Source organism: Thalassophryne amazonica, chromosome 21, assembly GCF_902500255.1.
Source record: "Thalassophryne amazonica chromosome 21, fThaAma1.1, whole genome shotgun sequence".
NCBI classification, from domain to species: Eukaryota; Metazoa; Chordata; class Actinopteri; order Batrachoidiformes; family Batrachoididae; genus Thalassophryne; species Thalassophryne amazonica.
Window position 1 is genome coordinate 39,834,971 of NC_047123.1, and position 144,179 is coordinate 39,979,149.

General features: G+C 43.1%; 4 protein-coding genes and 1 pseudogene across 10 annotated transcripts in view; 2 read left to right on the plus strand and 3 right to left on the minus strand.

The window, feature by feature from the left end:
- The window catches only part of zbtb25 (zinc finger and BTB domain containing 25), a 9,540-nt gene extending 9,534 nt beyond the window's left edge, over nt 1–6 (plus strand). Inside the window, exon 3 of the mRNA XM_034162709.1 lies at nt 1–6. This exon is cut by the window's left edge and continues 1,570 nt beyond it. The gene's annotated coding sequence lies outside the window, so the exon portion shown is untranslated.
- Nucleotides 7–12,891: 12,885 nt separating this feature from the next.
- On the minus strand, nt 12,892–42,328 carry mthfd1a (methylenetetrahydrofolate dehydrogenase (NADP+ dependent) 1a, methenyltetrahydrofolate cyclohydrolase, formyltetrahydrofolate synthetase). 2 transcript variants are annotated; one of them, XM_034162256.1, is made up of 12 exons: nt 42,176–42,328; nt 37,589–37,691; nt 37,404–37,488; nt 36,641–36,700; nt 36,516–36,569; nt 36,306–36,442; nt 30,280–30,380; nt 29,972–30,108; nt 29,136–29,247; nt 20,395–20,522; nt 20,209–20,294; nt 12,892–12,979 (listed from the first exon to the last, which is right to left on the minus strand). In XM_034162256.1, the coding sequence occupies exons 2-11, from the start codon at nt 37,687–37,689 to the stop codon at nt 20,241–20,243; spliced, it is 969 nt and encodes a 322-aa protein (XP_034018147.1). In that variant the 5' UTR covers nt 37,690–37,691; nt 42,176–42,328; the 3' UTR covers nt 12,892–12,979; nt 20,209–20,240. The 2 variants fall into 2 exon arrangements, with proteins under 2 accessions (XP_034018147.1, XP_034018148.1); XM_034162257.1 differs by having other exon boundaries at nt 12,892–12,990.
- A 2,827-nt stretch (nt 42,329–45,155) lies between these two features.
- LOC117503318 lies at nt 45,156–50,357 on the plus strand (annotated as a pseudogene).
- Nucleotides 50,358–56,230: 5,873 nt separating this feature from the next.
- LOC117502816 lies at nt 56,231–114,746 on the minus strand. Its single transcript, XM_034161923.1, is given in 41 exon segments — nt 56,231–56,427; nt 57,397–57,448; nt 57,527–57,620; nt 59,076–59,164; nt 60,033–60,170; nt 62,469–62,619; nt 62,856–63,081; nt 67,590–67,935; nt 67,938–69,316; nt 70,197–70,305; nt 71,294–71,452; nt 71,561–72,629; nt 72,746–72,806; nt 76,352–76,853; nt 79,049–79,219; nt 80,104–80,180; nt 80,236–80,302; nt 80,920–80,988; nt 81,477–81,727; nt 82,695–82,746; nt 82,825–82,918; nt 84,370–84,458; nt 85,318–85,455; nt 87,748–87,895; nt 88,132–88,303; nt 88,306–88,356; nt 92,863–93,751; nt 93,753–94,550; nt 94,553–94,587; nt 95,467–95,575; nt 96,566–96,724; nt 96,833–97,104; nt 97,107–97,916; nt 101,622–102,122; nt 102,428–102,505; nt 102,586–102,703; nt 102,827–102,885; nt 102,963–103,041; nt 112,889–112,978; nt 113,092–113,205; nt 114,567–114,746. Coding segments are annotated over 40 exon segments (10,053 nt in total). The 5' UTR covers nt 113,197–113,205; nt 114,567–114,746.
- Nucleotides 114,747–119,397: 4,651 nt separating this feature from the next.
- kidins220b (kinase D-interacting substrate 220b) overlaps nt 119,398–144,179 on the minus strand; it is a 72,207-nt gene continuing 47,425 nt past the window's right edge. For 2 of the 6 annotated variants that reach the window (XM_034161728.1, XM_034161731.1), the window contains 12 exons: nt 136,375–136,612; nt 136,209–136,297; nt 135,963–136,107; nt 135,645–135,807; nt 133,706–133,884; nt 128,058–128,293; nt 127,445–127,567; nt 125,525–125,554; nt 124,482–124,619; nt 124,309–124,407; nt 121,327–121,557; nt 119,398–121,039 (listed from right to left, as the gene is read on the minus strand). In XM_034161728.1, the coding sequence (XP_034017619.1) occupies nt 119,888–121,039; nt 121,327–121,557; nt 124,309–124,407; nt 124,482–124,619; nt 125,525–125,554; nt 127,445–127,567; nt 128,058–128,293; nt 133,706–133,884; nt 135,645–135,807; nt 135,963–136,107; nt 136,209–136,297; nt 136,375–136,612 (2,823 nt within the window). In that variant the 3' untranslated portion in view covers nt 119,398–119,887. The remainder of the gene's footprint in view (nt 121,040–121,326; nt 121,558–124,308; nt 124,408–124,481; nt 124,620–125,524; nt 125,555–127,444; nt 127,568–128,057; nt 128,294–133,705; nt 133,885–135,644; nt 135,808–135,962; nt 136,108–136,208; nt 136,298–136,374; nt 136,613–144,179) is intronic. The other 4 variants (XR_004558377.1, XM_034161730.1, XM_034161729.1 and 1 more) reach the window with 4 other exon arrangements.

Sequence of the window (144,179 nt, forward strand, 5' to 3'; positions counted from 1 at the left end):
GTTCTGTGATCACATGCTGTGACATCACTGCGTCATGTTTCAGTGGGTCTGGGCCAATCAGAACCAGAGCTGCTGTCTTCTGAGGACGGTGACGCTTTAACGTTGAACTCTAGCCCACGTCCTGCACACTTTCTAACGTCACAGAGTCTCTCGTCCAGGAAGGTTTTCCCGTGAGAGTTTGAAATCCTGACACACAGACGCTCGAACCCGCCTCCTCGACAGACAGACATCCTGCTATGATGTCATTACTCTCTGTGAATTTTTGCCTTCTTCATTTGTGAAACACGTTTTATTTTCATGTCTATTTTCGATGGCTGAGCAGTGCGATTTCAGAAAATCAACTTGTCTTGTATGTTGATCTTTATTATTTGTCTTCATTTAATTGTGACAGTGAAAATGGTGAGAGCTTTAGCAGTTTGGTTCAAATGCATCATGTTAAACTGTGACGTGAATTTTTCATGAGTAAATATGAAATCACGCTGACAAAAAGATCTATTAGTTTTGTCCAGGAGGTGGCAGTAGCGAGCTGTCACTCAGTCACTATTGCGTCTCAAACGTTCTGGGGGGGCGGGGGCACATAGACCCACAAAAACTGTTATCACAACTAAGCAGGCAAACCAGAATGATGACATCACAGTTCATCAACAACAACCAATAATATTAATTAATAATCTGTGTTGATTGATAGTATTGACTTTGGAAGAAACAGAAATAAAGTTTTAAATGTATTTTCTGACACTTTCAGATCAACAAACTAAAATATTTTGTTACTTGTTTGGTGTTGTCATGTAGCATTTGACATCACTAAGTTCAAAGGTCACATTAATCAGGACTTCATTAATTGTTCATCAGCAGATGTGGTGAATGATTTTTCCCATCATTTGTATGTTTTGTGCTGCACTGGAACAAAATGAGATGTTAATGAGATGATAACTGACTTTTTCATGTTTTGTAAATAAATGTTTTTGTAGAACCACTCTGCACATTTTTGTCCAAAGAAATGGAACAAATCTGACCAATCTAAAGAAGGAGGAATAATGGCAACAACAACAATAATAATAATAATAATAATGCTGCATTGACAGAGTTTCACAGGTCGATTATCCATGAAGTTGTGAGAACTGTTATACGTCACTTCTTCCTTTGAACTCCATTTCCCAGAAAGTTCAGGTCTGAGGAGATCAAACTCACTTTAGATTCTATATTTTTCAAAAATATTATTTAATAGTTATTACTACAGAATGACAGAAAGAGGACATTAACCCTCTCAGGCTCAAAGTATGTTTTAGTAACAGGAAAAATCTGATATTTAGCTGTTGCAAATCTGAGAGGGTTAATGATGTCCAACAAAACACTCACAGCGACCACAGTTCTCTAAAATGCCCCAAACAACCAAATATTTTGTTCAATATGCATCTTAGGTTTAAATAAGCTTGAATTAGACCTCCTCCACGGGACTCTGACCTGCCCCCGGACCGTAAGACCTCCTCCGCAGGAGTTGGACAACATGTCTACTGGCTGTGAATAAAATATTTTTGCAAAGTAATTTAGCTTTAATCAAAAACAGGTTTTCCTGAACAGGTTACTTTGCAATTTTTTCTTTTCTTTGTTGAAAAATAAAATGTAAAACTGGGGGGAGACCACCATGTCCGTCTCCTTTGAGAAGATGATCTGATTTGATGTAACCGCTGTTTCCTTGTGCTGTTGCTTAGCGACACATCTATGTATTTTTATAGACAAGATGCTCCATCGCTATAGAAACAAATGCTTCTTCTTCACAGTGTTAAAAATAGACACTGTGTCCACACACAGCTGACAGCAGCTCCTCCAGTCTTCTTAAACCTGGACAACACTCACCCTGGCTCTGCGGTGCATTCTGGGTACTCTGACAGGTGATTTTCCAAAGTGTTTAAGGAACTCAGTTCCAGTGCCGCATGTCCACAGCTTCTGAGCCCACGGCATTCCAGCTCTCCAACACCAAACACAAACCAAAGCCCTGATTGAGTCTCCGGCAACTAGTCCCCAGAGGAACGAGCGTCCAGAGACAGACTCCGGCGACTGACTCTACAGAGTCACCAGAGAGCAAGTATCATGAGTGTGGGCGTCCAGAGAGACAGTGTCCAGAGCTGGAGTCTACGGAGACCAAATCTGTGGAGTCTGAATCTCCAGAGACCAAGTCTCCAGAGTGTCTATACAACAAACAGCAATACATATATATATACACTCAACAAAAATATAAACGCAACACTTTTGGTTTTGCTCCCATTTTGTATGAGATGAACTCAAAGATCTAAAATGTTTTCCACATACACAATATCACCATTTCCTCAAATATTGTTCACAAACCAGTCTAAATCTGTGATAGTGAGCACTTCTCCTTTGCTGAGATAATCCATCCCACCTCTCAGGTGTGCCATATCAAGATGCTGATTAGACACCATGATTAGTGCACAGGTGTGCCTTAGACTGCCCACAATAAAAGGCCACTCTGAAAGGTGCAGTTTTATCACACAGCACAATGCCACAGATGTCGCAAGATTTGAGGGAGCGTGCAGTTGACATGCTGACAGCAGGAATGTCAACCAGAGCTGTTGCTCGTGTATTGAATGTTCATTTCTCTACCATAAGCCGTCTCCAAAGGCGTTTCAGAGAATTTGGCAGTACATCCAACCAGCCTCACAACCGCAGACCACGTGTAACCACACCAGCCCAGGACCTCCACATCCAGCATGTTCACCTCCAAGATCGTCTGAGACCAGCCACTCGGACAGCTGCTGGAACAATCGGTTTGCATAACCAAAGAATTTCTGCACAAACTGTCAGAAACCGTCTCAGGGAAGCTCATCTGCATGCTCGTCGTCCTCATCGGGGTCTCGACCTGACTCCAGTTCGTCGTTGTAACCGACTTGAGTGGGCAAATGCTCACATTCACTGGCGTTTGGCACGTTGGAGAGGTGTTCTCTTCACGGATGAATCCCGGTTCACACTGTTCAGGGCAGATGGCAGACAGCGTGTGTGGCGTCGTGTGGGTGAGCGGTTTTCTGATGTCAATGTTGTGGATCGAGTGGCCCATGGTGGCGGTGGGGTTATGGTATGGGCAGGCGTCTGTTATGGACGAAGAACACAGGTGCATTTTATTGATGGCATTTTGAATGCACAGAGATACCGTGACGAGATCCTGAGGCCCATTGTTGTGCCATCCAAGAACATCACCTCATGTTGCAGCAGGATAATGCACGGCCCCATGTTGCAAGGATCTGTACACAATTCTTGGAAGCTGAAAATGTCCCAGTTCTTGCATGGCCGGCATACTCACCGGACATGTCACCCATTGAGCATGTTTGGGATGCTCTGGACCGGCGTATACAACAGCATGTACCAGTTCCTGCCAATATCCAGCAACTTCGCACAGCCATTGAAGAGGAGTGGACCAACATTCCACAGGCCACAATTGACAACCTGATTAACTCTATGCGAAGGAGATGTGTTGCACTGCATGAGGCAAATGGTGGTCACACCAGATACTGACTGGTATCCCCCCCCCAATAAAACAAAACTGCACCTTTCAGAGTGGCCTTTTATTGTGGGCAGTCTAAGGCACACCTGTGCACTAATCATGGTGTCTAATCAGCATCTTGATATGGCACACCTGTGAGGTGGGATGGATTATCTCAGCAAAGGAGAAGTGCTCACTATCACAGATTTAGACTGGTTTGTGAACAATATTTGAGGGAAATGGTGATATTGTGTATGTGGAAAAAGTTTTAGATCTTTGAGTTCATCTCATACAAAATGGGAGCAAAACCAAAAGTGTTGTGTTTATATTTTTGTTGAGTGTAAATACATCTATACATCTTCAACAGCTTATCCGGGATCGGGTCACAGGGCAGCAGCTCCAGCAGGGGATCCCAGGCTTCACTTTCCTGGACCTCATTAACCTCCTCTGACTGGGGGGTCCCGAGGCGTTCCCAGGCCAGTGTGCAGATATAATCTTCTCCCAGAAATGTGTGTGACATCATTTCGGTTCCCACACAAAATGGCTGTATAATGCTGCAGTCAAAACAAGAGGAAAGTCGGAGAAATGAAGCAGGGAACTTTGAGTTCCGAACAGTGATCACTTGAACATGCTAACAACATTTCAAGAAAATCAAGAAATCTGAAGTCCTTTCATTATTAATCAAAACCTACTTTCAAAGTATTGTTTGCATCAAAGAAATCCTCTTATTTTTATATCAAGATCCGAAACATTTTTGAAACCATTTTGTTAGTCACATTTAACATGCTATCATGATGTTAACATGTAGCAGCATGCCCCCCCCCCCCCCCCCCCAAAAAAAAATATATTGAATGAACAGTTTCTGCAAAGCTGAACGCCAATCAGGGTGGTTGCTATGGAAACTGTGCTGGAGAGCATGAGCATCCTCCACCGCCTCGTCTCTCTCGCTTCACTTCAGCTTGAAGACCAAACGAGGACGAGGTTTACAATCAGGTGAGATTTATATTTTATAATGCTGCTGTTTGATGATGTCACTCATCAATACTGAATGAGGAAGACTGATCAGTTCATAGGATTTTTTTTCTCTTCAGCAGATTTTACTTGAACTTTCAGAGGGTTTTTTGCAGTGATGTAAACATCTTGACAGATTTGTGAAATTTCAGATTATATATATAAATAAATATTATTTTGTCTCTGCAGACTTAAAGAAGGCAGATAAATGAGATAAAAATATAGGGAAATGATAGAAGAAGCTATTATTAATAATCCAATATAAATAATATGTATAAGATAAATGATACAATGAATAAATGGCTAAAGAAAGAAGTTAAACATCTTTTTCAAATACAACATAATGAAAGGTAAATAGAAATATGTATTATGCATGTCTATAATGTTATTGGGCTTAAATGTTTAAGACAATTTAATTTAATCTAATTTGATTAAATAATATGATTAATGTACTTCATTTTTTAAACTTAAAGATATTTTAATTTTGTAGATTAAATGCCTTTTTCACATCTTCATAGCTGCTGTTTCTGTTGATCTGACGGTTATTATTTATAGAAATTGTATTTCAGAGTTTTATTCTGTAACTTTAAGGGAGACAAATTGCCAGAGTCTTAATTAAAAACCCACAGGATCAGATCACTTTATTCAGTTTAATGAAATTTAAATCAATGCAAGTCCATTTCATTAAATAATAAAATAATTAATTTGTTGATTAAAAATAATTAACTGTGAAATGTAAAAGAAAAAAAAAAACAAGGAAATGAAGATTCAGGAAGCTAAGTGGAAAACAAAGCTGCCAGAAAACATTAGGTGACATCATCAGTGAACTTCAAGGTCACGTTTTTTAACAATGATGCAAACACACTACATGGACACTTAAGTGCTGCTCTGCTGCCGTCCTGCAGGTCCTTAAAGGAATCAACATCTGGCAGTAGCAGAAACAGAGACAGTAGAATTAAGAGGAAAGTGGACCAAACTGCCAAGGCTGGTGCTGGAAAAATCAAACACAAGGATCATTTTGGACAACAGCTCTCACACTCTACCAGACAGTGAGAGCACTAAAACAACTGTCAGATCCAGAGTGAAAACTAGACCAGCAGGCGGGAAAAAACCCAACGACCAGACCAGCAGAAGAGGAAAAAAAAAAAACAACCAGACCAACAGGAGAGGAAAAAAACCCCAACGACCAGACCAACAGGAGAGGAAAAAAACCCCAACGACCAGACCAGCAGAAGAGGAAAAAAAAAAAAAACAACGACCAGACCAACAGGAGAGGAAGAAAACCCCAACGGCAAGACCAGCAGAAGAGGAAAAAAAACCCCAACGACCAGACCAACAGGAGAGAAAAAAAAACCCCAACGACCAGACCAACAGGAGAGAAAAAAAACCCCCAACGACCAGACCAACAGGAGAGAAAAAAAACCCAAAGACCAGACCAACAGGAGAGGAAAAAAACCCAACGACCAGACCAGCAGAAGAGGCAAAAAAAAAAAAAACGACCAGACCAGCAGAAGAGGCAAAAAAAAACCCAACGACCAGACCAGCAGAAGAGGCAAAAAAACCCAACGACCAGACCAGCAGAAGAGGAAAAAAAAACCAACGACCAGACCAGCAGAAGAGGAAAAAAAACCCAACGACCAGACCAATAGGAGAGGAAAAAAACCCAACAACCAGACCAGCAGAAGAGGAAAAAAACCCAACGACCAGACCAACAGGAGAGGAATAAACCCAACGACCAGACCAACAGGAGAGGAAAAAAAACCCAACGACCAGACCAACAGGAGAGGAAAAAAACCCAACGACCAGACCAACAGGAGAGGAAAAAACCCAACGACCAGACCAACAGGAGAGGAAAAAACCCAACAACCAGACCAACAGGAGAGGAAAAAACCCCAACGACCAGACCAGCAGAAGAGGAAAAAACCCAACGACCAGACCAACAGGAGAGGAAAAAACCCAACGACCAGACCAGAAGGAGAGAAAAAAAACCCAACGACCAGACCAGCAGAAGAGGAAAAAAAACCCAACGACCAGACCAGCAGGAGAGAAAAAAAAAACCCAACAACCAGACCAACAGGAGAGGAAAAAACCCAACGACCAGACCAACAGGAGAGGAAAAAACCCAACGACCAGACCAGCAGAAGAGGAAAAAAAAAAACCCAACGACCAGACCAGCAGGAGAGAAAAAAAACCCAACGACCAGACCAGCAGAAGAGGAAAAAAACCCAACGACCAGACCAACAGGAGAGAAAAAAAAACCCAACGACCAGACCAGCAGAAAAGGAAAAAAAAACCAACGACCAGACCAACAGGAGAGAAAAAAAAAACCCAACGACCAGACCAACAGGAGAGAAAAAAAAAAACCCAACGACCAGACCAACAGGAGAGGAAAAAAAAACCCAACGACCAGACCAACAGGAGAGGAAAAAAAAACCCAACGACCAGACCAACAGGAGAGGAAAAAAAACCCAACGACCAGACCAACAGGAGAGGAAAAAATCCAACGACCAGACCAGCAGGAGAGAAAAAAAACCCAACGACCAGACCAACAGGAGAGAAAAAATCCCAACGACCAGACCAGCAGGAGAGAAAAAAACCCAACGACCAGACCAACAGGAGAGAAAAAATCCCAACGACCAGACCAACAGGACAGAAAAAACTCAACGACCAGACCAACAGGAGAGAAAAAAAAAACCCCAACGACCAGACCAACAGGAGAGAAAAAAACCCCACAACGACCAGACCAACAGGACAGAAAAAACCCAACGACCAGACCAACAGGACAGAAAAAAACCCAACGACCAGACCAGCAGGTGGGAAAAACAGACCAGCAGGTTGCACCACCGACAAGCTGCCAGACAGCCTCCGATATGAATGAAGGCGTGTCACCTGAAACACAAACGCAACTCTGCAGGGGCCGCTGTGATACTGCAGAAAGTGATGATAACTGCAACAGGAAAAAGTGCAGGTTTTGGAAAAAATTTTCACCTGTTTGTCTCAGAAAGCAACAGCAGACCAGAAGTGATGATGCTCCACCAGAGAGGGTGCTGCAGGCGACTGGCTCTAAAGCCCACAGAGTGAGAAGGTTTAGCTTCCAAACATGGCCAATGTTTGGTAAGATCTTGACGCGGAGACGTTTTAAAGTAAGAGATGGAGAAGACTCACAAAGTTTCACAAAGAAGCTGCAGCGATTTCTGAGTGGAGGGGGGAGGGGCCAGTCATCTGGAGTCACCGAGGAAAAGCCAGAGGACAAAAAAGACGATTTGTTGTCAAAAAGCGATGAAGGGTGGAGCTTGTCTGTTGGCCAAACAGAGGACTTTCCCAAATGTGTGAGCGATGATGATGAGGAGCGGCACACAGACATCCTGACCGTCATGGCTGAAATGAGTGGCACAGTGGACACGTGTCAGGAGACGCTCCCGAACACGACGGCAGAACGGCACCTGTGCAGAGTACCAGAGGAGAACTTGATGGAAGCCATCGATGGCCTCGACTCGACCCAAACCTATGATGACTTTGTTGATGTCACAGCCAACAAATCAAATGATGACATCATTCAGATGGAGAAGCGTTACTCTGCCGGCATCATGTTGGACTCTGATGACTTCCTGTCCACCTCAACCGGTTCTTCAGAAGATGTCTTTGAAGTTCCTGTTGTGGTGAAGACCTCCCACACACACGAGCCTTTGACTAATGATATCACTGATGGGCGCGCCATCTTCCAATACAACATGATCCGGATTGAACTGGTTCCCCCGGACTCAGACAACAACATGCAGGAAGATGATGGTTGGGAAAACCAAAACCACTGCCAGCGCCACCTGCTGCCAGTCTTCAGCTACAGTGAGAGTCAGCTGGTCCAAACAGCTCGGAGTCTGGTTCAGACGGTCATGAGAGCTGCCGTGGATCAGCTGACCAGAGAGCAGCATAGCGCCTCCGCCTGTGTCCACCGGGAACCACAGGGTTGCTGACATCATGCCTGATGTGGTGGCGAGAACAACCGTATGAGGTCACGCTGGACAAGAAGCAGAAACAGTCTGAGTCTGAGAAAATTTTTATTGTTGTAGGGGCCAACAAACATTGAAAACCTGAACATGTCTATTTTTTTTGCTTTTTAAATCAATCCTAATACAGAAAAGTTAAGTGTGAAGAGAAATGTAGGTTTGTTGTTAAAAATAGATTTAAATGATAAAGTTGCAGTCAAGCCCCAAACTCTGGTGCTGAAAAATGAAGCCTACACAAATGTGTCGAAAATCGGCAGTTCCTTTTATGGCCACTTGAGGCTGGTTCCAAAGTGAGTCACTTTCCATAGACTTCATAGCAGAAATGGAGTGAGCGTGTGCACTAGTTCAGCAAGTCCCGCTGCTTTGCTGCACACTCAGACGTCCCTCGTGCGCTGATTGATTACGCACGCTCTCCATGTCCTGCTGCAGTTTGTCCTTTGTGACCATTTTACTCCAAATATTCCAGATGATGTGGCTTTCTGTGCAGTTCATCGATCTAATGGACCATTAAAGAAGTCAGTGCTCCAGTATTTCTGCTGAGTGACATTCTGGTATGTTAGCGCTGTGAGCATGGTTTAGCAGCTACCGACAGTTTGTTGATGCAGGACGCCGATCATAGTTGCTGAGCCCAATCAAACACCAACACTATTTGTTTCTTAGCTAGTTTTAGTTTGTTACTCAGAGGTGAGAGGCGAGCTTGTGACCAGAGGTGTGTATGTGTGTGTGTGAGACGTCATAGAGAGAGCGTCAAGCGTCTCATCAGAAGGACACCCTGTAAGCCATTTACCACTGAGACAGGTGGGCATGTTCAGGCTTTATTCGTCCCGCCCCACTAAATGCTGCTTTTGCTCATTTGCCATCATCTGGCTGGAGTTGCGTGGAGTCAGGTTTTGCCAAGATGGCGATGTTTAGAGCGTCCCATTTGAGTTTCAAATATGCTGATCAGAAACCTGTAGGTGGCATCGGGGAGGGTTAGTCCACATTCTATCCAGCCTGTGGTCACACAGCCGTCAGTCACATGCTTCCATCTGGTGCTGGGAATGGTGCTTGTTGGGATTATTAAGGGTTTGGTTCTGCTCAGTGACTCCAACAGTCTGGTTTCACATCCAAGAACTGCAGCTGAGCTCTGCGAGGCGTGTACATCAGCAGAGCTTCTTTGCAGCCTGTTTGGAAAGTCTTTGAATGAGCTACTCTCTGGGACATCCTGAAAATTTGCAATATCCTCAAGATGTTTCTGGACATAAGAGGCACTTTAAACATGGACCGTGAGAGCTGCACGGAGCCGAGCCCCTCAAGGTTTCCCAGTGAATCCTGGTGTTGCTCAGGGATGTGTTCTGGCTCTTACACTGTTCAATGCTCACATGGGCTGGATGTTGACTGGAGTTGTGGAAGTGGTTTAGGTCCAGAACATTTATTGGTGAGGAAAGGTTTATTGACCTCACCTTCATGGACGAAGCTGTGATCTTTGTGGAATCAGTGAATAGCCAGACTGCAGCGTCTGAGAAGCTGAGCAGGGAATCGGAGTGTCTGGGATTGTCCTGGTTCAAAACTAAGATCCAGGCTTTCCATGTATATTTGGCACCAATACCTTTGCAGAAAAATGAGGTCCAAGTCTTTAGGGTCCTGGTGCTTCCTGTCTCCTCAGACTTGGACTCTAACCAGTGTCCTCAGGTGAACACTGGACTTCTTTGGTCCCAGGTCTCTGTGGAGGATCTTTGGGTCCTGCTGGAATGACTTTGTGTCCAGTGAACGGTTACTTAGTGAGACTCAGATGAGGAGGATCGCTGACACTGTGAGGGAACATCAGACACCACATTTAGTCCATGTGGGGAGTTTCTCTGGATGTGATCCAGGACACAGGTGTCTCAGTGTTGAGAACCCTAGAGATTGGAGAAAGTCAAGGACACGCCCACATTTCCACCTGCTGCAGCAGATAGATTTCTATGGAGAGAACCATGGGGATGAACCAGTTGTCTGTCTGGGTGGTTGCCGTCCTGAACCCAAGGCAGTTTTACGGTGCAGTTCATATTCAATAAATTACTGACATACATAAAAAAAGATACTCATTACTTTGTTGAACTTCTTTGACGAATAATTTATGCGACTTTACTGCTACTACATTCTGCTTAATAGTGATCATTTTACATCATTTCGTATTGTGAAAAACTGCTGTTTTCAGTGATATAAAATAAATAATTTTAAAAACAGCATGTCAGAGTTCATTCTGGATAATGTTCCATGATCAGATGACGTCATCATGGTGATGTTCAGTGACAGAATGCTACGATACATCGCGCAAAGTTAACACAAAGCAACATGGGAAATTATACGAAAGCATGTGCTGTTTTAACTGCCGCTATGTTAGAACACTTACATAAAAATGCTAACGTCACTACACCGGCCAGCTGGGCTAGTTAGCATGTAGCGTAAACCAGACAGACATTAAGAAACAGACCATTGCTAACACATTCAGGCCGCTAGCTGTGATTTCACGAAGTAACTTTACAGACGTGATGTTTAATCTTTTGAGTGATATCTGCAGCTTTTAACATAACAAAATAAATGCTGCGTGACCCAACAGCTCATTCTGGAACATTCTGTCATAAAGTGAGGCAGAAAATTAAAATGTCAACACCAAATCTAACGTGAGGGTGCTAACAAGCTAATGGTAGTGTCCAAGCCATTCATTCCTTCATTTTCTGCCGCTTACCCAGGCCTGGGTTGCGGAGGCAGCAGCCCAAGCAGCTCATCCCACACTTCCCAGTCCTCAGCCAAGTTCTGTAGCTCTTCCCAGGATCCCGGGGTGTTCCCAATCCAGCTGGGAAATATAATCTCTCCAGTGTGTCCTGGATCTTCTCCGGAGCCTCCTCCCAGCTGTATGTGCCTGGAAGACGTCCTTAGGAAGACCACCAGGGGGCATCCTCACCAGATGCCCCCTCAGCTGGCCCCTTTCGATGCAAAGAAGCAGCAGCTCTACTCAGAGTCCCTCCTGGAGGCTCGAGCTTCTCACCCTGTCCAGGAGTGCAAGACCCGACACCCAACAGAGGAATCTCAGGTATTTGGACTTAAATTAATTTTTCTACAAAAATCCACCTCCTTCCTTAAATAACTAGGTCAAAGTAAAGGTGCCTTGACACTTCCACAAATTTGATTCCTGCACTGGCACCAATCTGACGTGCCAGTGAGTAAACTCACCGTAAACTGTTGTGAACTGTGCGTGAGCTGTGTGCAGCTGAGTGCCAGTGCACAAAGAAATGAAATGTTCAAAACATCTGGCACACATTCATTTTGTGAACGTTGCCCATCCTATTCGAAAACATTGTGTGTCACTGAGTGTCACTGCGTTTCATTGACACGCAGCGCATCTTTACGATTATGAAGAGATGTTACATCTATAATAAACATAAATTTACAGATACATTGTCAAAGCCATAAGAAGGAATGAAAATGAGACCATTTTACTAATCCATTACAATATATAAATGATAAATAATTACCTTTGAGACGATTCCAAATGAGTTCACTGCACAACGCGCACGAGACAACCTGCAGGTGCAGATCATTTGTCTGTGATTCTGGGAGCGATGAGAGATGCTTTCATCAGTCAAGTTCTGAGAGCAAATACGTCATCGGCTACAAAATGATTATTTTATATAGCGTGTCATCAAGCGGGACAAAATGGGACGCATTAGCACGATGAATTGCGCGGCAGTGCTGGGATCAAATTCCTACAAAGTTTCAAGGTGACTTAACTTTCTCCAGTTTTTGGGATTAACAAGTAAAATAATGTTATCTTAAAATATTCAAATGTTTTACTACTAAATAACCAGTTTTTCGTGTTTTTCTAAAACAAAATATCTAATAAATGGTGTTAATGACAGAAAGTATTACTTTTTTGTATTTAAATCTCAGAAACTGTGGAAGTTGCTTTGACATAATTTTTACAGGCTGAAGTTTTGCAAGTCTGTAGAATAAAAGGTCTATGTTAACCGCAACAACATTAGCTAACATGCTAATGCTACGTTAGCACGGTGACATTTTAATAACAGCGATTTACTGAAACTCAAAATTCTACATTTAAAACATTTGTGTTTTCTGCAAACAGATGCGTTCACCCTAAGTTAAATTCACATTAAATCACAAACACGCACTTAATACGTTATACAGTACCGTTTTAGCAGATTTTAACATGATCTGTCAGATCTTTGAAGACTTACGGAGTAAAGTTTGACCTGCTTGTGATTCAAATTCTGACAAGTTGGAGAATCGTTAATGAGGATTTTCCGATGCCTAGAGAAATTCATACAGGAAATAAAAACAAAACACAAGGTAGGAGGCAGCAGTGAGCAGCTAATGAAGTGAATCAAAAACAGTGTTTTTCTGTGGAAGAGTTTTATTAAAACCAGGCAGTCTGAAGGGGTGGAGCCAGTAAGGACGTGTCAGGTGACTCACAGTGATCCTCTAATCTCTAAACACAAACAAGTACAGTGAGTACAACTTAAAGTACAGTGCGTATAACTTAAATGGTAAATGGACTGCATTTATATATATATATCAGACGCTCAAACGCTTTACAAGCGCTTACAATAATGCCTCACATTCAAGGTGCTCACTACACACCAGGAGCAACTAGGGGATTAAGGACCTTGCCCAAGGGCCCTTAGTGATTTTCCAGTCAGGCTGGGATTTGAACCGAGGATCCTCTGGTCTCAAGCCCAACACCTTAACCACTGGACCATCACCTCCTTACAGTGACTACAAGTTAAGGTACAGTGTGTTTAACTTAAAATATTGTGTGTACAACATAAAGTACGGTGTGCACAACTTAAAGTACAGTGTTTACAACTTAAAATATGATGTGTACAACTTAAAGTATGGTGCATATAACTTAAATTACTGTGTCTACAACTTAAAATAGGATGTGTACAACTTAAAGTATGGTGCGTATAACTTAAATTACTGTGTCTACAACTTAAAATATGATGTGTACAACTTAAAGTATGGTGCATATAACTTAAATTACTGTGTCTACAACTTAAAATATGATGTGTACAACTTAAAGTATGGTGCGTATAACTTAAATTACTGTGTCTACAACTTAAAATATGATGTGTACAACTTAAAGTATGGTGCATATAACTTAAATTACTGTGTCTACAACTTAAAATATGATGTGTACAACTTAAAGTATGGTGCATATAACTTAAATTACTGTGTCTACAACTTAAAATAGGATGTGTACAACTTAAAGTATGGTGCGTATAACTTAAATTACTGTGTCTACAACTTAAAATAGGATGTGTACAACTTAAAGTATGGTGCGTATAACTTAAATTACTGTGTCTACAACTTAAAATATGATGTGTACAACTTAAAGTATGGTGCGTATAACTTAAATTACTGTGTCTACAACTTAAAATAGGATGTGTACAACTTAAAGTATGGTGCATATAACTTAAATTACTGTGTCTACAACTTAAAATATGATGTGTACAACTTAAAGTATGGTGCATATAACTTAAATTACTGTGTCTACAACTTAAAATATGATGTGTACAACTTAAAGTATGGTGCATATAACTTAAATTACTGTGTCTACAACTTAAAATATGATGTGTACAACTTAAAGTATGGTGCATATAACTTAAATTACTGTGTCTACAACTTAAAATAGGATGTGTACAACTTAAAGTATGATGCGTATAACTTAAATTACTGTGTCTACAACTTAAAATAGGATGTGTACAACTTAAAGTATGGTGCGTATAACTTAAATTACTGTGTCTACAACTTAAAATAGGATGTGTACAACTTAAAGTATGGTGCGTATAACTTAAATTACTGTGTCTACAACTTAAAATATGATGTGTACAACTTAAAGTATGGTGCGTATAACTTAAATTACTGTGTCTACAACTTAAAATATGATGTGTACAACTTAAAGTATGGTGCATATAACTTAAATTACTGTGTCTACAACTTAAAATAGGATGTGTACAACTTAAAGTATGATGCGTATAACTTAAATTACTGTGTCTACAACTTAAAATAGGATGTGTACAACTTAAAGTATGGTGCGTATAACTTAAATTACTGTGTCTACAACTTAAAATAGGATGTGTACAACTTAAAGTATGGTGCGTATAACTTAAATTACTGTGTCTACAACTTAAAATATGATGTGTACAACTTAAAGTATGGTGCGTATAACTTAAATTACTGTGTCTACAACTTAAAATAGGATGTGTACAACTTAAAGTATGGTGCATATAACTTAAATTACTGTGTCTACAACTTAAAATATGATGTGTACAACTTAAAGTATGGTGCATATAACTTAAATTACTGTGTCTACAACTTAAAATATGATGTGTACAACTTAAAGTATGGTGCATATAACTTAAATTACTGTGTCTACAACTTAAAATAGGATGTGTACAACTTAAAGTATGATGCGTATAACTTAAATTACTGTGTCTACAACTTAAAATAGGATGTGTACAACTTAAAGTATGGTGCGTATAACTTAAATTACTGTGTCTACAACTTAAAATAGGATGTGTACAACTTAAAGTATGGTGCGTATAACTTAAATTACTGTGTCTACAACTTAAAATATGATGTGTACAACTTAAAGTATGGTGCGTATAACTTAAATTACTGTGTCTACAACTTAAAATATGATGTGTACAACTTAAAGTATGGTGCATATAACTTAAATTACTGTGTCTACAACTTAAAATAGGATGTGTACAACTTAAAGTATGGTGCATATAACTTAAATTACTGTGTCTACAACTTAAAATAGGATGTGTACAACTTAAAGTATGGTGCGTATAACTTAAATTACTGTGTCTACAACTTAAAATAGGATGTGTACAACTTAAAGTATGGTGCGTATAACTTAAATTACTGTGTCTACAACTTAAAATATGATGTGTACAACTTAAAGTATGGTGCGTATAACTTAAATTACTGTGTCTACAACTTAAAATAGGATGTGTACAACTTAAAGTATGGTGCATATAACTTAAATTACTGTGTCTACAACTTAAAATATGATGTGTACAACTTAAAGTATGGTGCATATAACTTAAATTACTGTGTCTACAACTTAAAATATGATGTGTACAACTTAAAGTATGGTGCATATAACTTAAATTACTGTGTCTACAACTTAAAATAGGATGTGTACAACTTAAAGTATGATGCGTATAACTTAAATTACTGTGTCTACAACTTAAAATAGGATGTGTACAACTTAAAGTATGGTGCGTATAACTTAAATTACTGTCTACAACTTAAAATAGGATGTGTACAACTTAAAGTATGGTGCGTATAACTTAAATTACTGTGTCTACAACTTAAAATATGATGTGTACAACTTAAAGTATGGTGCGTATAACTTAAATTACTGTGTCTACAACTTAAAATATGATGTGTACAACTTAAAGTATGGTGCATATAACTTAAATTACTGTGTCTACAACTTAAAATAGGATGTGTACAACTTAAAGTATGGTGCGTATAACTTAAATTACTGTGTCTACAACTTAAAATAGGATGTGTACAACTTAAAGTATGGTGCGTATAACTTAAATTACTGTGTCTACAACTTAAAATATGATGTGTACAACTTAAAGTATGGTGCGTATAACTTAAATTACTGTGTCTACAACTTAAAATAGGATGTGTACAACTTAAAGTATGGTGCGTATAACTTAAATTACTGTGTCTACAACTTAAAATATGATGTGTACAACTTAAAGTATGGTGCGTATAACTTAAATTACTGTGTCTACAACTTAAAATATGATGTGTACAACTTAAAGTATGGTGCATATAACTTAAATTACTGTGTCTACAACTTAAAATATGATGTGTACAACTTAAAGTATGGTGCGTATAACTTAAATTACTGTGTCTACAACTTAAAATATGATGTGTACAACTTAAAGTATGGTGCGTATAACTTAAATTACTGTGTCTACAACTTAAAATATGATGTGTACAACTTAAAGTATGGTGCATATAACTTAAATTACTGTGTCTACAACTTTAAATAGGATGTGTACAACTTAAAGTATAGTGCATATAACTTAAATTACTGTGTCTACAACTTAAAATATGATGTGTACAACTTAAAGTATGGTGCGTATAACTTAAATTACTGTGTCTACAACTTTAAATACGATGTGTACAACTTAATGTATAGTGCGTATAACTTAAATTACTGTATCTACAACTTAAAATATGATGTGTACAACTTAAAGTATAGTGCATATAACTTAAATTACTGTCTACAACTTTAAATACGATGTGTTCAACTTAATGTATAGTGCATATAACTTAAATTACTGTGTCTACAACTTATAGTATGATGTGTACAACTTAAAGTATGGTGCATATACAGTAGTGTTCAGAATAATAGTAGTGCTATGTGACTAAAAAGATTAATCCAGGTTTTGAGTATATTTCTTATTGTTACATGGGAAACAAGGTACCAGTAGATTCAGTAGAGTCTCACAAATCCAACAAGACCAAGCATTCATGATATGCACACTCTTAAGGCTATGAAATTGGGCTATTAGTAAAAAAAAAAGTAGAAAAGGGGGTGTTCACAATAATAGTAGTGTGGCATTCAGTCAGTGAGTTTGTCAATTTTATGGAACAAACAGGTGTGAATCAGGTGTCCCCTATTTAAGGATGAAGCCAGCACCTGTTGAACATGCTTTTCTCTTTGAAAGCCTGAGGAAAATGGGACGTTCAAGACATTGTTCAGAAGAACAGCGTAGTTTGATTAAAAAGTTGATTGGAGAGGGGAAAACGTATACACAGGTGCAAAAAATTATAGGCTGTTCATCTACAATGATCTCCAATGCTTTAAAATGGACAGAAAAACCAGAGACGCGTTGAAGAAAACGGAAAACAACTATCAAAATGGATAGAAGAATAACCAGAATGGCAAAGGCTCACCCATTGATCAGCTCCAGGATGATCAAAGACAGTCTGGAGTTACCTGTAAGTGCTGTGACAGTTAGAAGACGCCTGTGTGAAGCTAATTTATTTGCAAGAATCCCCCACAAAGTCTCTCTGTTAAATAAAAGACATGTGCAGAAGAGGTTACAATTTGCCAAAGAACACATCAACTGGCCTAAAGAGAAATGGAGGAATATTTTGTGGACTGATCAAATCAAATCAAAATCAAATCAATTTTATTTATATAGCGCCAAATCACAACAACAGTTGCCCCAAGGAGCTTTATATTGTAAGGCAAAAGCCATACAGTAATTACAGAAAAACCCCAACGGTCAAAACGACCCCCTATGAGCAAGCACTTGGCGACAGTGGGAAGGAAAAACTCCCTTTTAACAGGAAGAAACCTCCAGCAGAACCAGGCTCAGGGAGGGGCAGTCTTCTGCTGGGACTGGTTGGGGCTGAGGGAGAGAACCAGGAAAAAGACATGCTGTGGAGGGGAGCAGAGATCAATCACTAATGATTAAATGCAGAGTGGTGCATACAGAGCAAAAAGAGAAAGAAACACTCAGTGCATCATGGGAACCCCTCAGCAGTCTAAGTCTATAGCAGCATAACTAAGGGATGGTTCAAGGTCACCTGATCCAGCCCTAACTATAAGCTTTAGCAAAAAGGAAAGTTTTAAGCCTAATCTTAAAAGTAGAGAGGGTGTCTGTCTCCCTGATCCGAATTGGGAGCTGGTTCCACAGGAGAGGAGCCTGAAAGCTGAAGGTTCTGCCTCCCATTCTACTCTTACAAACCCTAGGAACTACAAGTAAGCCTGCAGTCTGAGAGCGAAGCGCTCTATTGGGGTGATATGGTACTATGAGGTCCCTAAGATAAGATGGGACCTGATTATTCAAAACCTTATAAGTAAGAAGAAGAATTTTAAATTCTATTCTAGAATTAACAGGAAGCCAATGAAGAGAGGCCAATATGGGTGAAATATGCCTAATGACTGATGAGAGTAAAATTGTTCTTTTTGGGTCCAAGGGCCGCAGACAGTTTGTGAGACGACCCCCAAACTCTGAATTCAAGCCACAGTTCACAGTGAAGACAGTGAAGCATGGTGGTGCAAGCATCATGATATGGGCATGTTTCTCCTACTATGGTGTTGGGCCTATATATCGCATACCAGGTATCATGGATCAGTTTGGATATGTCAAAATACTTGAAGAGGTCATGTTGCCTTATGCTGAAGAGGACATGCCCTTGAAATGTGTGTTTCAACAAGACAATGACCCCAAGCACACTAGTAAACCAGCAAAATCTTGGTTCCAAACCAACAAAATTAATGTTTTGGAGTGGCCTGCCCAATCCCCAGACCTAAATCCAATTGAGAACTTGTGGGGTGACATCAAAAAAGCTGTTTCTGAAGCAAAACCAAGAAATGTGAATGAATTGTGGAATGTTGTTAAAGAATCTTAGAGTGGAATAACAGCTGAAAGGTGCCACAAGTTGGTTGACTCCATGCCTCGCAGATGTGAAGAAATTGTGAAAAACTGTGGTTATACAACTAAATACTAGTTTAGTGATTCACAGGATTGCTAAAAAAGCAGTTTGAACATAATAGTTTTGAGTTTGTAGCATCAACACCAGATGCTACTATTATTGTGAACACCCCCTTTTCTACTTTTTTTTTTTACTAATAGCCCAATTTCATAGCCTTAAGAGTGTGCATATCATGAATGCTTGGTCTTGTTGGATTTGTGAGAATCTACTGAATCTACTGGTACCTTGTTTCCGATGTAACAATAAGAAATATACTCAAAACCTGGATTAATCTTTTTAGTCACATAGCGCTACTATTATTCTGAACACTACTGTAACTTAATTTACTGTGTCTACAACTTAAAGTATGGTGTGTATAACTTAAAATACAGTGTTTGCAATGTAATGTACAGTGTGTAAGTTAAAATATGGTGTGTAAAATGCAAAGTACGGTGTGTACAGTGTAAATTACAGTGTGTACAACGTCAACTACCATGTACCATGTGTAAAGTACTGTGTATAAAACATTGAAGCACAGTATATAAATCAGTGAAGTGCAGTAAGTACACCTAAAATCGATTAAAATCCCATGGTGCCGGTGTCGCTGACCAAAATGCCCCCCCCCCCCCCCACACACACTAAAAATCCCCCTGGCACCTTCAATGCATTATTTCGGCGTGTCGGCAGTGATTCTCTGATTATCACCTCGTTTCTGCTTCAGACTGACTTCAGAATGATTTAAGAGGTGTTACTTTGTCATCTAATGGTTAATAATCACATTAATCGATTTGATCGCTTTGGGTGAAGAGACTCAGACTCAGATGTGCTGTGGCGCTCTGATCGCTTCCTCCGTCTTTTATTAAAGCTTCAGATATCTGTGGCTGAGACAGATGATGACTGGAGGCAGTTAGAAGCAGAAACCAGGTGATAATCACTGAACCGCGGCTAATGATGCATGTGCAGTGAAGGAAGGGGGGCCGTTTTTTGGGGCCGTTGGGTCGGTGACACCGGTAGAAACACCACTGGCTTTATTATAGATTTAAGTTCGACAGAAGCAAATAACTTTAATGGAGAAAACCACTTGACTGCAGAAATAAAATCTCTTTCAAAAATTATAAATACAATCAACATTTTGCATAAATAAAAGACTTCAATGTCGATCAAACCTCAGTAAAAGAAACATCTTTGTACCTTTGAAATGTTTGTCCTCTTGGAAGATATTTTCACCCTCCAGGTTGACTGTTGTCAAGGAAACGGCGTGCGCTCTGAACCGTGTTCTGCAACACACAAAGAAACATCAAAGTGTTTTCAAGACAAACTCACAATTAAAGCTTCAAACTCAAACCTTGTTTTGAAAGGCTGTGTGACATCACCGACCTGCATCAGCATGGCCACCGTCATCGGTCCAACCCCTCCCGGGACGGGCGTGATGTATCCTGCTCGCTCCCGAGCCGTGGCGTAGTGGACGTCTCCAACCACCCTCTTCCCACTGGGCCTCGTCTCATCTACAAGAGGTCAAAGGTCACACAGACACTATCAGTTATAGTGATTTACATATAATCCTGTATTAACATTAACTTGATATTAAAACCTTTATTTTATTCAGAGGTTACATTCAAGCAAGAAATAACCAGGTGACATAAACATACAGGTGCAGCAAAAAAGGTGAAGATACAGAGCGCAGAACAGAGCGAAGCACAGGGTGACTTTCAACAGACGCCGCCAGAGACGTCACACTCTGTCTGTCCGTGATCCAACACGCAGGCGCCTCAGTGCTGAGGGGACAAGACCGTGGACACGCCCACGTCCCACCTGGCTGCAGTGCATGCATGGCTACTTTTGAGACGTGGGAACAGACTGGTGGTCTACCTGAATCATTGCCATCCAGCACCGTGCTGGGGGGGTGTGCTGATGTTCCCTGACCTGACCTCGCCTGACATTTAACTCAGACCAACCTAAACTTGATCCGAGGCTCAACTTGTGACTGGCTGAAAATATCTCATACCAGGTACCTAAAAGGAATAAACGATGAGTTCAGGGACCATAGGAGAACGGAGCACAATGTGTATTCATCCTCCTGTGTATAATCATTTGTTTAAGCATTAATAATATATTTAATCTTTTGAGTTGATGACGTTGATATTGCAGTCATAATATACAATACATGAATACTGCATATATACTTTAATTAATAAATGGCTATTGACACATTGATTTACTAATATCCATATTTATTGATCTAATCCCAGATTAGCATGGATACTGATCGATAGAGTGACACATCCATATGGTGATACTGACAAATGGATTTATAAACAGGATACATATTTTACATTCATATACAGACATTGTGTGTCTAATGCATCAAGTGTGATGTGCTGATGGTCGTGTGCTTATCACTTTCCGCTCTCAGCCTCCGCCGCTGGCTAACCATGTGCAAAAAGGGAGCAGAGCATGTATGTCTTCCCTCCCAGTACACAGCCTCTCTGTAGACGAGCCCCATCCACTGCCTCCTTGTGGCAACACACGTCAACTGAGCAACTCGCAGTCTCAGTCCGAAATGCAGGGGACTCCCCACAGGTGTGTGCCACTCTGATGCCCATGATGGCCCCACTGCCTTGTGGGTACTTCAGAAACAGCTAGTGGCACCAAATATGCTCAGACACTGAGAAGGCCCCCGCAGCAAGCAACATCAAACAAATGTATAAGGGCATTCTACAAGATACTGGACCCTCCATCAGAAAGTCAGCTCCCCTGAAAGCCAAGGACAGCATGCCCATAACAGACCCCAAGAAGCAAATGGAAAGGTGGACAGAACACTGCTGTACCTGGATCTCTACTCTACAGGGAAGGCAGCAACCGACAAAGCCATCAACTCCATCCCTGATCTGCCTGTCTTTGTCCATGCAAACTGTTGAGGAACTCAGCAAAGCAGTAGATGCCTTGACCAATGGAAAAGCCCCAGGAAATGGCATTATGCCATCTGAAGTCATCAAGAAGGGAAAGCCAGTCCTACTGGAGGACCTTTAATGCCCGTGTCTCTGTTGGAGGGAAGGTGAAGTGCCCCAAGACATGGGCAATGCCAGGATAGTCCCTCTCTTCAAGAACAATGGAGACAGAAGTGACTGCAACAATTATAGGGGATCTTCCTTGCTAGCATAGTTGGAAAGGCATTTGCCCGAGTTGTCCTCAACCATTTGCAAAGTGCTTGCTAACAGGGTTTACCCAGAGTCCCAGTGCAGCTTTCAGTCCAAGCGTTCAGTCCAAGTGTTCTCAGTCAATCAATTCAATCAATCAATCAATTTTTTTATATAGCGCCAAATCACAACAAACAGTTACCCCAAGGCGCTTTATATTGCAAGGCAAGGCCATACAATAATTATGTAAAACCCCAACGGTCAAAACGACCCCCTGTGAGCAAGCACTTGGCTACAGTGGGAAGGAAAAACTCCCTTTTAACAGGAAGAAACCTCCAGCAGAACCAGGCTCAGGGAGGGGCAGTCTTCTGCTGGGACTGGTTGGGGCTGAGGGAGAGAACCAGGAAAAAGACATGCTGTGGAGGGGAGCAGAGATCAATCACTAATGATTAAATGCAGAGTGGTGCATACAGAGCAAAAAGAGAAAGAAACAATGCATCATGGGAACCCCCCAGCAGTCTACGTCTATAGCAGCATAACTAAGGGATGGTTCAGGGTCACCTGATCCAGCCCTAACTATAAGCTTTAGCAAAAAGGAAAGTTTTAAGCCTAATCTTAATAGTAGAGAGGGTGTCTGTCTCCCTGATCTGAATTGGGAGCTGGTTCCACAGGAGAGGAGCCTGAAAGCTGAAGGCTCTGCCTCCCATTCTACTCTTACAAACCCTAGGAACTACAAGTAAGCCTGCAGTCTGAGAGCGAAGCGCTCTATTGGGGTGATATGGTACTATGAGGTCCCTAAGATAAGATGGGACCTGATTATTCAAAACCTTATAAGTAAGAAGAAGAATTTTAAATTCTATTCTAGAATTAACAGGAAGCCAATGAAGAGAGGCCAATATGGGTGAGATATGCTCTCTCCTTCTAGTCCCCGTCAGTACTCTAGCTGCAGCATTTTGAATTAACTGAAGGCTTTTTAGGGAGCTTTTAGAACAACCTGATAATAATGAATTACAATAGTCCAGCCTAGAGGAAATAAATGCATGAATTAGTTTTTCAGCATCACTCTGAGACAAGACCTTTCTGATTTTAGAGATATTGCGTAAATGCAAAAAAGCAGTCCTACATATTTGTTTAATATGCGCTTTGAATGACATATCCTGATCAAAAATGACTCCAAGATTTCTCACAGTATTACTAGAGGTCAGGGTAATGCCATCCAGAGTAAGGATCTGGTTAGACACCATGTTTCTAAGATTTGTGGGGCCAAGTACAATAACTTCAGTTTTATCTGAGTTTAAAAGCAGGAAATTAGAGGTCATCCATGTCTTTATGTCTGTAAGACAATCCTGCAGTTTAGCTAATTGGTGTGTGTCCTCTGGCTTCATGGATAGATAAAGCTGGGTATCATCTGCGTAACAATAAAAATTTAAGCAATACCGTCTAATAATACTGCCTAAGGGAAGCATGTATAAAGTGAATAAAATTGGTCCTAGCACAGAACCTTGTGGAACTCCATAATTAACTTTAGTCTGTGAAGAAGATTCCCCATTTACATGAACAAATTGTAATCTATTAGACAAATATGATTCAAACCACCGCAGCGCAGTGCCTTTAATACCTATGACATGCTCTAATCTCTGTAATAAAATTTTATGGTCAACAGTATCAAAAGCAGCACTGAGGTCTAACAGAACAAGCACAGAGATGAGTCCACTGTCCGAGGCCATAAGAAGATCATTTGTAACCTTCACTAATGCTGTTTCTGTACTATGATGAATTCTAAAACCTGACTGAAACTCTTCAAATAGACCATTCCTCTGCAGATGATCAGTTAGCTGTTTTACAACTACCCTTTCAAGAATTTTTGAGAGAAAAGGAAGGTTGGAGATTGGCCTATAATTAGCTAAGATAGCTGGGTCAAGTGATGGCTTTTTAAGTAATGGTTTAATTACTGCCACCTTAAAAGCCTGTGGTACATAGCCAACTAACAAAGATAGATTGATCATATTTAAGATCGAAGCATTAAATAATGGTAGGGCTTCCTTGAGCAGCCTGGTAGGAATGGGGTCTAATAAACATGTTGATGGTTTGGATGAAGTAACTAATGAAAATAACTCAGACAGAACAATCGGAGAGAAAGAGTCTAACCAAATACCGGCATCACTGAAAGCAGCCAAAGATAACGATACGTCTTTGGGATGGTTATGAGTAATTTTTTCTCTAATAGTTAAAATTTTGTTAGCAAAGAAAGTCATGAAGTCATTACTAGTTAAAGTTAATGGAATACTCAGCTCAATAGAGCTCTGACTCTTTGTCAGCCTGGCTACAGTGCTGAAAAGAAACCTGGGGTTGTTCTTATTTTCTTCAATTAGTGATGAGTAGAAAGATGTCCTAGCTTTACGGAGGGCTTTTTTATAGAGCAACAGACTCTTTTTCCAGGCTAAGTGAAGATCTTCTAAATTAGTGAGATGCCATTTCCTCTCCAACTTACGGGTTATCTGCTTTAAGCTACGAGTTTGTGAGTTATACCACGGAGTCAGGCACTTCTGATTTAAAGCTCTCTTTTTCAGAGGAGCTACAGCATCCAAAGTTGTCTTCAATGAGGATGTAAAACTATTGACGAGATACTCTATCTCACTTACAGAGTTTAGGTAGCTACTCTGCACTGTGTTGGTATATGGCATTAGAGAACATAAAGAAGGAATCATATCCTTAAACCTAGTTACAGCGCTTTCTGAAAGACTTCTAGTGTAATGAAACTTATTCCCCACTGCTGGGTAGTCCATCAGGGTAAATGTTATTAAGAAATGATCAGACAGAAGGGAGTTTTCAGGGAATACTGTTAAGTCTTCTATTTCCATACCATAAGTCAGAACAAGATCTAAGATATTATTAAAGTGGTGGGTGGACTCATTTACATTTTGAGCAAAGCCAGTAGAGTCTAATAATAGATTAAATGCAGTGTTGAGGCTGTCATTCTCAGCATCTGTGTGGATGTTAAAATCGCCCACTATAATTATCTTATCTGAGCTAAGCACTAAGTCAGACAAAAGGTCTGAAAATTCACAGAGAAACTCACAGTAACGACCAGGTGGACGATAGATAATAACAAATAAAACTGGTTTTTGGGACTTCCAATTTGGATGGACAAGACTAAGAGTCAAGCTTTCAAATGAATTAAAGCTCTGTCTGGGTTTTTGATTAATTAATAAGCTGGAATGGAAGATTGCTGCTAATCCTCCGCCCCGGCCCGTGCTACGAGCATTCTGACAGTTAGTGTGACTCGGGGGTGTTGACTCATTTAAACTAACATATTCATCCTGCTGTAACCAGGTTTCTGTAAGGCAGAATAAATCAATATGTTGATCAATTATTATATCATTTACTAACAGGGACTTAGAAGAGAGAGACCTAATGTTTAATAGACCACATTTAACTGTTTTAGTCTGTGGTGCAGTTGAAGGTGCTATATTATTTTTCCTTTTTGAATTTTTGTGCTTAAATAGATTTTTGCTGGTTATTTGTAGTCTGGGAGCAGGCACCGTCTCTACGGGGATGGGGTAATGAGGGGATGGCAGGGGGAGAGAAGCTGCAGAGAGGTGTGTAAGACTACAACTCTGCTTCCTGGTCCCAACCCTGGATAGTCACGGTTTGGAGGATTTAAGAAAATTGGCCAGATTTCTAGAAATGAGAGCTGCTCCATCCAAAGTGGGATGGATGCCGTCTCTCCTAACAAGACCAGGTTTTCCCCAGAAGCTTTGCCAATTATCTATGAAGCCCACCTCATTTTTTGGACACCACTCAGACAGGGTTAGGGTTAGACAAGGAGAACATGCGGCTAAACATGTCACTCCCGGTCCGATTGGGGAGGGGCCCAGAGAAAACTACAGAGTCCGACATTGTTTTTGCAAAGTTACACACCGATTTAATGTTAATTTTAGTGACCTCCGATTGGCGTAACCGGGTGTCATTACTGCCGACGTGAATTACAATCTTACCAAATTTACGCTTAGCCTTAGCCAGCAGTTTCAAATTTCCTTCAGTGTCGCCTGCTCTGGCCCCCGGAAGACAATTGACTATGGTTGCTGGTGTCGCTAACTTCACATTTCTCAAAACAGAGTCGCCAATAACCAGAGTTTGATCCTCGGCGGGTGTGTCGTCGAGTGGGGAAAAACGGTTAGAGATGTGAACGGGTTGGCTGTGTACACGGGGCTTCTGTTTAGGGCTACGCTTCCTCCTCACAGTCACCCAGTCGGCCTGCTTTCCCGGCTGCTCGGGATCTGCCAGGGAGTAACTAACGGCGGCTAAGCTACCTTGGTCTGCACCAACTACAGGGGCCTGGCTAGCTGTAGAATTTTCCACGGTGCGGAGCCGAGTCTCCAATTCGCCCAGCCTGGCCTCCAAAGCTACGAATAAGCTACACTTATTACAAGTACCATTACTGCTAAAGGAGGCCGAGGAATAACTAAACATTTCACACCCAGAGCAGAAAAGTGCGGGAGAGACAGGAGAAGCCGCCATGCTAAATCGGCTAAGAGCTAGTAGCTACGCTAAGCTAGCGGCTTCCTAAAAACACGCAAAGTGAATAATGTGTAAATAATTTAGAGGTGATTCAGCAGAAGGAGTGTTTTAGTTAAGGCACGTAAAGATTACACTGGGAAACAAATCGTAATCTAGATAACTAGATCAATCTAACTGCGCAGATTAAACAGCTAACAGATACAGAAAAACACCGCTGTGCTCCGGAACAGGAAGTGATACAATACCGCAGTGAGAGCCAACCACCAGTGACACAACTCCAAGAGAAATGCAATGACCAACACTAGCCACAATACATTGTCTTTGTAGACCTGACCAAGGCCTTCTACCAAGTTAGACACAGCAGTTTATTCAAGATACTTAAGAGTATTGACTGCTCACCCTCACTCCTTTTTTACTTTTTTTATTATTTTTCTAACATGGTGTGCGTGTGTGACCCCCATCCGCCCTTCCCGATCAGCCTACAACATCCTACTCAAAGCCAACTGACAGCTTCTATCAGGAAGGACCGACCACCAAAACAACACAAAGACAGACAAGAACGAAAGACAAGTGGTGAAGGCAATAACTGTGAAGTGATGAGAAGTGAGACACCGAGGAGTTGGGGCCCCAACCATACAACATACCAGGACAAACAACCACACATGAACAAACAGTGACAGCAAGTAGTGTTGTCTAATTAGTGAGCATCCATACCCTAATCTAGTACACCAGAGTCTTGATCCCCTTGAGAGCACCCAAAACCGAATTGTGGTGACGGCCACAAACACGCAACCATCCACACACAAAGACCCAGATCACAGCTAAATATCTGATCACTACTGTGGTTGCTGTGTTGGGCCAAGACTAAAGTACAGAACCTTATCATATGACGTGGACCACTCTGGCACATCAGAAGCCATACAGCCGGGCGCACACAACAATGGAAATGGGTCCAGGATGCAGGGCCCCAGGAGAAAAAGGGCAGTGGAAGGGCACAGAGGCCAGGAAGGGCAGCCACCAGAGCCACCGGGGCAGCACAACGAACCACCATGGGAACGGCCCGGTGGTGCCGGAACGCACCCCCCATACTGCCCCCCCCCCACACACACACAGAGGCACAGGAAGCAACCCTATACCCAAGGGAAGCACACAGGGCACCGGCATGGGCCCACAAAAGGGGGGGCCCCAGAACCACCCACACTCCTGAGTATCATAATGTCTTTTCACCAAGGCATGAAAGGTATCGTCAGCTTTGAAAGAGAGACATCTAGGTCCTTCAACATTCTGAATGGTATCAAACAGGGATGTGTCCTTGCAGCAACCTTGTTCGGCATCTTCATCTTGTTTGCATTCCAAGGATCCACAGACGGCATCTACATCCACAGGTGACAAGTCGGGAAGCTCTTCAACCAGGCACGACTTGGCACTAAGGCAAAAACCACTTGTGTCCTAAGGAGAGAGATGCTGTACACAGATAATGGCTTTGGCTAGCCATACTGAAGAAGGCCTCCAAAGACTCATGGACAGGTTTCCTATGCATGTAGCCAGTTCTCAATGACAATCAGTATCAAGAAGACCAAAGTTATGGCTCAGGGATGTACAACACCTCCATCCATCTCTATAAACAGTTCACAAGTAGAGGTCCAACATCTTGGTTCAAACATGACCGACAACCAATCTTTGGACAGTGAAATCAACACCAGGATTGGCAAAGCATCATGACAATGTCCAAGTGAGTCACCAGAGTCTGGACCAACAAGAACCGGCACCTCAAGACAAAACTGAGGTCATACCAAGCCTGTGTCCTTAGCACACTTCTCTACGGCAGTGAGACTTGGACGACCTATGCACACCAGGAGTCGCAATTGAACATGTTCCACATGAGGTGTCTCAGGACAATGTTGGGCACCAAGTGGGAGGACAAGGTGACTGACACTGAGGTCCTCAAGCAGTTGAACTGCACAACCAGCTTACAGAGAGAAGACTACACTGGCTGGGCTATGTCAGAAGAATGGGCAATGGCTGCATTCCCAAAGACCTTCTCAATGGAGAGCTTGGTGTTGGCAAGACATCAAGAGGTCACCCACTCCTCCACTTCAATGACCTATACAAGAGGGACCTAGATCAGCCCACATTGACAAAGAGAGACAAAGAGACGTGGGAAGAGGCAGCTTTGGACCAACCAAAGTGGAGGCACTGCTGTGAGCACAGAGCCATAGCATGACAGAAAAGGAAAGCATCAGACTCCACCAGCAGAAATTCAGACTTCATCTGCAGCGACTACAGACTGCCACACAGTCATCACAGATGATGTTCTACCACCACCACTGGGAGCAATCCATCGACAACCACGAACAGACGGAGGCTGATGATGATGACATGGACATACTGATATATAATCTATAATATCTACCGTGGTAAAGGTGAGTTTTGGGTTGGGACAGGTGGCGCTATGGATACCTGGGATGTAATTGATACCACAGTCGATGACGAGTGCTCCATCTTTCACCCATTCTCCTCTCACCATCTCCGCCCTGCCTGCTCCCACCACCAGGATGTCCGCTCTGCCCACCTGCAACAATCGTCATTATTCATTCGTTCATTTTCGAGACTCATGGGGGGTGGATCCTATCCTAGCAGTCACTGGGTGAGAGGCGGGGTTCATGATCATCGACATTATGTCGACAATAATGATGATCATCATTATCGAACCTACTGCTTAAAAAAACGAAAATACACCAAGTATTTCATTCCATGTGATTACATGTAGTGTAAAGTACCACATTTGTAGTTTTACTATTTTACTCTCAAACTTGTATGATTTCATTCCTTTAACATTATTCAGGGGCAAATCCAGTATTCTGTAAAGGGGGGAGGGGGGTCTGGGGGGAAATGCCCCCAGAAATTGTTGAATTTTTAGGTGCCTTTTCCAGCATTTTGGTGCATTTTTCCCCCACGTAAAACACCACAGAGAAAAGAAACTTGAGAATGTGTTTTTTATTCAGTTGAACTTGTACAATCTTGAATTTGATGCTGAGACGTCATGATGACAAGTAACAGAGAACGTTTGAAATGTTGACTGGTTTAAAAGTATCAAGCTGAGTCACATGATTCTGAACTCAGGGTTCAGAATCTGCCCCTGTTATTTATCCCAGACAGCTGAAACTTTGAAATTCCCTCTTTTGGTGTTTCAGGACATCATGAAGATAAATTCAGGAAATACACGTAGTCACAGCAGCAGTAGTATTAGTAGTAACAGTACTTGTGATATTATTAGTAGTTCTGTGTGATGTCACCTGCTCAGGTAGGTCCCGTGTTTTGGAGTGACAGGTCGTCACAGTTGCGTGGTTCCACAGCAATAGGTCATGCATTGGTGCGCCAACGATTTTACTCCGACCAATCACCACCGCATGCTTTCCTGCCACTGCCACGCCTACACAGGAAGCCAGAGGTTGTGATGAATCATGTTTTGATTGTCGCAGCTGTTCACAGTGAAACAATAATGAAGTTGAGCTAATCCAAAAATCTGAAGAACACTGGAAACAGCAACCATGGTGCATTTGGGTAAAATGGGAAATCTGAGTATTAATTGTGAGCATTTCACCTGTTTGTCTGATGAGCTCCATGCAGCCATTTGGAGTACACGGGATGAAACAATCCCCGAGGTCACCGCGAGACAGCTTCCCCGCGTTAACACAACTCAGACTGAACACACAACACACAGAGCAAATACACACCACGTGCACACACACAGGACAAATACACAACACGCACACACAACAAATACACAGCACACACACAGAGTACGAGAGGTGTGACTGACATCAAAATAAAAGCCAGAGTGTAAAATCTTTCCTTTAAAAATGTTCAGACATAAATCAGACAGTAAAATAAAAACAAAAGAACTACAAATATATAGAAAGGAAAGAATACAAAGAGGAAGCAAGACAGGAAGGGAATAAGAAGGATGAAAGGAAAAGTGAGGATTGAAAGAGAAAGCTGAATGAAAAAGGAAATGAACAAACATTTTCTTGTAAAATTAAACAGCAAAATCAACATATGATAGAAGTCCTGATAGCAAGGAAGGAGAAAAGGACTAGTACCAATTGGCCAGACAAAGGGACAGAGCTGGAAAAGATGTGGAGGTGGTTAGAGTGGTAAAAGATACAAATGATAAAGTGTTGACAAGTGAGGAGAGTGTGTTGAGAAAGTAGAGGGAATATTTTGAGGAGCTGATAAATGAAGGAAACGAGGGAAAGAAAAGGCTGGATGATGTGGAGAGAGTAAATCAGGAAGTGGAAGAGAATAGGAAGGATGAAGTGAGGGCAGCTATGAAGTGGATGTAGAATGGAAAGGCAGTTGGTCCAGATGACATTCCAGTGGAGGAATGGAAATGACAAGGAGAGATGGCAGTGGAGTTTCTAACCACATTGTTTAATAAAAAATTGGAGAGTGCGAGGATGCCTGAGGGGTGGAGACGAAGTGTGCTGGTTAGTTACTGGTACCTAAAATTTCCTGTATATTCGTTTTGTAAATTGTGTTGGTAGCATGGCCCAAGCTGAGCATCACCCCCTTGAGTCTGGTGTGCTTGAGGTTCCTCAAATCATAAGAGGGAGTTTTTCCTTACCACTGTTGCCTGTGTTCTTGCTCTGGGGGTTGGTAAGGTTAGGCCTTACTTGTGTGAAGCGCCTTGAGGCAAGTTTGTTGTGATCTGGTGCTCTGTAAATTAAATAAATGGAATTGGTTCCTATTTTTACAAATAAGGGTGATGTGTAGAGCTGCAGTAACTACAGAGGCATAAAGCTGATCAACCACAGTGTGAAGTTATGGGAAAGAGTAGTAGAAGCTAGGCTTAGAAAATTGGTGAAGATCTGTGAGCAGCAATATGGTTTCATGTCAAGAAAGAGCACTACAGATGCAATGTTTACTCTGAAAGTACTGCTGGAGAAGTATAAAGAAGAAAAGAAGGAGTTACACTGTGTGTTTGTGGATTTAGAGAAAGCTTATGATAGGGTGCCAAGAGAAGAGTGATGGTATTGTATGAGGAAGTCTGGAGTGGCTGAGAAGTATGTGAGGGCAGTACAGGACATGTACTAGGACAGTGTGACAGCGGTGAGATGCGCAGTAGGAATGACAGACCAATTCAAGGTGGAGGTGGGATTACACCAAGGATCAGCTCTGAGACCTTTCTTGTTTGCAGTGGTGATCGTAACATCTTTCACGGGCATCTCTCCCAGTCACTAGTTCAGATATGTTGATGACACATGGGTTAAAATCAAGCAACAGGAAGTTGAGGACTTTACAGAACACATCAACTCGTTGGACTCCAATATCAAGTTCACACGTGAGGATGCCAGAAACAACCATTTAGCTTCTTGGACTGTGATGTTACGATTGGAGAGAACAGGCAGCTCCAGACAGGGGTTTACAGAAAACCAACTCACACTGACCAATATCTGCTCTTTGGCTCAAACCACCCCCTTGAACACAAGCTCGGGGTGATCAGGACGCTTCAACACAGAGCCCTACAGGTGCCCACAACTGCAGAGGGAAGGGCTAAAGAACAACAACTTGTCCAGAAAGCCCTCACAGTATGTGGGTACCCACGATGGTCCCTGGACAAAGTGCAGAAGTCCCAGAGAACAAAGAGACCAGATAGACAGGAGACGGAGACAAGAAGAAGAGGAGTGTCTCTCCCTTATTTAGCAGAAGTAGGGGGAAACTACAGAGGATCTTCAGACAGCACAAAATCCCAGTTTACTTTAAACCGGTTAACACCTTGAGACAGAAATTAGTTCACCCTAAGGACATGATCCCTAGTTACAAACAGAGCAATGTAGTGTATTCTATCAGATGTCAGGAAAACTGTAACGAACACTACATAGGTGAAACGAAGCAACCTTTACACAAAAGGCTATACCAGCACCACAGAGAGGGCGCCAGTGGACCTCAGTCTGCAGTTCATCTCCACCTTAAAGACACTAACCACACGTTTGAGGACAAGGAAGTTAAAATATTAGCCAGAGAGAAGAAATGGTTTGAGAGAGGGGTCAAGGAGGCATTCTTTGTGAAACGTTTGAAACCAAGCCTTAACGGGGGAGGGGGTCTGAGACACGCTTTATCCCCTGTTTACAATGGGGTACTCAGGTCAAAGCAGTTTCAGTCTTTCGTTCATGGTAATGAGTCATTCACGTCATCAGCAGAGTCGTCAAGGAAGCCATTAAGAGAGGGTCTGTTCCATCATTAGGAGGGACAGCTGCCCTGTCATTAGGAGGGTGCTAACTAGAGCACAATAGGTGCTAATTAGAGCTATTGTTTAGTCACTGGCCTATAGCAGTCTGCCTCTCGGTAGGAGGGGTCTGGTTAGGTTTAAAACTCCAGCTTTTGTGACTTCTTGATTATTCTTCTCTACAAGAGTCAAGACAGAAGTCAGACCACCAGAGCAAGAATTATAGCTGAGGAAGCTTCTGCGATTTGAAGCGAAACATCCTCGTGTAAAGCAACCCAGTCCAGTTGAAGAGTCAAGCTTCTCTACTCCGGAAACCACCTGGACAACTGACAGCCTACACAGAAACATTACTTAAGAAACCTAATCTTGACCTTAGTGTATTGAACAACTATCGGCCGATATCAAATCTATCATTTTGCTCTAAAATTCTGGAAAAAGTGGTTTCACAGCAGCTCGTAGACTGAGAATAATCTCTTTGAGCCACTGCAATCTGCTTTTAGAAAATATCATTCCACAGAGACGGCTCTCACTAAAGTGGTGAATGATCTGCTTACAATGGATTCAGACACCACTATCCACTATGGTTCTGGTGCTGTTAGATCTCAGTGCTGTATTTGATACCGTGGATCATCATATTCTACTTGATAGGCTGGAAAATCATTTTGGGATTACTGGGAGTGCCCTTGCATGGTTGATGTCATACCTTTCCAGTTGTTCTCACTGTGTTTTGTACAGTAACACTACCTCTAACCTTAGTGACATGAAATTTGGGGTTCCACAGGGGTCCGTCTTAGGCCCCCTGCTTTCCTCCCTTTATATAGCACCCCTTGGGCGCATATTGAGGCACTTTGGGATTACCTTTTGGGATTGCCCTTCACTGCTATGCTGATGATACTCATTTATACATGCCTATAACTGCTGGTAATCTCATCCACATAAAATCCTTAGAAAATTGTCTTGCATTAGTGAGAAGTTGGATGTGTAGAAACGTCCTACTTTTAAACTCTGATAAGACTGAAATGATGGTTCTTGGTCCAGTGAGACATCGGCATCAATTTGACCAGTTAACGTTCAGCCTAGGCTCGTGTGTCATATATCACACTGACAAAGTGAGGAACCTTGGGGTAATTTTTGATCCTACGTTGTCCTTTGACCTCCACATTAGAAATATTACTAGGTCTGCTTTCTTCCACCTGCAAAATATAGTTAAGATTCATCCCATCCTGTCTATGGCTGATGCTGAGACCCTGATCCATGCATTTATCTCTTCTAGATTGGACTACTGCAATGTTCTATTTTTTGGTTTACCGCAGTCCAGCATTAGGGGTCTCCAATTGGTTCAAAATGCTGCTGCCAGACTTTTGACACGAAGCAGAAAGTTTGACCACATTACACCCATTTTGGCGTCTCTTCACTGGCTTCCTGTCCCAGTGAGGTCAGATTTTAATGTTCTGCTACTAGTCTATATAATTGTTCATGGACTGGCACCTCCCTACCTAGCTGACCTAATTAAACCTTATGTACCGGCCTGGGTTTTGTGTTCTCAGGGTGCAGGACTACTTTGTGTTGTATGGCTGGGGGGCCTGGCTGCCTTTTTGTTTCTGTCTTTTGTTTTTCCTTCCAGGTGGCTTGCATTTGGGACTGAGTGGCTGTGTTGCTGAGGTTATCAGGACCTCACCCTGATCACCTGCGGCTCGTCAGGACTCACAGCTGTGGTGCATCTATATGGATTGGAACATGGTGGCATTTAAGACTGGAGTATACAGTGTGTATTTGCCAGAGACTCGACCTTGTGACCAGACGGGTGAGATCGTCGTCTCGGGAGCCATCTCATCATCAGTGGATGCAGAGAACGTCCAGGGTTTGATGCACGGTCTGTGAAAGAGGAGGGGGTGAGGTCTCACGCTCGTCAGCACACTTCCTGAGGTACGTTAGATTTTGTGACTAACGTTTATACAGTCAGTAAATGTGGTGTCCCTCACACCTTATTATATTGAGCTGTACGTTAGTCATGTATCGGCTTCCACTGCAGTGGAGTTTTGTGAACTGGATGTTCCATGCCTGCAGGTTGGGAAGCTGATTAGTAATCAAGCCAGGAAGTGTTTGCTGTTTGTACACCTTAAGTGTTCTCTCTGTGTGTAGAGTGTGGACTCACATAATGGTTCCTTCTTTCACAGACTCGGTTTGTTGCGGCCACCTGGGGGGTGTCGGCGGGGTCCTTGGGTCCGAACGGCTTCTGGCTCCGGACCGTTAGCGCTGCTGGGAGCGCACCGTATCACCACCACGCCAGACCGCACACTCTTTTGTTGTTTTGTATCACATCACTGTTATGTATTAAATTCAGTTAGCCTTTGTACCGTGCTCTGCTTATTTCATACTGGGTCCTTCAAACGCTGGTCAGTTCTCCGAGCTGCGTCCGACACATAACACTTTGTGTCCCTAAGGTGAATAAGAAGTCTGTGGGTCACAGAGCTTTCTCTTATCGTGCCCCTGTTCTGTGGAATGATCTCCCTGCATCAATAAAACAGTCAGATTCTGTGGAGAATCTCAAGTCCAGACTTAAGATGCACTTATTTTCCCTTTCGTATGGCTAGTATACTGGCATAGTATAGTTTTAGGCTCTTTACTCTTTTAATTCATTTTATTAGTAAACAGAGTGTGTCGCGTCCTAAACTTTATCTAAATTCTGGGTCTTTTAGTGAAGTTTAGGGCTAGTGGTTGGTGATCACCTTAGTATTTCCTGTTTTCTTGTTGTTTAATGCTGACAAATTATACTGCATTTCTTGTCTTTCTGATGCCTGATTCTGTTTTTTTCTCTCTGTTTAAGGTGCAGCTCCATCCAGAGATGGGTGTGGTGTCTGTTTCTGTAACCCTCCTGTCCTGTGCACCAACAGCATTTCCTGTATATTTGTTTTGTGAATTGTTCTGTAATTTGTGTCTGTATCATGGCCCAAGCAGAGGGTCACCCCTTTGAGTCTGGTCTGCTTGAGGTTTCTTCCTCAGAGAGAGTTTTTCCTCACCACTGACGTCTGTGTGCTTGCTCTGGGGGTTAGTAAGGTTAGACCTTACTTGTGTGAAGCGCCTTGAGGGAACTCTGTTCTGATTTGGTGCAATATAAATGAAAATAAATTGAAAATTGAATTGAAAAGTAAATTGAAATTATATAGGGAGAAGGATGCTGAGGATGGAGCCACCAGGCAGGAGGAGAAAGAGGAGGTTTATGGATGTGCTGAGGGAGGACATGCAGGTGGTTGGAGAGACACAGAGGACAGGGAGAGACAGATGACCTGCTGTGGCGCCCCCTAACGGGAGCAGCCAAAAGAAGTCATTGTTAGCCTGTTAGCATGGTTTGTGCTAAAATGGTACAGTTTGCACAAAATGTGTCTCATTTTCTTACACACCCGTCAACGTCTTTGTTTGGAGTGACCGTGTTGGTAATGAGTTCAGTGTTGATGGTGCTGATGGAGTCCACAGGAAGCTGGACGATCAGACCGTGAACAGACACATCCTCATTCACGCACTGGATGGCCTTCAGGACCTTAAGAATGAAACAGTGCAGCCTTGAAAGCGCTTTGAGGTTATCGTGTCCAATAGTGTGGAAGTGAACAAACCTCCATCTGCGTGGCCGTGTTCGGTAACCTCACGTGTTTGGCATTGATTCCAATCTATGACAATAAAAAACATCAAGTGTTGAAATGTGGACGCTCGTTCGCTCGTGTGCACGTCAGTGCGTTACCTCGGCTGCAGCCTTCAGTTTGGTGCTGATATACAGGTTTGAATCGTCTCTGTCTCCAACCTGAAGCGTTACAAACACACAAATATCAAACCTGAGTCTGCAAATCCTTCACACAGAACCCAGCTTTTTGCTTTATTTAAGTAAAAATGGGGTTTTCAAGTTGATAATAAAATGGATAAAATCACACATTTATTCATTCATTTGTTTTCTGAACCAGCTGAGTTCACTTAAGGGTCACAGGTGACTGTAGCCCACCCCGCGGTCACTGGGTGAGAGGCGGGGTACTAAAGCACCAAAAGTCTCATTTTTTTTTAAATAAAATGTTCTGACATTTCAAATTAAACTTTCTGCTATGTAAATGGACTTTATTTTGAAAGGACTTTCCCATGTGATGCAGGTGCACAAAGTGCTTTACAGTGATACCTCACATTCACTCCCTGTTTTTTGTGTGTGTGTTTTTTTTATTGTTTTGTTTTTTGGAGTGACGTCATGTGTCTGCACTGACTGAGTAGAACACATGAGGCTGTAAATTCATCTGATAGAAAAACAAGCTTGAACCCAATGCAACTTGACATTTAGAACACAGACTGATCCGTTCAATGGAACAGAGAACCACGGCGGCCTTCGAGGAAACAAATAAATGCGACTTTCAGAGAAAACCGTTAGTCCAGTTAGCATTTTAGATAAACATTCCCTGAACAATCTGACCACAGACAAAGTGTGTTACATTTGACACTAATGACATTCCACAGTTTGGACTCACCTGTAGGACCACCAGGCTCGGTCTAAAACCTGAGAATTGATTTTTCATCGTCTCCACTTCCTGCTTCAGCCGTTCCCTCACCAGTCTGGAAAAAAGTGTTCAAACTAACAGTTACATTTCTGTAAAATTATGATTTTTAGGTTTCAACAGTTGACAGGGAGCAGCAAGGCTCTGGACTGGCTCACTTGGCTGTTTTGTTGCCAGAGATATTGGTTGCCACCGATCGTCTTCCTCCATGGCAGCCAGACACTGTGAGACGAAGCAAAAGGGCGGCCGAGGACAACATGACTGAGAGAAAGAGAGCGAGAGATTGAGAGAGTCACATCATCAGCAAACTGTCAGGTTCTGCCCTGCCTGGGGTTCATATCTGGGGTTGTCCCCCATTTATGTCTTCATTGTTGAACTGTTTTATTTTTCACTTGATTGTACTTTTTCTAGTTCTCTTCTGTTTATCTCTTTTCTTTGGTAATACATTTGTCAATGGTTTCAGTTCATCATCCTTTAGTCATGTGTCCAGTTTCTGTCCTGCCTTCATTTTTAGCCATTACATAATCATTAATTTTATCTCCTGTTTGCTTTTCTTTTGTCTTATGTTGCACTATCTGATTACTGTTACTTTTGTCACATGTGAGTTCTGTTCTAGATTGTCTTAGTATTTATTTTCTTGTTGATTCCCCTTTCAGTTCTTGTATTTGGTTCCTGGTTTAATTCCTTGGTGTTAGGTCTTTATTTTATTTCTTATTTATTAGGTCTTGAGTTTTGTTCACCTTTGGTTTTGGTATTTTGTTTCGATCACTGTGGTTTTAGGTTCATCTTTGAGTTGGGTCCTGTTCACTTTGCTTTTTGTGTTACTGCACTCTCTTGTCTGGTGTTCAGGGTTTGGTATGGGTGTGTCTTCTCCCTTTTGTTTGCCACACCCCCTTCCAGATTGTTCTCCCACACCTGTGCCTTGTTCTCCTAATCACCACCTGTCCTATTTAAGCCTTTCGAGTTCACCACTTCCCCACCAGTTTGTTGGGATTTCTCGTCCGTGTTCCAGCCTTTGTTTTGTTCTGTTTTGCCTTGCCATGTTTGACTGTGCTCCGTTTTTTGACCACGTCTCTGCTTGACCCCTGCCTGTCCCGCTGCTTCTCTGACTGTCTTCCTGTGTACCGTACCCCACCCTGGTTTTTGAGATAAAGCCAAGTTCCTTGACACTAACAGGTTGACCTCTGAGCTCCGAACCAACTAAAAACAGCACTTATTTGACATTCAGTCTTTTTTGTGTAGATTCTGTTGCATTTTATGTACACTGCATAAACATTTGGGGGGGATCACTATGATGAGGTTAAAATGGATTTCCACAAAACACAAAAAACACATCTTGATCCGGATTTGTGGATTATGGATTTTTTTTAAAGGTTTTAAGATTGGGCACTTTCCAATATCAGTGCTTCTATGATGCAATTATTCACAATCCAATCAATCATGGTGGCTTAGTGATGAGCACTGTCAGCTCACAGCGTGAAGGTCAGGGGTCACTTCTCGCCCGCTCCTTTCTGCGTGGAGTTTGCATGTTCTCACCGTGTTTCCATGGGTTCCCTCCAGGTGCTCTGGCTCTGCCCACATCCAAAGATATGCAGGTTCCTTAAAATGGAAACTTTAATGGACTGTAGATGTGTTTGTCTGTCTGTGTGTGTCCCTGCCATAGACTGGCGTTGTGTCCAGGGTGAACCCCGCCTCAAGCCCTGTGACTGCTGGGATAGGCTCTGCCCCCCGTAACCCTTGTTTGGACTAAGCAGGTTCAAAAAATAAATTAATAGGTTGGTCTTGGCCAACTACAAAACATACCCATATTATAATAGCCAAGTGGCCTCTGTGTGTGTGTATGCATGCATGTGTATGGCTTCGATCACACAAAAACTGGGGAGAGCTGACATCGCCCATTTGGTATGCTTACGCATTTTGGGTCGAGGATGAACATGGCGAAAACAGAACGTTGATAGGACAATTATTTTTGGAGAAATTAGCCATTTTAGCTAACCAGTAAACAATGGACGATGTGCTGCAATGCACCATGGGAATACTTTCTGGACTCACATGCCATTCCAGCAGGGGGCGGTAAGTCATCTTTATATTAAAAGTGTGAAAGTGGTGAGTGATTTTAAGTTCAATGTACATAGTATAATTGTAAATATGTTAAAAAATACACACATGACACAAGAAAGTAAAAACACTTATTTCCAAAGTGGTCCATTTAAAACTCAAATGACAAAACAGAAGTAGAGATAATATAATAATAACAGTGTGTATATGATAACAAGAACCTAAACAATTTATAAATACATTAAGACAGAAAATTAACATTAAAAAATATGTAATTAACAGGAAGTAAAAGGGTTGCTCCTCTTCTAAAAACTGTTGAGGTCTAAGGTTCTAAAAAGATTCTGGACTCACACACCATTCCAACTCATTATAGAAACTGTGCATAATTTATTACCACCCTGGATAAATGTCAGTGACCTACAGCTGTATGTAAAAGTTTGAGCCCCCCTGATAATTTCCATGATTTTCCCTTATAAATCATTGGTTGTTAGAATCAGAAATTTCAGTTAAATATATCATATAGCAGACAAACAAAGTGATATTTGAGAAGTGAAATGAAGTTTATAGGATTTACAGAAAGTGTGCAGTAATTCTTTAAACGAAATTAGGCAGATGCATAAATTTGGGCACCACAACAGAAAAAATACATCAATATTTAGTAGATCCTCCTTTTACAGAAATAACAGCCTCTAAACACGTCCTATAACTTCCAATGAGAGTCTGGATTGTGGATGAAGGTATTTTGGACCATTCTTCTTTACAAAACATCTCAGATTGGTTGGTTTCTGAGCACGGACAGCCCGCTTAAAATCACACCACAGATTTTCTATAATATTCAGGTCTGGGGACTGAGATGGCCATTCCAGAACGTTGTACTTGTTCCTCTGCATGAATGCCTTAGTAGATTTTGAGCAGTGTTTAGGGTCGTTGTCTTGTTCAAAGATCCAGCCCCGGCACAACTTCAACTTTGTCACTGATTCATGAACATTGTTCTCAAGAATCTGCTGATATTGACTGGAATCCATATGACCCTCAACTTTAACAAGATTCCCAGTACCTGCACTGGCCACACAGCCACACAGCATGATGGAACCACCTCCAAATTTTACTGTAGGTAGCAAGTGTTTTTCTTGGAATGCCATGATCTTTTTCAGCTATGCATACCGCCCCTTGCTATGTCCAAATAACTCAATTTTAGTTTCATCAGTCCACAGCAACTTTTTCCAAAATGAAGCTGGCTTGTCCAAATGTGCTTTAGCATACCTCACGTGACTCTGTTTGTGGCGTGTACACAGAAAAGGCTTCCTCTGCATTACAGCATCATACAGCATCTCTTTGTGCAAAGTGCGCTGTATAGTTGAACGATGCACAGAGACACTATCTGCAGCAAGATCATGTTGTAGGTCTTTGGAGCAGGTCTGTGGGTTGACTATGACTGTTCTCACCATCCTTCACTTCAGCTTATCTGAGATTTTTCTTGGCCTGCCACTTTGGGCCTTAACTAGTCCTGTGCCTGTGGTCTTCCATTTCCTCACTATGTTCCTCACAGTGGAAACTGACAGCTGAAATCTCTGAGATAGCTTTTTGTATCCTTCCCCTAAACCATGAAAATTCAGTAAGGTATATCTTATATATTATATTTCAATTCTAAGGTGGAACTGTGCTAGTATGTAAAGGTATATCTAAATATCTAAAAAAGAAGAGTAAAATAGAAGAGTAGAAAAGAGTAGAGTAAAGCCATTTAGGTGCCTGGTCTTGAGAACCATGATGTTCAACAATCTTTGTTTTCAGGTCATTTGAGAGTTGTTTAGAGGCTCCCATGTTGCCGCTCATTAGAAGAGATGCAAAGAGGGGAAATGTTTGAAAATGGCCACCTTAAATACCCTTTCTCATGAATGGATTTCCTGTGTAAGGAGGTCAAGGGTCAATGACCGTACCAAACCAATTTGGTGTTCCAATAATTAGTGCTAAATGTATTCAAATCAATAAAATGACAAGGGCACCCAAATTTAATTTCAACTTAATTTCAAAGGAAAATCATGAAAATTATCAGGGGTGCCCAAACTTTTGCATACAACTGTATTTTATAAACACAACCAAATCTAGAGCCCATGGATCCCCACAGACAACATGCTAGTGTTTAATTAGAATTGAAAATTCAAGAAATGTTCTGTTTGGGTCCTGCCCCCTCAATTGACTTTATCATATTACAACTGATCACACACACACAGTTGGTACTTGAAAAAAAGTGAGAACTGATTTGTAATCCGGTTTGGAAAACAACCGGAATAAAGTTTCTGAGCTGTCAATCATTTTTCTGACACGTTGTCTTGTGTGAGTTGTGTGACCTTATGACCCACCACCTAGACAGCGTTTGAAATGTTGATGTTTGATCTCAGCAGCAGAAGTTAGAAGAAGTTTTAAAGTGAGTTTATGAAGCCATCTTATTTTTAGCCCAGTGAACTTTGACCTAAAAGAACAAACGCCACGTGTAACCATTCATGCTGAAAGTCGCCTGAACACGAGAAGTTTGTCAGACACAAAGTATGGAGGAGTTGTTTCTTTGCCACGTTAGCAAACAGCAGCCTGAATGTTTCCCACAATTCAACTGTGCAAGTTCAAAGAAATGTGAGTCAGATATAAAGTGAGATAACTTATGAGATACAAGAAGAGATTTAACATCTTACCTGAGCGGCGAACGGACGCAGACTGACGCACAGCTGGCAGACGGAGAGGTTGGGGAGTATACGGAATGCCGTTCAGGACAAAAGTGAGGAGCAGGCAAGGATCAGCCTGTCAATCAAAACTCATCCAACAACAACAGTTAGATCAACCTGCTGCTTTTGTATCAATCAATAATCAATCGAGCCATCAGAAGAGCTCACATATTGTCTTTCCTCTGTGATGTCACACACGGCATTCTGGTAAAACCAACTTGACACCTGCTGCCATAGCAACCGTGCCAGCTGTGAAAATATTCTCCAAACACCAAATGTGGCGGAAGACTGAAAATAAAAAAGCTGCTACTTATCACTAATATTTAAACCAAGATGAACTTTGACTTTATCAGAGCCAGTAGCTGATTCCAAACATAAAAAACAATCAGTGAACAGAATTAAAAAAAAAAAAAAATCTGTGAAACTTAAAAAGTAACATTTAAAAAATACAGCGGTGAGATTTACAAGTTTTGGACAGCATGTTTGTGTTTTTTGTTAATAAAGCTGAACTTGAATGTTTTATTAAAATTCTCCAACTAATGTTGACATATTTGATGGATTTCAAAATGTGAATTTATCAATTTCAATAAAAAGTTACATTTGTCAAGATGTCATCAAATTTATGTGACAGAGTTTTCAAAAAGCAAACAGGATTTAAGGTTTCATTTTGTCCTGACTGGGCTTCCATACAGCCGCCGGTTGCATCATGTTTGGGATCAAATCCAGATTTGCCCGAAGAACTCCTGAACAGGACTAAACCGGCAGAGGGACCCAGACAAATACCAGCACAGCCAGTAGGTCAAAGGTCAAAATTCAGGCACCCGCCTCAGGGTGGGGGGGAGGGGGAGTGGGACGTCCCAGACTGCTCTCAGCCAATCAGCATTCAAGGTGGTGGAGCCAAGCTGCCACAGAGGAGGAAGAAGGAAAAAGAGAGGGAGAAAAAAACATCATCCATCACACAGTAACACCAGAACCCACAGCGGCTCTACGGCCGAACACAAACGCATCCAGAACCCACAGCGGCTCTACGGCCGAACACAAACGCATCCAGAACCCACAGCGGCTCTACGGCCGAACACAAACGCTATCAGAACCCACAGCGGCTCTACGGCCGAACACAAACGCTATCAGAACCCACAGCGGCTCTACGGCCGAACACAAACGCATCCAGAACCCACAGCGGCTCTACGGCCGAACACAAACGCATCCAGAACCCACAGCGGCTCTACGGCCGAACACAAACGCATCCAGAACCCACAGCGGCTCTACGGCCGAACACAAACGCATCCAGAACCCACAGCGGCTCTACGGCCGAACACAAACGCTATCAGAACCCACAGCGGCTCTACGGCCGAACACAAACGCTATCAGAACCCACAGCGGCTCTACGGCCGAACACAAACGCTATCAGAACCCACAGCGGCTCTACGGCCGAACACAAACGCATCCAGAACCCACAGCGGCTCTACGGCCGAACACAAACGCATCCAGAACCCACAGCGGCTCTACGGCCGAACACAAACGCTATCAGAACCCACAGCGGCTCTACGGCCGAACACAAACGCATCCAGAACCCACAGCGGCTCTACGGCCGAACACAAACGCATCCAGAACCCACAGCGGCTCTACGGCCGAACACAAACGCTATCAGAACCCACAGCGGCTCTACGGCCGAACATAAACGCTATCAGAACCCACAGCGGCTCTACGGCCGAACACAAACGCTATCAGAACCCACAGCGGCTCTACGGCCGAACACAAACGCATCCAGAACCCACAGCGGCTCTACGGCCGAACACAAACGCATCCAGAACCCACAGCGGCTCTACGGCCGAACACAAACGCATCCAGAACCCACAGCGGCTCTACCACGCCCTGCAGCAGAATGAGGCTTCCTTGTTCCTAACAGGTTTCTGTCCAACCGGTTTGCGACGCTCTTCCTTGCCTCGTCATCAACAGCAACCACAAAAATGCTGAAGGGTCACATGAGTCAAAACCAGAAACAGTACATGACCCACAACCAGCCACGATGAGGTCAAAGGTCAGAGGTCCCTAGAGGCTGTCTAATGGGCAAAACTACCGTGACCGGTTAGACTGTGAACTCTTGTGATCCTCAGAGTCAGTCTGAATTCTATCAGAACAGGTCCAAAACAACCGAAGGAAGATGTGCTGCTGTGCTGACTGATTACTGACAGGGCCCATTTCATGTCACTACTGTCAGAGCCTCAAGTGGCCATGAAAGGAACTGCAAGGTTTTTCATTTCCACATATGCATCAGTAAAGAGAGGACTGGTCCAAACACAGAGGACTGGTCCAAACACAGAAGACTGGTCCAAACACAGAGGTCTGGTCCAAACACAGAGGACTGGTCCAAACACAGAGGACTGGTCCAAACACAGAAGACTGGTCCAAACACAGAGGTCTGGTCCAAACACAGAGGACTGGTCCAAACACAGAGGACTGGTCCAAACACAGAAGACTGGTCCAAACACAGAGGACTGGTCCAAACACAGAAGACTGGTCCAAACACAGAAGACTCAGAGCAACACACACGGTACTTGGACCAGAAACATGTGGTACTCATAGTAACAACCGGAGTAGTGAGTAGTGGCTGTAGAGGCAGACTGAGCAAAAATTTTATGAAATTTAAATATATATATATATATATATATATATATAAACAGAAATGAAATTTAACTAAAAAAACAAAACTTAAACTTCAAAAAAAAAAAAATTCAACATTTGTGTTTAAATGACAAACTGTTTTGTTCTTAAACTGACACACTGGAAGTTTGAAGCGGCTCCAGGATGTGAACAGACCGGTTCAGGTGTGTCCTCACCTGGACTAGCAGGTACCGACACCCCTCAGCAGCCCGGCGCTCCGGTCAGACCGGTCCGGGCCTCATTCCTGGCCGGGTCTACGGGTCCAGGTATAAATCAGACTGCAGGCAGGCTGCAGGGTCACACCTGTGGGAGCTGGATCCTGGTCCTGACTGTGGTGTTCTAGTCCTCTTTGGTCCAGTGGTTCTGGACAGTTCAACAGCAGTGATCCACATTTGTGAAATGTTTAGGACCACTTGATCAGGAAGGAAACCTGCTCCGTTCCCACTGGAACCATCCTGAGGATTCGGAGCTGGATTCAGCTGGAACCAGTTGGGGTGAGGTCCTCAAACCTGATCTGAAATCAGGCTGAACTCACTTTCAGGGTTTTAAACTTTGAAATTTCACTTTTAAAAGCTTCATTTGTTTCTTAAATGACAACAGTAAATAAAGTTTTGGGTTTTTGACTGTGACCGTTTTAATTCGTCACATGTTTAAGTTGTTTCATTTCACATCTTCAAACTAATCTGACTTTAAGATGGAATCTTTAAAAAAATTCTACATTCGTTTATTTGTGGAAAAATGTCACCAATACTTCAAAAACATTTGACAGAATTCTGATTAAAACAGTTTATTAAGTTTTAAATTCTCAGACATGACGTCTTTAATCACATCTAAGTGTTTACAAACACACACACACACACACACACACACACACACACACACACACAAGGAAATTTTGTTTCATAAACGAGCAGCAGGTGTCGCTGTTTCTCGTGTTGTAACTTCTTTAAGTGGGCGTGTCTGATTTTAAACTTACTTTGTTCTTGCGCTTTGTGGGGTCACAGTCGTTTCTATGGCGATGACCTTTTGTTGTTTGGTTGCGTCTGGTTGGCTGGTCCTGAGGTCTGAATCAGCTGACCAGACAATGGGGGTTTGGGATGAGGCTGACTCCGCCCCCTGTGATATCCTGGACGGTTTCCTGCTCGCTCTCACTGCGGGAGGTGATGGGCTGCAGCCAGTCAGGGCTGAGCTCGGGGCCCCAGGGTGCCGGGGATCGGATGCAGGTGCGCCTGAGTCCTGAGATACGGCGGCTGCTCAAACAGAGCTGGACTCTGATCCAGCAGGACATCAGCCGTGTTGGAATCATCACCTTCGTCAGGTAAGTCGCTTTAATGTGCTCAGACCTTCTCTGGGGTTTGGATCTTCACAGCGTTCTGGGTTTTGAACATGATGTCACTTTATGCAAAAACATGCAAACTGTTTGTGTGCCGCCACAGTGACCTTTGAGTTTTGGCTCAGAACTCTTTAAACCTGAATCCTGATTCAAGTTTGGTCACAGACACTTGATCTGGATCAGACTCCTCTATGATTCTCCTCTTCTTCTTGTCTTTGAGGCTGTTTGAGATGCACCCAGAGTGTAAAGATGTCTTCTTCATCTTCAGAGACATGGACCACGGGGAGGCTCTGAGGACCAGCAGAGAGCTCTGATCTCACAGCCTCCGGTACCAAAACGACACCAAACACACGCCGGCAAAAACTCTCTGAACTTAACCTCACAGCTCAGGGCGCAGACCAGACACGCCACCAAAACAAGGTCAGGAGGTCAGAGAGAAGCAGCGCTTCAGCCTGAGCTGAGGTGCTGGATGGATGCCAGTCTGTCACAGGGACAGAGAGACACCAGCTCACTGAACCTGCATGTCTTTGAAGTGGGTGGAGCCTGAGGACACAGACAGGGACACTGTGTAAAGTCCAGGCTACAAAAATACAAAACAAAGTTAACTTTGTTCAAGTTAATGAATTTTAAAATGTTTGATGTAAAAAACAAAAACACCAGAGATATGTGCACTTTAAAACTTAGGGTGTACATTTAAAACATGTACAAAATGAAAGGAACAGGAAAAACATACATTTTAAGGGATTTGTAACATCCACATGTGACTGATCGACAAGCAGAGTGAAGCTCTGAGACGAGGCCGCACGGACACCGGCTCAAGGTGCAAGACGTTCCTTTTGATAAGACATCAAACAACGACCTTTAAAACACAATGCAACTTTAAATCTGCTCTCATGTTCACAAGGTGCCTATTCAGGAGTGATGTCTCGTACCTGCAGACGAGTCTTGTATCATCATCTGAAGCATGACTCAGTACTTCAATCAGGATCAGGCTAATTACCGCAATGTTGCATACATGAAACCAGGCAAACAGTCGGTCAAAGGTCAACAATGAGAAAAAAAACATTATTTTTCACTCAGTGACACTGTGAACTGATCAGAAAGAAATCCATTTGCTCTGAGCTCAAAGGAAGAAAACTAGAGACATCCACATTTTCTCTGCAGTCAGACAAACCTCCAGTTTTACAACCTGAGTGACGTTATGTCATAAACACGATGAACATCTGCACATCATCAGCATAAGAGTGAAAGTCAATCTCATAGATACAAATCATCTGCACTTACTGTAAACTAGGAACAAACTGAACCCCCATCAACCCCGAACTCTTATTCATTAAGAGCTGAAATCTGTAACTTTCCAGTGGGTGGTGATATATCATGTTTCAGTAGCCACCGCCATTTATGCAAATTTGGAAAGAACTTGTCCTAGTGTATCCAAATATGCATAAATGAGCAAGGCTTATTCAGGGAGCAGGCCCTGGGAGGGTGCCAAATGTAGCCCAAAATGCCAAACGTTGTGACTTGAAGCGCCACCTATAGGCAGCGCCCTCAGTTAGCCTCAAAAATTATAACGCTAAATGGGAGAACTCCATCCATACATTCATATACCATAAGATCAATGAGGCTTACTGAGGGCACACAAAGATATTCAAAGGTCAAAATCCACATTTTGACTGTCACTGTTTTGGCCCCTTTAACCCCTACCCTAAAAAGGGCCATAATTTTCTGCCCGAAGGTATCTTTGGATAAAAACGTAATTTTTGTCCGTTTGGACAATATATCTTTCCCTAAAAAATACTTCAGTGGCCTACTGAAACATGATATATCACCCCCTTCTATAAACCATTCCACAGTTACAGACTATGGCTCTTCATGTTACTGATCCAACAAAAAAGATAAAATGCTTGGAAAGGAAAAAAAAACCTACAAATAAAAGAATTCACTTGTTATAAGGCATCAAGATGTATTTGAGGAAAAGAGGTTTTCCTTCTGTTTTTGTGAAATGATTTCAACTGTCTTCTACTTTCTGTCCAGTAGATGGCCACAGAACACAAATTAAGCTGTGGAAAACAGTTTCTAACTGATTTTCTGTTAAAGTCCACATTGGACACCATTGTCACATTTTACTTTATCAAGTCTGCTCATCTTCTCCAACACAACTTAAAAATATTTTAAACATATACTTAAGGCAAGCTCTCACTCTCTTTTGCTTTTTTTTTTTTTTTTTTTTTTAAGAAAGTGTGCTTTTTTATTGCAGAGGTGACAAAGTAACCAAAATCACTAAGGCACAGTTGATTTATGACAAATCCAAAAATAGACCAGAAAAAGCAGCATGACTTGTTCTGAGAAGATCCTGGAACCCAAACATCAATCTGGCTCCAGGTGTGGAAGAATTCTTCTTTCTCCTTTTGCCACTTGGAAGACAAGAGATCATTACTGCCCCCAAGTGGAATGAAGAACACATCGTTCTTCATTTTAACTAATGTCTGCGATGGGCCAAAAATACCGCAAAGCTTCAAAGGGGATTTGTGGCAGAGAAAATCATCATGAATTGGAAATAAGTCTGTCATTGATCAGCAACCTTGAATCCAAAGTGGATTTTTTTTAATGAAGATGTTTTAGGAGGTCAAACAGGAGTACAAAGTGAACAAGAAGACTTTCACTGATTAGTTCCCAGTATTCAGCATCAAGACCCCGATATCAACCACAGATTAACAAAACAATCATAATCCGAGACAAATTCTGCAAAGAAATAAGTACAAAGACAGACAGAAAGCTTTCAGATCTGTTCTAACTCTGTCCCGTCACAGAATGCTGAATTATTATATTTCTACTTTGTTTTTAAAATCAAATCCATAAAATCATCATCTGAATAATTTGAACAGCTGACAGAGTGACTACGTTTCTCCACAGAAACAAACAGAACTAGAGGATTATTATATTTGAATAATAAACAATGTTGGCAGCTGTCATCTATTTTAACTCTTTTGTCCTCGACAGACTCATGTCCTTCATTGAGAAGACTGTGTCCAGGATGGACCAGGACGAGCGTCTGGACCAGCTGATCCTGGATCTGGGCAGGAAACACTACAACTACAATGCCCCGCCAAAATACTACACAGTGCGTCACACAAAGGTCATCAAGGTCTGACCTTTGTAGCACCGACCCAACCAATCAGCAAGCTGCTCTGATGATTCCACATGCTCTTATAATTTTCACTGTAATTTTAAAATTCACTTTTATTTTGGTGCTCACTGTCTCACTCTTCTTTTCGGTAGGTCATGGGAACAGAGTTTATCGCCACCATTCGGCCAACCCTGAAAAACGTCTGGACCCCAGAGGTTGAGGAAGCCTAGACGGTTTGTCTTCACAACTGCCAGCTGCCATGTTGTCGCCCACAGTCACTCCCAACCAAAATGAGTGATCACATTGGTTTTAGAACTTACTATCAATTTAAAGTGTCATAAATACAAAATTGATCACAAATAATAAAGTAAGCAAATGGTGTTTAAATCTGTTTGTGATTCTGGACTTAGATTCAATAAAACTGCTGTTTGGGAACAAAGTGCGATTTTTTATATTTGACAAATGTGTTACACAATGAAATAATGTAATGATTCATTTTAAAACTCAGAAAAGCAACTCTTTAATGACAGCCTAATAATAATAAATCCAGAAAGAAGTTGGGGTGAGACGGATGGCGTCGTGATGGCATCTTGGACACGTCCACAAACAAAATGTTTGCTGTTCTTGTGGCATTTCCATCACTAGTGAGTGTTTTTGCTTCTTTCTTGCAGACACTGTTTGCGTATGTTGCATCCACCATGAAAAAAGGCTTCGCACACGAGAAGAGAAACCAGAGCAGCGTGTAGAACCTCCATTGTTCAGGCCCGAGCTGGGACCCAGATCAGGATTTGGCACATTTTTAACACCGCACATAAAGATTATGCTTCATTTTTTGTCATTAAACACAAGCTTAAAACACAGTGTATTGACATAATAGGTGGAAGATAACCTTCACTAGTTTCACTCAGTGCTGCTTTTGATACTGTTGACCATAAAATTTTATTACAGAGATTAGAGCATGCCATAGGTATTAAAGGCACTGCGCTGCGGTGGTTTGAATCATATTTATCTAATAGATTACAATTTGTTCAAGTAAATGGGGAATCTTCTTCACAGACTAAGGTTAATTATGGAGTTCCACAAGGTTCTGTGCTAGGACCAATTTTATTCACTTTATACATGTTTCCCTTAGGCAGTATTATTAGACGGTATTGCTTAAATTTTCATTGTTACGCAGATGATACCCAGCTTTATCTATCCATGAAGCCAGAGGACACACACCAATTAGTTAAACTGCAGGATTGTCTTACAGACATAAAGACATGGATGACCTCTAATTTCCTGCTTTTAAATTCAGATAAAACTGAAGTTATTGTACTTTGCCCCACAAATCTTAGAAACATGGTGTCTAACCAGATCCTTACTCTGGATGGCATTACCCTGACCTCTAGTAATACTGTGAGAAATCTTGGAGTAATTTTTGATCAGGATATGTCATTCAAAGCGCATATTAAAAAAATACGTAAGACTGCTTTTTTGCATTTACGCAATATCTCTAAAATCAGAAAGGTCTTGTCTCAGAGTGATGCTGAAAAACTAATTCATGCATTTATTTCCTCTAGGCTGGACTATTGTAATTCATTATTATCAGGTTGTCCTAAAAGTTCCCTGAAAAGCCTTCAGTTAATTCAAAATGCTGCAGCTAGAGTACTAACGGGGACTAGAAGGAGAGAGCATATCTCACCCATATTGGCCTCTCTTCATTGGCTTCCTGTTAATTCTAGAATAGAATTTAAAATTCTTCTTACTTATAAGGTTTTGAATAATCAGGTCCCATCTTATCTTAGGGACCTCGTAGTACCATATCACCCCAATAGAGCGCTTCGCTCTCAGACTGCAGGCTTACTTGTAGTTCCTAGGGTTTGTAAGAGTAGAATGGGAGGCAGAGCCTTCAGCTTTCAGGCTCCTCTCCTGTGGAACCAGCTCCCAATTCAGATCAGGGAGACAGACACCCTCTCTACTTTTAAGATTAGGCTTAAAACTTTCCTTTTTGCTAAAGCTTATAGTTAGGGCTGGATCAGGTGACCCTGAACCATCCCTTAGTTATGCTGCTATAGACTTAGACTGCTGGGGGGTTCCCATGATGCACTGAGTGTTTCTTTCTGTTTTTGCTCTGTATGCACCACTCTGCATTTAATCATTAGTGATTGATCTCTGCTCTCTTCCACAGCATGTCTTTTTCCTGGTTCTCTCCCTCAGCCCCAACCAGTCCCAGCAGAAGACTGCCCCTCCCTGAGCCTGGTTCTGCTGGAGGTTTCTTCCTGTTAAAAGGGAGTTTTTCCTTCCCACTGTCGCCAAGTGCTTGCTCACAGGGGGTCGTTTTGACCGTTGGGGTTTTTCTGTAATTATTGTATGGCCTTGCCTTACAATATAAAGCGCCTTGGGGCAACTGTTTGTTGTGATTTGGCGCTATATAAATAAAATTGATTTGATGATTTGATTTAGTAAACTTATTAACCTGGTTTACTCAGCTGACCACATGGCTTCACCGTGGCCGGCGGCGCCCCTAACAGCCGGTGACGTTAGAACCCGTTTTCCCCACACATGTATGTTTCATGGAAACAAACTGTGTGAACACAAAAGAAAAGCTTCTTCATGATGTCATGAGGTTCTGATGTTATTAAAGGTGTGGCCGGTCTGGAAGCTTTCATTAAGTTTGTTGGCAATCTGCTGAGTCATCACTTTAATTTAAAATAGATGTCAAGAGGCTACAAGCGTGTGATTGGATGAAATCAGTTTATTACAAATGACAAGATGATACAAACTGCTGATGATGAACATGTGACTTTTGCAGCCTTTGAGTTGAACCGAGCATATAAACCAGCAGTCGCTTTGCATTAACAACAAGTTTGCATGCACTGTAAAAAACAAACAAACAAAAACAGTCCAATCAGCTGTGGCAAGTTACATCATCACAGCGACAGCCAATCAGGCCTCGCCACTGGGAAGCTGAAAATCAATATATTCTTACATGAAAATATCATAGCGTTAAATAAACTCCACCCACCTATTGGGAAGCCCCGCCTCCCTTTCAGGTATAAATGAAAAAGTGCACATTTGGTGAACCAGTGTCTAAATGTCACAGGAAACATGCACATTACCAAAATAAAACTTTAAAAATCAAGTTTATCAGCCTGAAGCTTTAAAGCGTTTCTTCATGACAAAATGGATTTCAGCTTGCCTGAGTGTCCGCCACAGCGCCAGCTGCTGCCTGTCTTTGTGCTATGCGAGGCTAATAGGTTGGCCTCAGATACAGCAGCGCCACCAAGTGGTGAAGTTCAAACTGCAGTGGTGAGCTAACATGCTGACGGCGCATCTGGATACATTTCCTGTCAACATTTTGGTCAAATTAATTCTACGAGCTGGTTTGTGCGTCACAGATGTGGGGATGTCAGCGAGACAATAACCGGTAAACAGTTCAGCCAACGCGATCACACACAGACACGATTGGTTCAAAGAAGAGAAAGTGATTACACACAGTCAAAAAGGAGCGCTTTCCGAGTTTAACAGGGAATTTGATGAAAAATGACAACACATTGATGAGGAAATTCCTTCTTTCATTTGTGGGTGGTTTGTAAACTGGTTTTGCTCCACAGCACCACCGACAGGTCCAGGGTGGAAGTGCAGCATCGACATGAAGAAGAAGAAAAAAAGTACAAACTGAATCTTGTCGGACATGAAGGTCATTACAGAACCAGAGCGATCCACATCCGAGTCCAGTAAGAAGCAGAATACAGCACAGACAACAAGACTGTAAGCGTTTGATTGATAAATAATAAATTAAATTAAATTAAATAAATAAATAAACAAATGCATAACCACATTTCAGTTTCAGCTCATTAATACTCATCTGTGGATGGATCTCCTGCCCTCTGGATTTGTGCCGGACAAAACATCAAACTGAAATCCATCTTCTCAACTGACCATGAGTCAGTCAGACAAACAAACAAACAAACAAAAACCTGACGCCTGTACAGCAACTTCAACTTCAGCACAATCATTAGCAACACAATCGCACTTATTTCAGATGAACGCGGATCAGAACACGTGGGCTCCTGTGTTGTTGGACCTTCAGGACCTTTTTTTTCTCGGCCTTGATCATCTTAAGAAAACTCGAGGCATTTTCAGGGCAATTAGAATTTGGGTATTTCAGATCCAGATCTATTTCTTCTGCTCGAAACGACATTCATCATCATATCGTCTGATCCAGTCTCATGTTTTGACCCTTCACTGGTGTGTTTACACAGAACTCAAAGGCCCAGAGTGGTTCTGCTTTCAGCAACTCAGTGGGACAACATAGAACAACACAGCTAACAAGGGAGACATATGCTAATAGGAAGTCCCTTCACCTGCTCCCTTGTTTTTGGGGTCGTCACACCAGATCCAAACGTGTTGATTTGGCTCAAGTTTTACACTGGATGTCCTTCCTGATGCAACTCCACATTATAGAGAGAAATGGCCAGGGTTTGAACCTGGAACCTTTCACACAGAAACCAAGCACACTAACTGCTTGGCCACGACCCCCACCTTAACCTATGCTAACACAGGCCGACACGTGGTAATATATGCTAACACAAGCAGACCTGTGCTAACATATGCTAACAGAGGCCGACCTGTGGTAATATATGCTAACACAAGCAGACCTGTGCTAACATATGCTAACAGAGGCCGACCTGTGCTAACATATGCTAACAGAGGCCGACCTGTGCTAATATATGTTAACACAGGCAGACCTGTGCTAACATATGCTAACACAGGCAAAACTGTGCTAATATATGCTAACACAAGCAGACCTGTGCTAATATATGCTAACACAAGCAGACCTGTGCTAATATATGCTAACACAAGCAGACCTGTGCTAATATATGCTAACACAGGCAGACCTGTGCTAATAGATGCTAACACAGGCAGACCTGTGCTAATATATGCTAACACAAGCAGACCTGTGCTAATATATGCTAACACAGGCAGACCTGTGCTAATATATGCTAACACAGGCAGACCTGTGCTAACATATGCTAACAGAGGCCGACCTGTGCTAACATATGCTAACAGAGGCCGACCTGTGCTAATATATGTTAACACAGGCAGACCTGTGCTAACATATGCTAACACAGGCAGACCTGTGCTAATATATGCTAACACAAGCAGACCTGTGCTAATATATGCTAACACAGGCAGACCTGTGCTAATATATGCTAACACAGGCAGACCTGTGCTAATATATGCTAACACAGGCAGACCTGTGCTAACATATGCTAACACAAGCAGACCTGTGCTAACATATGCTAACAGAGGCTGACCTGTGCTAATATATGTTAACACAGGCAGACCTGTGCTAACATATGCTAACACAGGCAAAACTGTGCTAATATATGCTAACACAAGCAGACCTGTGCTAATATATGCTAACACAGGCAGACCTGTGCTAATATATGCTAACACAAGCAGACCTGTGCTAATATATGCTAACACAGGCAGACCTGTGCTAATATATGCTAACACAGGCAGACCTGTGCTAATATATGCTAACACAAGCAGACCTGTGCTAATATATGTTAACACAGGCAGACCTGTGCTAACATATGCTAACACAGGCAAAACTGTGCTAATATATGCTAACACAAGCAGACCTGTGCTAATATATGCTAACACAGGCAGACCTGTGCTAATATATGCTAACACAAGCAGACCTGTGCTAATATATGCTAACACAAGCAGACCTGTGCTAATATATGCTAACACAGGCAGACCTGTGCTAACATATGCTAACACAGGCAGACCTGTGCTAACATATGCTAACACAGACTGACCTGTAATAACAGACTGACTTGTGCTAACATACGCGAACACAGACTGACCTGCACTAAGATATGATCACGTACGTTAACAGGAAAAGCTCTGTGATGCTGTTTGTGCTGTCACAGATTTGTTGTAGTAAGTGAGCTAGGCGCGGAAGCCAGTGAACACGGCTGCTCCAAACTGTGCTGACCTGTTTTTGAAGCCTTTGTACTGGAGTCGGGCAGAACTGGATCAACTGATGCGGCACAGCTACGCCCGAGCTACAGTTTCAATCCAGCAGGTTCAAAGGTCAGTGGGCTCTTGATGTTAAGCAGTTGTGCAGACAACCTTCACTTCCTGGAGGAAACCCACACGAGAACGATCAGAGTGACGTCAGATTTGGTCGTCACATGTTCTGTGGCACGTTTAGCAATCAGCCGTTTTCACACACATTCAGTTAGCATTCTCACAGCTGTCGCACAATCACATTCAACATGTAAATATCTGACCGACAACTTTATATGATGGTTACATACAAACGGCAAAGATTAAAGAGAAAACCACAGCCGGAGAGTTAGCGTTTCCACGGCTAGCCGCCGGTTTCTGTGCATCCACACTGCTGTTAGCAGAGCTAACTGTTACCATACTACGTTAAGCACTAAAACACCGTCAGCTGCAGAATGAGACGCTACACTGCCTCAGAGAAGGAGGAATGAATACACGCAATGCATGATGGGATGCTAACAGCTGAAAATAAAATTGTTGGCAAAGGAAAGCTTTTCAATGTGTTCAATTACAAAACAGACAGAGGTCAAAAGGTTACATGACTGACAGAGAACTCAGTGCTTGGTTGGTTTAGAAGTTGTCCTGATTTATTTTAACAATTTAAAAAAACATCAAAGGAAGACATTTGGAAGCTGTTATGACTCAACAGACCGTGTCTGTTATTGATCCACTGAATGTTTTGATCAGAACAAACTCATAAGATACTGGAAAAGCAGACAATGATCCAGATAGGGACCTGATGATGGGCAGACGGCAGTTTTAAGTGGTTCCTCTGCAAAGACGTGCTGTAGGCAATGTGGATGCACAGGAGCCGTCCAACGCTATGAGGGCTTGTTCAGGCCGTGGAATGGGCCCCATTGGCGCCACGCGATGATCGCTTGCTGCTTTCGTTGGCGTTGCATGTTGAGGTGGGGCTGTGTGATTTGACTGTGGCTTTCCTCTCCCGTGTTGACACCAGAGTTTGGCTGAGAGGTAACGAGCTGGATGCTGCAGCCTGAAGACCTCCGCCGGGTTCCACAATTGTGTTGATAACTGCAGCAACAAGAACACAATGATCCAGCAACAACAACCACACAACGATCCGACAACAACAACCACCTCACAACGACCCAACAACCAGCACACAACGATCCAGCAACAACAACCACACAGCAATCCGGCAACAACAACCACACAACGATCCGACAACAACCACACAGGGATCCACCAACAATCCAACAATAACCACACAACAATCCTGCAACAATTACACAGCGATCTGACAACAACCACACAGCAATCCGACAACAACCACACAGCGATCCGGCAACAACAACCACACAACGATCCGGCAACAATAACCACACAACGATCCGGCAACAATAACCACACAACGATCCGGCAACAATAACCACACAACGATCTGGCAACAATAACCACACAGCGATCCGGCAACAAAAACCACACAGCGATCTGACAAAAACCACACAACAATCCAACAACCACCACACAACAATCCAACAACCACCACACAACAATCCAACAACCACACAACGATCCACCAACAACCACACAACAATCCGGCAACAACCACACAACAATCCGGCAACAACCACACAGTAATCCACCAACAACCACACAACAATCCGACAATAACCACACAGGGATCCAACAACCACACAACAATCCAACAACAACCACACAACAATCCGGCAACAATTACACAGTGGTCCAGCAACAACCACACAACAATTCAACAACAACCACACAGCGATCTAGCACCCGTGAGCAGACAAACGTTGGCCAACAGACCAACTAGTTGTTCAAGTTCAACTAGTTGTTCGGAAGTGTAAAGAGTGTTAGAGACACATAACTGAGATCACATTGCAGAGATTCATTTTTTTTATTTTTGTGGAAGAAGCCTGATGTTTTTTTGTGAAGTGATGAAAAATGAAAACATGCTAAAGCCCTGACACTGCTGGCGGAAGGATTTAACTGCTAAAGGCTGAAAAGTGTCTTTACCTTCCAGCTGTTTCTGGACTCTCCTTAGTTCCTTCAAGATGGAGGAAATTTCCTGTGAGATGAAGACAGGAGCTGTGAGTGTTCACATCCTCAGAGTCACTCAGAATCATCAATAATGGCGCACACAAACCTTGTTCGAGGTTTTCAGTATGGGAACTTCATTTTCAGCGTTGATCTTTGCCTCGATTTCCTCCCACACTTCAGCCTTGTTGTGGAACAGAACCCTGTCAACAGGAAGAACTAAGTACCATGAAAGCAGACCACATTTACTCACTGATGCCAAGCAGGAATCATGTGGACCAGAACCTGCCAGAGATGTCAACATGAACCCAAACATTATTAGACCTCCATCGAGAAAGCTCCATTTTCACCTTCAGCCCTGAAATCAGTGCTTCTCAAACTGGTCCTCAAGGACCAGCAGACAGCTCAGTCAGGTGTCTGTTAGTACTCGATGGGCTGCACTACATGGACTACAAAGGGGTGGAGCCAGAACATTTGATCATAACGTGAGCTGAATTCTAACATCAGTCACAGAAAGGACACTGAACCTCTGTCTCATGACGCAGGCGGGTTTTAAAGCCAGTAACATCGTGACTTGTGGCGTTTCTGCAGCTAATGCTGCCAGAACTGTTGGGTTCCTGCCCAGATGGGCTTCTACTGACATTCTGTCAGGTCAGGTGACGTCAGGCAGTACACGCTGTTGCCACATCTACCATACTACAAAAACATTTTGGGTCCTGGATGGCAACCACCCAGGCAGACAACAGGTTTGTACACACTTCTCCGAAGTAACCATCTGCTGCAGTCAGGTAAAATATGGGTGTGTCCTCAAGCAGGGGAACTTGATGATGTTCAGAGAAACCCACCACATGGAGTAAATGTGGTGTCTTATCATCCTCCTCATCTGAGTCTCACTAAAGCCCCTTTCACAACGGGCCAACGTAGAGTTTCGTAATGTGGCGTACTGACTATGCTGAGCTTAGGGGTCTGCAAAATGGACGCAAAAATGAAACCTGTTTAATTTTTTTTGCAGACATTCGGCACTGGACGCAGCGCTCTATACAAGTCTACGCAACACTGCACTACTGCACATCAAGCTTCCGCAAATGTACACTACCCTACGCCAGTCCGGTGAAAAATCCTTTCAGATTTTTTAATCAGTACATACCTGCACTGCTAGAATTTATTCATCCCGCTGAACTTTGCTGGCAGGGAAGCTTCAAAACCACAGAAGATGTGGGGCCAAGCTTCCCTCTGGGCGCAACATACGCAGCCATTCCTGCGTAGATACGGCAGCACAATGCAACGCTACGCAGGCCCAGTGGGAAAGGGGCTTAAATAACCATCAAGTCATTCCAGCAGGACCCAGAGATCTCTGGATGTTATGTGGAGCATGAAGCACAAACAGGCGAGTAGATGAAAATCTGGTCTTTTTTTTTGGTTGTTTAATGTTTGCATTAAAAATTAATGATACTCCATCAGTCCAGCAGATGGCAGCGTTGCACACTGTTGGTATCTGTGCTAACTTTGGAGCAGATTTATTCAAACTGAAGTCGACGTTTGACAAAAGTCAGAATCCACTTTGTGACTGTGTGTCTGAATACAAAAAGAAAACCCATTAAAACCTAACGTGGAGCAGTGACTCTGACGGGTTTGATTTGCTTCACGAGCGTCATTACTTCATTTTGCCGGCGAGCTGCTCGGTGTTTTCTCGGATGGCCTGTGACAGCTGTGACACCGGATTCAACATCAGGTTGTCCAGAATCACCTGAAAGACAAAAGCCAACATGCTAAACACAAAGTCCAAGTGCAGCAATTGGTTCTGATCCAGATTCCTTTCACACTGCACGTCACACTCATGTCCACTCCGAACAAGGCCATCATTTCCCCTCTCGACCCAAACAACCAGTCTGTTTAAAACCCGGTTCAACTAAACTGGTTCAAAAAACAGCTTTAAACCATTTCAAAGTGGATTCACATCAAGTTTCTTTTCTCTTTTATGTTATATTTAATATAATATTTTTGGAATCATTTTCTTTTAATCTTTTTCTTTGTTTGTTCATGGGGCCGTATCAGAGACAGATCATTTCACACATTTTGGGGAATCTAGACATTTTTGGGATAATTTGAAGTGACCAAATAAAATTAAACTGAAACATATCAAATTGTCAAAATTCAGAGGCTGCGGTCATCCAAGAAGGATTTCCATCAAAGTTCCAATCTGAGTTCGAGTCCCACTTCTGGCAAAAAGCAGCTGATAGTCACATCTTCTTTGGTTCCATCATGAAGCTGTAGAACTGCAGATGCAACAGACAAAAGTTGGACTGTGAGGAGTTTCTCCAGTCACAGGCCCGGGTTCGTGGTGGCTTCCCTCACTGTTTGTGCTCCTGAATGACTGACTGAAATGTTTTCATCCTACTACTGGTCTAAAGTAAACTGGCCGGAAAAGTAAAAATAACCCTTATAATTATTTTGTCTAGTTACTTAGTGGAGAGTGGAAGGACGGTGTGTAAAAATGTCTGGAGTTCCTAAATGGTTCATGTGATGGTTCTGAATTAAAGCTGAGTTCTGGATTCTTTGATTTTAACTCAAACAGCTGCAGTGTAAATGTGGCCTCAGTGTTATCGGGCAGTGACCTCTTCACGGTTCCATGGCCGATGGAGCTTAGAACCGGCTTCTGGCTCGTTCATGTTTGCATCCAAATCCCAGACAACAGCAGAACCTGGTGGAACCTTCTGGTAGTTTAAACTGGCCTCGGGGATACGCTGGACCAGCTGGAAAGAGAATAAAGGAAGTCTGGTTCTGTTGCTCCAACAACACAATAAGGGTCATCAAACGAGTGAAACCAGTGTGCCATGAACTCATGCACCAAATCAGCATGCAGCTGCAGCCCCGCCGGGCCCGAGGAGCCCGCACCCGAAGAGCCTCACGCCACACCAACGGGCCGCTCGCCCGACGGGCCGCTCGCCAGACGGGCCGCTCGCCAGACGGGCCTGACAAGGTGCAGCATGAGCAGTGAATTCTAGTGCTGTTGGATCCTGTGTGAGGAGGTGCATGCAGCATCTCCATGAACTGTCTATAAACCAGTAAAAGCAGTTTGTTAATGGTGCAGAAAAGTGGAAGATTATTAATGCAGAAGATGTGAGAAACATCCGATATCCAAAGATTCATTTAAAGATTCATTTAAGGTAAGACTGAAATCAGTTGGATCGGGTCTTGGAGCATGTTCTGGTGCTGCATGTTACTGCATCCACCTCAGAAAAGACATCAGGTTTCTGCATGTCCTTGACCTCAAGCAGTCACTTGGGTCCTCAGCAGTGACACACCTGCATGTTGGATCATGTTCACCAAAACACCCCAAATTGAACACGGTGCCGACCCGCTCCCTCACACTCAAAGAACTGCCCAGTATCCCAGTCTCCCTGGTAAATGGACTGCATTTATATTGCGCTTTTTCATCTGCATCAGACGATCAAAGCGCTTTACAGTAATGCCTCACATTCACCCTGATGTCAGGCTGCTGCCATACAAGGCACTCTTTACACACCGGGAGCAACTAGGGGATTAAGGACCTTGGCCAAGGGCCCTACTGATTTTCCGATCAGGGTGGGATTTGAACTGAGGATCCTCTGGTCTCAAGCCCCACACCTTAACCATGAGACCATCACCTTCCTGATGAACTGTTCATTTGACACAAAGTCATTCCAGTGGGACCCTGTAATCCACTTCATACTGGTGTTTCTCAGTCTGCGGTTAATGGCCTGCAGCCTGTCTTTTAACTAACACCCCCAGACGTGAGCACATCACCCCCATCCTCCACTCTCTGCGCTGGCTTCCCATCTGCTGCCAAACTGAGTTTAAAATCTTAATATTTATTTTTAAAGCTCTGCACCGTCCTGTGAGGGAGTTGTTGGTGCTACGTGACCAAAGCAGCGTTCTGACGTCATCCAGGCTCCGTCTGTTGGAGGTCCCCAGATCAAACCTGAAACACTGGGCTAATTGGTCTTTCCCAGGAACAAGCTCCACCCTGATTTACGCATCATCACTGATCTGGGTGTTTTTAAAACTAAAGACATTTCTTTTTAAAATGTCATTTAACACAGTCATGCTGTGACATTTTAATCTGGTTTTGTGGACACATTTATTTATTATCCTTGATTTTATTTTGTCATTATATATTGTTCTTGGGTTGTCTGTTTTCAGTTTTACTGGAAGCACTTTGGTCACCTTCTGGGCTGCGTATAGAGCCAGACAAATAAAAGCTGATCGACTGATTGATTGAATAAATAATCACTGGTGAGACACTAGTCACTGCAGATGCAACAGCAGTAGACAAGAAATAACACGTGATAAATGTATGAAATATTTTAGAATGCATGTGTGAGTGAGTAGTGGGAGGGTGTAAAGGTGTTTCTCAATCTCTGAATTGAGTTTCTGCCGGAGGGGAGTAACTGAAGTGGTGGCAACATCATGTGTGATTTTTTGCGGCCCCGCCCTGACAGTACATGTCTCCAGTCTGACCAACATTTTACCACGTTAAAGGAGCACTGATGGGGCCCCTGAGGACCCATACGGTCCTCCAAACCCACCTTGCTGACCCGTTTGGATTTTGTGTGGTTAATAATCTTCCACTAACTTTTTCAAATGATGGGGAGGTCAGTGATGGGAGGGGCAGGATGTGTCAGAGTGAGATGAAAGGTTATGGGGGAGGAGTCAGACTCAGACACCGGAGATGTGTAATGGTGTGTGTGTGTGTGTGTATAGAGGAGAGAAATGTCAGTCATGAATGAGCTCCCATTGGGCTCTGACAGCATGCCACACTCCAAGACTCATGGGATATGTAGTTCAGTCAAAATGTCACATTTTCCATCTTTTCTCAAAGCCCCAGCAAACAAATGCTCCAATCCAAGACAAAATTAAAGTAGCAGCTGCTTTTTTCAGCTCGGCTCAGAAAAACATATTAACCCAGAATGAGGTAAGAGGGCGGACCGGCTGCCATGAAGCCCAGGTTCAACTCTGAGATGTGTCATGATGGCAGTGACACGGAAGGAGCCCTTCACACATTCACCCACCTCCTCCCTGACGGTGGAGGCCGGCGTGTTGGCCAGTGAGCTGTGCACGGTCGTGGCACACATGCCAGAGTTGGGCGATTCCGCATCGCCGGCCACATCATGGATCTCCTTGGCCAGGATGGCTAAATCTTTGGCCAAGTCATGACTGAGCCTGCAGGAGAAACACAAAGAAGACGGTGGTTCAGGTTTTACTCAAAGTCAAAACGATCCACCGTTCTGAGGTGGATCAAAGTCACTGAAGTCCCACATCAACACCAGCAAATACCAAGTCAAGTCCAATGGAACACGTTACCAAGCATCAGAAACTTGATGTGTGTCAGGTCTGTATTTGGAGTCAAGTGACCTTTAAGCACCATGTGATTATTTCAGTGATTTGAGGTTAGTTACTTTGCAATCTCTGCGCTATGCGTGGACCAGTTCTGGTACGGATCCGCCTCGTTCTGGTCCTCATCCTCCTCGGCTTCCAGGGATACTGACTTTGAGCGAGTGACTGTCCCTTTGGGGCCGTGAGGTATGTGGGCAGAGTCAGAAGGGTGGGTGGGGCATTTGGTGGTCTGGTATTCTTCCTCCGAGGACGAGGAGAGATCCGAGTCTTTCTGCCGGCAATGGGAACCTGAGAGGACGAAGATTATCTTTAATAAAATGAATGAAGAGATCAGAACGCAGTGGCCGGATCAACAAGCAACAGAACGACAACTAGAAACGTGACCATTTGCTAATTTTCTGTTGCACTGAAGATAATCTGGTTAAAACTGGTTTAAACCAGATATTTTATTTTTCACTGGTTTCAAATCTTTGGAAACCAACAACAAAAACATCTTAAACTGGTTAAAAACTGTTTAACTTACAGTGGGGCCAAAAAGTATTTAGTCAGTCCCTGATTGTGCAAGTTCTCCAACTTAGAAAGATGAGAGAGGTCTGTAATTTTCATCATAGGTACACTTCAACTCAGAGATAAAATGAGAAAAAAAATCCAGGAAATCACATTGTAGGATTTTTAAAGAATTTATTTGTAAATTATGGTGGAAAATAAGTATTTGGTCAATAACAAACAAGCAAGATTTCTGGCTCTCACAGACCTGTAACTTCTTTAAGAAGCTCTTCTGTCCTCCACCTGTTACCTGTATTAATGGCACCTGTTGGAACTCGTTATCTGTATTAAAGACACCTGTCCACAGCCTCAAACAGTCAGACTCCAAACTCAACCACGGCCAAGACTAAAGAGCTGTCGAAGGACACCAGGAAGAACATTGCAGATGTGCACCAGGCTGGGAAGAGTGAATCTACAATAGTCAAGCAGGTTTGTTTGAATAAATCATCTGTGGGAGCAACTGTAAGAAAATGGAAGACATACAAGACCATTGATAATCTCCCTCAATCTGGGGCTCCATGCAACATGCCATCCCATGGGATAAAAATGATCATGAGAACAGTGAACAAAAATCCCAGAACTACACGGAGGGACCTGATGAATGACCTGCAGACAGCTGGGACCAAAGTAACAAAAGGCTGCACACTACGTAGAGAGGGACTCAAATCCTGCAGTGCCAGGCGTGTCCCCCTGCTTAAGCCAGTACATGTCCAGGCCCGTCTGAAGTTTGCCAGAGATCATATGGATGACAGACTGCATGTATCACTGGAGATGCTTAGGGACTCCTTCTCTGATTACCAACATGCAGTAAAGTAAAGTGGAAATATCTTTCCAACATAATTTCTACCAGCTGCAACCGTCCCCGTGCATTATTCAATACAATTCAATCAGTCGTAAATCCTACAGATAAAAATTTCAATAATGCAACCACATCAACTTGTGAAGACTTTCTTCAATTTTTCGTTGACAAAGTGGCATCTGTCAGACAAAGTATAAAACCAAACCACCATATCTCATACTTTGCCAAGCTCACCTCCCTCTGTTGTCTCCAGTTCCAGTGTTCTCAAAGAGTTTGTGCCAGTGTCGCTCTCTCAGCTTTCTGAGGTTGTGCAGAAGTTGAGACCTACCACCTGTCCCCTGGACATAATTCCACCAAAGATGCTGAAACAAATTTTTGACACAGTAGGACCAAGGCTTCTTTTATTTTTCAACAACTGTTTAAGATCCGGGACTGTTCCGGCTGTTTTCAAACAGGCTGTGGTCAGACCGCTGCTTAAAAAACCAAACCTTGATCCAGTAGTACTGTCAAACTTCAGACCAGTGTCCCACTTGGCTTTTCTCTCCAAAATTCTAGAGAAGCTTGTTTTTAATCAATTGCTGTCTTTTCTGGACCAGAATCAGATTTTTGATAAATTTCAGTCAGGTTTTCATACACGCCACAGTACTGAGTCTGCACTGTTGAGAGTCGAAAATGACATCCTGTTGTCCCTGGACTCAGAGACCTGTACTGTTGGTAATGCTTGATCTCACTGCAGCATTCGATACAGTGGACCACTCCATCCTCCTGAACCGTCTAGCCCACCAGGTGGGCTTTCAGGGACCCGCGCTGCAGTGGTTCAGGTCCTATTTAACAGACAGGTACTTCTCTGTTTCCATCAATGGCCACTCCTCTTCTACAGCCCAACTGTCTTCTGGTGTCCCGCAAGGCTCCATTTTGGGCCCAGTTCTGTTCTCTCTTTACATGCTGCCTCTGGGTTCAATCATCTCTAGCCATAATGTGTCTTTTCATATGTATGCCGATGATCTTCAAATCTATCTACCAGTCTCACCAGATTCTCCAGATGCATCTCAGACCATCAACACCTGTATGGATGACATCAAGCACTGGCTCACACAGAATTTCCTGAGTCTAAATGAATCCAAAACGGAATTCTGTCTTTTTGGCACCACAAGCCCACTTGCCGTTGTCTCAAACGGTCACTCACTTTCTCACCATAACACCGTAATCAGAAACTTGGGAGTTCATTGGACACTGACCTAAATCTCCATAAATAAATTGACTCTGTTGTTAAGACAAGCTTCTTTCAGCTCCGCATTCTCACAAAAGTGAAACCCTTCCTCAGTTGTTGTGACCTGGAGAAAGCAATCCACGCATTCATCAGCTCACGCTTGGACTACTGCAATGCTCTGTACATTGGACTCAGTCAAACATCCTTACACAGATTACAGCTGGTGCAGAATGCTGCTGCCCGGCTCCTCACAAATTCTCGTAAACATCACCATATCACACCTGTTCTGCGCTCTCTCCACTGGTTGCCAGTGCAATACAGGATCCAATACAAACTTCTCCTGTTCGTTTTCTGCTCCATCCACAGCCTCGCACCTGCATATCTATGTGAGATTCTGACTCTTCACCAGCCCAGCAGATTTCTATGATCTGCACAGCTCTACTTGTTGGAGCAGCCCAGGTCTCAAAGCAAACAATGGGGTGATCGTGCTTTCGCAGTAGTAGGTCCTAAACTTTGGAACTCGCTGCCCCTCGACTTGCGTGCCATCTCGGATCTGCCCCTTTTTAAAACAAAACTCAAAACGTATTTGTTTAGATGTGCTTTTGATACTTAGTCTTGTTTAGACTTGGGAATAAAATGTATCTGTGTTCTTCTTTTTAACTATATTTTAAATACGATTTTTATATGTACAGCGCTTTGGTCAACTTAGGTTGTTGTAAAGCGCTTAACAAATAAAATTTGACTGATTGATTGATTGATTGATATGGATGATCCAGAAGAGGACTGGGAGAATATCATGTGGTCAGACGAAACCAAAATAGACGTTTTTGGTAAAAACTCAACTCGTCATGTTTGGAGGAAGACGAATGCTGAGTTGCATTCCAAGAACACCATATCTACTGTGAAGAATGGGGGTGGAAACATCAGGCTTTGAGGCTGTTTTTCTGCAAAGGAGACAGGACGACTGATCTGTGTTAAGGGAGGAATAAACGTGGCCATGTATCGTGAGATTTTAAGCCAAAACCTCCTTCCATCAGTGAGAGCATTGAAGATGCAACGTGGCTGGGTCTTCCAGCATGACAATGATCCCAAACACACCGCTCAGGCAACGAAAGAGTGACCCTGTAAAAAGCATTTCAAGGTCCTGGAGTGGCCGAGCCAGTCTCCAGACCTCAACCCCATAGAAAGTTTGTTGAGGAGGTTGAAAGTCCATGTTGCCAGCGACAGCCCCAAAACATCACTGCTCTAGAGGAGATCTGCATGGAGGAATGGGCCAAAATACCAGCTACAGTGTGTGCAAACCTGATGAAGACTTACAGGAAATGTTTGACCTCTGTCATTACCAACAAAGATTATGTTACAAAGTACTGAGATGAATTTTTGTTATTGACCAAATACTTATTTTCCACCATAATTTACAAATAAATACTTTAAAAATCCTACAATGTGATTTTCTGGATTTTTTTTTTCTCATTTTGTCTCTCATAGTTGAAGTGTACCTATGTTGAAAATTACAGACCTCTCTCATCTTTCTAAGTTGGAGAACTTGCACATTCAGGGACTGACTAAATACTTTTTTGCCCCACTATACAGTGACAAAGTCGACATGGTTTTAAGAGCCTTTTATATAAAGGTTTAAAAAAGATGAAGTAGCTTTAATATGATTAAACGATAAGCAGTTTTCAGATGGTTCTGGGGGATTCAAGACTGGTTTTAAATTAATATGGTCTTACTTTGGATTATTTCAAAGAGCTTTTAACCAACACACTAGTTTAAAAGAACATCCATTTGACATACACGGGTTTAACATCTTTGAGTTGTTTCAATCAAACTAAAGCCGCAGTGACTAAGCAATGAATTAAAAAAAAAAGCTAATGTCTTTGGCGAATGTTTTGGTCACTCTAAAAATTGTGCAATGACGCCCTGCTAATGTTTACACGGAAAGACCAGGAGCTAATTTCAGCCACTCAAAGATGCTTAAATTTATCAGCTAACATGAGCGTTTGAATATGTGTGACGTCACAAAACAACAGCCAAGTTAGCACGTGGCGAGTAAGCGTGAATGCTAATCATTCTTCATATCGAACAGTTTCTCAGACTCCTTGTGAGGAAACTCTGGAGAATCGTGCAAAAGTGAAGAAGTGACACAAAATCATCTGGAGGGTTTTACTTCAGCTTCACTCTGATGGTGATCACAGAAATAAATAAACCTTAAAAGAAATACATTTAGCCAGAACTCACCTGAGCCTCGGTACTTGGCACCAATTGAACGGGTGCGGCTCAGCGTTTGCTTTCCTGAAGCCCTGCCCCCTTTGTTTGATGTTTGCCACGTGTCACCGACAGATGTCTTCCTTGTAGTAGAGACAGATTCAGAGGTGCAATTGGAGACACTTGAACGTCCCATGGAGGAAGTCTCTGCATCACTGGGGGCTGTGAAGGATCCAGTCCTCTTTCTGGGCATGGCCAGGATGTCCAACCTAGACAGCTTTTTGCCCTCAGTGGACACTTTGGGCAGCACAGTGGCATGCTCTGAATTCTGGGAGCCTTTGTCAGTCTCAGCACCTTCATTATCTGAGGCCTCTCCCAGGCTCGCGCGCGACGAAGCATGGATGCACGGGTTGGACGTGGTGCAGATAGGCTGTTGGATCGAGTCAGAACTTGGAGAGCTGCTGTTTTTGTCTTCTTTCCCTCATCGTCCTTCTGAAGAGGAGCAGTGAGCTTCTTTGTGCGGCTCGACGGTCGAAAGGTCTCGTGGTCAGATGATGTAGCTTCAGTCCAGTGTGGCCTGGAGCCCTGCTGACCCTCTGACAGATCCAGAGATCCCCGGTTGCCAGAACTGCGGCGCATCTGAAAATGCCTTGTTGCGTCTACTTTGCCTGACACATCTGCAACCACGTGGTTTCTGCGTTTCTCAGAAAGCCGCTCACGGGCAGTGAGTTGCCGTCCTTTTTCTTTGATGGACGTGCTGGAGGAGGACTTCTCCTTCTGCAGACTGCTGACTGTGGGATGCTTTTTTGAAGAGGCACTGACAGCAGCATTTTTACTGCTCACCTGACTCACCGTGCTCGCCGTGTCGACATCTGAATCTCCAGAAAGAGAGTCATTGTTTTGGCTTGGAGGGCCTCCTTTTTTTGAGCTGCGACTAACTGAAGGGAGAGTGGTGTCGAGAGAACACAGTGGTCCCTCCACTTCCTGAAGGTAGGACTGTGTGTCCTCGATATTCTCTCTTCTCTTGTCCAGGTCACTGATCAATGGGTGACTGGAGATGTGGGGAAGCTTCTTCCTCTGGACAGTGTCATCGGGTTGATCTTTGGTAAAACTTTCCTGTCGTACAAACGATGTCATGCTGCTGTCTTTAGCTGAGACAAAATCCTTGACCTGTGTTTGTAAGTTTGGAGCAGAACTGTTGGGTTTGACACCCGTCCTCCGGGGTTCATGGCCAGTCAAGTGTTGGATCAATACATTGGTGGGGTGAATTTTTGGTGGTGGGGTGTAGGTCATCTCAGACTGCATCATGCTCTTACCCTCTTCAGCTTTGCTTGAGAGGTCTTCAGAACCAATATAAAAGGAAGTGGAATTGATGGTGGGAGAATCATTGTCCTGACCTTTAAACTGAGAAACAGCGATGACTGAAGCCATGACTCCAGTCTTCCCCTGGCTCTTCCTTGTCCTGTCCAAAAGAGTTCCATCATCTGAACGGCTGGCGTCACTTAAGCTATCTGGGTCCACATCATCCTGAACAGACAGGCACTGGGTAGAGTCCAGTGGGCAAAGAGAACCGGATGTTATCTTCTGAGGTTTCTGGCTTTGGTAAGTCTCCTGGCGAATTAGAATGTTGGGGGTGCTGCTGTCCATCTTTTCAGGGGGCACCTGGGGCAGCAGCCTCCTTGTCCTGGAGCTGTGGGTGAACTCTGATTCAGAATTGTCATAGCTGTAACTTCCCATCGACCGGGTCACCAGGTGCAAATCTGAAAAAATTCTAGGGTTAGAATTACGATACTGTAATAAAGGACACTAAAGTCGTGTTATTCCTACATTATTCACCGAAAAGACATTCTGCAATACGAGGTCATTCAATATCTGCTGGGAATGCATTGTCTCTCTGAGCGAGTCAAGAACTTCTGCTTACCCTTAAAAACTCTTAAAATGTTCATGTATCAGAGAGACTAGTCAGGTTTGAGGGATAGATGAATGTAGCAATGTACAGAGACCAGGATGTCTCTGTACATTGCTGCATGAAAACCTGTTCCAGAGTGCTCTTGACCTCAGACTGGGGTGACGGTTCATCTTTCAGCAGGACAATGACCCTAAGCACACAGCCAAGATATCAAAGGAGTGGCTTCAGGACAACTCTGTGAATGTCCTTGAGTGGCCCAGCCAGAGCCCAGACCTGAATCTGACTGAACATCTCTGGAGAGATCTGAAAATGTCTGTGCACCGACGCTCCCCATCCAACCTGATGGAGCTTGAGAGGTACTGCAAAGAGGAATGGACCAAACTGTCCAAAGATAGGTGCACCAAGCTTGTGGCATCATATTCAAGAAGACTTGAGGCTGGAGATGCTGCCAATCATGCATCAACAAAAGCTGTGAATACTTACGTACATGTGATTTCTTAGTTTTGTTTTTGTTTTGTTTTAATAAATTTGCAAAAAATTAACAAAAATAAAACATTTCATGTTGTCATTATGGGGTGTGGTGAAAAAATGAATTTACCCCATTTTGGAATAAGGCAGTAACATAAAATGTGGAAAAAGTGAGGCACTGAGAATACTTTCTGGATGCACTATAAAACAATGACAATTTTTGAAAAAAGTGTTCTGTTCCAAACTATGAACTTCTGAATAACCTTTGAGAAACTCTCCTTGAGGAGGAGTAGAACCAGGATCCACATAGCTGTCTGCTAAACTGGCCCAACGGGAGACCCACTTTGGTCCTTCCAGAACCGACCCAGGAACCTAAACACAAGACCAAATGGTAAAGAACCAAAACTGAAAAAAGTTTCAAAATAAGGAACAGGAGAATTCTGGGAAACAGATGATGACATTTATACATTTAAACTAGATCAGGTTTCTACGACAGTCACAAATGTCCTTAAAATGTATTTATCAGAATAAAGTAATACATTTACAAGGAACCTTTAACATATGAAAAATGCAATGCAATGCTGAGTATCGTCTTCTTTATAATTTGCAGTTGTTTAATTGGTATCCCAGTGCAAAGAATATCATTGATATCTATACATATAAATCAATTCATTATACATGTATTGTTATTTACATTAATTATTCAGATCCTACTGTTTTATGTACAGTTGGTACATGTTCATTCAAGCCCCTCTATTCTGTCAGGTGATAATTTCACAAAGACCACAATGTAAATAATCATTTATGTTTTATTGTGTTATAAGTGTTTCTTTGACACATTCACCTTTGTACGCTTACACTGATGTTGCAGAATAAACTCAATCAGTCATAAACAATATTTAATTTACGTTTTAATGGCGTCTGCAGGAGGGCGTGCGTGTGCACGTACATGAGCTTTTGACAAGAGTGGAAGTTAGCGTCTGTACAGACAGACAGACACACAGTCTTTGCAACACCCGAAGGCCATATTTGATGACCTCGGGTAATAAAATAAAAAATTTTTATGAGGGCAAACGTCATTCTACAAGTTTTCAGAGGTAAAACAAAAACACTGCATTCACTTATTACTATTAATTATTATTTATAAAATGCTGTCTTTTAAACAAGAATTCTGCTTAAATCAGCAGAACATCTGTGAAGACACTCGGAACTGTGGGACTTTGAAGATGTTGAACATGAAATATCAAACGCATGAAAATGTAAAAGGTGATTTAATTTGGCAGAATACGACCCCGGCGTCTGTCATTTTCAGCCGTGGGTCTGCTACTCTGTGGCAGTGAAGGAGTGTGGTGATTTTTACCTGGACGGGGTCCGTTGGAGGCCCAACAACAGTCGGGATGAGGGCGTGTGGCGGCTCCACGGAGCTTTCATCATGGGCTTTTTCATCCTGGTTGATGACAGGCCGATAAACGGCGGCGTTCACACCGCTGTACTCCAGAGAGTCCAGAACACCAAACACCTGTCACAGCACAAGTCAGGCATGAAGAAGAAGGCCGTGCGAACAGACAAGGACCAGAGCTTTCATTCAGTCACAGCATCATCTGAAGCCTTCTAATCAGTCAGTCACCTGGTCAATCATGTTCCGTGCCTCCTCCACCTCTTTGTCTTGGAACTCTGTGTCAATGGTGTAGGTTCCAGCATCACTCAGACTGTCGTCCTCCTCGTTCCTTGGCATCCTCTGGGAACCTTTGGGGTCTCCTCCACATACGGCCAAAGGCAGGACGACAGTCTGGGGTCCAGAGGAGTGCATGGGACCACCACAGGTTCCATGAGAAGTTGTCAATACTGATGTGGGGATGACTTTGGGGGACTTTGAGATTGCTGGAAGCTGCATAGGGGAGGAAGGGGAGGAGCGCGAAGAGGGTGCTGAAGGTTCTTTGTAGGAGGAGATTTGTGCTTGAGGAGGTGACACCATCACTGGTGGTGCAGACATTGGTGGAGGAGATGATTTGTTCCTCACTGGGGACGAGTCTGACAGACACTGATCCTTCAGGAATTCTGCAGCAAACTCTTGGGCAAGTTTTGACTTCTTCCCAACACTGCCGAAGGGCTTGATGATGATACCTGAGGGTGAACAAGAAGAGGAGCCAGCCTCCCCCTCCGTCTTCTCCCTCTTCAGGGAGCTGGACCTTTGGTGACCACTGTGGCCCTGACCCTTCAGAGGGACTATCACCTGCTGAGTCGGAGGGATGTGGCCATGCATGGATGCCGGCCTCTCCCCACCTTTTCGTCGCTCTATCTTGGCCTTGAGGGTGCAGTAGGGGTCGGCGTGGGCAGGGTTGTGCGTGAAGGACTGTGAACGCTTCTTACGTGGGTTGTCATCAAAGAACTCAATGATGAAAGCTTGCTGGGTGATGTGCTCTGGTGGCCCCTGCTTGCTTGTTTCTGCAGGGGGTAACTGAGCCCCAGGTGGACTCTGGCAGACAGGCCATTCAGGAGCAACAGGCGAGGGCGGGGCTGGTCTCGGTGGAGAGTACAGCAGCGGTTCAGAAGCTTCTGTGGAGCAGCTGGTGGCTGGCAAGTAGATGGAGTGATCCCCCTCTGGGGCTGACTCGGGCTCCTCTGAGCGGGCGGCGTGGCAGGGTTCGCTCCCACCTGCCTTTGAGTGCTGGTCCTCGGAGTCACTCTGGTTCGTTCTTCATGATGATGGCTCCTAGCAACAAGGACCAAATTATGGTTGAACACTGGAGAGAAGTCAGTGAAATGGTGCCAGTATGAACACACCACTTCTGAACCTTCTTTAATCACCTACAGCTTCATTCTGAGCAGAGTTCTGAGTAATAAAGTCACCTCAGGAGGTTCTCCACAGTTTCCTTAAAACAACCTCAGACAAGTAAATTATGACAAAAAGAACCACTGAACCCTTTGGTTTTGTTCGACAGCACTCACTGCAGTGACCAACACGCTCACAGTGAGAAAGACCAGGAGCTCAGAGCAGGTCTGAGGATGTGGACTTTAGATTCACACAAGTCAGGAAGATCTGATGGAGTCATCTGGAAACAACTGCTGATTCTAGCACCACTTCAAAGGAATGGACACAAAGGTACAGAGACATATGGAGAGTACTGAGAGGTGGATAGTAGAGAAGCTGAATCTTCAACTGGACTGGGCTGCTCTGGTAGAGTTCTCTACCACAGCAAGGAGGAAGGTTCTGCGATCTTGAAGCGAAACGTCCTCGCGTCAAGCAACCCAGTCCAGTCGAAGATTCGAGCTTCTCTACTATGGAAACCACCTGGACAACTGAGAGCCTACACAGAAACACTGAGAGATGGAGACACTGCTGCGCGTGTGTGTGAGTATGTATGAGCGTGCACACACACACACACACACACACACACACACACACACACACACACACACACACACACACACACACACACACACACACACAGAGTCAGGCAAATTCTTATTTGATCCACTGTCTGTTTTCCCACCTACAAAGAATGCTGAGGTCTGTCATTTTTTCGTAAGAACACTTCAACTGTGAGAGACATAATCTAAAAAAAAAAAAAAAAAATCACATTGTATGATTTTTAAATCATTAATTTGCATTTTATTGCATGAAATAAGTATTTGAACACCTACCAACCAGTAAGAATTCTGTCTCTCACAGACCTGTTAATTTTTCTTTAAGAAGCCCTCTTATTCTGCACTCTTTACCTGTATTGATTGCACCTGTTTGAACTTGTTACCTGTATAAAAGACACCTGTTCACACACTCAATCAATCACACTCCAACCTGTCCACCATAGCCAAGACCAAAGAGCTGTCTGAGGACACCAGGGACCTGCACAAGGCTGAGATGGACTACAGGACAACAGGCAAGCAGCTTGGTAGAAGACAACAACTGTTATGATTATTTATTAGAAAGTGGAAGAAACACAAGATGACTGTCAATCTCCCTCGGTCTGGGATTCCATGCAAGATCTCACTTTGTGGGGTAACAACAGTGGTGGGCGCAGCTAACCAAAAAGTTAGCTTCGATAACCGCTAATCCATTAACTGAAAAGTTAACTTTCATAACACTAAACCGATAAACCACTAAAAATGTAGCGGAAGCTACAGCTAACCAATAACTGATAACTTTCAGTATTGTCTCCAGTACTCTCTTGGCTACTGACAGGCCAGTTTTGAGTTTAAACACCACCAGCGCTTCTGATTAGAATCAAAGGCGATCACAAATCCAACACAACCAACGAGTCAGCGCTTCAGTCTTTGTGTGCCCTACCCACTGCTGTAAGGAAGCGCCATTGCCATTTACAGGACACATTGGTTCAGCCGTGAGGCCAAAATCCTAAAAATGAATGCAGGTTTGACTTATGGTTTGATTTATTAACCAAATTAATCCGGACAGTTTAACTACATTAATGTCATGTCTGTCATTTCTACAAAGCGAAAATATAACACATATCTTTTAATTTTAAAATTATGTACTAATTCTTAAGTTTTGAACATTAACACACACAGATATGATGTCAAACTTCATTACTGGTAAACTGAGCCTCAATTTCAATTCAATTTATTCATTTTATATAGAGCAAACAACAAATGAAAAAATGACATATTTTACAAATATACATTTATTGTAAAAAAAAACAACACACACATTAAGTTTGTGCTGGTTAAATGAATCAACTAATCGGTAACTGCAGGCTCAGTTTACCCATAATGCAGTTTGGCATCTGTGTGTGTTAATGTTTAAAACTTCAGAATTAGTGCATTATTTTCAAATTAAAAGATATGTGTTATATTTACACTTTGTACAAATGACAGAGTTGACATTATTGTAGTTAAACTATCCGTATGAATTTGGTTTATAAATCTAAACCATGAGTCAATCCTGCTTTCCTTTTCAGGACTTTGGCCTCAAGGTTGGACTGCTGTATGCTGTAAAGGGTAATGACTTTTGTTTTTTTGTAGCAGCCTGGCAGTCTGCTGGGGTAGAGTTGAGCTCAGCTCCTCTCAGCTACCTCACTGCTGCAAAATACATAGCAGACAGGAGCCAACAGGGTTTAAAAGGGGTTTTCGCTGTTACTAACTATGTAAAAAACACAAAAAACAAAAACGTAAGCGGTCTAAAAGTTATCGGAACTAAATTTATCGGAAGCTAATTGGTCTGCTGATGGTTTTTAAGTTAGCTGAAAAGCTAATCTGCTAACAAAAAAGTTAGCTTCGATAATTAGCAGTTAGTGGATTAGCAGAACTGTGCCCACCACTGTGTAAGGATGATTCTGAGAAAGCTCAGAACTACACAGGAGGACCTGGTCAATGACCTGAAGAGAGCCGGGACCACAGTCACAAAGATTACATTAGTAACACATGATGCTGTCATGGTTTAAAATCCTGCAGGCCAGCAAGGTCCCCCTGCTCAAGCCAGCACATGTCCAGGCCCGTTTGAAGTTCACCAGTGAATGATCCAGAGGAGGCATGGGAGAAGGTCATGTGATCAGATGAGACCAGAATAGAGCTTTTTGGAATCAACTCCACTTATGTTTAGAGGATGAGAACAACCCCAAGAAAACCATCCCAACCGTGAAGCATGGGGGTGGAAACATCATACTCTGGGGGTGGTCTTCTGCAAAGGGGACAGGACGACTGCTCCGTATTGAAGGGAGGATGGATGGGGTCATGTATGGTGAGATTTTGGCAAACAACCTCCTTCCCTCAGTAAGAGCATTGAAGATGGGTCATGGCTGGGTCTTCCAGCATGACAATGACCCCGACCACAGCCAGGGCAACTAAGGAGGGGCTCCATAAGAAGCATTTCAAGGTCCTGGAGTGGCCTGGCCAGTCTCCAGACCTGAACTCAATAGAAAATCTTTGGAGAGAGCTGAAAACTCCAAACCTGAAAGATCTAGAGAAGATCTGTATGGAGGAGTGGACCAAAATCCCTGCTGCAGTCTGCAAACTTGGTGCAAAGTACAGGAACCATCTGACCTCTGGAACTGCAAACAAAGGTTTCTGTACCAAATATTAAGGTCTGTTTTTCTATTGGATCAAATACTTATTTCATGCAATAAAATGCAAAACAGGAAATCAAAAATCATACAATGTTTTTTTTTTGTTTGTTTTTAGATTCAGTCTCTCACAGTTGAAGTGAATCTACGATAAAAATGACAGACCTCTACATTCTTTGTAGGTAGGAAAACCCCGAAAATCAACAGTGGATCAAATACTTATGTGTGTGTATGTGTGTGACTGATTTAATTGCTGGCTGCAGCCTTGTGATTGGTTCATCCTGTGCGTGACTTATCATGACGCAACAACAAATAAAATTATTAATCAATACTAATCAATATGTCTGATCCAAAAAGGTCATATGTCTGAAGATGTATTGATCCCATAAGAAGAATCTGACCTTTGAGGGTCTTGATGTTCACGGCAAGGTCACTCTTTGTGCTGTAAACATCTGCACACGTCGGCCGCCGCCTCATCATACTGACATCACTGTGCACCAGCCAATCAGCTACCTTGGTTTCAGGTGACATCACGTCTGAGGGCGCAGTGGCCGTCTTGGTGGTCGGAACCTGCTGCTTCCGCTGGCGTGTTGTAAACTTGGTTACATGATCCTTGATCTTGATCTTTCCCGGCATGCAGTCATCAAACTCGATAGTGAAAGAGGCGTGGCTCTGGACCACAGGTGGGGTCGGAGTTGGAGGAGACCTGCGGAGTAGGAGGCATGTCTGTATCCTTGGTGGGAATCTCGTGGATCTCACTGGCTGGTGTTTTGGGGTGCTAGAAGTCCTTGGTGGGAATCTCAAAGTAGCTGGGCTCACGGTGGTATGATGGGTATCCGGTCTTTGGCTGGTCGGACAGAGACCCAGACAGGTCCGGGTCCACAGGAGGGTCTTTCTGCACGTCTGACCCCAGAAGAAACGTTAATAAGCACCACTTTCCCACACAACAGCAAACAGCATGCTTGAAAATTTATTTGGAAACACTCAACATGAAAGGGAAGTGTTCAAAAAAATTACGAAACCAATCACTGGGTCTGAGAGCAGAACCTGTTCAGAGAGGTCAAAGGTCATTGAAGTCAAACTCAAAAATATCTGCAGCGACTGTTTGTGAGAAAATCTAACAATTAAAGCAAATTTTAAAGAAGTGAAATTCAATCTGAAAAAGAGTCCAACTTTAACCAGATTTAACTGCTAATCAAAGCATTTACCTGCAAGATCAACGGAATCCTCCTCCCCCCACCAGGACGGATGACGTTACAGCGGCGTGGGACGACACACAGGTGCCTCTGTCTCACACACAAACACACACACTATGAGCAGCACAGCAGTACTTTCCAGCAGCCGTAATCTGATACTGTGGCATTACCATGGTCAGAGTTTTAGTGCACTCCGGTTTGTCCACTCGGGTCCGCCTCCTCTAGCTCCGCCCTCTTCCCCTCTGATGCTTTTCGGCCCATCTGCAGCTGGTGGTGTACTTCTCATGCCTAAAACCATAGGGGGCGATTAATTACACACTGTGCCTTGCTGACCCACTGATCCTTGGTGTTGACTGTAATTAAACTATAACCGTGACTACAGCGCCACCACTGGTTGTGGGCTGCACTGACCTTGAGTGCCTCCTCTGGTACTTTGTGTGGCTCTTCTCCAACAACATAGATGTGAGAATGTGACATCCGGGTTAAGAAAAACACAAACACATCGCCGACACACAGCAAGCGTTAGTGGCTCACAGGTAAGGATATCATACCCCAAGCGGACAACGTCCGAGGAGTTTGAGTGTGACGTACGTCTGGTCCGGAATCTCACATCGTTCACAAACGTCTGCAGGAGAAACAACAACCCCTGTAACAGAAGAAGAAGCTACTCCAGCTCCTCTCATGTCAAGTCATGAGTTCAGAGTCAAGGTCGTTGGTCACAGAGTCAAAGTCATTAGCCACAGAGTCAAAGTAAATGGTAACAGAGTCAAAGTCGTCTGTCACAGAGTCAAAGCCATCGATCACAGAGTCAAAGTCAATGGTAACAGAGTCAAGTCATTGGTCAGAGTCAAAGTCGTCTGTCACAGAGTCAAAGTCATCGGTCACAGAGTCAAGTAATCAGTCACAGAGTCAAAGTAATCAGTCACAGAGTCAAGTCATCGGTCACAGAGTCAAAGTATCGGTCACAGAGCGAAAGTGTCAGTCACACAGCCAAAGTCGTCGCTCTGACAGAGTCAAAGTCAATGGTAACAGAAGTTCAAAGTCGTCTGTCAGAGTCAAAGTCATCAGTCACAGAGTCAAAGTCATCGGTCACAGAGTCAAAGTCATCGATCACAGAGTCAAATTTAATGAGTCAATGTCATCGATCACAGAGTCAAAGTCAATGGTAACAGTCAAAGTCGTCTGTCACAGAGTCAAAGTCATCAGTCACAGAGTCAAAGACAATGGTAACAGAGTCAAAGTCATCGGTCACAGAGCGAAAGTCGTCAGTCACAGAGCCAAAGTCATCGGCTGCAGAGTCAAAGTCGTCTGACACAGAGTCACAGTCACCAGTCACAAAGTCACAGTCATCGATCACAGAGTCAAAGTCATCGATCACAGAGTCAAATTTAATGAGTCAACGTCATCGGTCACAGAGTCAAAGCCATCGATCACGGAGTCAAAGTCAATGGTAACAGTCAAAGTCGTCTGTCGCAGAGTCAAAGTCATTGGCCACAGAGTCAAAGTCATTGGCCACAGAGTCAAAGTTGTCGGTCACAGAGTGAAGTCGTCGGTCACAGAGTGAAAGTCATCAGCCACATAGTGAAAGTCATTGGCCACAGAGTCAAAATCATCAGTCATAGAGTCAAAGTCATCAATCACAGAGTCACATTTAATGAGTCAAAGCCATCGATCACAGACTTAAAGTCAATGGTAACAGTCAAGTTGTCGGTCACAGAGTGAAAGTCATCAGCCACAAAGTGAAAGTCATCGGCCACAGAGTCAAAGTCATCAGTCATAGAGTCAAAGTCATCGATCACAGAGTCAAATTTAATGAGTCAAAGCCATCGTCACAGAGTCAAAGCCATCGGTCACAGAGTCAAAGTCAATGGTAACAGAGTCAGAGTCAAAGTCATCAGTCACAGAGTCAAAGTCATTGGCCACAGAGTCAAAGTTGTCGGTCACAGAGTGAAAGCCATCGGCCACAGAGTCAAAGTCATCGATCAGAGTCAAATTTAATGAGTCAACGTCATCGGTCACAGAGTCAAAGCCATCGATCACAGAGTCAAAGTCAATGGTAACAGTCAAAATCGTCTGTCACAGAGTCAAAGTCACTGGCCACAGAGTCAAAGTTGTCGGTCACAGAGTCAAAGTCGTCGGCCACAGAGTCAAAGTCATCGGCCACAGAGTCAAAGTCATTGGCTACAGAGTCAAAGTCAATGGTAACAGAGTCAAAGTCACGGTCACAGAGCGAACGTCCTCAGCCACAGAGCCAAAGTCATCGGCTACAGAGTCAAAGTTGTCTGACCAGAGTCAGTCACCAGTAACAGAGTCAAAGTCATCGGTCAGAGTCAAATTTAATGAGTCAACGTCATCGGTCACAGAGTTAAAGCCATCAATCACAGAGTCAAAGTCAATGGTAACAGAGTCAAAGTCGTCGTCACAGAGTCAAAGAGTCAGTCACAGAGCCAAAGTCATCAGCTACAGAGTCACAGACACCAGTCACAGAGTCACAGTCACCAGTCAGAGTCAAATTTCAAAGCCAGTGAAAGAGTCAAAGCCATCGATCAGAGTCAAATTTAATGAGTCAATGTCATCGGTCACAGAGTCAAAGCCATCGATCACAGATTCAAAGTCAATGGTAACAGAGTCAAAGTCATCGGTCAGAGTCAATGTCGTCGGTCACAGAGTCAAAGTCATCGGTCACAGAATCAAAGTCATCAGTCAGAGCCAAAGTCATCAGTATCAGAGTCACAGACACCAGTACAGAGTCACAGACACAGTCACAGAGTCACAGTCATCAGTCACAGAGTCAAATTTAATGAGTCAACGTCATCGGTCACAGAGTCAAAGCCATCGATCAGAGTCAAATAATGAGGCAATGTCATCGGTCACAGAGTCAAAGCCATCGATCACAGAGTCAAAGTCAATGGTAACAGAGTCAAAGTCGTCGGTCACAGAGTCAAAGTCGCGGTCACAGAGACAAAGTCATCGGTCACAGAGTCAAAGTCATCGGTCACAGAGCCAAAGTCATCGGCTAGAGAGTCAAAGTCATCTGACACAGAGTCACAGTCACCAGTCAGAGTCACAGTCATCGGTCACAGAGTCACAGTCATCGGTCACAGAGTCACAGTCATCGGTCACAGAGTCAAAGTCAATGGTAACAGTCAAAGTCGTCTGTCACAGAGTCAAAGTCGTCGGCCACAGAGTCAAAGTTGTCGGTTACAGAGTGAAAGTCATCAGCCACAGAGTGAAAGTCATCGGCCACAGAGTGAAAGTCATCGGCCACAGAGTCAAAGTCAGTCATAGAGTCAAAGTCATCGATCACAGAGTCAAATTTAATGAGTCAACGTCATCGGTCACAGAGTCAAAGCCATCGATCACAGAGTCAAAGTCAATGGAACAGTCAAAGTCGTCTGTCACAGAGTCAAAGTCATCGGCCACAGAGTCAAAGTCATTGGCCACAGAGTCAAAGTCATCGGTCACAGAGCGAATGTCGTCAGTCACAGAGCCAAAGTCATCGGCTACAGAGTCAAAGTTGTCTGACACGAGTCAGTCACCAGTAACAGAGTCAAAGTCATCGGCCACAGAGTCAAAGTCATCAGCCACAGAGTCAAAGTCAATGGTAATAGAGTCAAATTCATCGGTCACAGAGCGAATGTCGTCAGTAACAGAGTCAAAGTCATCGGTCACAGAGTCAAAGTCGTCGGTCACAGAGTCAAAGTCATCTGTCACAGAGTCAAAGTCATCTGTCACAGTCAAAGTCGTCTGTCAGAGTCAAAATCGTCTGTCACAGAGTCACAGTCATCGGTCACAGAGTCAAAGTCATCGGTCATAGAGTCAAAGTCAATGGTAACAGTCGGCTACAGAGTCAAAGTTGTCTGACACAGAGTCAGTCACCAGTAACAGAGTCAAAGTCATCGGCTACAGAGTCAAAGTCGTCTGACACAGAGTCACAGTCACCAGTCACAGAGTCACAGTCATCGGTCACAGAGTCAAGTCATCGATCACAGAGTCAATTTAATGAGTCAACATCATCGGTCACAGAGTCAAAGTCATCAGTCACAGAGTCAAAGACAATGGCCACAGAGTCAATTTAATGAGTCAACATCATCGGTCACAGAGTCAAAGTCATCAGTCACAGAGTCAAAGACAATGGCCACAGAGTGAAAGTCATCGGCCACAGAGCGAAAGTCATTGCTACAGAGTCAAAGTCAATGGTACAGAGTCAAAGTCATCGGTCACAGAGTCGAAGTTGTGACACAGAGTCAGTCACCAGTAACAGAGTCAAAGTCATCGGTCACAGAGTCAAAGTCATGTCACAGAGTCAAAGTCGTCGGCACAGAGTCACAGACGTGCTGTAGGCAATGTGGATGCACAGGAGCCGTCCAACGCTATGGGCTTGTTCAGGCCGTGGAATGGGCCCCATTGGCGCCACGCGATGATCGCTTGCTGCTTTCGTTGGCGTTGCATGTTGAGGGGGGCTGTGTGATTTGACTGTGGCTTTCCTCTCCCGTGTTGACACCAGAGTTTGGCTGAGAGGTAACGAGCTGGATGCTGCAGCCTGAAGACCTCCGCCGGGTTCCACAATTGTGTTGATAACTGCAGCAACAAGAACACAATGATCCAGCAACAACAACCACACAACGATCCGACAACAACAACCACCTCACAACGACCCAACAACCAGCACACAACGATCCAGCAACAACAACCACACAGCAATCCGGCAACAACAACCACACAACGATCCGACAACAACCACACAGGGATCCACCAACAATCCAACAATAACCACACAACAATCCTGCAACAATTACACAGCGATCTGACAACAACCACACAGCAATCCGACAACAACCACACAGCGATCCGGCAACAACAACCACACAACGATCCGGCAACAATAACCACACAACGATCCGGCAACAATAACCACACAACGATCCGGCAACAATAACCACACAACGATCTGGCAACAATAACCACACAGCGATCCGGCAACAAAAACCACACAGCGATCTGACAAAAACCACACAACAATCCAACAACCACCCACAACAATCCAACAACCACCACACAACAATCCAACAACCACACAACGATCCACCACAACCACACAACAATCCGGCAACAACCACACAACAATCCGGCAACAACCACACAGTAATCCACCAACAACCACACAACAATCCGACAATAACCACACAGGGATCCAACAACCACACAACAATCCAACAACAACCACACAACAATCCGGCAACAATTACACAGTGGTCCAGCAACAACCACACAACAATTCAACAACAACCACACAGCGATCTAGCACCCGTGAGCAGACAAACGTTGGCCAACAGACCAACTAGTTGTTCAAGTTCAACTAGTTGTTCGGAAGTGTAAAGAGTGTTAGAGACACATAACTGAGATCACATTGCAGAGATTCATTTTTTTTATTTTTGTGGAAGAAGCCTGATGTTTTTTTGTGAAGTGATGAAAAATGAAAACATGCTAAAGCCCTGACACTGCTGGCGGAAGGATTTAACTGCTAAAGGCTGAAAAGTGTCTTTACCTTCCAGCTGTTTCTGGACTCTCCTTAGTTCCTTCAAGATGGAGGAAATTTCCTGTGAGATGAAGACAGGAGCTGTGAGTGTTCACATCCTCAGAGTCACTCAGAATCATCAATAATGGCGCACACAAACCTTGTTCGAGGTTTTCAGTATGGGAACTTCATTTTCAGCGTTGATCTTTGCCTCGATTTCCTCCCACACTTCAGCCTTGTTGTGGAACAGAACCCTGTCAACAGGAAGAACTAAGTACCATGAAAGCAGACCACATTTACTCACTGATGCCAAGCAGGAATCATGTGGACCAGAACCTGCCAGAGATGTCAACATGAACCCAAACATTATTAGACCTCCATCGAGAAAGCTCCATTTTCACCTTCAGCCCTGAAATCAGTGCTTCTCAAACTGGTCCTCAAGGACCAGCAGACAGCTCAGTCAGGTGTCTGTTAGTACTCGATGGGCTGCACTACATGGACTACAAAGGGGTGGAGCCAGAACATTTGATCATAACGTGAGCTGAATTCTAACATCAGTCACAGAAAGGACACTGAACCTCTGTCTCATGACGCAGGCGGGTTTTAAAGCCAGTAACATCGTGACTTGTGGCGTTTCTGCAGCTAATGCTGCCAGAACTGTTGGGTTCCTGCCCAGATGGGCTTCTACTGACATTCTGTCAGGTCAGGTGACGTCAGGCAGTACACGCTGTTGCCACATCTACCATACTACAAAAACATTTTGGGTCCTGGATGGCAACCACCCAGGCAGACAACAGGTTTGTACACACTTCTCCGAAGTAACCATCTGCTGCAGTCAGGTAAAATATGGTGTGTCCTCAAGCAGGGGAACTTGATGATGTTCAGAGAAACCCACCACATGGAGTAAATGTGGTGTCTTATCATCCTCCTCATCTGAGTCTCACTAAAGCCCCTTTCACAACGGGCCAACGTAGAGTTTCGTAATGTGGCGTACTGACTATGCTGAGCTTAGGGGTCTGCAAAATGGACGCAAAAATGAAACCTGTTTAATTTTTTTTGCAGACATTCGGCACTGGACGCAGCGCTCTATACAAGTCTACGCAACACTGCACTACTGCACATCAAGCTTCCGCAAATGTACACTACCCTACGCCAGTCCGGTGAAAAATCCTTTCAGATTTTTTAATCAGTACATACCTGCACTGCTAGAATTTATTCATCCCGCTGAACTTTGCTGGCAGGGAAGCTTCAAAACCACAGAAGATGTGGGGCCAAGCTTCCCTCTGGGCGCAACATACGCAGCCATTCCTGCGTAGATACGGCAGCACAATGCAACGCTACGCAGGCCCAGTGGGAAAGGGGCTTAAATAACCATCAAGTCATTCCAGCAGGACCCAGAGATCTCTGGATGTTATGTGGAGCATGAAGCACAAACAGGCGAGTAGATGAAAATCTGGTCTTTTTTTTTGGTTTAATGTTTGCATTAAAAATTAATGATACTCCATCAGTCCAGCAGATGGCAGCGTTGCACACTGTTGGTATCTGTGCTAACTTTGGAGCAGATTTATTCAAACTGAAGTCGACGTTTGACAAAAGTCAGAATCCACTTTGTGACTGTGTGTCTGAATACAAAAAGAAAACCCATTAAAACCTAACGTGGAGCAGTGACTCTGACGGGTTTGATTTGCTTCACGAGCGTCATTACTTCATTTTGCCGGCGAGCTGCTCGGTGTTTTCTCGGATGGCCTGTGACAGCTGTGACACCGGATTCAACATCAGGTTGTCCAGAATCACCTGAAAGACAAAAGCCAACATGCTAAACACAAAGTCCAAGTGCAGCAATTGGTTCTGATCCAGATTCCTTTCACACTGCACGTCACACTCATGTCCACTCCGAACAAGGCCATCATTTCCCCTCTCGACCCAAACAACCAGTCTGTTTAAAACCCGGTTCAACTAAACTGGTTCAAAAAAACTTTAAACCATTTCAAAGTGGATTCACATCAAGTTTCTTTTCTCTTTTATGTTATATTTAATAAATTTTTGGAATCATTTTCTTTTAATCTTTTTCTTTGTTTGTTCATGGGGCCGTATCAGAGACAGATCATTTCACACATTTTGGGGAATCTAGACATTTTTGGGATAATTTGAAGTGACCAAATAAAAAAACTGAAACATATCAAATTGTCAAAATTCGGAGGCTGCGGTCATCCAAGAAGGATTTCCATCAAAGTTCCAATCTGAGTTCGAGTCCCACTTCTGGCAAAAAGCAGCTGATAGTCACATCTTCTTTGGTTCCATCATGAAGCTGTAGAACTGCAGATGCAACAGACAAAAGTTGGACTGTGAGGAGTTTCTCCAGTCACAGGCCCGGGTTCGTGGTGGCTTCCCTCACTGTTTGTGCTCCTGAATGACTGACTGAAATGTTTCATCCTACTACTGGTCTAAAGTAAACTGGCCGGAAAGTAAAAATAACCCTTATAATTATTTTGTCTAGTTACTTAGTGGAGAGTGGAAGGACGGTGTGTAAAAATGTCTGGAGTTCCTAAATGGTTCATGTGATGGTTCTGAATTAAAGCTGAGTTCTGGATTCTTTGATTTTAACTCAAACAGCTGCAGTGTAAATGTGGCCTCAGTGTTATCGGGCAGTGACCTCTTCACGGTTCCATGGCCGATGGAGCTTAGAACCGGCTTCTGGCTCGTTCATGTTTGCATCCAAATCCCAGACAACAGCAGAACCTGGTGGAACCTTCTGGTAGTTTAAACTGGCCTCGGGGATACGCTGGACCAGCTGGAAAGAGAATAAAGGAAGTCTGGTTCTGTTGCTCCAACAACACAATAAGGGTCATCAAACGAGTGAAACCAGTGTGCCATGAACTCATGCACCAAATCAGCATGCAGCTGCAGCCCCGCCGGGCCCGAGGAGCCCGCACCCGAAGAGCCTCACGCCACACCAACGGGCCGCTCGCCCGACGGGCCGCTCGCCAGACGGGCCGCTCGCCAGACGGGCCTGACAAGGTGCAGCATGAGCAGTGAATTCTAGTGCTGTTGGATCCTGTGTGAGGAGGTGCATGCAGCATCTCCATGAACTGTCTATAAACCAGTAAAAGCAGTTTGTTAATGGTGCAGAAAAGTGGAAGATTATTAATGCAGAAGATGTGAGAAACATCCGATATCCAAAGATTCATTTAAAGATTCATTTAAGGTAAGACTGAAATCAGTTGGATCGGGTCTTGGAGCATGTTCTGGTGCTGCATGTTACTGCATCCACCTCAGAAAAGACATCAGGTTTCTGCATGTCCTTGACCTCAAGCAGTCACTTGGGTCCTCAGCAGTGACACACCTGCATGTTGGATCATGTTCACCAAAACACCCCAAATTGAACACGGTGCCGACCCGCTCCCTCACACTCAAAGAACTGCCCAGTATCCCAGTCTCCCTGGTAAATGGACTGCATTTATATTGCGCTTTTTCATCTGCATCAGACGATCAAAGCGCTTTACAGTAATGCCTCACATTCACCCTGATGTCAGGCTGCTGCCATACAAGGCACTCTTTACACACCGGGAGCAACTAGGGGATTAAGGACCTTGGCCAAGGGCCCTACTGATTTTCCGATCAGGGTGGGATTTGAACTGAGGATCCTCTGGTCTCAAGCCCCACACCTTAACCATGAGACCATCACCTTCCTGATGAACTGTTCATTTGACACAAAGTCATTCCAGTGGGACCCTGTAATCCACTTCATACTGGTGTTTCTCAGTCTGCGGTTAATGGCCTGCAGCCTGTCTTTTAACTAACACCCCCAGACGTGAGCACATCACCCCATCCTCCACTCTCTGCGCTGGCTTCCCATCTGCTGCCAAACTGAGTTTAAAATCTTAATATTTATTTTTAAAGCTCTGCACCGTCCTGTGAGGGAGTTGTTGGTGCTACGTGACCAAAGCAGCGTTCTGACGTCATCCAGGCTCCGTCTGTTGGAGGTCCCCAGATCAAACCTGAAACACTGGGCTAATTGGTCTTTCCCAGGAACAAGCTCCACCCTGATTTACGCATCATCACTGATCTGGGTGTTTTTAAAACTAAAGACATTTCTTTTTAAAATGTCATTTAACACAGTCATGCTGTGACATTTTAATCTGGTTTTGTGGACACATTTTTTATTATCCTTGATTTTATTTTGTCATTATATATTGTTCTTGGGTTGTCTGTTTTCAGTTTTACTGGAAGCACTTTGGTCACCTTCTGGGCTGCGTATAGAGCCAGACAATAAAAGCTGATCGACTGATTGATTGAATAAATAATCACTGGTGAGACACTAGTCACTGCAGATGCAACAGCAGTAGACAAGAAATAACACGTGATAAATGTATGAAATATTTTAGAATGCATGTGTGAGTGAGTAGTGGGAGGGTGTAAAGGTGTTTCTCAATCTCTGAATTGAGTTTCTGCCGGAGGGGAGTAACTGAAGTGGTGGCAACATCATGTGTGATTTTTTGCGGCCCCGCCCTGACAGTACATGTCTCCAGTCTGACCAACATTTTACCACGTTAAAGGAGCACTGATGGGGCCCCTGAGGACCCATACGGTCCTCCAAACCCACCTTGCTGACCCGTTTGGATTTTGTGTGGTTAATAATCTTCCACTAACTTTTCAAATGATGGGGAGGTCAGTGATGGGAGGGGCAGGATGTGTCAGAGTGAGTGAAAGGTTATGGGGAGGAGTCAGACTCAGACACCGGAGATGTGTAATGGTGTGTGTGTGTGTGTGTATAGAGGAGAGAAATGTCAGTCATGAATGAGCTCCCATTGGGCTCTGACAGCATGCCACACTCCAAGACTCATGGGATATGTAGTTCAGTCAAATGTCACATTTTCCATCTTTTCTCAAAGCCCCAGCAAACCAATGCTCCAATCCAAGACAAAATTAAAGTAGCAGCTGCTTTTTTCAGCTCGGCTCAGAAAAACATATTAACCCAGAATGAGGTAAGAGGGCGGACCGGCTTGCCATGAAGCCCAGGTTCAATCTGAGATGTGTCATGATGGCAGTGACACGGAAGGAGCCCTTCACACATTCACCCCACCTCCTCCCTGACGGTGGAGGCCGCGTGTGGCAGTGAGCTGTGCACGGTCGTGGCACACATGCCAGAGTTGGGCGATTCCGCATCGCCGGCCACATCATGGATCTCCTTGGCCAGGATGGCTAAATCTTTGGCCAAGTCATGACTGAGCCTGCAGGAGAAACACAAAGAAGACGGTGGTTCAGGTTTTACTCAAAGTCAAAACGATCCACCGTTCTGAGGTGGATCAAAGTCACTGAAGTCCCACATCAACACCAGCAAATACCAAGTCAAGTCCAATGGAACACGTTACCAAGCATCAGAAACTTGATGTGTGTCAGGTCTGTATTTGGAGTCAAGTGACCTTTAAGCACCATGTGATTATTTCAGTGATTTGAGGTTAGTTACTTTGCAATCTCTGCGCTATGCATGGACCAGTTCTGGTACGGATCCGCCTCGTTCTGGTCCTCATCCTCCTCGGCTTCCAGGGATACTGACTTTGAGCGAGTGACTGTCCCTTTGGGGCCGTGAGGTATGTGGGCAGAGTCAGAAGGGTGGGTGGGGCATTTGGTGGTCTGGTATCTTCCTCCGAGGACGAGGAGAGATCCGAGTCTTTCTGCCGGCAATGGGAACCTGAGAGGACGAAGATTATCTTTAATAAAATGAATGAAGAGATCAGAACGCAGTGGCCGGATCAACAAGCAACAGAACGACAACTAGAAACGTGACCATTTGCTAATTTTCTGTTGCACTGAAGATAATCTGGTTAAAACTGGTTTAAACCAGATATTTTATTTTTCACTGGTTTCAAATCTTTGGAAACCAACAACAAAAATCATCTTAAACTGGTTAAAAACTGTTTAACTTACAGTGGGGCCAAAAAGTATTTAGTCAGTCCCTGATTGTGCAAGTTCTCCAACTTAGAAAGATGAGAGAGGTCTGTAATTTTCATCATAGGTACACTTCAACTCAGAGATAAAATGAGAAAAAAAATCCAGGAAATCACATTGTAGGATTTTTAAAGAATTTATTTGTAAATTATGGTGGAAAATAAGTATTTGTCAATAACAAACAAGCAAGATTTCTGGCTCTCACAGACCTGTAACTTCTTTAAGAAGCTCTTCTGTCCTCCACCTGTTACCTGTATTAATGGCACCTGTTGGAACTCGTTATCTGTATTAAAGACACCTGTCCACAGCCTCAAACAGTCAGACTCCAAACTCAACCACGGCCAAGACTAAGAGCTGTCGAAGGACACCAGGAAGAACATTGCAGATGTGCACCAGGCTGGGAAGAGTGAATCTACAATAGTCAAGCAGGTTTGTTTGAATAAATCATCTGTGGGAGCAACTGTAAGAAAATGGAAGACATACAAGACCATTGATAATCTCCCTCAATCTGGGGCTCCATGCAACATGCCATCCCATGGATAAAAATGATCATGAGAACAGTGAACAAAATCCCAGAACTACACGGAGGGACCTGATGAATGACCTGCAGACAGCTGGGACCAAAGTAACAAAAGGCTGCACACTACGTAGAGAGGGACTCAAATCCTGCAGTGCCAGGCGTGTCCCCCTGCTTAAGCCAGTACATGTCCAGGCCCGTCTGAAGTTTGCCAGAGATCATATGGATGACAGACTGCATGTATCACTGGAGATGCTTAGGGACTCCTTCTCTGATTACCAACATGCAGTAAAGTAAAGTGGAAATATCTTTCCAACATAATTTCTACCAGCTGCAACCGTCCCCGTGCATTATTCAATACAATTCAATCAGTCGTAAATCCTACAGATAAAAATTTCAATAATGCAACCACATCAACTTGTGAAGACTTTCTTCAATTTTTCGTTGACAAAGTGGCATCTGTCAGACAAAGTATAAAACCAAACCACCATATCTCATACTTTGCCAAGCTCACCTCCCTCTGTTGTCTCCAGTTCCAGTGTTCTCAAAGAGTTTGTGCCAGTGTCGCTCTCTCAGCCTTTCTGAGGTTGTGCAGAAGTTGAGACCTACCACCTGTCCCCTGGACATAATTCCACCAAAGATGCTGAAACAAATTTTTGACACAGTAGGACCAAGGCTTCTTTTATTTTTCAACAACTGTTTAAGATCCGGGACTGTTCCGGCTGTTTTCAAACAGGCTGTGGTCAGACCGCTGCTTAAAAAACCAAACCTTGATCCAGTAGTACTGTCAAACTTCAGACCAGTGTCCCACTTGGCTTTTCTCTCCAAATTCTAGAGAAGCTTGTTTTTAATCAATTGCTGTCTTTTCTGGACCAGAATCAGAATTTTTGATAAATTTCAGTCAGGTTTTCATACACGCCACAGTACTGAGTCTGCACTGTTGAGAGTCGAAAATGACATCCTGTTGTCCCTGGACTCAGAGACCTGTACTGTTGGTAATGCTTGATCTCACTGCAGCATTCGATACAGTGGACCACTCCATCCTCCTGAACCGTCTAGCCCACCAGGTGGGCTTTCAGGGACCCGCGCTGCAGTGGTTCAGGTCCTATTTAACAGACAGGTACTTCTCTGTTTCCATCAATGGCCACTCCTCTTCTACAGCCCAACTGTCTTCTGGTGTCCCGCAAGGCTCCATTTTGGGCCCAGTTCTGTTCTCTCTTTACATGCTGCCTCTGGGTTCAATCATCTCTAGCCATAATGTGTCTTTTCATATGTATGCCGATGATCTTCAAATCTATCTACCAGTCTCACCAGATTCTCCAGATGCATCTCAGACCATCAACACCTGTATGGATGACATCAAGCACTGGCTCACACAGAATTTCCTGAGTCTAAATGAATCCAAAACGGAATTCTGTCTTTTTGGCACCACAAGCCCACTTGCCGTTGTCTCAAACGGTCACTCACTTTCTCACCATAACACCGTAATCAGAAACTTGGGAGTTCATTGGACACTGACCTAAATCTCCATAAATAAATTGACTCTGTTGTTAAGACAAGCTTCTTTCAGCTCCGCATTCTCACAAAAGTGAAACCCTTCCTCAGTTGTTGTGACCTGGAGAAAGCAATCCACGCATCATCAGCTCACGCTTGGACTACTGCAATGCTCTGTACATTGGACTCAGTCAAACATCCTTACACAGATTACAGCTGGTGCAGAATGCTGCTGCCCGGCTCCTCACAAATTCTCGTAAACATCACCATATCACACCTGTTCTGCGCTCTCTCCACTGGTTGCCAGTGCAATACAGGATCCAATACAAACTTCTCCTGTTCGTTTTCTGCTCCATCCACAGCCTCGCACCTGCATATCTATGTGAGATTCTGACTCTTCACCAGCCCAGCAGATTTCTATGATCTGCACAGCTCTACTTGTTGGAGCAGCCCAGGTCTCAAAGCAAACAATGGGGTGATCGTGCTTTCGCAGTAGTAGGTCCTAAACTTTGGAACTCGCTGCCCCTCGACTTGCGTGCCATCTCGGATCTGCCCCTTTTTAAAACAAAACTCAAAACGTATTTGTTTAGATGTGCTTTTGATACTTAGTCTTGTTTAGACTTGGGAATAAAATGTATCTGTGTTCTTCTTTTTAACTATATTTTAAATACGATTTTTATATGTACAGCGCTTTGGTCAACTTAGGTTGTTGTAAAGCGCTTAACAAATAAAATTTGACTGATTGATTGATTGATTGATATGGATGATCCAGAAGAGGACTGGGAGAATATCATGTGGTCAGACGAAACCAAATAGACGTTTTTGGTAAAAACTCAACTCGTCATGTTGGAGGAAGACGAATGCTGAGTTGCATTCCAAGAACACCATATCTACTGTGAAGAATGGGGGTGGAAACATCAGGCTTTGAGGCTGTTTTTTCTGCAAAGGAGACAGGACGGACTGATCTGTGTTAAGGGAGGAATAAACGTGGCCATGTATCGTGAGATTTTAAGCCAAAACCTCCTTCCATCAGTGAGAGCATTGAAGATGCAACGTGGCTGGGTCTTCCAGCATGACAATGATCCCAAACACACCGCTCAGGCAACGAAAGAGTGACCCTGTAAAAAGCATTTCAAGGTCCTGGAGTGGCCGAGCCAGTCTCCAGACCTCAACCCATAGAAAGTTTGTTGAGGAGGTTGAAAGTCCATGTTGCCAGCGACAGCCCCAAAACATCACTGCTCTAGAGGAGATCTGCATGGAGGAATGGGCCAAAATACCAGCTACAGTGTGTGCAAACCTGATGAAGACTTACAGGAAATGTTTGACCTCTGTCATTACCAACAAAGATTATGTTACAAGTACTGAGATGAATTTTTGTTATTGACCAAATACTTATTTTCCACCATAATTACAAATAAATACTTTAAAAATCCTACAATGTGATTTTCTGGATTTTTTTTTTCTCATTTTTGTCTCTCATAGTTGAAGTGTACCTATGTTGAAAATTACAGACCTCTCTCATCTTTCTAAGTTGGAGAACTTGCACATTCAGGGACTGACTAAATACTTTTTTGCCCCACTATACAGTGACAAAGTCGACATGGTTTTAAGAGCCTTTTATATAAAGGTTTAAAAAAGATGAAGTAGCTTTAATATGATTAAACGATAAGCAGTTTTCAGATGGTTCTGGGGGATTCAAGACTGGTTTTAAATTAATATGGTCTTACTTTGGATTATTTCAAAGAGCTTTTAACCAACACACAACTAGTTTAAAAGAACATCCATTTGACATACACGGGTTTAACATCTTTGAGTTGTTTCAATCAAACTAAAGCCGCAGTGACTAAGCAATGAATTAAAAAAAAAAGCTAATGTCTTTGGCGAATGTTTTGGTCACTCTAAAAATTGTGCAATGACGCCCTGCTAATGTTTACACGGAAAGACCAGGAGCTAATTTCAGCCACTCAAAGATGCTTAAATTTATCAGCTAACATGAGCGTTTGAATATGTGTGACGTCACAAAACAACAGCCAAGTTAGCACGTGGCGAGTAAGCGTGAATGCTAATCATTCTTCATATCGAACAGTTTCTCAGACTCCTTGTGAGGAAACTCTGGAGAATCGTGCAAAAGTGAAGAAGTGACACAAAATCATCTGGAGGGTTTTACTTCAGCTTCACTCTGATGGTGATCACAGAAATAAATAAACCTTAAAAGAAATACATTTAGCCAGAACTCACCTGAGCCTCGGTACTTGGCACCAATTGAACGGGTGCGGCTCAGCGTTTGCTTTCCTGAAGCCCTGCCCCCTTTGTTTGATGTTTGCCACGTGTCACCGACAGATGTCTTCCTTGTAGTAGAGACAGATTCAGAGGTGCAATTGGAGACACTTGAACGTCCCATGGAGGAAGTCTCTGCATCACTGGGGGCTGTGAAGGATCCAGTCCTCTTTCTGGGCATGGCCAGGATGTCCAACCTAGACAGCTTTTTGCCCTCAGTGGACACTTTGGGCAGCACAGTGGCATGCTCTGAATTCTGGGAGCCTTTGTCAGTCTCAGCACCTTCATTATCTGAGGCCTCTCCCAGGCGCGCGCGACGAAGCATGGATGCACGGGTTGGACGTGGTGCAGATAGGCTGTTGGATCGAGTCAGAACTTGGAGAGCTGCTGTTTTTGTCTTCTTTCCCTCATCGTCCTTCTGAAGAGGAGCAGTGAGCTTCTTTGTGCGGCTCGACGGTCGAAAGGTCTCGTGGTCAGATGATGTAGCTTCAGTCCAGTGTGGCCTGGAGCCCTGCTGACCCTCTGACAGATCCAGAGATCCCCGGTTGCCAGAACTGCGGCGCATCTGAAAATGCCTTGTTGCGTCTACTTTGCCTGACACATCTGCAACCACGTGGTTTCTGCGTTTCTCAGAAAGCCGCTCACGGGCAGTGAGTTGCCGTCCTTTTTCTTTGATGGACGTGCTGGAGGAGGACTTCTCCTTCTGCAGACTGCTGACTGTGGGATGCTTTTTTGAAGAGGCACTGACAGCAGCATTTTTACTGCTCACCTGACTCACCGTGCTCGCCGTGTCGACATCTGAATCTCCAGAAAGAGAGTCATTGTTTTGGCTTGGAGGGCCTCCTTTTTTTTGAGCTGCGACTAACTGAAGGGAGAGTGGTGTCGAGAGAACACAGTGGTCCCTCCACTTCCTGAAGGTAGGACTGTGTGTCCTCGATATTCTCTCTTCTCTTGTCCAGGTCACTGATCAATGGGTGACTGGAGATGTGGGGAAGCTTCTTCCTCTGGACAGTGTCATCGGGTTGATCTTTGGTAAAACTTTCCTGTCGTACAAACGATGTCATGCTGCTGTCTTTAGCTGAGACAAAATCCTTGACCTGTGTTTGTAAGTTTGGAGCAGAACTGTTGGGTTTGACACCCGTCCTCCGGGGTTCATGGCCAGTCAAGTGTTGGATCAATACATTGGTGGGGTGAATTTTTGGTGGTGGGGTGTAGGTCATCTCAGACTGCATCATGCTCTTACCCTCTTCAGCTTTGCTTGAGAGGTCTTCAGAACCAATATAAAAGGAAGTGGAATTGATGGTGGGAGAATCATTGTCCTGACCTTTAAACTGAGAAACAGCGATGACTGAAGCCATGACTCCAGTCTTCCCCTGGCTCTTCCTTGTCCTGTCCAAAAGAGTTCCATCATCTGAACGGCTGGCGTCACTTAAGCTATCTGGGTCCACATCATCCTGAACAGACAGGCACTGGGTAGAGTCCAGTGGGCAAAGAGAACCGGATGTTATCTTCTGAGGTTTCTGGCTTTGGTAAGTCTCCTGGCGAATTAGAATGTTGGGGGTGCTGCTGTCCATCTTTTCAGGGGGCACCTGGGGCAGCAGCCTCCTTGTCCTGGAGCTGTGGGTGAACTCTGATTCAGAATTGTCATAGCGTAACTTCCCATCGACCGGGTCACCAGGTGCAAATCTGAAAAAATTCTAGGGTTAGAATTACGATACTGTAATAAAGGACACTAAAGTCGTGTTATTCCTACATTATTCACCGAAAAGACATTCTGCAATACGAGGTCATTCAATATCTGCTGGGAATGCATTGTCTCTCTGAGCGAGTCAAGAACTTCTGCTACCCTTAAAAACTCTTAAAATGTTCATGTATCAGAGAGACTAGTCAGGTTTGAGGGATAGATGAATGTAGCAATGTACAGAGACCAGGATGTCTCTGTACATTGCTGCATGAAAACCTGCTCCAGAGTGCTCTTGACCTCAGACTGGGGTGACGGTTCATCTTTCAGCAGGACAATGACCCTAAGCACACAGCCAAGATATCAAAGGAGTGGCTTCAGGACAACTCTGTGAATGTCCTTGAGTGGCCCAGCCAGAGCCCAGACCTGAATCTGACTGAACATCTCTGGAGAGATCTGAAAATGTCTGTGCACCGACGCTCCCCATCCAACCTGATGGAGCTTGAGAGGTACTGCAAAGAGGAATGGACCAAACTGTCCAAAGATAGGTGCACCAAGCTTGTGGCATCATATTCAAGAAGACTTGAGGCTGGAGATGCTGCCAATCATGCATCAACAAAAGCTGTGAATACTTACGTACATGTGATTTCTTAGTTTGTTTTTTGTTTTGTTTTTAATAAATTTGCAAAAAATTAACAAAAATAAAACATTTCATGTTGTCATTATGGGGTGTGGTGAAAAAATGAATTTACCCCATTTTGGAATAAGGCAGTAACATAAAATGTGGAAAAGTGAGGCACTGAGAATACTTTCTGGATGCACTATAAAACAATGACAATTTTTGAAAAAAGTGTTCTGTTCCAAACTATGAACTTCTGAATAACCTTTGAGAAACTCTCCTTGAGGAGGAGTAGAACCAGGATCCACATAGCTGTCTGCTAAACTGGCCCAACGGGAGACCCACTTTGGTCCTTCCAGAACCGACCCAGGAACCTAAACACAAGACCAAATGGTAAAGAACCAAAAACTGAAAAAAGTTTCAAAATAAGGAACAGGAGAATTCTGGGAAACAGATGATGACATTTATACATTTAAACTAGATCAGGTTTCTACGACAGTCACAAATGTCCTTAAAATGTATTTATCAGAATAAAGTAATACATTTACAAGGAACCTTTAACATATGAAAAATGCAATGCAATGCTGAGTATCGTCTTCTTTATAATTTGCAGTTGTTTAATTGGTATCCCAGTGCAAAGAATATCATTGATATCTATACATTAAATCAATTCATTATACATGTATTGTTATTTACATTAATTATTCAGATCCTACTGTTTTATGTACAGTTGGTACATGTTCATTCAAGCCCCTCTATTCTGTCAGGTGATAATTTCACAAAGACCACAATGTAAATAATCATTTATGTTTTATTGTGTTATAAGTGTTTCTTTGACACATTCACCTTTGTACGCTTACACTGATGTTGCAGAATAAACTCAATCAGTCATAAACAATATTTAATTTACGTTTTAATGGCGTCTGCAGGAGGGCGTGCGTGTGCACGTACATGAGCTTTTGACAAGAGTGGAAGTTAGCGTCTGTACAGACAGACAGACACACAGTCTTTGCAACACCCGAAGGCCATATTTGATGACCTCGGGTAATAAAATAAAAAATTTTTATGAGGGCAAACGTCATTCTACAAGTTTTCAGAGGGTTAAAACAAAAACACTGCATTCACTTATTACTATTAATTATTATTTATAAAATGCTGTCTTTTAAACAAGAATTCTGCTTAAATCAGCAGAACATCTGTGAAGACACTCGGAACTGTGGGACTTTGAAGATGTTGAACATGAAATATCAAACGCATGAAAATGTAAAAGGTGATTTAATTTGGCAGAATACGACCCCGGCGTCTGTCATTTTCAGCCGTGGGTCTGCTACTCTGTGGCAGTGAAGGAGTGTGGTGATTTTTACCTGGACGGGGTCCGTTGGAGGCCCAACAACAGTCGGGATGAGGGCGTGTGGCGGCTCCACGGAGCTTTCATCATGGGCTTTTTCATCCTGGTTGATGACAGGCCGATAAACGGCGGCGTTCACACCGCTGTACTCCAGAGAGTCCAGAACACCAAACACCTGTCACAGCACAAGTCAGGCATGAAGAAGAAGGCCGTGCGAACAGACAAGGACCAGAGCTTTCATTCAGTCACAGCATCATCTGAAGCCTTCTAATCAGTCAGTCACCTGGTCAATCATGTTCCGTGCCTCCTCCACCTCTTTGTCTTGGAACTCTGTGTCAATGGTGTAGGTTCCAGCATCACTCAGACTGTCGTCCTCCTCGTTCCTTGGCATCCTCTGGGAACCTTTGGGGTCTCCTCCACATACGGCCAAAGGCAGGACGACAGTCTGGGGTCCAGAGGAGTGCATGGGACCACCACAGGTTCCATGAGAAGTTGTCAATACTGATGTGGGGATGACTTTGGGGGACTTTGAGATTGCTGGAAGCTGCATAGGGAGGAAGGGGAGGAGCGCGAAGAGGGTGCTGAAGGTTCTTTGTAGGAGGAGATTTGTGCTTGAGGAGGTGACACCATCACTGGTGGTGCAGACATTGGTGGAGGAGATGATTTGTTCCTCACTGGGGACGAGTCTGACAGACACTGATCCTTCAGGAATTCTGCAGCAAACTCTTGGGCAAGTTTTGACTTCTTCCCAACACTGCCGAAGGGCTTGATGATGATACCTGAGGGTGAACAAGAAGAGGAGCCAGCCTCCCCCTCCGTCTTCTCCCTCTTCAGGGAGCTGGACCTTTGGTGACCACTGTGGCCCTGACCCTTCAGAGGGACTATCACCTGCTGAGTCGGAGGGATGTGGCCATGCATGGATGCCGGCCTCTCCCCACCTTTTCGTCGCTCTATCTTGGCCTTGAGGGTGCAGTAGGGGTCGGCGTGGGCAGGGTTGTGCGTGAAGGACTGTGAACGCTTCTTACGTGGGTTGTCATCAAAGAACTCAATGATGAAAGCTTGCTGGGTGATGTGCTCTGGTGGCCCCTGCTTGCTTGTTTCTGCAGGGGGTAACTGAGCCCCAGGTGGACTCTGGCAGACAGGCCATTCAGGAGCAACAGGCGAGGGCGGGGCTGGTCTCGGTGGAGAGTACAGCAGCGGTTCCAGAAGCTTCTGTGGAGCAGCTGGTGGCTGGCAGTAGATGGAGTGATCCCCCTCTGGGGCTGACTCGGGCTCCTCTGAGCGGGCGGCGTGGCAGGGTTCGCTCCCACTGCCTTTGAGTGCTGGTTCCTCGGAGTCACTCTGAGTTCCGTCTTCATGATGATGGCCTAGCAACAAGGACAAAATTATGGTTGAACACTGGATGAGAAGTCAGTGAAAATGGTGCCAGTATGAACACACCACTTCTGAACCTTCTTTAATCACCTACAGCTTCATTCTGAGCAGAGTTCTGAGTAATAAAGTCACCTCAGGAGGTTCTCCACAGTTTCCTTAAAACAACCTCAGACAAGTAAATTATGACAAAAAGAACACTGAACCCTTTGGTTTGTTCGACAGCACTCACTGCAGTGACCAACACGCTCACAGTGAGAAAGACCAAGGAGCTCAGAGCAGGTCTGAGGATGTGGACTTTAGATTCACACAAGTCAGGAAGATCTGATGGAGTCATCTGGAAACAACTGCTGATTCTAGCACCACTTCAAAGGAATGGACACAAAGGTACAGAGACATATGGAGACGTACTGAGAGGTGGATAGTAGAGAAGCTTGAATCTTCAACTGGACTGGGCTGCTCTGGTAGAGTTCTCTACCACAGCAAGGAGGAAGGTTCTGCGATTTGAAGCGAAACGTCCTCGCGTCAAGCAACCCAGTCCAGTCGAAGATTCGAGCTTCTCTACTATGGAAACCACCTGGACAACTGAGAGCCTACACAGAAACACTGAGAGATGGAGACACTGCTGCGCGTGTGTGTGAGTATGTATGAGCGTGCACACACACACACACACACACACACACACACACACACACACACACACACACACACACACACACACACACACACACACACACAGTCAGGCAAATTCTTATTTGATCCACTGTCTGTTTTCCCACCTACAAAGAATGCTGAGGTCTGTCATTTTTTCGTAAGAACACTTCAACTGTGAGAGACATAATCTAAAAAAAAAAAAAAAATCACATTGTATGATTTTTAAATCATTAATTTGCATTTTATTGCATGAAATAAGTATTTGAACACCTACCAACCAGTAAGAATTCTGTCTCTCACAGACCTGTTAATTTTTCTTTAAGAAGCCCTCTTATTCTGCACTCTTTACCTGTATTGATTGCACCTGTTTGAACTTGTTACCTGTATAAAAGACACCTGTTCACACACTCAATCAATCACACTCCAACCTGTCCACCATAGCCAAGACCAAAGAGCTGTCTGAGGACACCAGGGACCTGCACAAGGCTGAGATGGACTACAGGACAACAGGCAAGCAGCTTGGTAGAAGACAACAACTGTTATGATTATTTATTAGAAAGTGGAAGAAACACAAGATGACTGTCAATCTCCCTCGGTCTGGGATTCCATGCAAGATCTCACTTTGTGGGGTAACAACAGTGGTGGGCGCAGCTAACCAAAAAGTTAGCTTCGATAACCGCTAATCCATTAACTGAAAAGTTAACTTTCATAACACTAAACCGATAAACCACTAAAAAATGTAGCGGAAGCTACAGCTAACCAATAACTGATAACTTTCAGTATTGTCTCCAGTACTCTCTTGGCTACTGACAGGCCAGTTTTGAGTTTAAACACCACCAGCGCTTCTGATTAGAATCAAAGGCGATCACAAATCCAACACAACCAACGAGTCAGCGCTTCAGTCTTTGTGTGCCCTACCCACTGCTGTAAGGAAGCGCCATTGCCATTTACAGGACACATTGGTTCAGCCGTGAGGCCAAAATCCTAAAAATGAATGCAGGTTTGACTTATGGTTTGATTTATTAACCAAATTAATCCGGACAGTTTAACTACATTAATGTCATGTCTGTCATTTCTACAAAGCGAAAATATAACACATATCTTTTAATTTTAAAATTATGTACTAATTCTTAAGTTTTGAACATTAACACACACAGATATGATGTCAAACTTCATTACTGGTAAACTGAGCCTCAATTTCAATTCAATTTATTCATTTTATATAGAGCAAACAACAAATGAAAAAATGACATATTTTACAAATATACATTTATTGTAAAAAAAACAACACACACATTAAGTTTTGTGCTGGTTAAATGAATCAACTAATCGGTAACTGCAGGCTCAGTTTACCCATAATGCAGTTTGGCATCTGTGTGTGTTAATGTTTAAAACTTCAGAATTAGTGCATTATTTTCAAATTAAAAGATATGTGTTATATTTACACTTTGTACAAATGACAGAGTTGACATTATTGTAGTTAAACTATCCGTATGAATTTGGTTTATAAATCTAAACCATGAGTCAATCCTGCTTTCCTTTTCAGGACTTTGGCCTCAAGGTTGGACTGCTGTATGCTGTAAAGGGTAATGACTTTTGTTTTTTTGTAGCAGCCTGGCAGTCTGCTGGGGTAGAGTTGAGCTCAGCTCCTCTCAGCTACCTCACTGCTGCAAAATACATAGCAGACAGGAGCCAACAGGGTTTAAAAGGGGTTTTCGCTGTTACTAACTATGTAAAAAACACAAAAAACAAAAACGTAAGCGGTCTAAAAGTTATCGGAACTAAATTTATCGGAAGCTAATTGGTCTGCTGATGGTTTTTAAGTTAGCTGAAAAGCTAATCTGCTAACAAAAAAGTTAGCTTCGATAATTAGCAGTTAGTGGATTAGCAGAACTGTGCCCACCACTGTGTAAGGATGATTCTGAGAAAGCTCAGAACTACACAGGAGGACCTGGTCAATGACCTGAAGAGAGCCGGGACCACAGTCACAAAGATTACATTAGTAACACATGATGCTGTCATGGTTTAAAATCCTGCAGGCCAGCAAGGTCCCCCTGCTCAAGCCAGCACATGTCCAGGCCCGTTTGAAGTTCACCAGTGAATGATCCAGAGGAGGCATGGGAGAAGGTCATGTGATCAGATGAGACCAGAATAGAGCTTTTTGGAATCAACTCCACTTATGTTTAGAGGATGAGAACAACCCCAAGAAAACCATCCCAACCGTGAAGCATGGGGGTGGAAACATCATACTCTGGGGGTGGTCTTCTGCAAAGGGGACAGGACGACTGCTCCGTATTGAAGGGAGGATGGATGGGGTCATGTATGGTGAGATTTTGGCAAACAACCTCCTTCCCTCAGTAAGAGCATTGAAGATGGGTCATGGCTGGGTCTTCCAGCATGACAATGACCCCGACCACAGCCAGGGCAACTAAGGAGGGGCTCCATAAGAAGCATTTCAAGGTCCTGGAGTGGCCTGGCCAGTCTCCAGACCTGAACTCAATAGAAAATCTTTGGAGAGAGCTGAAACTCCAAACCTGAAAGATCTAGAGAAGATCTGTATGGAGGAGTGGACCAAAATCCCTGCTGCAGTCTGCAAACTTGGTGCAAAAGTACAGGAACCATCTGACCTCTGGAACTGCAAACAAAGGTTTCTGTACCAAATATTAAGGTCTGTTTTTCTATTGGATCAAATACTTATTTCATGCAATAAAATGCAAAACAGGAAATCAAAAATCATACAATGTTTTTTTTTGTTTGTTTTTAGATTCAGTCTCTCACAGTTGAAGTGAATCTACGATAAAAATGACAGACCTCTACATTCTTTGTAGGTAGGAAAACCCCGAAAATCAACAGTGGATCAAATACTTATGTGTGTGTATGTGTGTGACTGATTTAATTGCTGGCTGCAGCCTTGTGATTGGTTCATCCTGTGCGTGACTTATCATGACGCAACAACAAATAAAATTATTAATCAATACTAATCAATATGTCTGATCCAAAAAGGTCATATGTCTGAAGATGTATTGATCCCATAAGAAGAATCTGACCTTTGAGGGTCTTGATGTTCACGGCAAGGTCACTCTTTGTGCTGTAAACATCTGCACACGTCGGCCGCCGCCTCATCATACTGACATCACTGTGCACCAGCCAATCAGCTACCTTGGTTTCAGGTGACATCACGTCTGAGGGCGCAGTGGCCGTCTTGGTGGTCGGAACCTGCTGCTTCCGCTGGCGTGTTGTAAACTTGGTTACATGATCCTTGATCTTGATCTTTCCCGGCATGCAGTCATCAAACTCGATAGTGAAAGAGGCGTGGCTCTGGACCACAGGTGGGGTCGGAGTTGGAGGAGACTGCGGAGTAGGAGGCATGTCTGTATCCTTGGTGGGAATCTCGTGGATCTCACTGGCTGGTGTTTTGGGGTGCTGGAAGTCCTTGGTGGGAATCTCAAAGTAGCTGGGCTCACGGTGGTATGATGGGTATCCGGTCTTTGGCTGGTCGGACAGAGACCCAGACAGGTCCGGGTCCACAGGAGGGTCTTTCTGCACGTCTGACCCCAGAAGAAACGTTAATAAGCACCACTTTCCCACACAACAGCAAACAGCATGCTTGAAAATTTATTTGGAAACACTCAACATGAAAGGGAAGTGTTCAAAAAAATTACGAAACCAATCACTGGGTCTGAGAGCAGAACCTGTTCAGAGAGGTCAAAGGTCATTGAAGTCAAACTCAAAAATATCTGCAGCGACTGTTTGTGAGAAAATCTAACAATTAAAGCAAATTTTAAAGAAGTGAAATTCAATCTGAAAAAGAGTCCAACTTTAACCAGATTTAACTGCTAATCAAAGCATTTACCTGCAAGATCAACGGAATCCTCCTCCCCCCACCAGGACGGCTGACCGTACAGCGGCGTGGGACGACACACAGGTGCCTCTGTCTCACACACAAACACACACACTATGAGCAGCACAGCAGTACTTTCCAGCAGCCGTAATCTGATTACTGTGGATTACCATGTGTCAGAGTTTTAGTGCACTCCGGTTTGTCCACTCGGGTCCGCTCCTCTAGCTCCGCCCTCTTCCCCTCTGATGCTTTTAGGCCCATCTGCAGCTGGCTGGTGTACTTCTCATGCTAAAACCATAGGGGGCGATAATTACACACTGTGCCTTGCTGACCCACTGATCCTTGGTGTTGACTGTAATTAAACTATAACCGTGACTACAGCGCCACCACCTGGTTGTGGGCTGCACTGACCTTGAGTGCCTCCTCTGGTACTTTGTGTTGGCTCTTCTCCAAAACATAGATGTGAGAATGTGACATCCGGGTTAAGAAAAACCACAAACACATCGCCGACACACAGCAAGCGTTAGTGGCTCACAGGTAAGGATATCATACCCAAAGCGGACAACGTCCGAGAGTTTGAGTGTGACGTACGTCTGGTCCGGAATCCTCACATCGTTCACAAACGTCTGCAGGAGAAACAACAACCCTGTAACACGAAGAAGCTACTCCAGCTCCTCTCATGTCAAGTCATGAGTCAGAGTCAAGGTCGTTGGTCACAGAGTCAAAGTCATTAGCCACAGAGTCAAAGTAAATGGTAACAGAGTCAAAGTCGTCTGTCACAGAGTCAAAGCCATCGATCACAGAGTCAAAGTCAATGGTAACAGAGTCAAAGTCATTGGTCAGAGTCAAAGTCGTCTGTCACAGAGTCAAAGTCATCGGTCACAGAGTCAAAGTAATCAGTCACAGAGTCAAAGTAATCAGTCACAGAGTCAAAGTCATCGGTCACAGAGTCAAAGTCATCGGTCACAGAGCGAAAGTTGTCAGTCACACAGCCAAAGTCGTCGTCTGACAGAGTCAAAGTCAATGGTAACAGAGTCAAAGTCGTCTGTCAGAGTCAAAGTCCCCAGTCACAGAGTCACAGTCATCGGTCACAGAGTCAAAGTCATCGATCACAGAGTCAAATTTAATGAGTCAATGTCATCGATCACAGAGTCAAAGTCAATGGTAACAGTCAAAGTCGTCTGTCACAGAGTCAAAGTCATCAGTCACAGAGTCAAAGACAATGGTAACAGAGTCAAAGTCATCGGTCACAGAGCGAAAGTCGTCAGTCACAGAGCCAAAGTCATCGGCTGCAGAGTCAAAGTCGTCTGACACAGAGTCACAGTCACCAGTCACAAAGTCACAGTCATCGATCACAGAGTCAAAGTCATCGATCACAGAGTCAAATTTAATGAGTCAACGTCATCGGTCACAGAGTCAAAGCCATCGATCACGGAGTCAAAGTCAATGGTAACAGTCAAAGTCGTCTGTCGCAGAGTCAAAGTCATTGGCCACAGAGTCAAAGTCATTGGCCACAGAGTCAAAGTTGTCGGTCACAGAGTGAAAGTCGTCGGTCACAGAGTGAAAGTCATCAGCCACATAGTGAAAGTCATTGGCCACAGAGTCAAAATCATCAGTCATAGAGTCAAAGTCATCAATCACAGAGTCACATTTAATGAGTCAAAGCCATCGATCACAGACTTAAAGTCAATGGTAACAGTCAAAGTTGTCGGTCACAGAGTGAAAGTCATCAGCCACAAAGTGAAAGTCATCGGCCACAGAGTCAAAGTCATCAGTCATAGAGTCAAAGTCATCGATCACAGAGTCAAATTTAATGAGTCAAAGCCATCGTCACAGAGTCAAAGCCATCGGTCACAGAGTCAAAGTCAATGGTAACAGAGTCAGAGTCAAAGTCATCAGTCACAGAGTCAAAGTCATTGGCCACAGAGTCAAAGTTGTCGGTCACAGAGTGAAAGCCATCGGCCACAGAGTCAAAGTCATCGATCAGAGTCAAATTTAATGAGTCAACGTCATCGGTCACAGAGTCAAAGCCATCGATCACAGAGTCAAAGTCAATGGTAACAGTCAAAATCGTCTGTCACAGAGTCAAAGTCACTGGCCACAGAGTCAAAGTTGTCGGTCACAGAGTCAAAGTCGTCGGCCACAGAGTCAAAGTCATCGGCCACAGAGTCAAAGTCATTGGCTACAGAGTCAAAGTCAATGGTAACAGAGTCAAAGTCATCGGTCACAGAGCGAACGTCCTCAGCCACAGAGCCAAAGTCATCGGCTACAGAGTCAAAGTTGTCTGACACAGAGTCAGTCACCAGTAACAGAGTCAAAGTCATCGGTCAGAGTCAAATTTAATGAGTCAACGTCATCGGTCACAGAGTTAAAGCCATCAATCACAGAGTCAAAGTCAATGGTAACAGAGTCAAAGTCGTCTGTCACAGAGTCAAAGTCGTCAGTCACAGAGCCAAAGTCATCAGCTACAGAGTCACAGACACCAGTCACAGAGTCACAGTCACCAGTCAGAGTCAAATTTCAAAGCCAGTGAAAGAGTCAAAGCCATCGATCAGAGTCAAATTTAATGAGTCAATGTCATCGGTCACAGAGTCAAAGCCATCGATCACAGATTCAAAGTCAATGGTAACAGAGTCAAAGTCATCGGTCAGAGTCAATGTCGTCGGTCACAGAGTCAAAGTCATCGGTCACAGAATCAAAGTCATCAGTCAGAGCCAAAGTCATCAGCTACAGAGTCACAGACACCAGTCACAGAGTCACAGACACCAGTCACAGAGTCACAGTCATCAGTCACAGAGTCAAATTTAATGAGTCAACGTCATCGGTCACAGAGTCAAAGCCATCGATCAGAGTCAAATTTAATGAGTCAATGTCATCGGTCACAGAGTCAAAGCCATCGATCACAGAGTCAAAGTCAATGGTAACAGAGTCAAAGTCGTCGGTCACAGAGTCAAAGTCGTCGGTCACAGAGACAAAGTCATCGGTCACAGAGTCAAAGTCATCGGTCACAGAGCCAAAGTCATCGGCTAGAGAGTCAAAGTCATCTGACACAGAGTCACAGTCACCAGTCAGAGTCACAGTCATCGGTCACAGAGTCACAGTCATCGGTCACAGAGTCACAGTCATCGGTCACAGAGTCAAAGTCAATGGTAACAGTCAAAGTCGTCTGTCACAGAGTCAAAGTCGTCGGCCACAGAGTCAAAGTTGTCGGTTACAGAGTGAAAGTCATCAGCCACAGAGTGAAAGTCATCGGCCACAGAGTGAAAGTCATCGGCCACAGAGTCAAAGTCATCAGTCATAGAGTCAAAGTCATCGATCACAGAGTCAAATTTAATGAGTCAACGTCATCGGTCACAGAGTCAAAGCCATCGATCACAGAGTCAAAGTCAATGGTAACAGTCAAAGTCGTCTGTCACAGAGTCAAAGTCATCGGCCACAGAGTCAAAGTCATTGGCCACAGAGTCAAAGTCATCGGTCACAGAGCGAATGTCGTCAGTCACAGAGCCAAAGTCATCGGCTACAGAGTCAAAGTTGTCTGACACAGAGTCAGTCACCAGTAACAGAGTCAAAGTCATCGGCCACAGAGTCAAAGTCATCAGCCACAGAGTCAAAGTCAATGGTAATAGAGTCAAATTCATCGGTCACAGAGCGAATGTCGTCAGTAACAGAGTCAAAGTCATCGGTCACAGAGTCAAAGTCGTCGGTCACAGAGTCAAAGTCATCTGTCACAGAGTCAAAGTCATCTGTCACAGTCAAAGTCGTCTGTCAGAGTCAAAATCGTCTGTCACAGAGTCACAGTCATCGGTCACAGAGTCAAAGTCATCGGTCATAGAGTCAAAGTCAATGGTAACAGTCGGCTACAGAGTCAAAGTTGTCTGACACAGAGTCAGTCACCAGTAACAGAGTCAAAGTCATCGGCTACAGAGTCAAAGTCGTCTGACACAGAGTCACAGTCACCAGTCACAGAGTCACAGTCATCGGTCACAGAGTCAAAGTCATCGATCACAGAGTCAAATTTAATGAGTCAACATCATCGGTCACAGAGTCAAAGTCATCAGTCACAGAGTCAAAGACAATGGCCACAGAGTCAAATTTAATGAGTCAACATCATCGGTCACAGAGTCAAAGTCATCAGTCACAGAGTCAAAGACAATGGCCACAGAGTGAAAGTCATCGGCCACAGAGCGAAAGTCATTGCTACAGAGTCAAAGTCAATGGTAACAGAGTCAAAGTCATCGGTCACAGAGTCGAAGTTGTCTGACACAGAGTCAGTCACCAGTAACAGAGTCAAAGTCATCGGCCACAGAGTCAAAGTCAATGGTCACAGAGTCAAAGTCGTCGGTCACAGAGTCAAAGTCATCTGTCACAGAGTCAAAGTCATCTGTCACAGAGTCAAAGTCGTCTGTCACAGAGTCACAGTCATCGGTCACAGAGTCAAAGTCATCGGTCATAGAGTCAAAGTCAATGGTAACAGTCAAAGTCGTCAGCCACAGAGCCAAAGTCATCGGCTACAGAGTCGAAGTTGTCTGACACAGAGTCAGTCACCAGTAACAGAGTCAAAGTCATCGGCCACAGAGTCAAAGTCAATGGTCACAGAGTCAAAGTCGTCGGTCACAGAGTCAAAGTCATCTGTCACAGAGTCAAAGTCATCTGTCACAGAGTCAAAGTCGTCTGTCACAGAGTCACAGTCATCGGTCACAGAGTCAAAGTCATCGGTCATAGAGTCAAAGTCAATGGTAACAGTCAAAGTCGTCTGTCACAGAGTCAAAGTCATCGGCCACAGAGTCAAAGTCATTGGCCACAGAGTCACAGTCATCGGTCACAGAGTCACAGTCATCGGTCACAGAGTCAAAGTCATCGATCACAGAGTCAAATTTAATGAGTCAACGTCATCGGTCACAGAGTCAAAGCCATCGATCACAGAGTCAAAGTCAATGGTAACAGTCAAAGTCGTCTGTCACAGAGTCAAAGTCATCGGCCACAGAGTCAAAGTCGTCGGTCACAGAGTCAAAGTCAATGGTAATAGAGTCAAATTAATCGGTCACAGAGCGAATGTCGTCAGTAACAGAGTCAAAGTCATCGGTCACAGAGTCAATGCCATCGATCACAGAGTCAAAGTCGTCTGTCACAGAGTCAAAGTCATCAGTCACAGAGTCACAGTCATCGGTCACAGAGCCAAAGTCATCGGCTACAGAGTCAAAGTTGTCTGACACAGAGTCAGTCACCAGTAACAGAGTCAAAGTCATCGGTCACAGAGTCAAAGTCATCGGCCACAGAGTCAAAGTCATCGGCCACAGAGTCAAAGTCATTGCTACAGAGTCAAAGTCAATGGTAATAGAGTCAAATTCATCGGTCACAGAGCAAATGTCGTCAGTAACAGAGTCAAAGTCATCGGTCACAGAGTCAATGCCATCGATCACAGAGTCAAAGTCGTCTGTCACAGAGTCAAAGTCATCAGTCACAGAGTCACAGTCATCGGTCACAGAGTCAAAGTCAATGGTAACAGTCAAAGTCGTTTGTCATCACAGTCACAGAGTCAACGTCATCGGTCACAGAGTCAAAGCCATCGATCACAGAGTCAAAGTCAATGGTAACAGAGTCAAAGTCGTCTGTCACAGAGTCAAAGTCGTCGGCCACAGAGTCAAAGTCGTCGGCCACAGAGTCAAAGTCGTCGGCCACAGAGTCAAAGTCATCGGCCACAGAGTGAAAGTCATTGCTACAGAGTCAAAGTCAATGGTAATAGAGTCAAATTAATCGGTCACAGAGCGAATGTCATCGGTAACAGAGTCAAAGTCATCGGTCACAGAGTCAATGCCATCGATCACAGAGTCAAAGTCGTCGGTCACAGAGTCAAAGTCGTCGGTCACAGAGTCAAAGTCGTCGGTCACAGAGTCAAAGTCGTCGGTCACAGAGTCAAAGTCGTCGGTCACAGAGTCAAAGTCGTCGGTCACAGAGTCAAAGTCATCGGTCACAGAGTCAAAGTCAATGGTAACACAGTCAAAGTCGTCTGTCACAGAGTCAAAGTCATCAGTCACAGAGTCACAGTCATCGGTCACAGAGTCACAGTCATTGGTCACAGAGTCAAATTTAATGAGTCAATGTCATCGGTCACAGAGTCAATGTCATCGGTCACAGAGTCAAAGTCATTGATCACAGAGTCAAAGTCAATGGTAACAGTCAAAGTCGTTTGTCATCACAGTCACAGAGTCAAAGTCATCGGCCACAGAGTCAAAGTCATCGGCCACAGAGTCAAAGTCATCAATTACAGAGTCAAAGTCGTCGGCCACAGAGTCAAAGTCAATGGTAACACAGTCAAAGTCATTGGTCACAGAGTCAAAGTCGCCTGTCACAGAGACAAAGTCATCGGCTACAGAGTCAAAGTCATCAGTCACAGAGTCAAATTTAATGAGTCAAAGTCATCTGTCACAGAGCCAAAGTCATCGGCTACAGAGTCAAAGTCATCTGACAGAGTCACAGTCACGAAGTCACAGTCATCGGTCACAGAGTCAAAGTCATCAATCACAGAGTCAAAGTCATCGGCCACAGAGTCAAAGTCATTGCTACAGAGTCAAAGTCATCGGTCACAGAGTTAATGCCATCGATCACAGAGTCAAAGTCAATGGTAACAGAGTCAAAGTCGTCAGTCACAGAGTCAAAGTCGTCAGTCACAGAGTCAAAGTCGTCAGTCACAGAGTCAAAGTCGTCAGTCACAGAGTCACAGTCGTCAGTCACAGAGTCACAGTCATCGGTCACAGAGTCAAAGTCGTCTGTCACAGAGTCACAGTCATCGGTCACAGAGTCAAAGTCACCGGTCACAGAGTCACAGTCATCGGTCACAGAGCCAAAGTCATCGGTCACAGAGCCAAAGTCGTCAGTCACAGAGCCAAAGCCATCGGCTACAGAGTCAAAGTCGTCTCACACAGAGTCACAGTCATCGGTCACAGAGTCAAAGTCATCGATCACAGAGTCAAAGTCATCGATCACAGAGTCAAAGTCATCGATCACAGAGTCAAAGTCATCGATCACAGAGTCAAATTTAATGAGTCAACATCATCGGTCACAGAGTCAAAGACAATGGTAACAGAGTCAAAGTCATCGGTCACAGAGCAAAAGTCGTCAGTCACAGAGCCAGTCATCGGCTACAGAGTCAAAGTCGTCTGACACAGAGTCACAGTCACGAAGTCACAGTCATCGGTCACAGAGTCAAAGTCATCGGCCACAGAGTCAAAGTCGTCGGCCACAGAGTCAAATTTAATGAGTCAACGTCATCGGTCACAGAGTCAAAGCCATTGATCACAGAGTCAAAGTCAATGGTAACAGTCAAAGTCGTTTGTCATCACAGTCACAGAGTCAAAGTCATCGGCTACAGAGTCAAAGTCGTCTGACACAGAGTCACAGTCACGAAGTCACAGTCATCGGTCACAGAGTCAAAGTCATCGATCACAGAGTCAAATTTAATGAGTCAACGTCATCGGTCACAGAGTCAAAGCCATCGATCACAGAGTCAAAGTCAATGGTAACAGTCAAAGTCGTCTGTCACAGAGTCAAAGTCGTCGGTCACAGAGTCAAAGTCGTCGGTCACAGAGTCAAAGTCATCGGCCACAGAGTCAAAGTCATCCGCCACAGAGTCAAAGTCATCCGCCACAGAGTCAAAGTCAATGGTAACAGAGACAAAGTCATCGGTCACAGAGCGAATGTCGTCAGTCACAGAGCCAAAGTCATCGGCTACAGAGTCAAAGTTGTCTGACACAGAGTCAGTCACCAGTAACAGAGTCAAAGTCGTCGGTCACAGAGTCAAAGTCATCTGTCACAGAGTCAAAGTCGTCGGTCACAGAGTCAAAGTCATCTGTCACAGAGTCAAAGTCGTCAGTCACAGAGTCAAAGTCGTCAGTCACAGAGTCAAAGTCGTCGGTCACAGAGTCACAGTCATCGGTCACAGAGTCAAATTTAATGAGTCAACGTCATCGGTCACAGAGTCAAAGCCATTGATCACAGAGTCAAAGTCAATGGTAACAGTCAAAGTCGTTTGTCATCACAGTCACAGAGTCAAAGTCATCGGCCACAGAGTCAAAGTCATCGGCCACAGATGTCAAAGTCGTCGGTCACAGAGTCAAAGTCGTCGGCCACAGAGTCAAAGTCATCGGCCACAGAGTCAAATTTAATGAGTCAACGTCATCGGTCACAGAGTCAAAGCCATTGATCACAGAGTCAAAGTCAATGGTAACAGTCAAAGTCGTTTGTCATCACAGTCACAGAGTCAAAGTCATCGGCCACAGAGTCAAAGTTGTCGGTCACAGAGTCAAAGTCAGTGGCCACAGAGTCAAAGTCGTCAGTCACAGAGTCACAGTCATCGGTCACAGAGTCAAAGTCATCGGTCACAGAGTCAAATTTAATGAGTCAACGTCATCGGTCACAGAGTCAAAGCCATTGATCACAGAGTCAAAGTCAATGGTAACAGTCAAAGTCGTTTGTCATCACAGTCACAGAGTCAAAGTCGTCGGCCACAGAGTCAAAGTCGTCGGCCACAGAGTCAAAGTCGTCGGCCACAGAGTCAAAGTCATCGGCCACAGAGTCAAATTTAATGAGTCAACGTCATCGGTCACAGAGTCAAAGCCATTGATCACAGAGTCAAAGTCAATGGTAACAGTCAAAGTCGTTTGTCATCACAGTCACAGAGTCAAAGTCATCGGCTACAGAGTCAAAGTCGTCTGACACAGAGTCACAGTCACGAAGTCACAGTCATCGGTCACAGAGTCAAAGTCATCGATCACAGAGTCAAATTTAATGAGTCAACGTCATCGGTCACAGAGTCAAAGCCATCGATCACAGAGTCAAAGTCAATGGTAACAGTCAAAGTCGTCTGTCACAGAGTCAAAGTCGTCGGTCACAGAGTCAAAGTCGTCGGTCACAGAGTCAAAGTCGTCGGCCACAGAGTCAAAGTCGTCGGCCACAGAGTCAAAGTCATTGCTACAGAATCAAAGTCAATGGTAACAGAGACAAAGTCATCGGTCACAGAGCGAATGTCGTCAGTCACAGAGCCAAAGTCATCGGCTACAGAGTCAGTCACCAGTAACAGAGTCAATGCCATCGGTCACAGAGTCAATGCCATCGATCACAGAGTCAAAGTCGTCGGTCACAGAGTCAAAGTCATCTGTCACAGAGTCAAAGTCGTCAGTCACAGAGTCAAAGTCGTCAGTCACAGAGTCACAGTCATCGGTCACAGAGTCAAAGTCATCGGTCACAGAGTCAAAGTCATCGGTCACAGAGTCAAATTTAATGAGTCAACGTCATCGGTCACAGAGTCAAAGCCATTGATCACAGAGTCAAAGTCAATGGTAACAGTCAAAGTCGTTTGTCATCACAGTCACAGAGTCAAAGTCATCGGCCACAGAGTCAAAGTCATCGGCCACAGATGTCAAAGTCGTCGGTCACAGAGTCAAAGTCGTCGGCCACAGAGTCAAAGTCATCGGCCACAGAGTCAAATTTAATGAGTCAACGTCATCGGTCACAGAGTCAAAGCCATTGATCACAGAGTCAAAGTCAATGGTAACAGTCAAAGTCGTTTGTCATCACAGTCACAGAGTCAAAGTCATCGGCCACAGAGTCAAAGTTGTCGGTCACAGAGTCAAAGTCAGTGGCCACAGAGTCAAAGTTTTCGGTCACAGAGTCAAAGTCAGTGGCCACAGAGTCAAAGTCATCTGTCACAGAGCCAAAGTCGTCTGTCACAGAGACAAAATCACCAGTCACAGAGTCAAAGTCATCAATCACAGAGCCAAAGTCATTGGCCACAGAGTCAAAGTCAATGGTAACACAGTCAAAGCCATCGGTCACAGAGTCAAATTTAATGAGTCAAAGTCATCTGTCACAGAGTCAAAGTCATCAGTCACAGAGTTAAAGTCAATGGTAACAGAATAAAAGTTGTTAGTCACAGAGTCAAAGTCATAGGGTCACAGAGTCAAAGTCATCGGTCAAAGAAGAGCTTTCTCTCCCTTCTTCTTTCTTTCTCTGACAAACTGCTCAATTTTAACCTGTTTTTAATTAATTTGTGTATTTGGGTTTTTTTTTTGTCCTCGTTTTTTGGTGCTCAGAAAGGTGCCTGTAAATAAAATGCATTATTATTGATTATGACTCGTGATTGACTGATTACTGATGATTGATTGCCACTCGTCTATTTTGACGAAAAGATATATTGATGTTTTTTTTTTTTGTGTCTCTGACTTTCTATCAAGGGCCACCAACAGGTCAAAATGCTGACATATCCAGTAATTTACTTTCAAATTACATTCTGGACAAAGTCAGGAACCATGTTAGCATTTACCGCCAACTAACGTTTGCTATCATGCTAATGTTAGCGTAGCAGTGCCGTTAATGACACCATCTGTTTTCGCAAAAGAGAGAAAAAAGTTTCTTCAGCAGCCCGTTGATGCATTTGGAGTGCAGTGACCTCTGACCTGTGTTTGTTGCACGTCTCACCCCGTTCAGACTGCCCAGGTCCTTCACCAAGTGCTCGTCGCTTGTCGGGTCGTAGTTGATGACAGCGTGCTGCTTGTCCACGCTGCGAGACTGAGACACAACATTTGATTGGACAACCGTGCACAATGTGCACATTCATGTTCCAGAGACAAACAAAGGACGAGCTGCAATAATTTCATGATTAGCGTGAAGCTCACTAACACCTGCAGCATCAGCTCACAATCCTCTCGGCCCACGAAGATCATCTCTCTGGGGAGGCGGTGCCGCGTGCCGGAGCTGCTCACCAGGAACCACCAGGTTATGCTCATCTTCACGGGCTGCGGTTGGACAACACAGAGAGGAAGCTGATGACAAAAGTACACAAGGCGAGGTGTCGCCCACAGCAACGGTTTGTCTCCATCTCCATTCATAACCAATCAGGAGCCTCGTTATCCGGCTGATTTCATTGGGCCTTATGTGCTGCCCTGTGTGTTCTCACAGCATATTCCAAAGGTGAATATTTCTCATGGTGCAGCTGTTCTGTGGAACAGGAACTGACTTTGAATATGTTCAAATCCAGATTAAAGCCTCGTATCATCAGGGTTTGGCTGAGAACTGATCTGACCTCAAAACAATCACTGACTCACACTGAAAAACAGCAACACAGACCGCAAACTACGGTGGCCATGAGAGGCCACAACACGAACAAACAGCACCGACAGCACAGCAGGTAACCGTTTGTGTTAAAAACTCCACAGCACATGAAGAGGATTTTTTTGTTTGTCTTTTAGCTAGCTGTTGATGAAGTAACGCAAGCATATTTGTAATGGTTGTCACCTCTCACGGCCGCTGTGAGAACGAGCCCACGGCAGTGTAGCACAGGAGGCTAGCGCTATAATCCGTCGTTAGAAATATTTATTTCCATTTTAGTTGCCATGCTTCCCGACACTATTCAGCAGCCATGAGGAACCATTTACCGTAAGCTTGTTTAGCCTGTGACGTTTTTAGCAGGCTTTTTGTTCTCAACCCCAAAACATCTAAAGTTAAGGACCAGGTTGAAAAATCCCAGATTCGCCTTTAATGAAAATATGTCAGCATTGGTGCAAAGATGCTAATGCTACATACTAGCTAATTAGCACATGTGCATGTCTGCAGCTAACAGTGAACAAAAATAGGGTGACCAGATGTCCCACTTTGTGCCACAAATTGAGATGGTTTCTGGTGTTGTTATTGACTGTCAGGCTTCAGTGTTGAAATGTGTGTTTTAAACAACACATTTCATAATAACAACACCGGAAACCATCTCAATTTGGGACACAATGTGGGACATCTGGTCACCCTAAATAAAAACAACATTTTTGTGTTTCTGTCTTTTGAGTCCAACATAACAGTTAACAACAACATAACAAACCGCTACAACATAGCTAGCTAGCACAATGACATGCTGCTGGGCTGTGGCTCCGCCCCCTTCATTCGTCCTCAGTGACGAATACGGAGCACAGGATGTGACATCACATGGCCTGTCACTGGTCCATCACCGCTTGACGTCATCACCAGAAGCAGCGCACCCACACCCGCAGTGGCACGCGCGCGTGCACGCGCAAAGGATGCGGGGCTGCAGGTGTCCCGGGCCTAGGGCCCGCCACCCGCGGCCGGAAACACGCAGGTCAGCTTCCTCCACGCCTCGACCTCCTCTCACCTCCAGATGCTAGCGAACGAGGAGTCCGAACCGGTCTGAGCGCAGAGTACCCGGGATCCGGTCGGCGGCGGAGGATGCTGCTGTTACAGCATCCCGTCTCCGTTTGACGCACCCGCTGCGTCAACGCGCGACCACAGTACTGGCATCCCCGCCACGCCCTTCAGAATAAAAGCAGCTGCACAAAACGTGGCCGATTGGTCTTTGGCTCTTATTTTGAAATCAGGCCACAATTTTACATCCGTTTTGTTGAACTAAAACAACTTTTCACAATAAAAGCACATACGTATTTACGGTTGATTATTGGAGGAGTTTCATGTACGGAGAAAAATATAAAATGTTCCACTTGTTTTTTTTTAACCAACATCTACGAGCACAGAAAGCAAACAGGTCAACAGAGGGCGCTGTCAGCTCGGTGTTCTGGCTCACACAGCAACTGAATTACAATTTTTAACAGGAAGCTAAAATATGTCCAGACTTTGCTCTCATTGTTCGTCCATTATTGTAACTTTAAGTAAGAGATAAAATGTAACAAAAATAGGCTGCTCGCATGTTTCCACAGAAAATCCGAGGTGACCTGCATGGATTTGGCACATGTTTCACACAGGATGCCCTTCCTGACGCAACTCCACATTATGTGGAGAAATGAGGCAGGGGTGGGGTTTGAGCCGGGAACCTTTCCCACTGAACCCAGGTGCACTAATCCGCCACTTAGAGCTCAACTGTAAGAAGCAAAAACCCTGAATGTATTTCTTACCATCCAGCTTCAATAAGGACCGAGCTGGAAGAAGTGGCACAGAGATGTTAAATGTTCAAATCCTGCTGTTCTGGAACCGACTCCTGGGGTCGGGCCGACAGGGTCAGGCTTTATGTCAGGCTAAGTTAAGCAGGCTTTGTGGAAGGTTTCCAGCTCAGAGTTCAGGATTTGATGAACCGGTGGTGGTGAGACCCTGAATAATTCTGGGTCCCAGCTGGAGGCTGTTTGGAACTGACCTGGTCCGGTCTGGACAGACGTCAACATGGATCTGACTAATACCTGGCTTAAAACTGTTAAACAGACCAACCTTATGTTTTATGAGGTTTTGTAAACTCTTGTTTGAATGATTTTTGTGTGATAATCGACTAAAATGTGTGCTTTATGACATCATGTTGAACATTCAACATGCTGATACCATAACAAGCAACTCAGCTTGAATTCTGAATTCTTAAGGTTTGAATTATTGTGTCAAAATGCTTCTACAGAGTAATGTGTTTGGATACGATCCTCTAACCATCCTAAAGAACAGACTAAAAGTCCCCATTTGTCCTCCTGGAGCTTTTCCTGGTCTGACGTCATCATGCCATGATGACTGTCATTTAATCATTTGCAGTGGTATATGTATCTTCATTTTTTGATAGACAAGATTCCTTCAAAATGAAACAGATATTGTATTATGGCACCAAGTAGACGCCTTGACATCATCGTGTATCTCCTTTTTTATTTATTTATTTATTTAATCTGTCAGAGAATCAGGTTTTTTTGTGTATCAGACGCTGATGAAGAGCACGGCTTTGATGGAAAACAGAGCAAAAATGAGTCAATTCCAATTCACTGGTACTAAAAAATGAAACATTTGATTTCCAGATGGCTGACGGGGATCATTTTGATGAATGTGACTTCATCAGTGACCGAAACTCCATGATAACTAAAATCCCTTAATAGCCTTTCATGTAGGCACAGTCTGATTCGAACCACAACACTATATTGGGAACTCAAGTCCCCAAATTTGAAGAAATGCATAGAACACCTATCCTGGGTTGTATAACGTCCTCTTTTAACAGCATTTTGTGGTTCTTCGACATTCCAGTAAAAATAATTAGACTTGGTAAATGGACTGCATAATACATTATAACTGTATCAGGGCCCTCTCTGGGCCACTGTCAATCATGGGCTCCTAGAACCCTTCTCCTTATTCTCTCCTTTGTTTACTAAATTATATAGAGTGCATTTCTCACATAAATTTTAGCTATGACGTCCTAACGGCAATTTGAGTACACACAGGGACGTTCTGTGTGTTATCAAGGCTACTAAGGGGAGAGCACACACCAATTTCTAGCTTTTTACAATTTTTTTCTGACTTTTTTGCCCATTTTGACTGCTGGAAACCCTGTAATAGACTGGAGTCGCCTCCAGGGGGAGTCCACAGGGACTGACTGTTTATGTGCTTTGACCTTTGACCTCAGAGTAGGTCACTGTAGTGTGAGGTAATATCAGGAGTTTTTGGAGACATGACCTCAATTTGGGAAATTGTTATTTTTTCTTTTGACCTCAAAGTACACACATATTTTTAAAATTGAAAACACTTCTGTTTTTAAAGGCTCGGGGTCAAAGGTCTATCTGCACTGATCTTTTTTCACTTTAATAGTTCTTTTGGTTCCAAATTGCTCTATCGCTAACTTCCTGTTAATATTTTCTTTCGCTCATCATCCTCACCCCTGCGCATGCGCGCGCACACACACACACACACACACCTGCTGACAGTGTTTATGTAAACATTAAACATTTTCTGTGCTCTATAACTAAAGCAGGGCTGTGAAATGAAAATTGTGAAATCTGAGGAAAATTTGTAAGGTGTGTGGGTGGGGGTGGGGTGTGCAGCGTCAAGGAGCTGGTCTAGGGCCCTGTGGGGCCCCAGAATTAAATTTTTATCTAATGATACTTTTTCAGCATCTCCTGGAAGAACAAATCTCAAAATTAGTGGATATTTAAATGATCCTACATTCAACCTTTTATTTGACCTGTCGATGATGCTGAAATAACAGAATTTGACATATGGTTCTCAAGACCAGGCACCTAAGTGGCTCTACTCTACTCTTTTCTACTCTCCTATTTTACTCTTCCTTTTTAGATATACCTTTGTATACTGGCATAGTTCCACCTTAGAATTGGAATATAATATATACGGTATACCTTACTGAATTTTCACAGAAGTAGGACCTGGAATGATTTTCCTTTTAATTGTAAACCAAATTATGCATCAACTCAGAACAATTAAACTACATGAAATTTATGAAGACTGAAAAGACTGTTAGAGCATTTCAAAAACCACAGCTAAAGATTGGAGAATATTTGGAAAATCAGGGTAAAATATCAATAACATACCTTATAGTAAAAGTCACTTATATTCTTGTGTAAATTCATGCAGCCTAAATCCATTCAAAGCCACAATGTCTTTTTTACAATAAAAGAAAGTCTAGATTAGTATAATCTTGTCAAAAATCCAGTTTGAACAGCAGAATGTTTATTTTCCAGAGAGAAAAATTCTTACCGTGTTTCCTGAGAGCACAGTTCACTTTTCCCGTTTATCTTTCAGGTGTGTTGATGAAGCCAGCGACGATTCCACAGATTGTTGTCCTTTTAAGACTTTTTCAAACACTCTTTCTCGCCATCTTCTCTCTGTGCGACGTCACCCCATGACACAGACAGGCTGCACAATTCTTCTTTTAAAAACTTGAAAGCTCTAAAAGTTTGGGATATCCACATGCTCATGTCATTAAAAAGCAGCAAATCAATTCGAATCCTATTTTTGAATTAGGAAGCAATCAGTTTGTAAAAAAATCAGAAAATATCAATGTTCAACATTTACTTTAATCCAGTTTTATAAACCATAAACATGCACATTTAAGTCCACAGACTAAATATTTCAGAGAGCACTGAAACAGCTTCAACATGCACAGAGACCTCACCACACCAAAAGACTTCAAAATGTTTCAAAGAGCATCAATGTGCAGACAAACGACAACGCCTAAATGCTTCCAAATGTTTCAAAGGGGCTTCAATGTGCACAAATGACACAACACCTAAATGTTTCAAAGGGGCTTCAATGTGCACACAAATGACACAACACCTAAACACTTCAAAATGTTTCAAAGAGCATCAATGTGCAGACAAACGACACAACACCTCAACACTTCAAAATGTTTCAAAGGGGCTTCAATGTGCACACAAATGACACGACACCTAAACACTTCAAAATGTTTCAAAGGGGCTTCAATGTGCACACAAATGACACAACACCTAAACACTTCAAAATGTTTCAAAGGGGCTTCAATGTGCACACAAATGACACGACACCTCAACACTTCAAAATGTTTCAAAGGGGCTTCAATGTGCACACAAATGACACGACACCTAAACACTTCAAAATGTTTCAAAGGGGCTTCAATGTGCACACAAATGACACAACACCTAAACACTTCAAAATGTTTCAAAGGGGCTTCAATGTGCACACAAATGACACGACACCTCAACACTTCAAAATGTTTCAAAGGGGCTTCAATGTGCACACAAATGACACGACACCTAAACACTTCAAAATGTTTCAAAGGGGCTTCAATGTGCACACAAATGACACAACACCTAAAACACTTCAAAATGTTTCAAAGGGGCTTCAATGTGCACACAAATGACACGACACCTCAACACTTCAAAATGTTTCAAAAGTTTCAGAATACACCCGGGCCTAATAGTTCAGAAACAATTACAAAACCTTTTTAAAACTGCTTCAGAGACAGATTATTCAGAACATTTTGAAGCTGTTTTTTTAATTTTCTCAAGCTGATTTGTTTTTCTTTTGATACTTCAATTTCAAATCTGTGCAATGTTTTGAAGGTCATGTTTCAGTGTGATAACACTCGAGTTGACTTACAAACATTTGAAGCATTTTGCTGCTGCAACAAACCGATTTGTTGCTTCATTTCAAGTGTATCTCAAGTTTCACAAAAATACCACAATTAAACATCTTTATGTGAAAACTAATAATCTGTTTTAAGCAGCAAAACAAACATACACTAGCACTTCCTGTTTCCTCTTCCTGTTACTATTTGGATGTGGGCGGGACAAAATGACTTGTGTTTGATTGACAGCAGCTCATTTTTGCCATGCCTCCAAACACTTCCTATGAATGAATGAATCAAGCAATCAGTTAATCAATTAACGGAAAAAGAAAGTCTTTAATCTATTAAATCTGAAATTGTGATTCTTGGCTAAACTTCGATGAACCATATTGATCAGTCATCTCATCAGGTCTCAAATTCAGAACATCATGCCGCTGGTTTTTGTTTGGCTCCGCCCTGCTGAGCAAAAAAGTGACTAAATGCTTTTGTTCCCAGAGGGGAGAAACCGAAAAAACAGTTTTGTTATTATCACGATTTCACATCATAAATACGACACAAACAACTAAATGATGCATCCAGCAGGAGGCGCCGCTTCCACATCATGCGCTATAAAACACTGGAAGAAGAGTGCCTCCTGGTGGACGTTCAGTGCTCTGTCCATAAAGAGGTCACAGGATGCTCTCGCGTTCCTCCCCGAAGGTCACAGTGTCAGATGACACGGTGCAGATCTCCGGCGGGTCTCCAGGCTTCAGCCCCCGCTTCAGGTGAACCACACGGACGTTCTCGTTGTTGGGTCCTGGCCTGGAGGTGGTGCCAGTGACGCTCTGGGGAACGATGATGTCGGGGGCAGTGGAGGAGGCGTGGTTTGCAGTGGAGGCGGGGCCGTGTCCCGGCTGCCGCTGGCGGTTGCTTTGTTGGGTGTTGGTGTTGTTGTTGAGCGTGATGTTGCTCGGAGTGCGGTTCAGGTTGAAGGTGCGGGACGAGGGCCAGCTGTCCTCAGGGCTGCTGGCCAGCAGGCTGCACTGGTCCTCAGAGCAGATGGACATGCGGGCCACGGCGGCGTCTTGGAGGCCGCTGAGGCTGCTGGGAAGGCCCCTCTTCCTCGCCTGGCTCTCCTCGTCCAGCTGCGACAGGTCAGCCTCTTCGTCCTGCAGCGAGTGGTTGGGTGAGCTCTCGTTGGACCGCACCCCCGAGTCGGACGAGTCCTTCTTGTCCAGCATGGCGTCAGACAGGTAGTCCTTCCCCTTCAGGGCCAACGAGCCGCCTGGCGGTTTGGGATCCACCGGCTTCTTTCCATCTCTGAGCAGCGAGGCGTTATCCGACTCCTCCGACTCCTCGTCGTCGCTCGTCAGTTTCTGGTAATGAAGCCTGGTGCCGGCCTTCAGTTTCAGCTCAGTGGCACCCTGGAACAGCCCGCCCCTTTCTGCAGAGGTCTTACGGGTCAGCAGAGACTTGGACGAGCTGTGGTCACCCTTCTCGTCCTCCTCAGTGATGGGATCCAAGCCATCGGCATTTGCTGTGAGGTCGGTGTTTTCTGCCACCGGTTTGGTGCTGTTCCTCTTTGTAAAGGATTTCCGTGAGTCTTGCTCACTGCCTTCTTTGCGTTTGTCGTCGGATGATGACGTCATGAACTGACCGGGGTGAGGCTGGATGGGTTTCTCTCCAGCGCCACCGCCCATCTCCAGCTGGGCCATCTGTGCGATGTACTCCTGGTAGGCATTCCGGTACTCGGCCTGCTGCTTGTCGGTTAACTTAGAGATGTCGTTAGATGACTCCTGCGAGTTCAGACTGGTCATACTCGCTGTGCGGTGAGCGCCACCCTGTGGATAAAACAGAAAATAGCTTCAACATGTGACAGCCAGAAGCCACGCCCATACAGCAGCACCAAGAAAACGCTCTCTTTTATGATACTGGATTCATTTTTAAAACAAAGTTTCACTTTCAAACTGAAAACAGGAACATCTGCTTCACCTGTTTCTTTCTGCATCGACTGCTGCAGCAACATGCAAATGTCTGTCCAATCATAGCCACTCAAACTGGTCACCGCGGCTTGGTGGCTCCCTTCACTCATCTATGTGCACATTGACTTTCTTAGGGCGGTGCTCACCGTCCACTGCAGGTTCCCATGGCGCTGCGCCTCGTCCAGGCCCAAAGTGCTCAGCTCCTCGAAGCTCAGGTTGAAGCTGTACATCGGTGACGCATCGGCGTTGGTGGCACCAACGTGAGGCGGAGCCATGGCACGTTTTCCTGCCTCGCTGGGAGGACCCACCACACTGCCTTGCTCACTGGCAGCTTCCTCACGCAGCACCTGGCTCTCCACAAGGCGCATGTCCAGAACCTAGGACGAGGGGGCAGAGCTTATTCATAGATTAGATTCAACTTCACGGTGATGTTGCTGGAACACGTTCAAAGAAATGCAACCGACATCTAACCAGAAGAACAAAAACAACATTAAATTGACTTTCATTGCTATGCTGATGACACTCAGTTATACATGCCGATAACTGCTGGTAATCTCATCCACATAAAATCCTTAGAAGATTACCTTGCATCAGTGAGAAGCAGGGGCGTAGCACCAAATTCTGGGCCCTAGGTACTAGCCATACTGAAGACCCCCCCCACCACTGTTATGTTCTTTTTTATTAATGCAAACACCAAATTTCTAATGTGTAGTCAAACCAGGTCTAAATCATGTATACCAGATCACACCTGGGAGTCAGAACCCTTTTTAAAGCTGGGGGACCAATACTGCGTTGGGGGGTCTGGGGGACCAAATTGCACCATTTTTCTAGAAAATGGTGCAACTCAGTATAGCTAGCTTTCAAGCTCACCTGTCTTTTCAAAGAATTTGGTTAGCAGCTGCTTTCCCTCATTTAGTTTTCTTTCCCTGTCCTTTTTTCTCTTCTTTTTTGAAATCCGTTCTTAGATTTTATTTCAGGAAAAACATATTTTATTTCAGCCTAAACACTAGGGCTGCAACTAACGATTATTTTACTAATCAGTTCATCGGTCGATTATTTTTTGATTAATTGTTTTGTTTTGTTTTTTTTACTTACATGTGAGTTTTGCCATTATTTCTTTAAGTGAGTTATTATTAAAAGGCCTTTATCACACAACATCAACCTTTGAGCTCGTAACAAAGTTATGCTATATTCTGGTCAAAAACATACCTGGAGTAGTGTTTAGTTTTATTTTGCACATACATACATCACCGACACACCACAGAGAGATTTCCATCAGGTTTAGATGCCGACAGCAACTATCTCAACCACTGACAACATATTACAGCAAGAGTCCACAAAAGTATTTTAAAGGCCTGACAAAAGTGTAATATGTTATATTTAAGAAGATATTTTTATGAAAAAAAACACACAAATGTGCCGAAACCAAGTGCATTAACCACTTGGCCACCACCCCTGCTAAGAAACAAAACATTTGCAGTAAAACAAAGCTATTTAACAAGTAATTGATGACTAAATTAGTTGACAACTATTTTAATAATCGATTAAATTGATTAGTTGTTTCAGCACTACTAAACACCTCCTCTTTCTGTCCGTTTGGGGTGTGTGTGTGTGGGGGGGGTGCCGCCTGTGAGCCTGGACTAAACCATTGTAGAACTGTGCAGGGGTGAAGGGCCCTCAGAGATCTTTCAATATTATTGTTAGAGCAGAATTATGTTTCGCAACATTTATACATTCATTCTAATTATATTCTTTTACAACATGAATTGTATGGACATTAATAACATGCAACACAAAAATGTATTTAATGCCAGTTTTTTGTGGGCCCCCCCCCCCCGCCCCCCCCCCCCCCCCCATGCTCTGGGCCCTGGGTACATAGTACCCTTTACCCCCAGTCCGATGCCTCTGGTGAGAAGTTGGATGTCTAGAAACTTCCTACTTTTAAACTTTGATAAGACTGAAATGATGGTTCTTGGTCCAGTGAGACATCAGCATCAATTTGACCAGCTAACACTTAGCCTTGGCTTGTGTGTCCTACATCACAATGACAAAGTGAGGAACCTTGGGGTAAATTTTGATCCAACGCTGCCCTTTGACCTCCACATTAGAGACATTACGAGGACTACTACTACTGCAATGCTCCATTTTCTGGTTTACCGCAGTCCAGCATTAGGGGTCTCTAACTGGATCAAAATGCTGCTGCCAGACTTTTGACAGGAAGCAGAAGGTTTGACCACATTACACCCACTCTGGCATCCCTTCATTGGCTTCCTGTCTCTCTGTGATCAGATTTTAAGGTTCCATTACTGGCCTACAAAATTGTTCACGGGCTGGCACCTCCCTACCTAGGTGACTTGGTTAAGCCCTATGTGCCGGCTTGGGCCTTGCGTTCACAGGGTGCTGGGCTGCTGTGTGTTCCTAGGGTGAATAAAAAGTCTGTGGGTCACAGAGACTTTTCTTATCATGCCCCGGCTCTGTGGAATGATCTCCCTGTGCAGATACGGCAGTCGGACTCTGTGGAGATTTTTAAGTCTAGACTGAAGACCCATCTTTTTTCCCTGTTTTATTGTTAGTATTTTATGTTATTGTGTGTTTTTATTATTTTTATGTTTTTATTCTTTTATTGTGCTTTTTAATCTTTTACTTCAGTTTGTTCTGTTCTTCAAGTTGTGTTGTGTGAAGCGCCTTGAGGCGACCTCGTTGTGAATTGCACTATATATAAATTAATAATAAATTTAAATACTACGTGCAAATCGAGTCATATATACAGTCAGATGCATCAAACTCTCATATGAGAGGTGAGAGGTCAATATTTTCCATTCATAAAAATTACAATAAAGTACTGCTGTATATTAGTAACACAAAGTAAAGCTTCCTTTTAAACGATGACACATTAAAGCTAAATGCGCTAGCATGTTACTGTTACCGGCGTCTTAGCACATGCTAAAGTGCAAACTATTGTAGGTCTCACAGCTAAAGTTTGCATGCTAATACACTTAGCATATTAGCATGTATTTGGATGATTTGCAGAAACGGGGCATTAGCGACTGTCTAACATCTACTAGTTCCTGTGCCAACATGGATGAGGATGTGTGCAGAAACGGGACGTTGTTGGCAGGCTAACTGACTGTGGCTCTGAAGAGCTGCCAGTCTCCAAAGTTCATGTTCATCTCTTTCTTCAGCTCGTCGATGTTGCACTGCGACAGCACGCGGCCGTTGACGTTGGCCTGCAGACAGAGAAGAAGCGGTTCAGTTTGATTTGAGCTGCGGGGTGAGCTCGCTGTGTTGCAGTGTCACTGACCATCCTGATGGTGGCGGCGTACTGTGCCAGCATACTCTGGTCAATGCCATCAATGTGCTGCACGCGCTCGCACACGGCCTCTGTGGTCATGGAGCTGAGGAGGACAGGTGGAGCCGCTGACACCACAGAGGCGGAGCCCTGATCAAAAACACATGATTAAATTCACAGGAGAACAAACAAACAAGACGACTTAAAGAGGGGAAGGAGGAAGGGGTTCAAGGTCAAAGGTCTGGACTGAAAGCTAGCAGGCTGCGCTAACCTCTGTGCAGATAGAAGCTGTTTAAAGTGGGCGGGGCACACTACAGATTGGCTACATGGTAAAATGGGCGGAGTTTCATAGCAAAATTGTGATTTGCTGCAACGGGTTTAGAGCTCATCACCATCACATTTAATGGACAGTCGCAGCCCAAATTTAAAGGATGCTGGCAAACAGCTTGTTTTTGGACGCATTACAACAGTTAAAACAGCATCGCTGCTTGATGACTCACTGTTTCAACTGTGAGTTTAAAGCTTTTTAAAAACAGAAAAGTCTGACAGAATCGTTGGAGAATCTTTGGGAGTTTGTGTCACGAACGTCAAACGTGAATATTATGGAGGCGACGTCTGACTCACATGACAGCATCAACACAAATTCACCTCAATAAAGATCAACTTCAGTTATTTGCAAAAATACTGCAGTGAATCTTTCTTGGTCAGACTGATGCAAATCTTACTGAATTCATACTGAAAACGAGAGCAATCTGAGATTTCTGACGTCTGCCAATCGGGATCCAGATCACCTCCAAACTTTAATGGAGTCGTCCACGGCCAAATATCTATCTGTGATGAAAATTTCATCAAAATCTGTGCAGTAATTGTGATGTAATCCTGCTGACAGACAGACAAGTAAATAAATAAACACACTTGGCGGACGTAATGAAAACGATAGTGTGACTGGCCCTTTAAGATAAGCAAGGTGCATGCTGGGAGCTGTAGTTGCCAGAACACTGCAGAGGGGAGTAATGAGTCAGGCGGCAGAACAAAGAGAGAGGAAGAGTCAGTACCTGTTTTTTTTTAAAAGATGAGAGCTTATACTGCAGACACACAGACAGACAAGTAACACACATGGCACCATGACTTTCACTGTTCCACTCTAAATTTTACTTTCGAAATTGAGCATCACTGAAACTGAAGCCCTGGGAACATGCACATCACACTACGGAACCTCTCCACATCCTGGATGGCAACCACCCGGGCAGAGAAGCAGTCCAATGCCATTTTTCAAAAATAACTAACTGGTGCAACCAGGTGAAATGTGGGCGTGCCCGTGGCCGAGGTGGAAATGTGGGCGTGCTCGTGGCCGAGGTGGAAATGTGGGCATGCCCGTGACCTTCTCCAGTCTCTGGGGTCCTCGGCACTGAGACACCTGTGTCCTACCTCACGTCAAGAGAAATTCACCACATGGACTAGACGTGGTGTCTGATGTTCCCTCACAGTGTCAGTGATCCTCCTCGTCTGAGTCTCACTAAGTAACCGTTCATTTGACACAAAGTCATTCCAGCAGGACCCAAAGAACTTCCACACAGAGAGAGACCTGGGACCAAAGACATCCAGTCCTTAGGACACTGGAGTCCAAGTCTCAGGAAGCACCAGGACCCTGAAGACTTGGCTAGGGGAGGTGATGGTCTAGTGGTTAAGACATTGGGCTTGAGACCAGAAGATCCCTGGTTCAAATCCCAGCCTGACTGGAAAATCACCAAGGGCCCTTGGGCAAGGTCTTAATCCCCTGTTGCTTGAGATCTACCTTCCTGACACTCTTAGCTGTCTCCCTGTTCCAATACACCTGAATCCAATGAAACACTCATTAGCAGGCTTTTAATGAGCCTTTCATTGGATTCAGGTGTATTGGAACAGGGAGACAACTAAGGCCTGGCTCACACGGCAGGACAATTAGGTCGATATCGGACCCGATCTTCCCCTTCCGACAATCTTAAGGATGCCCAGACAATCGTGATGATGTTAAAGATAATCTTATCAGATATTCCTGCCGTGTGTGGTGTGTTCAGAGAGCTCCAATCTGTTCGGAAGGACGTCAGGAGCGCTCTGATCGCAAATCGGGGATATTCAACCACAAACGAGCAGCCTGCTGAATGTGACGTGCTGCCAATCAGAAAGCGAGGTGACGGACGTAAAATAAAATCAAAACAGCTGTTCTGACTTACCAGAAAGTCCGGTGGTCGCGCTGTCTCCACTCCTTTAAAGAAGGCCTTTTCTTTTTCTCTTTTTTTTTCCTCCGTTATAAATAGTCCACAAACTATCTCCGTTTGTTTACTCTGAAGTCACGTTTAATCTCAAGAGATTTTGTGAGATTTCCTGTCTGACCTGGGAATGTTGGTGTGTGAAACCTGTTTGTGTGTGGTGGTGTTGTCCTCACCGTGTGGCTGAAGACCACACTCTGTACCACCAAACCTGTCAGATCTATGATTTTTTTTTTTTTTTTATCTCCACGTGTGTGGTCTCTCAGGTTGTGGAAACCTAAAGATCATTTTAAAATCCTGTTGTGTGAACCAAGCTTAAGAGTGTCAGGAAGGTAGATCTCAAGGATCGAACTTGGGCACCCCTGCTTTACTGTATCTATAAACCCAACACACTACAGAAGCAGGAATAATGAGAAATGTAGGCCAAAGAGCACTATGAAGCTGGAGACCATGAAGACAAAGATCAGTCTGACATCAGAGTTACTGTTTGAATAGAAAGCCTTTAAACTGTCTTAAAGCGGAAACCTTACGTTCCGACGTCTTTGCATGTTAAACTGGTGTTTGTTTTGAACCGTTTTGTCTCTTATGGTTTTAATCTGCTGTGACAGGACTTTATTTTGCCCATTCTATAAACTAATTGATCAGTGGTAACAATCAATATTGAAGGTAACCGATGGTTGCAGCTGTGACATGAATTCTGGCCTCGGTTCCGTCTTGGGTACTTACGGGTCCAACATCAAATTCCCGGGGAAAGGCGCTCTTAACGAGCTGACGTGGAACAAGGTGTGATGGGTAGGAGGCGGCTACGAGTGGGCGTGGCTGCTGGTAAAGGTGTTGGGGGAAATATGGCTGGAAGGGCGGGAAAACAAAAAAATCAATGTTTATGGAGATGGAAAACAAAAATAAACAATCCTACTTGACAGAGAGAGATTTATGTCTTTTCTACCTCACAGCAGCTCGGTCTTCATGGACACACATTAACCTAAGCTAGCAGCAGGCCCTGCTTCATGTCTTTGTGCTTAGTAGCGTCTCTTGCTTCCTGGATGCTAAACCTAGCTAACAGCTTCCCCTGCTTCTTATATGCTAAGTTAGCAGCGTCTCTTGCTTCCTGGATGCTAAGCCAAGCTAACAGCATCCCCTAACTTCTAAAAAGAAAAAAAGGAGAAAAAAACTGACTGCGTTCCTCTCATCTGACAGAAAAAAATAATAACACAGATATAAATAATGAAACTGAAATCAAACAGATGTTGAGGTGGTGATGACATCACAGCGTTACCAGCCGCCCAGACGATCAATGTGGACTGCCAGAGTCATGTTTGTGGGTGGAGCCTGAACTCACTCTGTTGTAGAAGGGGTGCTGCGGTCCAGTGAGCCCACTGTAATAGCAGCTGTGGGGCTGAGGAGAGACCACACCCCCTCCTGGCGGGTTGAACGGCCCACTGAAGGAGGCGGAGGGTGAGCACGCTGACGATACCTGGCTGTAGATGGAGGTGGGGCGTGGCTGCACCTCCTGCATCGGCAGCATAGGATAGTTAGCCACGCCCATATTCATCTGTTCACGAGCGGCTCGAATGTCTGAAACAGAAAACATAGAATGTTACCCAATAAACTGTAGTACCTACATAGTACACACTGCATTAATATGAATCCTGAACCAGTAGACTTTTTGTTGCAATGTAATGATGATAATGAGGATCTCCTTCACTTTGGAGCAGTGTAAATCTGTAGTATTATTCTGCAGTATTAATCACTCGTATTACCAGCAGTATTAATCACTCGTATTACCAGCAGTATTAATCACTCGTATTACCAGCAGTATTAATCTGTAGTATTATTCTGCAGTATTAATCTGTAGTATTATTCTGCAGTATTAATCACTCGTATTACCAGCAGTATAAATCTGTAGTATTATTCTGCAGTATTAATCACTCGTATTACCAGCAGTATAAATCTGTAGTATTATTCTGCAGTATTAATCACTCGTATTATCAGCAGTATTATTCTGTAGTATTATTCTGCAGTATTAATCACTCGTATTACCAGCGGTATTAATCTATAGTATTACTCTGCAGTATTAATCACTCGTATTACTCTGCAGTATTAATCACTTGTATTACCAGCAGTATTAATCACTCGTATTACCAGCAGTATTAATCACTCATATTACCAGCAGTATTAATCACTCGTATTATTCTGCAGTATTAATCACTCATATTACCAGCAGTATTAATCACTCGTATTATTCTGCAGTATTAATCACTCGTATTACCAGCAGTATTAATTTGTAGCATTATTCTGCAGTATTAATCACTCATATTACCAGCAGTATTAAATCACTCGTATTATCAGCAGTATTAAATCACTCGTATTATCAGCAGTATTAATCTGTAGCAGAGGTGTCAAGTAACGAAGTACAAATACTTCGTTACTGTACTTAAGTACACTTTTTAGGTATCTATACTTTACTCCATTACTTATTTTTCTGCCTACTTCCGACTTCTACTTATTACATTTTCACACAAGTATCTGTACTTTCTATTCCATACATTTTTAAAACAAACAGCCTCGTTACTCTTGGCTTCAGCGCCGGTGGATGTGCGCTGAGGCATCAGCGCACATCCGCCGGTGCGGCTCCACCGGAAGCTCGAGGTGCCAGCGCACATCCACCGGCGCGGCTTTACCGAGGTGCCAGCGCGGATTTATCTGACCATGGGTCCGAAGAAGGCACTGACGGCAGAGGAGGGAGATGATATCAAGAAGTCCCTGGACTTTTTGTCTGAGGAAATCTCTGTTGTTAAAATGCAGCAGAAATCCATTATGGAGCTGGTGGAAGAAGTGAAGGCTCTCCGGATCCAGAATGCCGAGAAAGACCGGCGTCTGGTGTACCTGGAGAACTGTGTTGCGGAGTTGGAACAGTACACAAGGATGAACGACGTTATTATTACAGGAATTCATATTAAACCTCGATCCTACGCACGGGCGGTGTCAGAAGACAGCAGAGGGGAGGCCAGTGAGCAGGAGGCCAGCTCAGTGGAACAACAGGTGGCTGACTTCCTGCAATCTAAAGGTATTCAAATGGACTGTAATAACATTGAAGCGTGCCACCCCCTGCCCAGGAGAGAGGATGGAGACAAGCGAGCAGTTATAATGAGGTTTGTCAACAGAAAACATAAAATGGCATTGTTAAAACAGGGACGGAAACTCAAAGGAACAAACGTATTCATCAATGAACATCTGACCAAAAGAAACACAGACATCGCCAGGAAAGCTCGTTTCTTAAAAAAGCAGGGAAAAATTCAACAGACATGGACATCCAACTGCAAAACATTTATCAAATTGAACGGAACACCAGAACAAGCGAAGGTTATGGTAATCAGGAACATCAAGGATCTGGACAAATACGACCAATAAGGTATGAGGACACAAACACATCACAACACCATGACACAGACCAGAGGAACCTATTCATCTACTACATCATCTACATCTGGAGACAAGAAGGATATAACTCAAAGGATTACTGATCATGGAAAAGTAGAACTGAGAACATTTAAATACACAGACCACAATGTACTGGACTTGGAGCACGATATAGACCCGGACAATAATTTCTTCTCAAATATCAATGACAGTTGTTGCTATTATACAGATGAACAGTTTAATCGGATCATTAAAACGGATAACAAATTATCAATAATCCATTTCAACAGCAGAAGTCTGTATGCAAACTTTAACAACATTAAAGAATATTTAAGTCAATTAAAAAAAAAAATTAACATAATTGCTATATCAGAAACATGGATCAATGAAGATAAAGGAATGGATTTTGAACCAGTCGAAGCAGTGGTTCGCAGATTGAAGCAATGCTTCAACCTATTGTTTTGTTTATTCTTTCTTTCTTTCGCTTAATTTTCCCCCGCTAAAACCCTAAAGAGCATACTTCTGTGAGTAATATTTACCTTTTCTATGTTAAACCGACCTGTTATGGTCTTCTGAAACAGTTGATAGATGTATTTTATAACTTAAAAATGGGAGCGACGCTAAGACGTTAGCATGTCTATGGCATTTTCAATGTTAAAAGTTAGCATTAAGCAGTTCCAGCTCTCATCACGTTCGGGTTGTTTTCAAATTGTAATATTTCTTAAATTTATTTTTGTTTATATATTAATAATCTAATGATAATTATTATATACAATTTCAGAGAAAGAGACAAAAAGAACCTGAATAGAAACACAACAGAAAATAAAATATAAAAGCAACTAACAATGAACATACATACATACAGAAATAAATAAATGTTTCCTGTGAACACCTAGTGACTCTTCCACCTCCATTTCATCCCTGTTTTATTTAAGTTTAATAACAGTTTGTTTTGGTCAAACCATATTGTCAATGTGTTAATTTCTTCAGTTATTTCCTCCAGAACTATCTGACAAACTAGAAAACTGCTGCATCCTAGTAAGAACAGAATCCTACTGGAATGAATCTGAATAAGGAAAGTTGTATTTTTCTCTCACTAAATGGATGCTGCACTCACTGCAGTTTATCGTCTGGAATAGTCCCAAATTGCATTTCAGAGCTTCTAGAATTGAAACATTTTCATGCAGGTGGTGTTGGGGGGTAATTTGGGGTTTTGGGTCTTGGGCCACATGTAGAACGAATCAGTTTTTAAATTAAGCTTTCAATTCATATAGTGGCATCTACCTTTTTTTTTTTTCTTTTTTTTTAAAGGTTACTTTATACTTTTATACTTTAAGTAGGTTTTGGAGCACATACTTTTTCACTTTTACTTGAGTAAAGAGGTCAAGTTGATACTTCAACTTTTACCAGAGTGTTTTTAAACTGCAGTATCTATACTTCTACTTAAGTAACAAATGTGTGTACTTTTGACACCACTGATCTGTAGCATTATTCTGCAGTATTAATCACCCATATTACCAGCAGTATTAATCACTCGTATTACCAGCAGTATTAATCTGTAGCATTATTCTGCAGTATTAATCACTCATATTACCAGCAGTATTAATCACTCGTATTATCAGTAGTGTTAATCTGTAGTATTATTCTGCAGTATTAATCACCCATATTATCAGCAGTATTAATCACTCGTATTATCAGCGGTGTTAATCTGTAGTATCATTCTGCAGTATTAATCACTCATTACCAGCAGTATTAATCTGCGGTATTATTCTGCAGTATTAATCACTCATATTACCACCAGTATTAATCACTCGTATTATCAGTAGTATTAATCTGTAGTATTAATCTGCAGTATTAATCACTCATATTACCAGCAGTATTAATCACTCGTATTATCAGTAGTGTTAATCTGTAGTATTATTCTGCAGTATTAATCACTCATATTACCAGCAGTATTAATCACTCGTATTATCATTGGTATTAATCTGTAGTATTATTCTGCAGTATTAATCACCCATATTACCAGCAGTATTAATCGCCCGTATTATCAGCAGTATTAATCTGCAGTATTAATCACTCATATTATCAGCAGTATTAATCTGTAGTATTAGTCAGACGTATTATCACCAGTATCAATCAGTAGTATTAATCAGTGGTATTAATCTGTCGTACTACTATGCAGTATTAATTTGTACTGATTAATATGCGGCATTAATCTGTAGTATTAATCAGAAGTATTAAACTGCAATATTAATCATTCCTATTATCTGCGGTTTTAATCAACCGTATTAACCTGCGGTATTAATCAGCAGTAGGGCTGGACGATATGACATAAAATTTATATCACTACATAAATGGAATCCCGTCACGGTAACAGTATATATCAAGATATAAAAAGTAAAGTGTAAAAGTTATAATGGAAGTGTTTCTGAATGGGTCATATAGTCCTTTTGCGAAGCTAAATTGATTAAAATAAACAAAGAAATAAAACATCAGTGATTCACTGACAAGTCTTGTCGAAAGGTCTTTGTGCTCTATTTGGTTTTTACCAGTAGGTGGATTCAACTTGCATGACTGAATGTGATGTATCTGTGGCATTCGTGGCTTCCCATACACAAAGGCTGTTTGTCACTTTTATGTTTTATCTCCTCACACATCACACGTATTATTGGAACCAGTCCAAAAATCAGAGGCTTATACACACAGGCAGTCTACATGTTCTGCCCAAACTTCAAGTCAATCAGATGAAAAATGCAAACCAACAGACAGACCAACAGAGCCTTGTGAAATTACTTCAACAAGACTAATAAAAAACAACACCAAAAAACAAAAACAGATATAATTTATTTTGAGCACCTTTCTGACTTGATAATGTATTTGTGCATATTTCGCCATTCCTGCTTCTGTCCAGCAGGAGGCAGTGCTAGTTTGTCTGCTTTTGGAGACACCACCATGTGGGTTGATGATCCTGATTGGCTTATGTCGTGGCATTCCACCAATAATAGAGCACAAGGCGTGTTTTTTTTTTCCTCTGCTCTCCTGAGTGAGACAGAGCGCAGTGAGGAAATGCGAGAGTGTTTACTGCGGCTTTCTGCAAATACGTGCACCAAATATGACCATAAATTTCGCAAATAAACATTCAGGTTATAGTAGGCCTATTAACATAATTTATAAACTTGTATAAAACTTTTAAAACACATGGAAACAGAGACTGAGTCTGACGAATTTAACTGGACAATTGCTTCATTCGGTCACGTGACTTTTACATGACCGAATTCAGTCAGGCGACTCCAGAGGGTTAAAATAGTTTATAATTTTACACTCTTACAAAGAGAAGGTTTAGTCAACCGAGGTGGAGATGGAGCCTGTGACCAAAGCACTGACTGCAGCCTTTTCCAGCCGTTTAGAGTCACTGAGAAAGATGATGTCATCAACAAGCATTACCGCGATTGGTCAGTGGAGCCGAAATCTCTATCTTCGGCCAAATTTATACAGTGAAACGGTTATATCGTATATATCGTGCACCCCTAATTAATCAGCAGTATTATTCTGTAGTATATGCAGTACCTGCGATGATCTCCCTCAGTTTGGGGTCCAGGTTGACTGTGCAGGGCAGGAAGGTCCGGATGTCTCTGGCTGTCAGGACGGGTGTCCGTGACGACAGGAAGACCTCAAAGCTGCGAATGTCTCCATCAATCTCCAGCAGTGGTTCCACGTCCTTGGTGGTGGGGATGTTCTTCGACACCCTGGAACATTAGAATCGTTGATCAGTGGCTCCATGTGTCATGTAGTAAATGATCACCACGTGATGCCAAAGACTGTTTGTGAAGGAAAAGAAACCACTCCGATAAAAGTCTTTTCAACTAGAAGTCAACCTCACTGTCCCACAGCAGCCTGAGCGAGGAGACACTAAGGAGTCAACATGCAACTAAAATGGAATTAAGTGCTTCAAACAGGTTGAGTGCTATCATGGCAACCCTGCTAGGTTAAAGTTGATAGCTTTCATGAGTCTTGATAAAATTATCTCAAAGCATTTAATAAAAAACATTCAGCTATTTTTGTTTTTAAATCACAGCCATTTTTGATGACACTGACTTTGCACTCGGACCTCCAGTCTGCAGGTCTGAGGCTGGGATGAGGATCAGCACTTCCAAATCCCAAACCGTGGTCCTCTGTTGGAAAAGGGTGGGCTGTCCACTCTGGGTCAGGGGAGAGTTAGCCGAGGATAGGGAAGTGTGAGATGAACTGCTTGGTCTACAGCAGTGGTGTCCATAGACACTCCAGAAAGGGCCAAAAGGGGTAGGCTTTCTTTGCAGCCACCGACTCTAGCAGGTGATTTCACAGACGAACTCATCCCATCTGCTCGTGCAACTTTGGTCACAGACAAACTGGGGAGAGCTGACATTTGCCATTTGGTATGTTTATGTATTTTGGGTCAAAGATGAACGCTGTGAAAACAAAACGTTGATACACCTAATATTTTTGGAGAATTACAGTAAACAGTCTCATTAGCTAACTACATTCTGGACACACACGCCATTCCGGCAGTGGGCGGTAAGTCATTTATCTATTAAGAGCTTGATTGTGTGATTTTATTTAGTAAGTTCAATGTAAGTACACAATGCAATTGTAAATACATCAAAAAATACACAGATGACACAAGAAAGTGAAAACACTTATCTCCACTGTGGTCCATTTAAAAATCAAATGATAAAATAGAAGTAAAATAAAATAATAATAATTAGTATTATTATTATGATGATGATGATAATAATAATAATTGTGTATATATGATAACAAGAACTTAAACAATTTATAAATATATTAGACTTCAGACAACTTTATTGATCCCAAAAAAGGACAATTACGTTTACACTCCAATGACCTCAGACAAGATACAGCAATTAAGACAGTAAATTAACAAACAATTACATAATTAACAGGAAATAAAAGGGTTGTGCTCTTCTTCTAAAAACTGTTGAGGTCTAAGGTTCTAAACATTCTGGACTCACGACAGAAACCTTTCATAATTTATTACCACCCTTGAAAATGTCAGCTGCCTATTTTATAAACACGACCCAATCTAGAGCCCGTGGATCCCCACGGACAACACGCTTGTGTTCTAATAACTGTTCATTAGCTTTGTTATGACTTAGGATCTTTTTTATTGATTTAGTTTTCACACACTGTTTGAGTGGGCCCCTCCCCCACCATAATAAAAAATAAATACTTCTATCCCCACCGCTGGAAGGAATGGACATAAATAAATTCTGTGGAGTTGGACAAATCAGATGGTCTAAAACAAACGATGTGATCCCTGATCAAAGAGATTATTTTCACAAAAACATTTCAGGACACGATCTCTCTAAAACAGGAAACACTGAAAACAGTCTGCACACTGTGGGAAGAGGGCGGGCTTTCCTGCTGTCACTCAGTTAGGAGCCAAGTTAAGGTTGAACATTTTCCTCAAACCTGGAGCAGCTGCATGCTAAGTGTGACCTCTGACCTCTCATAGATGGTCTTGAGGGTGGCCTGGTCAGGAATGCCGTCTGTCTCCTCCAGGTACAGGATGAGCCAGGACGTCCTGTAGGGCCATTGTTCTGTCAGGTTGATCCAGGACGCCAGGCGGTCCCAGTTAAAGCTGATTTGATTGGCTCGCAGCAGACGACCTGCATGCACAGAAAGAACCAAAGAAACATGAAGAACAGGAGGAACTTGTCAGGAACTTTAAAATCATCCTTCAGGGGACGTGTTGATTTTCTTTTAGTATGATGAAAGAAAATGACTTTTTTTCTTCATTTTATTTTGGGGTTCTGTGGTGGACCTGTGACAGAGACGATGTTCAGCAGCCTCCTCATCGTCTGCGGGCTGATGTCGCTGAACCAATCCTCCGTCACCATCAGCTTCGTCAGGTCGAACGACATCTGCCGCGTGACGGAGCGGTGCACCTGCCGTCGCCGGTAGGTGTCCTGCCGAGCAGAGATCACATGACCTTCCATCAGCACTGGCTGATACACTTTTTGGACGTCAAACAGACGCATGGGAACCGAAACAGGAAGCACACAGTTACCCGGCGGCTTAGCGTGGTCTTGCTGCCAAACTTGGCCAGTTCTCCTAAACTGTGCTGAGACAACTTTCTATCCAGCTCCTCGTGCCAACCTGCAGACACACAGACAGACACGCATCACATCCTGTTCCAGCGGCAGTCACAGCACTCCATTCATCGCTAATGTTACCATCAGCGTTGATGACATCATTGCTGGGTGGCACAACGGCACACATCTTCTTGGCTCTGGAGAGTCCGCGGCTGTTGAGGAAGACGGGCAGGTGGACGATGTTCCTCATGTAGTCGTGTCCGTTGATGTTGGAGTCTCTGAGGACACTGTTCAGGTTCTGGTTTATGGCCTTGATGATGATGTGAGGGTCACTTGCAAAGATGGAGATGAACGGGCCTTTGGAGAACAGCACCCAGACCTGCAGTGCAAGAGAACCACTCTCAAAAATGACAACAACCATCAAAGTAAAGCTGAGGAACACAATCATTAGAAAAGGAAATAACTGACCTAGAAAAAATTTTGGCAGAACGATATGATGAGGAACATTTCAGAAAATTTGTCGGCTAAAATCTGAATTGCATGAAATATATAATAGAAAGACAGAATATTCATTATTTAGGCTTAAAACAAATTTTTATGAAAATGGAGAGAAGACAGGACGGTTATTAGCAAGACGCAAATAACACTATTCCATTAGTGAGAGAAAATGATGAGCTAATCACATCATCTACAGGCAAAAAGTTCTACGAGAAGCTATACACATCTACAAAATACAACAAATGGTGAAAACATATCCTCTTTTTTCCAAAAGATAAAGCTGCCACAGGTTTCTCAAATGGATAAAAATAGTTTGGATATTCCCATAGTGGATGCTGAAGTTCCAGGGGAAAAAGACAGAAAATATGGCTGCCAAGAGGTGTGTGGGGACAGATGAGGAGAGAGCACTGGAAATGTTTGAAATCAAACAGTCTCTAGATTTTTTGTTTGAGGAAATTGCAAAAATTGCAAAACAACAGAGTACAATTATGAACTTAATGGGAGAGATTTGTGAGTTAAAAAAGCAAAGTGAAGAAAAGGATACCAGAATCAAAATGCTGGAGGCCAGAATGGCAGATCTTGAGCAGTACTCCTGCATTAATGATGTTATCATTAGCGGGCTGGAGACACGGCACCGATCCTACGCCAGAGTTACAGCTGGGACATCGAGTGAAGATTCCTCTGACGCGGAGTTAATCTCCCTAGAGCAACAAGTGCTGCACTTTTTCGACAGTAAGCAAATCACCATTGAGAAAAATAGTATTGAAGGGTGCCACTCCCTTCCACGCAGAAATCAAAGTGACAAGTCGTCAATCATATTGCGCTTTACAAACAGAAAACACAAAAACATGTTGCTGAAACAAGGACGAAAACTTCGTGGGACCAATGTCTACGTAAATGACCATCTGATTAAAAGAAACGCAGACATCGCAAGGAAGGTGCGTTACCTGAGGAAGCTAAACAAGATCCAAGCGACGTGGGTGAGAGATTGTAAAGTGTTTGTGAAACTTCTCAGCTCGCCTGAGAATGCAAAAGTGCTCATCATCCGTGAGATGTCGGAGTTGGATAAGTACATGTGAAGTCATTGGACTGAATAATAAGGTAATGCTGTTCCTTGTTTGAATGGATATGCCGGCTGTGTATGGGCTAAGACTGCTGCTAATCAAGCCGCTCAGTGCACGTACTACACTACACTATGACGGAAAACTTTATGGATACGGATAAATGTACTGATATTGGGGCAGAGGAATTCACCAAAATGAGCTGCGATTACTCAAGTGAGGAGAAGAAACGAGTTAAAATGTCAAACGCATGCGGTGGAAGTGGGATTTCCTCCATGCTACAAACGTTCAGATACACTGACCATAATACATTTGATTATGAGCAAGATATCGATCCTGAAAATAATTTCTTCAATGAAATGTCAAATATGTGTAAATACTGGACAGAGGATGAATTTAATAAGACTCTGAATCAAAAGAGTGGGCTATCATTGATCCATTTCAACAGTGGAAGCCTCTGTTCGAACTTTGTACACATAAGAGATTATTTGGGGCATCTTAAGAGACGCTTTAACATAACCGCGATCTCTGAGACGTGGATAACGGCAGATAAGCACACAGACTTTCACTTAATGGGTTATGAATGTTTACATATAGATCGAGCCAACAAAAAAAGGAGGAGGGGTTGGCCTGTTTGTGGATAAGAGACTAAACTATAAATTAGTTGAGAAATTGTCCTTTACAGTTGATGATGTGTTAGAAAGTATTACCATTGAAGTGTGTCTGCAAAAAAAGAAAAATGTGTTGTTCTGCTGTATGTATCGGACCCCTGGGTCTAAAATAGAAACATCTGTACAAATAACTGAAGAAATGTTTTCAGGCAATCATAAAACAGCAATAATAAGTGGGGATTTTAATATAGATCTTTTGAACCCTGGCCATAACAAAAATACAGAGAATTTCGTTGAAACAATATATAGTCTTGGATTTTATCCTACGATCACAAAACCTACTAGGATAACAGCACAGTTCAACATTAATAGATAATATTTTTTATAATGACTTGGAAGACACTACAGTGACCAGCGTACTCGTAAGTGATATAACTGACCACCTTCCAGTTTTTGCAGTTACAGATGGTGAGAATATTATAGAGCAAAACGAATGTTACACATATAGAAGAATGAGATCAGAACAATCAATAGCAAACCTAAAGGAGGATCTATTAGAGCAAAACTGGAGTGAGGTGTGTGAGGAAAAAAAATGTTAACAACACATATAGCACATTTCTTAAAAAAATCAGGATATTGTATGACAAGCATTGCCCAATAAAATGTTTAAGTATAAAAACAAATAGAAAAGAAAATGTATGGATGTCAAAGGGGCTTATAAATGCTTGTAAAAAGAAAAAAATTTTATATAAGGAATTTATTAAGGAAAGAACAACAGATACTGAAAAAAGGTACAAAAAATATAAAAATAAACTCAAGTATATTAAGAAGCTGCAGGAAAAATTATTTTAGCACCAAATTGGAAAAAAATAAGGATAACACAAAAGGATTATGGGCAGTATTGAACACAATCATTAGAAAATGGAGGGAAGCACTCGCTTACCCACAATATTTTATTCATGAGGACAGAATGATAACAGATACCAAATGTATTGCTAATGAATTTAACAAGTTTTTTGTGAATGTGGGCTCTAATTTAGCCAATGAAATTAAAGATGATGATGAGGCAGAAGTAGAAGCTAATAAAAATGTAGAAATAAACAAGAGTTCAATGTTTCTAAATGCAATAGAAGAGGAGGAGATATTGAAAATTGTTCATGAGCTCAAACCAAAAACCTCTGCAGATTTTAATAATATTGACATGGAAATTATTTAAAAAGTGATTTGAGTGATAGTTAACCCACTGGTGTATATATTTAATTTATCCTTCCAAACAGGAATATTCCCACAGGAAATGAAAATTGCAAAAGTGGTTCCATTATATAAAGCTGGTGATAAACATTGTTTCACAAATTATCACCCAGTATCCATCCTCTCACAATTTGCAAAAATCTTGGAAAAACTATTTGTTAAAAGACTAAATAGTTTTATTGACAAACATAATTTATTAGCTGAAAGTCAGTATGGGTTTAGGGTAGGTAGATCCACATCATTGGCTCTCCTCGACCTGGTAGAGGAAATTACAGAAGGTTTAGATAAAAAGAAATGTGCAATAGGTGTATTCTTGGATTTTAGTAAAGCATTTGACACCATCAAACATAATTTACTTATAAAAAAAATGGAACAATATGGCGTTAGAGGCATAGTGTCATCATGGATTAGAAGCTATATAAGTCATAGAAAGCAATTTGTTCAACTAAATGAAATTAAATCAGATTTGCAAGAAATAAAGTGTGGCGTACCACAAGGCTCAGTGTTGGGACCGATTTTGTTCGTAATGTATGCAAATGCTATAAACAATATCTTAAGAAATATGAAAATTGTATCATTTGCAGATGATACAAACGTATTTGTATCTGGTGAGAATCTAGAACAGACACTTGAGCTAGCCACACAAGAGTGGATTAAAATAAAGAGATGGTGTGATATAAATAAAATAGCTGTAAATTTGAAGAAAACTAAGTTCATGATATTTGGAAACATTCAAAAAAATAATAATGAAGTAAAGTTGAGTATTGATGATGTAGAATTAGAATTAGTTGATGAAATAAAATTTCCAGGTGTAATTCTGGATAATAAAATTAGTTGGAAGGGACATATACAACACGTCCGGTCAAAGCTGGCTAAATGTCTTGCAGTCATGAGAAAAACTCGGCACCTATTAGCTAAACAGGCCTTACAAATACTATACTGTTCATTGTTTCTGCCCTATCTTACCTACTGTGTTGAAGTGTGGGGTCACACATACAAAATAAACATTCAACCATTAACTATTCTGCAAAAAAAAGTGATACGAGCTGTAAATAACAAACGTTACAGAGATCACACTCACAGCTTATTCTTGGAGACAAAAGTTCTAAAATTTGCTGATTTGATCAATTTTAGAACTGCTCAAATACTTTTTAGAGCAAGGAATAAGTTACTTCCAAACTAATGCTGTTTTCTTATTATATTTAAATGTCCTTTCACATACCATATGACTACATGTAAATTAGGGGTAGGGCTTGATAAGCTTAAGCTTCATCCTACTCCTTTTAGAAACATGCATGATTTATAAATGTACTTTTGGGGGAAAAAAAATGCTGATTTTAACATGTTTTAAAATAAAAGAAAGAAAGAAAGAAGTAAGAACTGCTATTATGTCTATGAAAAATAGGAAATCACCAGGTGTGGACGGCTTCCCAGCAGAATTTTATAAGAATATATAGATTTCCTTTGCCCTATGCTTACAGAGGTTTTTCATGAAGCATTTCAATATGGTTCACTTCCGGATAGTTTTAACGAGGCTATTATATCCCTAATACCAAAAAAAGATAAAGATTCAGCAGTCCCAGCCAAATACAGACCCATAAGCTTAATTAATGTTGATTGTAAACTACTATCAAAGATATCGGCTCTGAGGTTGGACAAAGTTTTACCAACAATTATACATAGAGATCAAGTGGGATTTATAAAAAATAGGTCGTCGACTGATAACATGAGGAGACTATTACATCTGCTATGGATGAACAGGACTAACTCATAACCTGAGCCTTTGATAGGGTGGAGTGGGGTTTCCTATTTGAAACTCTGTCAAGATTTGGATTTGGTGCTAATTTCTGTAGATGGATAAGGATTCTGTATTCGAATCCAAGGGCCGCAGTTTTTACTAATGGGATAGTGTCTCAGTTTTTTAACATATCTAGATCAACATGTCAAGGATGCAGTCTTAGCCCACTCTTGTTCACAATATTTCTTGAACCTTTAGCTGTAATGATAAGAGAGGAATCAAAAGTCAGAGGAGTTACTGGAGGAGGTAGGGAGCATAAACTGTTTCTTTACACTGATGACATTTTGGTACTGTGTCACGACCCAACCAGCTCTATAGAAATGCTGTTGGAAATTATCAAAATATAATCTAAAGTCTCAGGGTGTTGTATTAACTGGCATAAATCAGAAGCCAGTATCCCAGACCTGCTCCCGTAATCTATTAAACACCTTTAACTTCAAATGGGTCCTGAAGGGTATGCAATATTTAGGGATAGAACTAAATCCAAATATAGGAGAAATTATTGTTGCAAATATTGATAAACTATTAAATAAAATAAAAGTTAATTTGGACAACTGGAGCAGGCTGAATTTAACACTCTGGGGGAAAATAAATACAATTAAAATGGTTGTTGCCCCTAAAATAAATTATCTAACCGGAATGATACCTATATGCATCCCTTAACAGCTATTGTTAAGATATAAAAAAAAATGATAAATTGCTTTCTTTGGGGAGGAAGGAAACCCTGAATTCACATAGAGAAACTATATCAACCAAAGAAGGAAGGGGGCTTGGCCTTACCAAACATATTTTATTACAGTATCTCTTTTGAAATGGCGAAACTTGCAAAATATTGGGGTGGAGCAAATTGTGATTTGGATTGGATTTTAATTGAGCAAGAGCTTACCTGGCCTTTTAAACCCACTGAAACCCTTACCCAAATGATAAAACAGAAGAACAATAATATGATGAATCCTATTCTAATACACTCCAGAAAGGTTTGGCAGGAAGTACATAAGAAATGCAACATTTCCCACAACACCCAAACATATGCATCTATTTGGCACAATACTAAAATAAAAATAGGAAAACAGACACTTTTTTGGGCCCAGTGGTTGAGAAAAAGTATCAGAATACTGGATGACCTGTTTGAGGGGGGTAATTTTCTCTCTTATGAGAGATTAAGAGAAAAATTTAATCTGGATGGAAGAGGTCATTTCTGGAAATACAGATTAGACACTGCATTAAAGAAAATGTTTCTGTAAATAGAGATATACACATAATCAAGCGTTACTTACAACTGCCACCAATATCCCAAAACGCATCCAAGTGGTATGAGATATGCCGGTGGAAGACTAACCAGGGCTGTGGTTATTTAAAGAAAATATGGGAAAAAGACTTGAGTTGTACACTGGATGAAAAACATGGGAAGGGATTCTGTCCAACACTGAGGAGTACATTAGAGAAGCCAGGAGTAAATGTATTCAATACAAAGTAATACACAGATATTATTATACTCCAACAAGACTGTATAAAATGAAGCTAATGGGGGACGATTTATGCTGGAAATGTAAGGGAGAAAGTGGCACATACATGCATGCAATGTTTGAATGTCCAAGGGTTTTTCCTCTGTGGGAAATCACTTTGGACTATTTAGGAAACTGGTTGAACTATAAACTCCCAAGGTCACTGAGATTGTGCCTCCTAGGAGACAGACCAGTAGTGCCACACTTAAATAAATTTAAATTTTGAATATTGAAAGCTGTGCACGTCAACAATGGGAAAGTTTTAAAGAATATGTGTATAGAAGAAATAATGTAAGTATGTGAAAGTTGGGGAAATGTCCTACACCAGGGGTGGCCAAGTTCGGTCCTCGAGAGCCACCTTCCTGACACTCTTAGTTGTCTCCCTGCTCAGAGGGACTGAGAGACTGAAAGACTCAGTCTTTCATTGGATTCAGGTGTGTTGGAGCAGGGAAACAACTTAGAGTGTCAGGAAGGTGGCTCTCGAGGACCGAACTTGGCCACCCCTGTCCTACGCTCAATGACTGCCTTCCCTACAGTATAATTTCTACCCTTTTTTTTTTTTTTTGATAGTTTGTGACCGACACTGCCTGTTCCGTAATTTGCCTTTTTTTTTCTCTCACCTTTTCTCTGTTCAAGGATATTGTTTTAATGTTTGATAATTATCAAAATCTAATAAAAATTTGAATGATAAAAAAAAAAGTAAAGCTAAGGAACCACACTGAGAATGTGAGGCCCATAAAGACACGCCCCCTTTAGCCTGAAACGACTCAAATTCAAATGGGCTGGTCCCCGCCTCCTCCGCTAGGGTGGGAAAAGGAGGCGGGGACACAACAGCAAAGCTGCTAGTGATGTCACACAGAGTAAGAAGGAACATTTATTTATTTATTTTGCTGTTCTGCTTTAATTTTGTGTGTTAGTGAAAAAACACAAACTAATTCTGAACAGAATTTTACGTGGCAAAAAATAAACAGGCATAAAAAGGAGCACGGAGGAATAAACCCCGCATCATGGGCGGGCCTTAGGGTGACTTTCACGCCCTCAGATGCACTTGGGCCCGCCCTGTACAGACAAGCCTGTTACTCATCCAACACACTGCGCTGTATCTGATATTTACAAAAATGAATGCGTCAATGCTGCAACAACGCGCAGAGGGGGCGGAGATTTCTATGTCACTATTTGGCTTTTCGAGGGCCCAGTGAGCACAACACAAAAATGAAACACT

Bases quoted from the DNA above. Each gene is read 5' to 3' on its own strand.
- mthfd1a (XM_034162256.1), bottom strand. From the start codon at position 37,689: ATGTTGTCCTCGGCCGCCCTTTTGCTTCGTCTCACAGTGTCTGGCTGC. The intron at 37,489-37,588 runs GTGAGCCAGTCC...ACTTTTTTCCAG, and splicing joins TCTGGCAACAAAACAGCCAA to ACTGGTGAGGGAACGGCTGA. The intron at 29,248-29,971 runs GTGACATCACAC...CGATTGTTGCAG, and splicing joins CACGGGACCTACCTGAGCAG to GTGGGCAGAGCGGACATCCT.